Source organism: Galendromus occidentalis, unplaced genomic scaffold, assembly GCF_000255335.2.
Source record: "Galendromus occidentalis unplaced genomic scaffold, Mocc_1.1 scf7180000077128, whole genome shotgun sequence".
In the NCBI taxonomy this organism is placed as follows: Eukaryota; Metazoa; Arthropoda; class Arachnida; order Mesostigmata; family Phytoseiidae; genus Galendromus; species Galendromus occidentalis.
Genome location: NW_003805116.1, coordinates 137,059 through 258,954, shown reverse-complemented (window position 1 = coordinate 258,954; position 121,896 = coordinate 137,059). Strand labels below are relative to the sequence as shown.

At 51.4% G+C, this 121,896-nt stretch overlaps 13 protein-coding genes and 1 non-coding gene across 14 annotated transcripts; 6 read left to right on the top strand and 8 right to left on the bottom strand.

Moving 5' to 3' along the window:
* Positions 1-2,297: 2,297 nt before the first annotated feature.
* Positions 2,298-4,899, bottom strand: Taf4 (TBP-associated factor 4). The gene is made up of 5 exons (XM_003741226.2): positions 4,555-4,899; positions 4,296-4,405; positions 3,998-4,177; positions 3,132-3,839; positions 2,298-2,990 (listed from the first exon to the last, which is right to left on the bottom strand). Exons 1-5 carry the CDS (start codon positions 4,763-4,765, stop codon positions 2,751-2,753), a joined length of 1,449 nt encoding a protein of 482 aa, XP_003741274.1. The 5' UTR covers positions 4,766-4,899; the 3' UTR covers positions 2,298-2,750.
* An 803-nt stretch (positions 4,900-5,702) lies between these two features.
* LOC108863938 (probable basic-leucine zipper transcription factor R) lies at positions 5,703-11,358 on the bottom strand. Its single transcript, XM_018638672.1, has 4 exons — positions 10,909-11,358; positions 8,861-9,016; positions 7,866-8,366; positions 5,703-5,912 (listed from the first exon to the last, which is right to left on the bottom strand). Exons 1-4 carry the CDS (start codon positions 11,356-11,358, stop codon positions 5,703-5,705), a joined length of 1,317 nt encoding a protein of 438 aa, XP_018494188.1.
* A 70-nt stretch (positions 11,359-11,428) lies between these two features.
* On the top strand, positions 11,429-13,353 carry msl-3 (male-specific lethal 3). The gene is made up of 2 exons (XM_003741225.2): positions 11,429-11,819; positions 12,140-13,353. Exons 1-2 carry the CDS (start codon positions 11,807-11,809, stop codon positions 13,351-13,353), a joined length of 1,227 nt encoding a protein of 408 aa, XP_003741273.1. The 5' UTR covers positions 11,429-11,806.
* Positions 13,354-13,533: 180 nt separating this feature from the next.
* LOC100907130 (ceramide-1-phosphate transfer protein) lies at positions 13,534-16,358 on the bottom strand. Its single transcript, XM_018638688.1, has 5 exons — positions 16,170-16,358; positions 15,866-15,973; positions 15,318-15,707; positions 14,762-15,000; positions 13,534-14,254 (listed from the first exon to the last, which is right to left on the bottom strand). The coding sequence occupies exons 3-5, from the start codon at positions 15,622-15,624 to the stop codon at positions 14,081-14,083; spliced, it is 720 nt and encodes a 239-aa protein (XP_018494204.1). The 5' UTR covers positions 15,625-15,707; positions 15,866-15,973; positions 16,170-16,358; the 3' UTR covers positions 13,534-14,080.
* A 7,613-nt stretch (positions 16,359-23,971) lies between these two features.
* On the top strand, positions 23,972-54,901 carry foxo (forkhead box, sub-group O). Its single transcript, XM_029110865.1, has 5 exons — positions 23,972-24,346; positions 53,230-53,691; positions 53,857-54,001; positions 54,148-54,521; positions 54,779-54,901. The coding sequence occupies exons 1-5, from the start codon at positions 23,972-23,974 to the stop codon at positions 54,899-54,901; spliced, it is 1,479 nt and encodes a 492-aa protein (XP_028966698.1).
* A 7,039-nt stretch (positions 54,902-61,940) lies between these two features.
* LOC100899690 (uncharacterized) lies at positions 61,941-63,401 on the top strand. Its single transcript, XM_003741223.1, has one exon. The coding sequence runs from the start codon at positions 61,941-61,943 to the stop codon at positions 63,399-63,401; it is 1,461 nt and encodes a 486-aa protein (XP_003741271.1).
* Positions 63,402-65,818: 2,417 nt separating this feature from the next.
* LOC100899547 (glutamate receptor ionotropic, kainate 2-like) lies at positions 65,819-70,360 on the bottom strand. The gene is made up of 15 exons (XM_003741222.3): positions 70,291-70,360; positions 70,034-70,195; positions 69,657-69,920; positions 69,349-69,572; positions 69,070-69,228; positions 68,744-68,896; positions 68,530-68,634; positions 68,323-68,439; positions 67,964-68,167; positions 67,654-67,849; positions 67,184-67,364; positions 66,869-67,067; positions 66,539-66,739; positions 66,096-66,371; positions 65,819-65,992 (listed from the first exon to the last, which is right to left on the bottom strand). The coding sequence occupies exons 1-15, from the start codon at positions 70,358-70,360 to the stop codon at positions 65,819-65,821; spliced, it is 2,685 nt and encodes an 894-aa protein (XP_003741270.2).
* Positions 70,361-76,642: 6,282 nt separating this feature from the next.
* Positions 76,643-86,691, top strand: LOC100899264 (uncharacterized). The gene is made up of 19 exons (XR_003777089.1): positions 76,643-76,843; positions 77,012-77,147; positions 77,319-77,386; positions 77,685-77,927; positions 78,385-78,460; positions 78,578-78,741; positions 79,005-79,303; positions 79,467-79,707; positions 80,049-80,205; positions 80,441-80,648; positions 81,279-81,485; positions 81,763-81,931; positions 82,066-82,350; positions 82,445-82,707; positions 82,842-84,301; positions 84,449-84,574; positions 84,710-84,862; positions 84,964-85,107; positions 86,611-86,691. It is a non-coding gene; the product is annotated as an uncharacterized LOC100899264 (transcript).
* Positions 86,692-88,169: 1,478 nt separating this feature from the next.
* Positions 88,170-92,475, bottom strand: LOC100906548 (protein Mo25). The gene is made up of 8 exons (XM_029110866.1): positions 92,366-92,475; positions 92,024-92,146; positions 90,212-90,334; positions 89,761-90,036; positions 89,416-89,568; positions 89,108-89,223; positions 88,887-88,980; positions 88,170-88,711 (listed from the first exon to the last, which is right to left on the bottom strand). Exons 2-8 carry the CDS (start codon positions 92,123-92,125, stop codon positions 88,442-88,444), a joined length of 1,134 nt encoding a protein of 377 aa, XP_028966699.1. The 5' UTR covers positions 92,126-92,146; positions 92,366-92,475; the 3' UTR covers positions 88,170-88,441.
* Positions 92,476-105,439: 12,964 nt separating this feature from the next.
* Positions 105,440-106,499, top strand: LOC100906693 (ATP synthase subunit g, mitochondrial). Its single transcript, XM_003741189.2, has 3 exons — positions 105,440-105,489; positions 106,025-106,135; positions 106,287-106,499. Exons 1-3 carry the CDS (start codon positions 105,472-105,474, stop codon positions 106,452-106,454), a joined length of 297 nt encoding a protein of 98 aa, XP_003741237.1. The 5' UTR covers positions 105,440-105,471; the 3' UTR covers positions 106,455-106,499.
* A 208-nt stretch (positions 106,500-106,707) lies between these two features.
* Positions 106,708-108,004, bottom strand: LOC100899122 (probable U3 small nucleolar RNA-associated protein 11). Its single transcript, XM_003741219.1, has 5 exons — positions 107,903-108,004; positions 107,641-107,784; positions 107,414-107,557; positions 107,091-107,305; positions 106,708-106,861 (listed from the first exon to the last, which is right to left on the bottom strand). The coding sequence occupies exons 1-5, from the start codon at positions 108,002-108,004 to the stop codon at positions 106,708-106,710; spliced, it is 759 nt and encodes a 252-aa protein (XP_003741267.1).
* Positions 108,005-109,399: 1,395 nt separating this feature from the next.
* LOC100898977 (fucose-1-phosphate guanylyltransferase) lies at positions 109,400-111,530 on the top strand. The gene is made up of 5 exons (XM_018638670.1): positions 109,400-109,522; positions 109,645-109,738; positions 109,884-110,054; positions 110,163-110,426; positions 110,560-111,530. The coding sequence occupies exons 2-5, from the start codon at positions 109,666-109,668 to the stop codon at positions 111,528-111,530; spliced, it is 1,479 nt and encodes a 492-aa protein (XP_018494186.1). The 5' UTR covers positions 109,400-109,522; positions 109,645-109,665.
* A 635-nt stretch (positions 111,531-112,165) lies between these two features.
* Positions 112,166-114,844, bottom strand: LOC100898831 (adipocyte plasma membrane-associated protein). Its single transcript, XM_018638669.1, has 8 exons — positions 114,705-114,844; positions 114,285-114,401; positions 113,985-114,135; positions 113,537-113,696; positions 113,081-113,373; positions 112,841-113,018; positions 112,482-112,729; positions 112,166-112,375 (listed from the first exon to the last, which is right to left on the bottom strand). The coding sequence occupies exons 1-8, from the start codon at positions 114,800-114,802 to the stop codon at positions 112,166-112,168; spliced, it is 1,455 nt and encodes a 484-aa protein (XP_018494185.1). The 5' UTR covers positions 114,803-114,844.
* A 1,155-nt stretch (positions 114,845-115,999) lies between these two features.
* Positions 116,000-117,861, bottom strand: LOC100898687 (adipocyte plasma membrane-associated protein-like). The gene is made up of 7 exons (XM_003741216.1): positions 117,770-117,861; positions 117,439-117,673; positions 117,222-117,375; positions 116,922-117,096; positions 116,680-116,840; positions 116,311-116,558; positions 116,000-116,206 (listed from the first exon to the last, which is right to left on the bottom strand). Exons 1-7 carry the CDS (start codon positions 117,859-117,861, stop codon positions 116,000-116,002), a joined length of 1,272 nt encoding a protein of 423 aa, XP_003741264.1.
* Between the last annotated feature and the right edge of the window lie 4,035 nt (positions 117,862-121,896).

The window sequence follows — 121,896 nt, the reverse complement described above, 5'->3', positions numbered from 1 at the left end:
CGAGTTGTCGGCTCGTGCGTCTCGATTTCGGTAGCGGCAGATGTCGGCGCTTCCCTCGAGAAATATTTGGCGAAGATGCCGAGAACCAATATGAAGAACAAAGAGAGCACTCCAAGAATGAGACAGCACCTGCGACAAAGCGTGAGGTCTGTTGTACGAACGTCCACGATGGTATGGAGTATAGATTCTCACCGAAGAATCATAGAAGGGACCAACTCTGTAATCTTCGCAGTGGGACCCGACTTGACGGTTCCAACCACTAAGTGACGCGGATATCCCTCGAAAGTAGTGGAAAAATCCTCGTCGTTTGACGTGCTGGTAGCGTCCGTTGCGATATCGTCTCCAGTGATGAGGGATTTGGTAGCAGAGAACAAACCTGCAAAGTTGGCCGATTCGAATTAAGCTCGGACATTGGGAGAACGGATCGAGTCTGGACAGAAACGATTGAATAAGAGGAAAAGATCTTAACTAACTTTTCGGGTCCTCGGTGGCCATTGAAGTTCCCCCATCGGAGAATATGGAGCGGGTTTGAGGAAGATCTCCCATTTGCATTCCTGGAGGAGACAGTTGAGCGGATGATATCGGAAGCTGCTTATTGTCACCTTAAGCGGCGGGAAAGTTCATGATTCATACCTTTACTCGCGACCTTCTGGGCTCCTACAGCCATCCGAGCCTCGCCGGGAAGTACGGACTGGATGCGGCCTTCATCTCCTGGGGGGAGGGAGGAAGAGAATCACATACAGGAATTCGTCACAGCCTCCGACAAAACGCGTTCGCAATGCACAGAAGAATTCGTAACTGACGTTTCGCCGAACTTGCGCCTCCGCGACATTCTGCAATCCGAGCTCCGGTTCCAGGCGGCTCCTCGTCCGGAACGCATCTTTCCAAGCCTATACAACGGTACACTCGAGTGAGCAGTGTCGACTGCATGAGACCGGGCGTCGAGCCTAGAGTGACAGGTTCTGAATTCTGCCGACCGAGATCGATCGCCTACGTATTTTTCGGTGCACGTGAGTCCCCTAGAAGGCGCGCATTTCGAAGAAAAGAGGAGAGCCTAAAAATACCAGCGCAGCGGTCTCTATCCTATGATTATAGGATAGAGGGACGCGGCATCGAGAGGATCGGGGAAACACTGACATTCGACTTGCTGACCATCTCCCTAAACATCATCGGATGCATATTATAACAACGATTCGAGTCTTGAAATGATTCCTAGATGTGGCCGCATACGACGCGGCGCGATGATCGCCCACTCTGAGTCTCGGCAAACCGCTCAAACTGGACAAGCCGGCAGGACGCGAATACTCGTTTGAGGAGCCGCTCCGGGAGGCTCGGGAAACGTTAGCGAGTGCATCGAAAAGACGTTCAGTTCTTCTCCCACTATAACAATATTGACGTGTAATCATACATCGGAAGCTGGAAATTCGTCAATCCTCACTAACCATCCGAATCCTTCGCATTCGTTGTCATCGGTGCAACGGGTGCCCCGGAATCTCGGGCGTCATATCGGCATCGAGCTTGGCTGCGTTCAACGGGTCGAGACAGAGTCTCCAGTCTCAATTACATCAGTCGGAGGATGCCATTGCGCCGTTGCGTCTTGCTTTCTTTGAAGCGCCTCCTAGCGAGAGGTCGGGATGAGGTGAAGCCGGAACTCTCCTCAGAGTCTATAAAGTCTAGACGAACAACGGTGGACAATCTGATTTGCTTGCTGCCGCTGCTGCGCGATCAGTTAAATGGAGCTCCTCATCTTTTAGGGTACTGCAGGCACTGGTCAATCGACCGAGCCAAGTACTTCGGGCCTTAATTTACCTCCGGAGGCAAGGCCTTCCCAGCACACCTTCATCAAACTCCAGCACTTGGCTCTTCACGGCATCGAATGCCCGACATCCCGGAGAACTCTCCGGCTCTGTACCCAACTAGGAGGAGAGTGCCCACCGGGCATCTGGGACGGTACCTCACGGAGCTAGGTATAGGTACCGGTGCAACCCTGGAGGATTCATCAACTTCTCAGATCAGAGGCAAATCATTAGAAGATGAATAGGTTTGATTCCTCCCTCCCCCAGCTGTATGATCATGACGAGTCAATATCCGATGATTGTGAGATGCCGTGTATTATAGCCCTTTTGTTCGGATTCTCATACGCAAGTAAGAAACGTCGCGACCCGCTCCGGGAGCGGAATTGATCAAGAAATAAGCAAACCAAAGATGGAGACCCTGGACATGCCTTGTAAATCAGATCGAACTCTTCATCTACATATGAGCTTGATCCGAACGAACGATGCCTTGCCGTGATTCTCACCATGTTCTCCATGATAATTTTTATTCACAATCGAAGTCGAGAATAGTATTTGTCGTTCCTCCGAGCAGTTCTTGTAGACGTGACCAGATGTCATTTCCTGATAATCCGCCTCGCTCCGTTCGAAATATTCGTCGACGCACATCGCGCTCCGCCCCAACAGCGCTCGGTACACTCTACAACGAACCTGATAAAAATCCATGCCTTTCGGAAGTTCTCGGAACAAAGTGATTGATTGCACTTCTATACAAAACGGCCTCGTGGTCTGACAACCTACATATATGTATGTTCAACGACGGAGTGTGAATCGCCGGTAATGGGGAAGCTTGGAGATATACAAACGATTATCTTTTCTCACTTCAACAAGGGCAGGTAGAAAAAACCGCGGCAAAATGGCCCCGCGGATTCAGAGAGATCGCCAGCGACAGTTCCGGAGCGCTCGCTGCTCTTCCGCTCACTTCAAGTAACTCTTATAAATAAAGTTGCTCCGCATCCAGTGCTTATCACTCTCTAACATAAATAGCATGTCCTTCATGTTCACGCGCTTGATCCGTGGTCGGAGAACTTTAGCGCCGCCCGGTCCCGAGGCCCCCAGGCCTCCGTCCAAACGCGGCTTCTTCCGGATACCGATGGCCTGGAGCGCGGTGTTGTTCGCTTCCCGTTGTCTCATTTCCTCCATTTCAGCTTTTTGCATCTATAAACGAAGAGATTCAAGTTAGAGAATTCTTGTGAGTCGATTCCTCGTCAGAGATGGAGGTATCCGGATGATCATTTTCTCCGTGAATCGATGTTACGGGAGGTCAACGTTCGCTGTGATTCCCATCGTTCAACAAACCTCTTTGGCTCGTTGTTTCAATTTCTGCTGCTCTGGATCTTCGACTTTACTTCGAGACTTCGCCACTCGTATGAGTAACTCTCGTTCGTGCTCTTCGTGGCGTTTCTTCTCCAATTTGTCGAGCTCGTCCAGAAATCGGAGCTGAGATCGGACATCGCTGGTGGGTTCGAATTTCGCTGGTTCGGCCTTGAACGCCGGGGGCTCAGCTCGGTGCTCACTGATTATATTCAATCGCTCGATGTAACCCTTCAATTTTTCTTGAACCGCATGGGACATGAGTTTGATGACGTCGGAGTCGACCGAATCCAGACCGTGCTTCTTCGCGATCACATGGATTCGCTTCTCGAGAGCCGAGCTATTCAGGAAAACGTCGTCACCGCAGCTCCTTGTCGCTCCGACGATGTCACTGCTCGCCAGAATTCGTTGACTTTCCTCCTGGAGATTCACACCACCCATCGCTGCGACGTCGTTGATGTCGTCGTCCTCGCGCAGCGCCGAGCCGTATCGAACTTTTTCGTTCGGACCCGCGGTGACAACGCTCCGAATCACCTGAGGTTTCGGCGCGGCTCCAGGAGGTTTCTGCTGGACGACAGGCTTGGCGATGATGTCCTTCATTGGCTTGTTCGGCGTCGGCGCTTGGACAACGATGCTCTTCGTCATCCCGGTTGAGATCATGTGGCCAGTGTTCAGGATGGCTCTAGGTGAGGGCTGAAAGCGGAGACCGATGCTTTGTCGTCGTTCCACTTTGCCCGAACATTTCGAGATCATGTTCGTGAAATTCGTCGTGCTCGTCACATCGGACGAGTCGGACGCTATCGAAGTCATTCGCGGCGGAGAAGCATAAAGCTTCAAGCAGCAAAACCTACCGTTACGGTGACCATCCGGGTGGGATGGAGAAGTCGGACGGTAGTCGTGGGAGCGGAGCGAATGATGGCTTGAGGAACCCCTGGTTGACCTATCGTCAACGATCCTGGAGGCGGTGGGCGAACTCCGTCTATCGAAAGCTCTTTCGTCATGAGAGACTGTCGCAGATGCGGAAGACTTTTCTGAAATGTCAGAAAGTGTTGTCAGGGAAACCCGGAAGTCTTTCGTCATGGTATGCAGGTTTGCTTCTCATTCCCTAAGATGGCCGAAATCAAAGATGGGGTGCGAATTGAGACGAACCTTCAAGAAAGGCACCAGACAAGGCTGCGGAGACGAATTCAGTTCCCGCTGCAGCTGCGTGGTGAAGTCTTCCGGCGGTATGTTACCGTCGATGAGACCTTGGATGAGAGCTGTTCGGGAAATCATCACCAAAATATTAGACTATGCAGAACCGAGGAACAATATCCTGAGCCTCGTCATATCTGAGTGATTTTTGGATCAAGGTCCCGCGAGGCTCATGGGGAGAAAGTCCGGACTGCGATTGGATTGCATGACCCACCTTTGACGTTGGCCGCCGTCTGCTCTGGCTGATCGGACGCAAGCCTGATCAGAGTGGCTAAGAAGTTTTTGCACTTTTTCTTGGCTGTGTTCGGAGACATTTGGGATGCTGTGTTCTGAGTGCTTCCTGAATTCTGCACGTTACCGGAATGACTTGTTTGTACCGTGAGAGGTTTGACAGGAGGAGCGGCCATCGTTGTCCCAGGCTGCATGACAACCTGACCCGAAGACGTCGGATGGATAACGACCTGAGGCGTACGAGAATAACTTAGATAACATCGGAGGACCTTTCTCCCATCGAACAACTCGGGCGGGGGGAAGCCCGAACGGATGGGACCGGAATATTCCTCGCGACCCATCAAGAGTTTCTTAGAGAAGAGAGTCGGAGCTGGAGAGTTCCCAAAAATAGTAAATAAAAGCAGTTCTCCAGCAGCGAGATCGAGGATTCCGATGGCCCATCCTGGAGCTTAACTGCTTTTTCTTTCCCGATCTACGCGAAGAATCTACACGCACACGGACTCGAGCCTGAACATATTGAAGAGATTAGGTATACAAACAATATCTCGAAACGATATTTCGGTGCTGCTTGAGAGTGCGATGGGAATCGAAGTTTACTTTTGGGTTTTTCGCAGACTGAGCACAACAACGCCATGAGATACGATTTTGATCATGCGAGCCGATCAGCGAGGTGTAGATCTCGACCAATTAGAGCGTTGAATTCTTGAATTATTTTAGAGGTTCGCGGCAAATCCTATCATTCGCTTTTATCTTGAGCGCAACTTCCAGTCATAACTTGGATACTGATATTTCGAGAGGGGATACGGGAAAGCGACGTAGATACAACTGGGAGATCGAGCATACGGGGAAACCAAGAACAAACACACGAGAGGTTCGAGAGAATTCGTGCAAGCTAGCAAGCGTGAGTGCTCTACTTTTCTATGTGGGTACTCAGGAGGGGGCGGGGCAGAAAGACGGCAGCAGGATGGGGGATCGAGTCGCTCTAGGAGCGATCGGGGTCCGGGGAGGATGTGGGCAAGAATTGCAAGACACGAACTCAAGAAAGACGTTTAACGGCAGAATCTGTCGTCAGCGGAGTCTGGGCACGGATTTTTGTCATCCGTTCGCATTCTTTGTTCTCGCAGTCGCGGCTCAGTTGCAGCAGCCGCCGCCTAAGAAGAAGATGTCGTCGCCTACCTGCGGTGTGCCAGGCCTTTTGGCAACAGCTGGCGTCGATACGGGAATCGTGAGTCGTGGCTGGCCAATGTTAGCCATGTTCACCAACTGGAATTGACCCGACTGGTCGTGACGCATCAACAGAGTGCCAGGACGAAGCTGGACGCTCTGTTGAAAGGTGATGTTCTGCAAGGAGGCCATCGGGACATACAGTGTCACTCGGGGTCACTCAAAGGTCCCCCGCTGAACACGCTCGCGATGACGAGGCTCCGGACGACGGCGACGAATTGATAGAGAAATCAGAGTTTTCGATTTCGTTCGACTCCACTCGGTGCATCAAAAGATCGGGACCACTCAGTGAGCGAGAAAATTCAACCAGCGCGAACCGGGCAGGAAGTTCTCTGGGGACTCTACCACGACGGTCCACCAAGGCATAGAGAATTACAGAGAGGACGAGATAAGGAGTTTCTACACTGAATTCCGCAGGACTGCCTTTCTCCGTCGTGGTTGTCGTTGTTGATTCTGACGTTGCTGTTGTCGCTGTGGTTGTTGATGTAGATGTCGAAGGGGCAGCGGGGAAGGATCTTCAGAGTTCGAATCACCCAGGACAGCAGAGAGGACAGAGCTGGGACACGGAGACCAACACCCGGAAATCGAAAGATCGTACAAAAATGGGATGGGGATGGGAATGATCGATTGATTGATTGATCGGATGAGTGACTGACTCTAATTCTGATTGATTAAGCGATTGCTTCATAATTTTTTTCGCCGCAGCTCGATTGATTCAAGAGAGATCTTTGCAAGAGATCTTGGCTTATTGGCGACCCGACGGGGCGAGTGCGTCGAGCACCCTCACGACGCTGTGCGCGAGTTAAATCGTAGCGCTGTCGCATGTTGCTCCGGGAGGGCTCCCAGGGAGTCGAATCTTCCCCATTATCTGCTTTTCTTGAGATCAATCTGAGCGAACTGCTGAGTAAACGCGAAACCACAAAGCGAATACCACCACCCCGACTCACACAACCGCCACCATACGAACTCCACTAGACTCCAACGTCAAGCTTCGTCGACCGTTCCGGATTACCAAATGGGATTCTCGCTCCCACACCGCGTCTCGCCGCTGAATGTTCCGGGAATGATCTGCCGCGATATCCATGGAGTGTTCAGAGAGGGCCCCATTCATTTCCGGTAGGTGAAATCAAGTTGAAAAAGTGAACGCAACCGAAGTCTCAGCACCAGCTCCGAAGCATCGGAATGGAAAATCGATTTTCACTCTAAGCTCATGGGTTTTTTATGAGTTTTCCGTGAGCAGAATAGGATCGAATTCTTGAAAGGGAGGAGGGGGCGGCGCCGAGGAGCTCGCTGTTCCAACCTCGCAGTCGCCCCGCGCGGGGAACGGCTCCCGAGAGCCGAAATGACTCGGACGGGATTCCGTGCTACTCGGAACGTCACTGTTCACTAGAGCGGTCCCCGGAAGAAACTACAGCGATAGACGGACGAGGAGGTCTCGCCTCCTAGCGTTGCGGCAGCTTTCCTCCCAGGAGCTGAAACCCCAAATGGAAATGAACAAGGGGGAAAGTGAGGTTTTGTGAGAGAGAGAGAGCGAAGCGAAATCATCAATGACGACAATCATTGTAATTAGTGATGATTCGATAGAAGGAAGCGCGAGAAAATATGCAAGGGAGACACAGCTCGACCGATCGATCGACAAGTCGACGCTTAAAGTCAGCAGCCCGACTTCGATATTCTTGCTCGACTACATTGGTCTTTGAGTGAGTTGGTGAACAGATGGACGAACGAACGAGAAGCTCGACGTCAGAGCGAAGTGGGGGATTGTGGGTTGCGGTGGTGATGGTGGTGATCATGGTGGTGGTTGGGTTTTTGCGTATTGCTTGCTGCTGCCGTTGCGCGCATTGCATATATGCCAATTCAATTGCGGATAGCGGACAAAGACACCATTGCCACGGCGTCGTCCTCGTCGTTAGCGGATTCGAGTCGACCGGAGCGAGCGATCGCTCTATCCAGCGATAGCGACTCGAACGCTCGGACAAGTTGACAATTAATGGCGACAACGACAGTAGTGAATGATTGAGATTGGTGTTGGCAACGGTGAACCCAGTTACAAGTTCTTACGCTACTTACGTCCTCTCTGCGATGTCCCTGGAAGGCCGACGGAGGTGGGCGTTCACGAATTAACATCCGATTCATTGTCGACGGCGACGATGGGGGAGGGTGCGGTTGCGGAGGAGGTCCCATCATGCGTACACCTGCCGCGGGTCCACCGCCGCTACCGACAACTGGATGGCCCCCGGTATTGTACATGGACGTCATCGGCATCCCCACTACGTGGTCGTCCCACGAGGGACCGTTTTGCCTCATCGGCAAACGATTGTTATTCATATGGGTCTGTTGTTGATGCTGTTGCTGTGATGACGAGGCTGTCGGCATCATATTGTACGGACTAGAGTTGTTGGAACGAGACCAGTGACTAGATGGATGAGGTATGTAAGCACCATTTCTTTGGTATAAACTGTGCTGTTGCTGCTGCTGCTGCTGCTGATGTTGATGCTGACTCACAGCAGCCATTTGAGAACCAGGATACTGATGGTGCTGCACCGGGAATCGGTAGTACTGACTAGGATGCTGAGTAGGTCGATGACTGATTTGAGCCGGGTGAGAGTAATACAAATGCTGTTGTTGTTGTTGCTGTTGGTGCTGCTGCTGTTGTTGCTGTTGTTGTTGATGTTGCAGCTGCATGTGGTTCGATATCGGCACAACGCGCTGCTGCTGCTGCTGATGCAGGTGGTGATGTTGCTGGACAGGATGCATCGAAGCGGCAGCCACCATCGAATGAGGCGTTATTATCCGCGTCTGCTGCTGCAGACGAAGTCGAACCATTGAAATCGATAACGATTAACTCCGTTCATATATCGCTCAACATTCTTTTCTTCTCGGTTTGATCTTGAAGGAGTCGTCCGGAGCATGTGAACAACTCGTCATCGCGTTCATGTTCAGTTTTTTTTTACGGGGATGATAAATATTCAATGATACGAATGGGTATATAGGTGAGTATAGTTCATGATATAGGAAAGAGATTATAGTGCGTTCGATTTTATATTATTTGATTGCCTGCATACCGAAGTGCGAATGACTTGTGGACTGGTCGCCATCCTGATGGGCTGCGAGAGGATCACTCTCGGTCCGGCGGGTTTGATGTTTCTCTGCACGTTGACGAGTTGAAGCCCAGTCGGCTGGGTCTGTTTCTCGCTCTCGGGTCGAACCTGTACGTGGATCTGGGGGAGAATCAATATTGTAGTTCTTCTGCGGGTATTGCTCACAAATGTATCAATGCTGGAGACTCGAGGACGACTAGACGCGTGGTACAGGGCGCGAGTTCTACATAAAAACTATATCCCCATATCCCGCGATGGTGAACGATTGATGCGAGTTCGGTGAGAAAGAGAGCGGAAAAGTGACCAGGCGTTCGGGATCGACTGGGTCACGTGACACAGTTTCTCGCATTGAATTTTTTTATCGATTAATATCGATCCTTCCAAGAAAGCGGAGTCGATGCACGGAGGGACTGTTTGAGCGTCCTCTATCCGCTCGGCGTGTCCGCGTGTCCAACAGCTCGACCGTCGATTTGTTCCGACACTCATTCGATACAGCACGATATAGGATTCGTCGACGGAATAGATCAGCCGGCGGCAATGTCGGCGATCTTGGGCATGAGGAGCTCGGAAACAGGGACTTGGGCATCATCTGAGTACACAAGGATGATGGCTGGCAAGGGAGCCTGCTGCTGCCAACACGGAAGCCTCTTATCCTCACAGAATAGCCGCTATTTGAGATTACGCCAAACAAAAGACCTTACCGACAGCCTACGAGTCTGGCTAATTCGGTCCTTTCGGTCGGCGCATTCGGGACAACGGTGGACGATTTAACGACTCTGACTCCCCAGACATGGAATTCGGGCGTGCGGAGACAGTTCAGCACTCGCATCAATTACAATTTAGAGAACTTGGTTTGCGCCTCCCAGTCGAGATATAGGACATGTAAAATTCGCCAAAAATGGTCGGTCGAACATTGGGCGCGCTTCGCATTTTCAGAAGACTTGGATGTAGGTGGACGGCACGAGGATACGCAAGCAGGGGCCACAAGAAAACGACCCAAAGCGGGAATTGCGCGCGAATCCTCCACGAAATGCACGATTCTACGAGCCAAATCCACGAAGTCCGTAAATCCTGACGACACCCGAACTGTTTGCCATGAACTCACAAGTCTTATTGAAGCACTCGCTGGAAACGCATCCCGGGAATATACGCGAAAATCCTCGATTCGGTTCTCGCTCCCCGAAGGCCCGTCCGGTGTTCGTTCGAATGAAGGTGCGAGGGATTTGCTCTAGAGCCCGCCATGTTCCCTTTCTCTCAACAGTCTGGCGAGCGGAACCGTCGCCTCCTAAGCTTGCTGCCCTAGCCTGCACACCACCGGCATGCCTGTTTTCCATCCTATCCAAGGGTCTGCGTGTCGCTCACGCGAACAGACCTGTTGCGGGGAAAGCGCAGCAACGGAAGAACTCCGAAGGAAAATATCGACAAAGAGATAAACGAGCCGATCGACCCTCACACGACGGAGACCGGGAAAGTCAAAAACACCGGTAGAGAAGCCCGTGGCGGAGAATCACATTTCAGCTCAGGTGGAACACGTCACACGTGACGAGATTCGAAATTTACTCTACTCTTCGGAGTTTTTTTTTTCTGGGTTCGAGAAGTGCTCTCCGGCGATTGGCGCTACGCTCGTCAAACTGTGCCTTTGAAAGTTTTGTCGGTCGTTACTAGGCCAAGCGAATCCGATTTTTGGTTTCTACTACAACGGAAACTCCGTTCACAGTGCGACGCTCTTGCGAGCGCGATATTCGAATCGATATTGGGTCCTCTCACCAGAGAGAGAAACTGAACTAACTTCCGTCGCCCAGATTTCGACCGTCGGATACTCAGCTGAATCACGAAGTGATCATGGGATGAGATAGTGGCTCACACTAGCGAGGCGGGCCCAGTATCCTCGAACTCTCTGCTGACACAGGGCCCGCGTTTCGAGCCGCAATGATTTCTCAATAATCACCTCGCACTGTGAACCCCCCTATGGAAGTCTCCCAATCGAGATAATGATCCAGACTCTGAAGTACCTGAGGTTTTTGCACGACGATCGGTGACTGCTGAGATGCAACATTTGCGAGGTTGTGCATGGCGCTCAGCTGCTGTTGACCGCCAGCTGTTACCGGGACTGCGGACACGGTCTGCATTTGTTGAGCGGTCGTTATAACTGCACCGGTAGATGTCGTGATGGCCGAGGTGGTAGCGACTTGGAAATGCTGAGCAGGGGCGACAATTGTGGTTTGCTGCTGCTGTTGTTGTTGTCCTTGCGGCGGCAACGGTTGTTGTGGCGCTTGCTGCTGCTGAGCTTGCTGCTGCGGTGGCTGAAACTGAGCCGTTCCAATCGATGCCTGGGTCGGATCATCGCAGAGTTGTGACTCGAGAGATCCTTTCAACGCGTTGACGACCGATTCGTCGACATCGGTACTCAGCATATCTTCCAAGGAAGCTTGTGTTCCATTGCCTGCTGCACCCGACGCCATCTCCGCCCTCTACTGAAATAAACAAGCTTACTGATGAAGACAGAGCACGGCTCCGGGCTCCGTAGGGGGCGCTGGAGTCGTCCCGGACTCGATCCTGATTTCATATTTCGTTTCGTTGCTCCCGATCACACCACGAAATCCTTGCCGGAATTCGCTCGCCTCCGATGCCGACTGCGACATGTAAATTAGAGAAGAATCCGCGATATTCCGCTTCGATTTGTCGATGAGTCTTGATCGGCGCGCGCGGCGGGAATTTTTCAATTTGGCGGCGGAGAGGCACTCTCGCCGCGGTGTGTGGTGCTCCTCTGCACCGATTTCTCTTTTGTGAGTTATCGCAGTCGCTCGCCGAGACGTTGACCAACGGAAGTGGCGAGGCAACCGAGTAGTTTGTACGCATCTCATCGCTTCACCGCGGTCACGGGATTGCTAAACACGACGTAGAACGTCAATGGAATCCGCCCGTAAGTACTCCTGTCTATTCTTATTGCGTTCGAATTGTGAGGGTCCGACCCGCGAACTTCGGACTTTTCGAACCTCTGCGGTCTCGCTTGGTCTGGTCCCTCTCCGGATCTTGACGCGACTCGGATTTTCCGGAAGGAGGATCTCTGACGACTCTGCTATCGAGTCGTTCCCGACGGATCGATACGCATTTCGGCGGATACTCTGGCGCTAGTCTCTATGGCAGGCCCTCGCTGTCAGCTGAGGCGGGAACTTGTGGCGCGGGGAACCTACGGACGGAAGAGATATGTCGATTCACTATTCTCGATCATTTCTTCCTTAGGTGAGAGCGGAGGCGCGGTCAGGAGCTCAGAGTCGAGCTCGGACCGAAAAGGTATCTTCCGAGAAGGCGAGCGTGTGCTATGCTACGAACCAGATCCGACGCGCTTGCGGGTTCTCTACGACGCGAAAATTCTCAGAACGACACGTCGTAACAAGCGCATGGAGTATTTCATCCATTTTCTCGGTTGGAGTTCCTCGTGGGATCGTTACATCTCGGCGGATTACCTTCTACATGACACAGAAGCCAACCGGAAACTACAAAACGAGCTCAACACAGAAGCCAAAAAACTGTTGACCAAAAAAAAACGAAAACAAAACGGGAGCTCATCGATTGTCAGTGAAAGTTCGAGAGACAGCTCCGAGGACGAGAGCGAAGATGAGGCGCAGTGTGAGAGCTTCCCGATGGCTCTGCCGGAAAACCTCTTGGAGAGATTGACCGCCGATCGCGATGCGATCAAAGCAGGGAAACTGCACAAACTCCCCTGCAGTCAGGACATAGTCTCGATACTCGAGAACTATGCCCACCACTACGCTTTCCAGGTTCGGTTTGTCCGTTCTTGCGAATCGCCCAAGAGACCCCGGCTCGGTGGAGATACGAATTGTCAACGGAGAACTAGCATAGAGCTGTGTAAAGAGACGGTAGACGGTCTCCGGATTCTGTTCAACAATCTATGCGGTCTGATACTCCTCTACGATGAGGAACAGGAACAGTTCAACTCGTTGGACAACATTGTCATACACAAAGATCAGCAGGAGCAGAAGAAAAGTCGCCAGACCCGCGAATTGGACCTGTTGCTCGCCCAGCTCGAGGACAGTTTTATCGCGAATAAAATCCCTCAAGCCTGGGATAACGAGACCCACCGCGGCAGGTCCCTCCGGATATCCACCCAGCACGCTTCAATAGCTTCGGGAACCTTGAAACGTGACGCCGACGACAGCGATAGCGCCACCATAACGTCGTGGACCACCACGATCACTTCACCCGCTACGTCCGTGTTAGAAAGTGTCAAGAAATGGCGGATGGCCGAGGATCATCTATGCCCAGCGCAAATTTACGGAGCGATACACTTATTGAGACTGCTTCACCGAGTTCCTCACATCGTCCCTCACCTGAAGATGGCACAGCCGAAGGCCGATGCCCTGAGATACCATCTCGATCTCCTCATTAAATACATGAGAGACAACGAAAACATTTTTGAAGTCGACTACGAATGAATGGTCGATCACCTATTTTGTGATATTTTTAGACAGAAAGCATTCTAAGATTGAAGGGAGAAAGAATCCCCCCGGTTTGGTGTTCTACTCTGGGGATATACATACTGAGCTTTCGGGCTCGACAGTGAAGCCCGAACGCGTCATCCATATGTACATATGAGCTCAAAAAAAATACTCAACTCTGTCATTGTCTCGTTGAATGGACGAGAGTTTTTATTTGAGATTTAGCACTTGACTTCCGTGCGAAAGGAAATATTCTTCTCTCCGCAGTAATTCCAAAACATGTCTCTATATGGCTTATCTTCTCTCTGACTAAAATCAATGAATCTTGAGTCTGTTTCAAGAAACACCCCCGCTACGGTGACGAGAACCTCTTGAAGATTCAAGATCCGGACTAGAAGGGAAGTGCATCGTTCTCTGTCTTCTGAGATATCTTCCTCCGTGCCTAGCTCGTCGCCGTATGCCGTATCCCCATATAATGAGGGAAGATATGTGTGTATAAATATGAGCAAATCTGAACTCTCAGAGTTTCACTCAGTCATTTGCTATCGGCTTCTTGTGATCTTTGGAAAAACGCTCTATCCATACGTCTGAAGCTTATCAGATTTCCGTGAAAGTCAATATATAGAGTCGATTGATCATTTGCCCCATCGACTCTGAAGATACCGTGCGATTGATGTCACAGGTGAAGAGATTCTCCCGGGCCCGAAGCTGTGCCGCAGCCTTGTTAAGGTAGGCTCAAGAGCCCTTTGGCTTCAAACATCTTCTGTGTTAGGTCGTAAACTCGACCTGCGTTCGCGCCGACGCTGTTCAGTAGTCTACGGACATCCTTTTTATCGTCCTGAGCTTTTGTGAACATCGCGTCGACCGTAGGTAAAGCATACATCGCGAAAGACGCTCCCTGGAAAGAAGACCATGAACCCACTCAGTCAGAGTCGGCAGTGTCATATTATTAAGCCAGAAGACATCTCATGAATCAGTCCGGACCTGCTCATCCGAACTATATCACCTCAGAGGTCGCGGCAACACGGAGCACGATACGACGGAGACACCGAACTTTCGTGGCTCCATGGAACGTTCGTCCTCAATGAATCCGTCATAACATACGGATACACAGCCTCTGCCAGGGACATACTGTACGTATTTCTCAGGAGTCTGGCGACGGCGCGTTCCCAGGCACCCCCTCGCCTCCTCCATTGAAAATTGCGTTCGCCCCACACAACCATAAGAAATGAGCGAAACCGAATTCGAACGGTGGTGGCGCCCATCGAGACAGGACGCCGGCAATTGTGTGAATCGGTGAGCGCAAACGGGGAGATCCAGACCATGAAACGAATCACTGATCAATCACGATGATTCTTTCTCTCGGCACCTAAATGAGCTGTTTCCTCGTGAGATTCATACAAACCTTTCTCACTAAGTAGCCATGATATTTCGCCAGAGTTCGCTCGTAGCATTCTTGTGCCAGACTCGTCATTTTCTCTTCAAAATCCACGGTCGCGAGCTTCGCGAAGAACATCGAGACGAATTCCAACGCTCGGTGAAGTCGGAGCCAGGTTCTGCAACCCGAGGGCGGGTTCCTAATCTTTGTTGCCCCATTACTCAACTCGTATGAGATCATGCTTGCCAGAGAAGTGAAATGCTCGGCTGAAACATTGCAGTCATTAGGAAACTCGAATAAGTGCCTGGAAGAAATTTCGATATCAAGTTCCCCAGCAAAGCCTCATGCACACCGACCCGGATGGTTTGGCTCAGCCCGCGCTCCTTGACCACAGCTCTGCGGAGACGAGTAAGTCTCGAATACGAGACGAATAAGATCGAGAAACAAAGAAGCAGGTTCTTCCAAGAAACCCGATCCAACCAGGACACCTTTACGGCATCAACCGCTAAAGCTCGATTCAACACTGATCGCGACGGAGATTGGAAGTTTCTCTCGCTTAGAGTCGGCTACGCTTGGAACTCACCTACATCGTTGCGCGTTCGATAGTCTTCGAGAATTGTAATTTTGTCCTCTAAGTCGTTAGTGACGAAATTGAATATGGTTCCCATCTCTTTGAAGATTTTTAATATCTCCCGGTAGGCTGTCAGATAGGAATCGAGGAGTATGTCATCGCCGTCCATGCAACGCACAAGTTCCTCGTCAACCGTAGCGAGTCGGAACCCCATCTCGTCGTTGTTTTTGTTGTTGCTGGCAGACACTGGAGCAGCCACCTGACTAAAAGCGCACAACCCCAAAAAGATCAATCGTAGACTCATTCGATGAGCACGCATGGTTGTGGGTGGGTACCTTCACACAAAACTCTTCACTTCACAGGTGCAGCAGTAAGCGATAGGGGTAGTGGAAGCCAAATAATCTGCAGCAACGGTGATTTAACGATCAGTGGGAGCAGCAGTATCAGCGAGAGTGTAATATCAGTAGAGGAGTAGCAAGGAAAACACGCTGTTCTGATTCCAAGGATCGAATGACAAGCGTCCCGCCACCGAGCCACCCGTAACATCGTAACACACTTACGCTGAGAGCTGACGGGGGCCGGCGTGCTTGCTCGTCGCTGTTCTTCTTTTTCTTGATGTCACGGCCCGGCTACTGGAAGCTGCTCCGACGTCAACCGACGTTTAACGCCTGCGAGATTGTTTCCATACACTTCAATTTCCGGATGGCTTACGCTGCTGCTGCCGCAGCCGCCGCCGAATTCGATGGCGATGGCGATATCGATAGAACGATGAGCCAGCGTGTGAGCCAGAAGTTAGGGAGGAAGAGTGAAGAGCGAAGTCTGGTTTGCCGGAAAATATATGACTTGGCAAATAGACGGACGTACCGCGCGACTTGAGCCCTGCCACTGCTCGTTCGATTTGAGAAAGTGATGCTCGGATGAAACACACAGATCCTCCTGTTGCCCAGCTCCGGTATCGGGGTGCTGGCGAGCTTTCAGCGCTCTTACTTCACTTCCCTACCACCCCGTATTCTCACCGTCGTCACTGACATCGCTGGCAGCGGGAGCTTCAACGCTTCAACGTAGGAGCATCGTCTGCTATACCCAGTGGCAACGGAAGAGGAGAGGGAACCACATCTACAACATATACGTGCACCGGCTGCAAGTTTATTCAGCGCCTCCACCCACGACGGTTTAACTGGCTTGCTTCAGATTTTTCTCGCGAGCTCTGATTAGGCTGGCGATGTCTCTGACTCAAGCTCAGTTGAGCGAAACCTCAATCCACGCTCGGACAATGAAGGAATGAAGGCCCGAGAAAGTTCGCAGTCTACAGGTGTTCGTCCGACGACTTCATATGGAGAGGCTTGGCAGCGAAGTTCTGAATGGATGCGTTTGCTCCTCGCAGTCTCGTGTGGCTGAGTTGGTCTCATCGTCCTTCCGCTATTCCGATTGGAGAACATGCATCGGATCCGACAGCACAGAGTAGGAGGCCGAGGATCGACAGAAATTCTGTATGCGCACTCTTACGATTCGAGAAACAGCCTTAGCGTGCGATGCAAAGTGCCCGCGTCGGAGCTCCATATCGGCTCAGATCACGTGTCGAGTGTTGTTGTCTCTTCTCTTCTAGTTGACCCCGCATGTCTCTTCAGACCTCACAGGGATGCTTCTCGAGGCTCCCAGAAGAACCTCTCGCAGCGGAATCTTACCCCATCGTTCTCTCCTGAACACGAGCGTTCGCTCCGGAAGAGCCCCCCTCGGAAACCCCGTCTGATCATAGACGATATATTTAGGGATTTCGAGGAAGTCGTCAAGGGGCTAGCAGTATCACAATGTGAGATCCAGGAATATCCACTGCGATATGTATGGCTCCATTCTATCCAGAGAGCGTTCAAGGCCAAAGTCATATCATTACCAGTTACGTTCAACAACTGCAAGTTTCGAAAGACTACCTGGTCAGAGGAATAGGAGGCTGACGCGTCCAGCGCATTAGAGCTTGTAGAGGCCAACATAGAAATTGCGAATCCGATAATTCAAGAGGGGCAAAACTACGAGGCTGCATGTCGCACAACGAAGCACTCAAGCCTTGTTCCTGGGGAGAGGAGTCAAGAATGCCTGTTAGCTTTAGAAAAGCGGCGACTGAAGGATTCCATCTCGGCATGAGGGTCAGAATAGACTTCAGGGATTGCTGAGGATTCGGCACGATTAGCCCTACATTCGGAACGAGAGATGTGATGGAGGCCATTGTGCCTCAAGCCCATGCGAGCGTTCGCTATCAGGAGACCCGAAGCCTACCTCAGGATGTGAAGGTCTGTCGTTCTCCCCATTCTGACTCACGCGCCCCCAGCCTGGTCTCCTCGCTTCCGAAAAGATCTGAGGAGGCTCCAAGCCGCCCAGAACAGGCGAGTCACTGCGAGAGCTGGCTGTAAGGAGATGTCGCTGGAGTCGTTCGAGGACCGACTGCGACGCAACGACCTGAAGTGCCTCAGCAAACCCAAGAGGAATCCTGACCAATTCTCGGCTATCTTCAATCAACGAACACACGCCCCGGCACCGTCATCTCACCTAAAGCTACCGCCCGCAGTGAGAAGGTACGACATCTTTACTCGTGGAGGGTCATTGATGTGTACTCTGAGATGAAACATGGCTGTGATACTCGTACACTCACTTGTTGATCTGTCGGCTCGTCCCCTTAAGCGATCCTCATTAGATAATATAAACGAGCGTTCAAATCAGACAGTACGCCGGGATGTTCACCAGGAAATCGACAGGGCGGGACCTGCGGGCTCCGTAGAACCGGGCTCGGATACCGTAAGCACCCCTCTTGAGATGCTTTCATGAATCAAGGGCATTCATCGAGAGTTTCTCCGAATCTTGTTCCCTGACCCAAATCTGAGTCTTCATTCGAGTGGGGTGAGCTCGCGGAATCCCCGTCTAGCTAAGAGCAATAAGTCAAGGGACGGATGACCGAGAAAATCCAGTCGAGCTTGAAAAATCGGAGAGAGAAGACCAATGCGACTTGCGCGCAAGTCGCGAGACGGTTATACATGCATATGCGAGTGCTTCCGCGTACCTCCACGCTGCAGCTAGGCTCAAAAAAAGCTGGGATGCCGACCTTGTGCTTGGTGAATTCTCGACCTTCACCATTACCCTTTCTCGGAACTTGATTAGTGGGGCAGTGCGCTCCATGATATGCATACTTTCATGCATAAATGCATATATCGATGGTCTCGGCAGTTCTATGCATATTTCGGGGTTTTCAGACTTTTCGCGCGTGTTTCGTCATTTTCGGTACTTTTCTTCGTCGATTTCTGGATCACGGGATCAGCGTGAGCGCCAGCGAGATCGCGATATGGATGTTCAGGCATTATCGCCGATCACGGACCGATGTTTTAGTTGTCGACGAATGGCCGTTCGGTTCCGTTTCTGACACTGGTAGCGTTGCCGAACGTGCCTGTATCGACAACTCTCGGCGACCGCCATGCAATCCTTGCGCGTCGCTACGAAGGCGAACAGCCTTAAAGTAGTCAGGTCGGTCTGTACCTGTCAAAATCAGCTGGTCGCTCTTCCACCAGACGCTCTCGCCGCCGCCTCGAAATGTGTGACCGCCGCCGCGTCGGAATGTGTACGCACCGCCGCGCGCACGCGAACAGCTCCGGAGTGTAGCGTAAATGTTGTCGATAGCCTCCAAGTCTCGTGGATTCCGACCGGCAATCGATTCGTCGCTAGTTCAATCTTGTGGTGAGCTTCGAGTATCCTAGAAGTTACTCAATCCAGCGGGTACGGTTCCTCCGCATGGATCGAGTCAGTTCCCCGTTCGGAAATGCCGAAAGTCAAGCCATCATTCGCTGAATTGGTCGAAACCTGTGAAGGATATGTTTGCGTCCGACGTCGAGGTGATCTCAGTATGCTCGAAACGTTTTCACAATCCGTGCCAATTCACGATTTCCCAGCATGTCAAGACCGGAAAACACAAGGATTCCCTTAAGCTGCTCGAGAATGGTCAAACTTCGACTATCCAGAAGCAGCACCTATTGACAACGAGTCTGTACGCCGAGGAACCAGTTCAATGCAGATCCTTGCAAAGCCTTCCTGGCCGCAGACACACCTTTGCACAAGGTGGGCAATTCAGCACTCAAGGGATTCCTCGAGAAATACACATCGAAAAAGGTCCTCGATCGCACAACTTCGCGAAGGCTCCATGTGCCTCCAGTCTACGACGTACTCCTTCGGAGAATCAGAGACGAAATCGGCTCATCAAGAATCTGGGTGTCAATCGATGAATCAAAGGACAGAGCCGGGAAAAGCGTCGCTAATGTCGTCATCGGTAAGCTTGAGAATGCGGAGTTCGGAAAAGTTTTCTCCTCGAGTGCGCGGAATTAGAGAGAACAAACGCTACAAGGATTTCCCAGTTGTTGGTGAAATCGATGGAGCTGCTCTGGATTGGCGGCGTCAACCTTGGACAAGGTCTTGGTTTTCGCATCAGACGGTGCTCGATACATATGAAGGAGGCGGCCCAGAGTTTGAGAGTCCCCTTCCCGCGATTGAAACACGTCACATGCGTTGCGCATGGGCTACACCGTGTGAGCGAACAAGTTCGTACTTCGTACGCAGTTCCCGAAAGTCGATCAGCTTGTGGCGAGCATGAAGTTGATTTTCCTGAAAACCCCGTCACGCTCTGCTCGATAGAGAGAGAAGCTCGATATGCCTCTACCCCCAAGCCCATACTCACGCGCTGGAGCACGTGTATAAATGCGGTGTTATACTACGCCGTGATCTTCGACAGCCTCAGGTAGTTCGTGCGATCTGACTTGAACGAACGCGACGCAGCCGCCATCGGTGTAGGTCAGAAACTCTTCGAAGACCCAACGGTGAAGGCTGGCGTTATCGCCATCGCTTCGAACTTCAAAGATATCCCGACCACAATCGAAGCCTCGGAAAAGCATGGACTGCCGCTGGAAGAGTCGATAGAGCTGATCGAGAGTTTCGGCGAGAAGCTGCGAATTCCGCCAACCAGTCTCCAATCGAGCTTCACAAAATTCCAACAACTTGTCGAGGAGAATCCAGGCTATGTCGAGCTTCGCAGAGTTCGAGACATTCTCCGCGAGGAAACCCCCAGCGATGCGACAGACATGGCCATCGAAGATATCCTGGCGCTGAAGTTCTGCTCTATAGTCTCGTGCGAAGTTAAGCGCACATTCTCGAGATACAAAGCAATCTTGAGGAATAACAGACAGTCTCTCGAATTCGAGAACTTGAAGAAATACATTATAGAAGCGTGTAATCAAGATGTAATATGACCTCCTCAGTTGAACAAATCCGGTGATACTTCCGCACATTTTCATGCATATTTATCTTCATTTTCCCTGCACACTGCATGCATAATCATCGTTTTCTTAGTGCATGGAACGTACTGCCCTACTGATTATTAGGTACATACCTTGACGACTCGAGGATCTGCAGTCTGTAGTCCCGATCCTTCGATCTGCGAAATCCTAGTCGAACTGCGGCCTCCGCCCTGAATATATGATCGATCTTCCGAAAAAACCATGAGTGAACTGCACAATGTCATGCTTCTAGGAGACACCTCGCACTCGCAAATGATCAGTATCCGTTCAAAACGCGGGGAACCTGAGCATCAGCGACCTGTACTCGACCGCTAGGAATCGCCGTACCGTGTACTGGACCGCTAGGAATTCCCGTGCCGTGTACTGGACCGCTGGGGATTGCCGTACCGTGTACTGGACCGTTCACATTCCTGGGCAGTCTGCGTGGAATTACTGATGGGTGCACGTATAACCCTCCCGCGACTTCCGATTGAGTGCCGGAGTATTCACCTTACAATTTGAGAAACGTAGATCCCGCGTTTGTGAACTCCCAACATTGATTAGAATCAACGTACTCATTTATTCGATGTCCCGTCTGCCGGGGAGACGGCTGTAGTAAGCTTGAGGCAGTTTGCGTCCGACGCCCGATCGATTGCTTGGAGCTCATTTCTTTTCTTCCACTCGTTTCGTGTGAAAAGTTCAGCCCGGCCCCAGGTTTTCCAACGTCTATCAGAATCGACTCTCTCATCTGTCTCTGCGGAGCGCCACATTCAAAACTCAGGGAGCTCTCCAATCCGTTCATCAGACATCCGAGATACGTTTCGATTCTTGATCGCTCGTTTGAGAGCGGAGAGGATCCAGAGCGACTCATCTTGAGAAATGAAGAGGAGAGGGTACTCTCGCGTCCCAACGACTCCGAATCAGCGTCACATAGGGCACATATGGATGTTTTTGGATGAAGGAACAAAGTCCTGCATGGCCCGCCGACCCCGTGAGCGTCCAAGATCGGCCCGCCGGGGGTCTGGGTTTGACGCTCCGGCCCTAAGGGGAGCACACCGATCGCGCGGGTAGTCTCGCAGAGGCACACCCTTCTGTCAGATCATATCAAGCGGACCATGGGGCACGAAACAGAATCGATGGAAACTCCGTGATGAACAAATATAAAGGATAAGGAGTTCTCGGGCATCCGCCAGACGGTCGCGCAGCAACGCAATTAGTCTGCATCTGAGACCTCTGATCCGGAGACTCAAATCTGGAAAATAGCTCAAATTGAGTTTTTCCAAGATGAAGTTGGAGTATCAGCGGCGGGATGGGGCTCTGTCAAGAGATGAAGGTTCATGAGAGCTAATCGAAGCGCAGCATATCATGCGGGAACGAACGCCCCGGAGCTCATGCCTCCGTATGATGAAGTGAACATTCCTCCATGGAACGAGAATTCGCGAAGGAAGTCAAGATGTCTCTGAGGAAGAGCATCACACGGGCTCTGTCGGAAAACTTCGGGGCGGAGCGAAGGCCAAGCAGAAGCTCACGATTCTGCGGGAAACCACACCGAGGAGCCAGGAGATGGATCGGAGGGAGGAGGACGTCTCCCTCAAGGGTTTCTCTTCTCCTAGAGCAAGTTCGATCGGGAAAGCATCGTCCATGCTAACGAGCGGCCTCTTCACATTCGATGCTTCGGCAGACGCCTTGTCACTCGGAGGAGACTACACAACGACCTCGGCCAATTCTCTTCCATTCTACCCTCATTTGCCAATGGTGGCCGCTCATGTTCGCGAGGGACACCGGATCGAGGGGGAACACCGCCCAATTCCGCAAAAATTTCCAGCAGAGATCATGGTCATCATCCCTTCACTCTCCTGTGGACAGAGACTCCACTTTCAGAGAATTTCGGGCTCAGGTCCCCATTCTCTCAAGATGAATCTCCCAGGACATCAGAATGCGAAAAAACGAGCGATATCCCCAACGTATGCGCGGGCACGAAAATAAGCCGTGAAATCGTATAGGCGTAGAAGCCGATTTCATGCCTAGCCGCTGCTGCTACCGCAACGGGGCTGCTGCTGGCCCTGCTGCTGCTGGGGCCGCTGCTTCCGCCGCCGTCGCGGTACCCTCTGATTCGCTGCGAGCGAGAGTGTGCGAGGGCTTCTTGCTGTGGTGGCGGTGCTGCTGCTGCTGCTGGCCGCCGTAGTGTCCGTGCTTGCCGATGGTAGCTCATTTCTCTTCTATCTGTCTGTGCATTGGCTCGATCGCATCAGGCCGGGGAAACGTTCGCTCGCCCGCTAGCTAGCTAGCCAGCCAGCCAGCAAGCCAGCCAAGCAGCGCTGGGTTTTTCACCATCATCTTCTCCATTCATCCGTCCAGCTCGGTCGAGCCGAGACTGTCCTCACCGACGACCCCTAAATACGGTCTCTAGTCAGTGCTCTCGAAGTTTCATTCTGGAAACCTATGCCGGAAACCTGCGCCGAGAAGTAATCGAGCAGAAGACAAAGTTCGAGTGGGAGGCACGACGTGGAAGACTCCGTTCTCTGACTTATCGATGTTTGATGACTTTCCGTGTTCGTGCGCATTCGAGCTCCACGAGGACAGAGAGCTTTAATTGAGCTCCACGGTTTCAATCGTCTTGCGACGAAGCGCCTGCGAGCCCTCGACTACCGTTCGCGAGTCTGACAGTCTGACGATCAGTGCGGAGAAGTGGCGCCACCAATATAGCAGCGAGTAACAGGTCATCGCGCGCGCTTGAATCTCGCTGGGGAACAACCACTTGTTACACCGAGCGAGCTCTCCTTCGAAGGGAGAGCGCCGTGGCAGAGACACGCGACAGAGGGACCTGTGCCGATCGGGAGAGCCGATCGAGAAACTCGCGAAGTGTGCCTTGTGAAGTGAACCTTTGACCGTGGTGCTGTGCTTTACTCCGTTCGAGATCGCTGGAGTCCACAGAATGTTCAAGATAGTGTCGTCGAGCAAGCCTTGTCCGATGATTTTTCCCAACGTTGTTCTTGGTGGCAGCAGCAGCAGCATATTATGTGGTTGTGAGTTATGAACTAGGCGACGCTGTGAGGAGGATAAAACGACTTTCAACGTAGAAATCGTGAGAACCGTGAAGGAACCAAACCCGAGAGAGCGCTGGTGAAGCCTATCGGGGAAGGAATAGCGATCGACCATCGCCCAGCGGACCAAGCTTGACCGACTCGGAGCACTTCTGCCTCGAGATACGCAGTCTCTCTTTTCGACAGAACGTTTTGTATTGTTGTCGCTCGCTATTGGGCATTAATCCTGTGATACTCCGACGACAGCGTTGGCAGCAGCAGCAGCACGAGAAAGGAACGACAAGCACAGATTTTTCGCCGAGAACTACTCATGTTGGACATGGACCAAATCAGCGATATGAACCTCAACGCCGCTCTGGGATCGACGTTCGAGCCCCAGCAGAGGGCTCGTTCGAATACCTGGCCGCTCCCTCGACCGGATAATTTCATCGAGAAAGATGAAGAAAAGAACGACACTCTCCTGGACCAGGCTACCGGGGGTAGCAGCCCCCCACAGGGAGGCAGCTTGCCACCAAAGAAAAACTCATCCCGACGTAACGCTTGGGGCAACATGAGCTATGCCGACTTGATCACGCAGGCCATCACCTCAACACCTGATAAGAGGCTCACATTATCGCAAATCTACGACTGGATGGTTCAAAACGTGACGTACTTTAAGGACAAAGGAGACTCGAACAGTTCTGCTGGATGGAAGGTGAGTGTTTTCTGCCGTCTCTGATTCTCCCCAGCCGATTCAAGACAGCGAGCCGATGAGGGCTAGATAGCGTGAAGAGTTCGAACGCCTAGGATAGATGCATCGATATACCTAACTCGATATGGAGCCGAAGGCCTCCGAGGCGGACAAATAGAAAAGCCGATCCGAGAGTTCGGATGATGCGATTTCGCCCTTCTCCGGGTTCGGAAGTCGATCGAAGGAATTATTGTTTTTCCGTATTTCATTGTTTTCTCGTTTCTCGACCCCGTGTGCCAGACGGACTCGTTCAAACCGCCGGTAGCGTTCACGTCCGGTGAAACATCGGCCAAGCGTTGTCTCGAGTCTGCGGTGTTGGTTGGAGGTTTCGTTTCCACTGCTGCAAGATGATCTCTATACTTGGCAGTCCGGTCGTCTGCTGTCGGTTCTACTCTACGGATGACTCGTCGTCGGTGGTGGTGACGGCGGGCGGCGGTGGTCTCATGGCTCGCAGCTTTCAGCAGAAACGTTCAGGCAGATGATTTCCGTCGTCTGCTGGGAATCCTGCGTGAGCGTCTGTCCTTTTCTCTCTCCCCCTTTCTCGCTCCAGACGAGATTTTCAGAGCGGTTTCCCGCGGTGCAGCATCGGATTCTCGTATGTGAGCGTTGATACAACCATCAGATGCATGAGCGTTCCAAGCCAGTAGACGAACGTCTTTTCGGTCTGGCGGTGGAATCGCGTTCGAGACGGCTCTCTTGCGGAATTCGTGCGGAATACTTTTCCCTCGTTTCGGCCAGCCTTCCGTAGAGTGCCTACTCGCTGATAAAAGAGATCGCTATCGCCTCGACTGAGTGCCGACCATACTGTCGATGAGCATGGCTGGAAAATCCTCCGTGTGAATCGCGAAAAATGGAACGACGGGTTCTTCCCTGGGAAATGAGCAGAACATTTGCGCACGTCTAAGATGCATGCCCAAATTGAGCTCCCGAGAATCTTCTGTCCCATCCAAGGAATCGGTCGCCCCCGTTTTCCATTTATGAATCGATCGTCGTATCGAGCTAGGTAATTGCCCTTCGGAGGACCTCTGAACGACTGACGAACGTTCGTCATTTTGGGGGAGAATCATCAACTCATAAGGGGTACTGTGATGATCGCATCATGATGTCATCTTGGTGACTTGATCTGCAGAGTCGTAATTCTCTCTTGTCCATGGCTGTACCGGCTTGAGAGTGGTCTTCGGTTCTTATATAAGGGTTCGTATCTCGAGTAATTCCTCATGTAAGCTAAGCGCTTTCAAAATCCTTTAAGCGATGCATGAGTCGAAACCGCGCACGGTGGAAACCCGGGGGAGGCTTAGAAAAAAATTACGGGGAGACATTAGTGTCGGTTGTACTGAGCGGTTGTACTCAGTTGCGTATCCATGAGGAGGGGGAAAGGGGGCGCTCGCCCACTCCTCGCGGGTCTCGACTGCCTATCCCCCCATTTCAGAGGAGGACTCGAGTTCTATTCCCCCTCTCCCCTCTCTCCCTCGAAGCATCGACCGGTCCCCACTCGAAGCGTTGCTGGATCCGCAACTGGTTCTACCCGACCGTGCTCCATTCTAAGCGCGTGGGGGACACGTCGGAATTGCAATCATCTGAGACCACAGTAATTGTGGATATTCAGCGAATCGTGCAGTCTTTCATTCTCTATCGGAATCGGATGATTCGTTCCTGAACGAACAGTTTTTTTAAAGCTTGCAACGGGGAGCTGATTGATTACTAAAATGAATTGCCGTTCCGACTAGAAGCCACCGGAACATCGGAGTCGGACTGGCGTCTGTGACCCGATAGGTCTTCGGCACAGCAGTCTCGCCAGAAAAAATGACAGGATGTGTCCTTAGGTGGAATTCTGAACGAACGCATCGGATGAACGAGGACTTCCGCGGTCAAACTAAACATACACTCAGCCAGACGTCTGTTTGCGTCAAGCTTCCTCTCCCGTCCATTGGCGTTCGATTTATCCGCTCGCTCGATTCCTAGTCATCGTGTGGCCTTTTTTAGGAACGGAATCGTATCTTAAAACCTCAGCTTTTGATAAAGCGTCTGGTGAATTTCCGTGTACTCTTCGACGGTCGTTATCGATTCCGGATCATTACTGCAGAACACCGAGACGAAACCGTGATCAACGCAGATCCACCCTTCGCATTTTCAGTCGCGGCTCGGAAAGGTTCACGATCACCGACAGTAGCGACTCCCTACAACGGCTTGCACTGCCTCCTGTATCGTGGAGGAAAACACTCTCCCGAGGATATGCTAAGCGTCCGGATCAACTCGTAGTATATGCTGAGCGATGCAAGGATGCATACATACAGCGAATGGCGAACAAGTCAAGATGGATGCGGAGCCGAGCAATTCGGAAGACTGACACGCCACGGACTGTTAGAGATACGTGAGCGCAGCAGCGTTTTCATGTATCCGACTCCAAGAATAGCCTATTTGCTATGCGGTATTGAAATCAACCGCGCGGGCCAAGATCGCGCACTAGACAGCCAAGACTAGCTTACAGCCGAGGCTTATGTAAGTCCTCCCCCGATGATATTCGACATGAATTCCGCGCGCCCGAACAGAAGGATAACAGGAGGAGTGAAGTTGTTCTGTTCACACCTACGACGAACGATTTAGGAGACGAGCAGTCGGACAGAGAATCGGTCAGCCAGCTAGCAAGGGTGCCGAGCGAGCGGACCGACATGCATTCACTAGGAATAACGCTGTTGGAGCGCGTAGTCAACTGGGCAAGCAGTTTGGTTACTCGGCTGGCTAGATGGCCGGCTGACCGAGTGGCTCGCTGGTCGCTTGGCTGAGCGGCAGGCCGGCCGGCGTAAGCGCTCTCAAGGACGCAAAACGGCTATGACCGTCCACAGTCGAAGTCGTCCGCATGCTCAAGCTCTCGCAGCCTTTCGGCCTGCTAGTTTATGTGGTGACTTGTCCTTCCAATCCATCTGTTCCTCGGGCCATCGGTCAGCCTCACTGGCTGTACCGCTCTGTTGATGTATGGATGATCTCTGGCGTCGTAGTGGGCGATGGCAAGCGCCGATCTTGTCGGCGGTTCCACCTGCGTCGTTTCCGACCCCAGAGCTGCCGAGAAGACGATCAATTACCTCCATGTGGAATGAGAAATTTCGTTATGGATGCCAGGACAAGTGGCATGCCTCCAATGTCGATCTTGTGTGATTTTGCTCTTGCTGTGGCTGCTGCTGGCGTCTTCGTGGTCGAATGGTACCCTTTCTCGAGTCGTCAAAGTCACACGCCGACTCTCTCACTCGGTGACAGTGAGAACGGTGCGGCGGCGGGGACTATTCCACTACCATCATCGTCTTATATCGCGGTCTCCGCTTGCAAGACGACGACGACGAGTCTCTGGTCCACGACAACGGGAGCATGATTTATCCTAATCTCACCGCAACCGAGGTTACAATTTATTCGATCACGTGACCGACTGTCGGTCGAAGGTGCCCTTAAAAGACTTCGCTAAGTACGATGATGGAGTTTGTCGTCACATCCGAGCGATTTCCATTCCAAAAAGGCAGATGCCATCATACTAATTGCCCTGGGCTCATGTTGCAGTGGCTCGGAAAAGAGCGTTTCCTCGAATACATTTATCCGCCGAGCATGAATTTCACTCCAGTCGAGCGGACATCGAAGCGAAAATTTTCTTCGCCTTCGTTGAAGTTGCTCCAGAAGACCGGAAACGGCGGAGGACTTCATCCGGGCGGTCGAGCGAGGGAGATCGAATGACGTAAGAGTTGTATATCAACAAACGGGTTTCTTGGTCGAGGTCATATGTTCGCTGCCTCGACTGCTGTTGCCTCTACTCCAACTACCGCTAGCATTCCTAGCAGGCGATTCTCCATACGCACTGAGTGGCTGACTTGAGTGGAATTTCTATGTTCTCCTCGCGTTTTAATCCAAAAACATCAAACGCAGCCCGACGCCTCTATTCTTAGAGGGTCAGGGAAGCTGAACTTAGAGGAACCATGGGCTCAATGTGCTTATTTGCTCGCTACCAAATTTTTGCGCTAAGTCGGGAACGCGGGGAATTCGCTTCTGGGGGTATCGAGAATCGCTCCCTTGGCTTTTCGGATTGTTCGAGGATTCGTAAACTAGGGTTTTCGATCGGAACAACGCTGGTCTTTCCGTACCGAATTCCTTACTCAGGCACACGGTGCGACGGAATGCGGGTGTCACTCGATCACCCTCAGTGCCCACTGATGAGAGTCGTCAAGAGGACGGAGCGATGTGAAGTCTCGGCAAGGGAACGCGCTGTCTGGATCGCTACGATTCTGTAGTCGCTTCGAGATCATCGATCTCACCGATACGCACAGGATATGTTTGACCGCTGCCGAGCATGGGTGAAGATATCGAATCGTATCAAGTATCCGTGACGGCACGCGCTCGATGGTGAAATTATTTTTGATGCGAGTTCAGGGTTCACTGACTCGGTGGTCAAGAACCACACTCTCGCTCAGTTTTTGCGTCGACGAGTCTATGTCTCCTTTGATCGGTAAAGACTTTGGACCGGCCGTGGGACTCCCTCATATAGGATCAAACCATGTCGTCGCGGCTTCGGCATCATCTCACGTATGGAGAAAAGAATTCCTCTTCTCCCAGATAGGCTCCCAGAGCGGAGAACTTCTCCCCACATCGAGTGATTCACCTCTGTGTTCTCGCTGTGCCGGAATCTGAGAGTAGAGAAGGCCAGTGCTCTGGACATTTTGGCGTGCTGTGAGCCGTTCTCGATTCATCAGAAATTCACTGCAGAAATCGATAGCCACAATCTGGCTCGATTCACACGACGTCGACGGTTGAGCGTGTAGGTAGTCCGGTACGCAGGTGACTTGGCCTCGGGTTCGGAGCTGGTTCGATGAACAATCGTGAGCTGATTTTTTCTTGCACGCTCGCGGCTGGATATTCCTGAATTGGATCTTCTCCGATTCCTGAGGACAGTCTTTTCGTAGACAGAGTATTCACTGAAATACATTCCTGGAACTCAGCGTTTGCTCAAGTTATTCGAAGGCCGACCTAAAAGTACGAAATCGTGGACAAATTGAAATACCGACCGAATCGTCTCGGCTTTCCCGATACTCAAACCCGCACGGTCCTCCCGGCGGCCCGCAAATCGCCAGCCCTGGCCAACGGCCTGCACAAGCGACGTAGGTATGTTCCGATGCGACTGAATTCGGGGCATGTTCTCCAAACGACCCTCCGCTCCTACAAGCCGGTTTTCCACCGGAACCTCTGGCTAGCTTCTCCTCTGTATCCGCCATGCGGATGTGAGGAATTATATTCGTATCAGCGTCTAGAGGACTTATCCCTAGTTCGACTCATTGGATGTGCCGTCGCTGGCCGTGTTCGAGCTAAAAAGCGCTAGCGACCAAGTCATTTTCGAGCAGGCAGGCCGGTTGTGCGGAGGAACATGTGTTGAAGAATTTTCGCGCATCTGTCGTGATCCTACACAAATTCCTGCTCTGGCGATGAGTCTTTCGCGTTCGGCGAGAAGAGGAAAACTCCTCAGAGAGAATCTCGAATGGTGATCTTCATCTTTGGAACAGTGTGACGTCGGAGAGTTTGTCTGCTTCCGGAAGCTGTATCCATATACAGAGGACGAGTTTACTGCGGCTCGACTCTTAATCGCAAAAAAACTCTCTCCGAGGGCATTCACTGGTAGCTCGATGCGGATCGATTCGCAACGTCTTACCTCGGCGAGGCCGGTGACCTCGCCTCTCGCGATCGGAATAACTCCAGGAGCCTTCGTCGCGTGTCTTTACTCTTTGGAGCTGAATGTCGAGAGATCGACGCCGGAGTTTCGGGGACCTTCGGTGGTTTTCAACAGAAATTGTAGCGAAACTCTCTCATCGGAGCGAGGACTCGGAGATCGAATCGACCAACATCTCCTCCGATGGTCGCCTACCTGATGAATACTTTGTAGTGTGGAGTTGGCGTCTATCAAATAGGCCTTCAGCTGGCTCGGGCGCAAAGATCCGTCGTCCGCTTCTACAATGAATACAGGTCAATCGATGCTGGTCGTCTGGAGTCGATCGGCGTGAAAACGCAGCCGTCAGGTCGGCCTGCTGCTCGGCAGGACCCGAGGGTCTGCTCAGAGTCTGCCGGCTCAGACCTGGAAAGATTGCCTGGTTTTATAGTTCAAGGCTGAACGTCAGAGCGCCGCCAGCAGCGCCGCAAACAGTAAGGAACGAAGTCCGAGGAGTTATTAGGTCATCAAAATTCTTTCGAGAACGCACTTCAACAAGCCAAGGTCGACTCTCTCTTCGGAATACTTCGTTCGTGCACCGATATCCCTAATCCTCGAAGATGCCGGAGCTCCTATCGAAGTCGACCGGAACTAAATCGACCGGAAACTTCGAGAGCGTATTGTTTCGCTTCCTGTGTAGCCAAGGCTTCGGTGGGCCCGAGGGAGGGCCGGGGGTTATAGCCCGCAAGCTGAGAACCACTGCACAAGCTCAAGGTTGTGCCCAGTCTAAAGACCAGTCGTCTAACAAGCGCCGTCTCCTTAATTGAGCCGTAATCTCGGCGATCGCCACGGCTCTGCTGTCCCTCGTCATTTCTACGGACTGATTTCCGCTTGGAAGTGGATTTTCGGTAAATCCTAGCGACCGTGGAACTCTCTCCGGAGATTGGAAGTCTCGCGCGAATCGCTCGCTCTTGTTCACGAAAAGGGCTCGACTATTATTTTAGGTTATGTCCTTGGTGTTTAATTTTCGATGTACCTTACAGTCAAAATTCCGCATAATGCACATTCGGGGTTCAATTACCTACTCTAATGGGTATTCTCCGAGATCATCTATCCAGCTGAGCTATTGTTGGAGTAGTCCCGGTCGCTTCCGTGAGGCAACTCGTTTCATTTGTTTCACGGGCTAGGAAAGATCCTCCAGTGTCTCTCGGCGAGAGATCGACGAGACTTCCAAAGTCTCACGGCCCGGCTGCGCGAAAGCGTGTGACGCTTTCTCCCTCATTCACGATATTTCCGTCGAGCTCAAGAATATCTCGGTGTCTCGGACAACTATAGGAACGTGAAGCTTGATTGCGGGATTCGACCCTGCCCCGCTGGTACACGTTCGGAGGTCCAGGAGATAATGGCATTAGGTCTAGAGTGGAGTCTCGTTAGCCGAGTCTTATGAGCTCATCGTCGAGTGTTGTGCAAACATATATGCACCTCCTCGCGATATCTCCATTTGAGACGAGACTCTCCAAGGAAGGCTCCTTGGTCGCTAGTTCTGATCGCTCGAGAACTCGAGTCTCCCGCGGAGGGGATTCCATCGAATTCCAGCATTATCCGCAGCAGTGCGAGAGGAATCGATTCCTGAAGACAATCGCTCGCTCAATCGACGACGGTCGAAAGAATGATGATGAGCTTGAATGAGACGACACAATGGCTGCGCTCGGGCCCAGCAGTCAAGGTGATATTTTACTGCTAATTCTCGAACGTCAAGGACACTTGGTCCGCTTCGGACCAATCGATGCTCCGATGCACGGCCGGCGCTATCTCCGTTCGCGTCCCGGGGCCGCTCCCCGGAGTCTCGATCGCCCTCGATACACCTACGGGTGCACCATGATCGCGGATAAAATACTCGATTTCCTGTCCAAGCTCTGCGCTCGCAATATGCCCACATTTTCGACTCGGCAGCTGGAAGCAGCCCGCCTTATTGCTGTCTACCCCCGCAGGAATTACCCTTCGGTGTTGAATGATTTCGCTCAGCTTGGGTGGAATCTAGCCTTCGGCTCTGTACTTCGATAAGGTCTTCGGGGGTCACGACAGCACGGGATCCGTGGCGGAAGCCGTGCAGCCTTCGCCACGAATTACCTACTTGTTTTCTTCTATCGAGTTCAACTTTCTAGATTCATGAAAAGTAGGCTAGGAACTTCATTACCCACTGCCGCTGCGAATAAGAAACCAAATATCAATTCGACTTGAGATCTACCGCGCACTCTCGCTGCTCCCTTGCGTCGTTCGTGGACGAGATCGTACTCGAGAGCTCTCGTCGAGCAGGCGAGGCCGTCTGGAGAGTTCGGGAAGACCGCGAACTTTCATCGAGACTCGAGAGCGGTTGAGGTTTCTGGCTCTCGAATCATTCGTCGGAGCACTCTTGGGAAACCTCATCCGCCACTTAGGGCTGTGCTAGTCGTCTCGCGGGTCCCCAAGAGCGAATCGATTCTGAGCGCTTGCGATCGGGCCAATGAAATGAAAATGAATCTCAGCTGCCGAATCCGACTTGCTCTCGTTCGAGCTGCCGGAGTCGTTTCAGAAGCGGAGCCAGAAAAGAGCCAGAGCCTCGCTATCGGATCATGGAAAAGCGCTCGAGTATCGACGAAACTGAAGCGAGTCAGAGCGATCTCGCCTTCGAGAGAACGAACACATTCGGCGAGCTCGTCCTTGAGAAGCGCAATGACTTTTCCTCGCGTCGTATACTACGAGCGGCGGAAGCAGCGGCGATGCCGGCTTCGAGTGAGCCCTCTAGGCGGCTGGCCGGCTAGCCAGCAGCAGAAACACCGGGAGCTTAACCCATTCATAGTTGGCGAAAAACTCAACTATAGTAGACGGGTCGATTTGAACGTCCACTCTGCTACGTCCATCACAGCGTTTGTTGACGACCCTCGCTGTTTCTGTCGACGATTCAAATGTCGATTGATAGGCACATTCCCAGAGAGTCAGACCCTCATGCACTGCTCTCGAGGCTCCCTCTGCCTGTTCGCTAATTGAGCTTGAAACGCATCCCATTTATCGCTCGGCTTCTCAATGTCTGTCTAAGCGCGGAGTCTTTCCGCTGCTCGCTCATACAGCTCCGTTACTCTGATCTCCGGAGCTCTGCTCTACCCGGAGAGTGCTTCCAGCGACTCGGGAATTCTCAAGGAAACGGAGGTACGAAAAACTCTTGTCGGTGAGCGAGCGAGATGCCACACGCGTCGACCTTCGATATCTAACGTTCGAGAGAGCGGGGCGAGTCCGGCTCTAGTCTCGTCGTAAGAAATACATACAGTCAGTCGCTCTAAAAACCGCTGGAAACTGAACTCCGGTGCTGTTCCTTGGGATTCGAGGCGAGCTCAGGTCTCCGGTTTCCGCTGCAGTCCGTTCTGGCGTTCAGCATCGGATGACTTGGTGAAAGCTCGATCCGATCATCCGAGCAGACAGAAGACACAGTCTGACGACGCATGAAAGCCGGAACTCAGCTCTTATCTCGGGAATGCAATATGGCACTCAGTCAGTGAGATCGCGTGGTCTGATTCGGCCGAGCTTTCGGTGCGTTTTGTTCGTTCACCGGAAAACGATAGCCGGGATCCGAGATAAAAAGTACAGGACAGTTCGAGGATTGAAAATTAGTCCGTCGAGTCAGAAAGTTCAATGCCTCACAGGCCTCGACTCGTCGAGCGGAGGACGGAAATAGCAGCGGGAGCTTTCGTTCGGAATCTTCCATAGGACACGGATAGAATAGATCCTCTCAAAGAATCCGATAATTCTTCAGCTCCTACGCATTGTAGGTTTCCCTCGCAAGAGAAACAAGGGTAATTCGGGAGTCGATTGGACAAAGGGTCGGAATGAGAGCTCTCAGCCACCCTTCCCCGGGAGGAAAGAAATGCGGCATGCGCCGCGCCGGAACCGCTTGTATCGAAGCGTTCTCATCGCAGCGCTTTTATCCATCAACTCTGGACGAAAGAGGAAGATTACCCGGGATTCTGAAAGAAAAACCCGTCGCGACATTGCGTTGCAAAATATTGGTTCAGCGCTTCGGCCAACCGACGTCTCAGGGACCGGCAGGATGGGCTCTAAAAGAGGAATAGTCGTGAGGTGTGAGCCTCGGCGATACTCTGAGGGGGCGACGAAAGACCTCGGAGTGAGCGTAGAGGGAGTCTGCGTAGGATATCCGTCTCCGCTCAACATTGTAGGGGTCGCAGCGTGTCGTACACGAGAGGATAGAGCGATGCATTAGGGCACGGTGGATGACCGACCGATGCAATGCGAGATAGATCGGCAAACATTCCAAGTATTTTCGTGCTTGCTAGCTGCCATGCTTGTTCTGCTTTAGCCTCAACCTAGACGAGGGTCTCAATAGAGAGGTCGACGAGTCCAATCGCGATAAGAGCGCCCAACACGGCTGGGTTCTCGCGAATCGCTCATTTTGTACAAGGATGCTCGCGTATGAATCCGGGAGGGGAGTTGAATTCATTGGCGTCGGCGAGAACTACAAAAGAGGAATTTAAGTAACAAGCTAGACGCTCGTACAATCTACCAGCTGAATAATACGGAACAGGACAAGAACACAAGGGACGGGATTCATCCGTATGACTTGCTTATTGGCTTACTATTCGCGAGACAGCATCTCCCTCGGGTAATTATAATATAAATCAGACTTATGATGAGATTTGCTCCGGAAGCTTCTCATGTCTCACCGACACCCGACGCACAGGAGACGACTCCATACGACTACCCGAACGTCTGGGTCATCGGATTAATCATAAAGACAATGACGAACATAGTTCCCGTCAGGCCAGGGCGGAATTTCCGGGGAATCGCATGAGGCACAGAAGGATATTGCATCCTAAAAGACAAAACAGCGACTCGATCTCAAATCATCAATTCGATATTCCAGGTGAGTCTACCGTTCTCTCGGAGGAGATCAAGATCGCGGAATACGACCTATACGACCGGGTATCTTTCGAGTAATTTTTGTTCCTCACTACCGAACTCGGTGACTCGCGGGTCGCTCGCTTCAAACTTTGGAACGGGTCAGGTTTCCCGCTAGGAGACTGAAGTTCCGTACATACCGGTCCCCATCTAATATGAGCCCGCTACTCATATACACCGGAGTAACTTCGTCAATCGAGGGTCGGGTCGCCCTCCGTGCTAGCGTACTGACTTATATCTATTTGTGGCGAACAGTGTTTTCCTCAGCGATTCCTCTCATGCTGAGCTGACCTCAGCGTCGCTCGGCGAGCATCGTCTCACGTAAGACATCCGCCTTCTAAAAGTCACCATCTCGGATAACCGCCGAAGCCTAGTGCCTAACCTTTAGCAGCTTTTGCGGAGACTTTCCCTTTCGAGGGATTCCCAGTTTTTACCCCGGGAACGAACCGCTCCGCCGCGAAGGAATCTCCTTCTCGTGTGTCCCTGCCATTGGAACTCCATTTCCTGAATTTGTCGAAGGACTCGGTATTCCGTGTTGGCGCCGGAACGAGACGGTCGAACGGATTCGCGTCCGACTGTTATGCCCGTCGGATTCGGATCAGGCACGTTATGACAGCGGCGCCGGCGATCGGATTGCTCCTCCCAGCTGGTATTGGATTGTTAAGCCTAAGCTGGAAGAAGACGCGGCTCTGGACCTGATTTCCGTCCCGTCCGTCTCATCCATCCTGGCGAACCACTCGACGAGCCGGGAAACATACATTACATCGAGAAGGCCGACCGATCCCTACCCGAGGACGTCCAGTGTTGTCGAAAGCTTAAAATTGTCAAAGCATCGGGCAAATCACGACTCATTAGGTCTCGAATGAGAAAAAAAATCGCTACTCGAACGACGACATTCTACATTCTTACTACCGCCTAAGCTAGCTTGAAGACGTTTCCCGAGAGCGGGGCCAAGTAACTTGAGCTCTGCCCGGCGGCCGACGGATTTATATTTAGCTCTACGACTGGGTTCGCCGGGTAGAGCGCAATGACAACCGGAGCGATCCATCCAGAGGCCTTGGAGTAGTGAAAGCTCATCTGTCTAGACCGGAGCGTTTTATCCAGTGGTCGTTTAATCGAATGGTCGTCAACTAGCCTAAACCAATCAGGTAGCCAAGCTGTTAGCACCGCCAACTGCGTGCGGTGTTGACGCAGCAGTGATACGAGGCCTCCTTCAGCAATAGTTGGAAAATATTTCAGAGCTAACAGCTAACTTAGTCACAGCAGATAGGTAGCTTTCGAAAATATTCTACCGAGTGCTCATTACCGCTCGCGCCAAAGTGAGGGCTCGCTCCGGAGTTTGAGCATCGAAGGCAGTCCGAGAGGGCCGACACGAGTTGAAACTGCGGAATGATTCCGACGGTAGAGGAGAAAGCTTCGACGTTGCGTTGAGCGACGGAGCGGATCGTCCCAACCGGATATTCCGAGGAATTTCTAGGGAATTCCGTCGCGAGTTCGTCGCGCGAGTCGCGCTTACTCTTTGGATGTTCGGACAAACAAGGGAGAGAATCTCAGAGAGGATCAAGCCTTTTAATTGAATTATCGGTTCTCGACAGAGGACCCATGCGTCCGCCGGCTGGGACAATGGCCCGAGTCCGTGGTGCGATCTCTAGTCGAGTGGAAATATTCTGTTGCACTTTTTTATGAGTTTACCGCGAATTCTTGTGAACATCGTCGAGATAGTAGTTTTGTCGGCAGCGATTTCAGCGACGGCAGCGGCTAGGTCGTTTCGGAGCTTCCTTGTAGTGACCGAGCCTTTGCTGCTGTGTCGTTGTTCGTTGCAGACGGTATCCTTGCTTTCGAACGATAGACAGTCCTGCCCACGATTCCTTCCTCAAATGACTTCCTTAGAAGGACGCGGAAACAGCGATACGGGTGATCTCGGGGAACAGTTCAAGGGAATTGAGTACGGTTTTCCGCGAGCGTTCTCTGTCCGATGGCTGTGTGAATCCAGCAGTGTCTTTGATCTTTTGATTCCACACTAACGCCCAATCGATGGTCCTCCGCGCCGACTACCTGAGAGCGGCCGAAATGCGTTGCAAGCAGGTCGCCGCCGCTCCTATAGATGTGCTGATTATTGTGAGCGTCGCCAATCGCTCTGGGATGGCCACCACTATCTAGGGCTGGCCGGCTGGCTGGCCGGCTGGCTACGCCATTTGTCCGACCCGCAACATGGCGTAGGCTCTGGCTGGCTATCTCTTTCCGAATAGAACCATGCGTTCGACGAGTTCCGAGCTTACCTTGTTCTGATGGCGGTTCTGTTGTCAATTCAGGCCGGATGAGCGACAGAATAACTAGCGGGAGAATCGAGGAACGATCCCCCAGCTGTTTATTCGTCAAAATCCAGCTTTCGACGCCTCCCTCGCCGGGGAACGGACGCGGACTCGAACATCCCCAATATTATCCCACTCGGCAATCCCAAAACCGATCTCTCATATCGAAGAGCTAGCTCGCCCGGGGCGGACCTTAGACAGGGCGGTGCAGGACAATATCCTCCGGCCGTGAGCCCAGAGAATCGTGTCACCTTCGAAATAAATTAAATTATAACAGCCTTGATCACATCAGTATCGGACATTTTCGACACGGTTTGAGGTCATTCGGCAGGCAGGAGGAGGGTCGCGAAGTCATCCGAAGGGTATATCGTTCATCTGTGGATTTCATGCGATTCCGCGAAAAGTCAAGATCTTTAAGGACTCCGAGGAGGAAACGATTCTGACGAGACCACTCGGTCAGGTGTTCGGGCTCGAATAGTGGGTTCAGGAGCGGAAGTTTCATCGCCAGAATCATCTGCATGGCCTCGGGGTTCCGGGGAGTTGCTCTAAAATTCATCGGATTATCAAATATCATATGCACCGGAGTATTCCATGACGGAACGAACATTTTAAACGGGTGGATGACCTAACGTTCCGGCGAATGTTTGAGCCGAATAGATTAAAACTGAACTTCTCCCTATCGTCGACCGGTTCCGACTTAATGCGGTAGTAACGCGAGCAGCACGGAGAACATGGACGGATGGGCAGTCTGCTAGGCTAGAGCAGCGCCATTATCAGCATGTTATGAGAATTATCATTTCGCCGGCGGACGTTGATGTACGAACAGAGGTAGCCAGTGACGGAGGTCCGGAAGAAGAGCGGGGAAATCTTCCAGCCAAACGGTTGGAAAAGATAATAACAGAAAGTGGGAATGAGCTGTCTGGATCTCTCCCCCGATGATGGACGAGCATAACGTGTTGATGTTCTCTGTCGGGCTTAGCTGGAATAGAATCGATGGCCCGCTCACTTTTCCCCTCCTCCTACCGCCATCGTCGGCGTCGGTAATCGGAGAGGTGAGATAGGTACTTGCTCGTACTCGATTGGTCGTCGTCGGACGGACAGATTTTCTGGATTCACCGCCGTTTCCGTCGTTGTCGGCGTCGTCGTCGTCATCGCAGAACTCCGGCCATGTTACCAAGCAGCCTGTCCGTCGTCGACTGAACATTCAACAACGTCGAGTTTTTCATCCCTCGCGGAAGTTCTCAGCTGACGTCGATCTTCGGACGGCAGGCCGGACGCCGTGCAAGCAGCAGACCGAAGCTTCGCTCTCATCATGCCGACTTTTCACTGCTCGAGTCGAGTTCTCCAGTTTCTGGATCTGAATTGAAAAGGCCGCATCTGCCTCGCTGGCCACTCAAGATCGACAAAGACGAGGAGACGTCTGCTGGACTTTCCTCTTGAGGCCGGAAAGCGTGGAAGCTCTTCTCGTTTTTTTCTGAATGGACGCACAACTCCGCGCATAGCGTTCCTATCGAGCCTCGTATCGCGGTCTGATGGGCAGGAACGGTACGGGTATACATACGTTGAGCGAGATGCAGCCCAAGGCTCACTACTGTATTACACTCATTCGTTCACTCAGTCAGTCTGTCGGTCGGTCGGTCAATCAATCAGTCGTTTGGGATCGCTATTGGCCCGAGATAAGAGCGAAAGAAGAATCTTTTCTCTCCCGTATCTCGGCAGACCTCCTCCTCCGTCAGAATGAAGTCTCGCTTGCGTGACAGCACTTCACTTTACACTTACATGGGAAAATTTGCGTGTCGGCTTACCTTGAGACAGGAAAGATCGCTCTTGGCAACTCGACCGCCCGATGGAGGCGACGATCCATCGCCGCCGCCGCGGCGATCATCTCTCCGGTTAGACCTGTTTGGAGCTTGTTCAATGAATATTACGTTTCCGCTTCCATCGTGGGTCTGTTTCCGACGGCGCGGCGATTGGTGAAGGAGCGCTACGGCGGACGGATAAGCGTCCCATTCCGAACCACCATGCATCTACCCACTGGATGTTTATCCGAAATCTCCTCGTAGAGTTCGACACCGCAGTCGGACGCTTCAGCGCACCGCTACTGGCTGTGAATCTGAAAATGGCGCCAAAATTCCACAGCCACCTCAGTCAGTGAGAAAAGTAGTTTTCAAGGGCAAGCTGATGCCTCCGTCAGCGGGACCGCCGCGCCGCCGCCGGCGACGACCGACGTTGCTTCGGTAGTGCAACGGAATAAGATCACAGACGTCAGGGCTGAAACGACGCCGCGCCGGAAGACAGTGGCTAGCGAACAGGCTACCGAGCAGACTGTCTGAGTCGGCTAAGCGTTGCGTTTGATGAAATTCTCTTCCGATAATGACTATGGCCAGCACGGCGAAGTCTCTGTTCGGTCGTCAAGCGCGAGCGAGTTTGACGTCCGCAGCTGAGGTAGTTGCTCCGTGTGGCCGGACTCGCTTAGTTTTCTATCATGCCCGGCTTCCAGATACAGTGAAGAGTCGAAAAAGCTTCTGGAGCAAGTAATTATCAAGGACGACGGTCTTGTCCAGGAAACATATTCAGCATCCGATAATGACGCTCCCTTGGGCGATGCCGACGAAGTCCAACTTCTCCTTCTCAATCATTCGGTACTTGTGATTTCATACCGCTCTGCTCACTCTCACTTCGTTCAGTTCTGAGCTTTGGACTTTCGACGTTCCAGGCTGATAATTTCTCCGACTGAGATATCGTTTTTCGGCCCATGCGGTCGCCGATGTGCTTGGGGAGCTGTACTAGAGCGATGCTTTCTACCATACGAGTACCTACTACCAACTGCGCACAGTTGTTCCTCAGAAGTTAAAATGATGCGAAAGTCGGACGTCTGTCGGAAATAGCCCACAGAAATCCGCGATTCTCCGGTCGGCGGTCGATTCCCGATCCGGCGGTCGATTCCCGATCCGGCGGAGCCCTATGACCGGCGCAGTTTCTTCCCGGTATGGTACCGTGAGCCCAAGGATCGGCGACGATCTGGTGATTCGGCTTGCCCGATCCGGTACTCTAGTCTAGTCGTTCGGTGTACAATTCAGGAGGGGGATATCGCGCGATGACTGCGCAATCGTGAGGAAAAACGGCATCTCATTGATGCCAATGCCGTGTCTCGATGACCGATCCTACTCCCCGACACGGAGTCCGATCGGCTGGTCATTGAGTACTGAGAGATTTCGCTAATGATCCGCAATTATCGCTTATGGAGAGGATTCGTTTGCAAGGATTAGCTCAAAGATCTTGTCCTCCGAATTCGTTCGGTCGGTGGACGCTTATGCAAGCCCGGGCTAGCGGATCCTGTCGGCTTCGGGTAGTAGGAATCGGCGTAGGAGGAATCAGATGCCGCGAATCCGTAGCAAAAGACGCTTTCTCCTGCTTCGTCGACGTTCCCCTGAGCGCACCATGTCTCATCGTGAGCGATCCGAGCCCCGCAGACCGGCTGAACGTATTGCTACATACTCCACCACGGAGGTTTAGCCTTGAGGAGAATCAACCCCAGAGGCCAAGCTGACGGTGGAGAGCGATGGTTCACGGTACTGAATCATCGTTTTTCTCTCTCGAGACGACTCCTATACCGGTGAGTCGGCTTAATAAGGAAACCAGTGATCGTGAACACTGTATGATGCGCGATCGCATAAAGACCTCATCAGGCCGGTGAAAGCTCACTCCTCTGGACCGACTCGAAAAACGAGACGGATTGATGCGAGTGTTAATCATCATCATCATTATCATCACGGTGATATCAGCGCGGGCATTGATGCTAATGGAAGCATGTCGGTATAGATTGTCAACTTCATGAGGTTTCAATACGCCAGACACTCGATCAACGCTGGCACTCATCCTCGCGCGAAGCTCCATCGCTGATTGTCTGTCCGATCAACAGGTAGCCGCTCGGCCTTGATTCCAGGTCGACTATGAGCCGCGGTAACTCCATGAACAGCCTTCACACATCGTTACGAGCGTATGGCCTAATTTTATGACTTATGAAGCCGAAAAGAGCAATCTATGATTGTCGCTTCCTGGTGAGCCAAGACGACTCCGAGGAAGTTCCGCGGCAATGATATTCTACTAGAAAGGAATCTCCGAGGGAGCTCCGTATCGTGGTAAGCGAACAGTTTTCGTTCACCGGGGACTTCTCTGAAGCCGAAAACCCTGAAGGCGGATTCGAGCAGAAAAGTTTCGATAGGTGCGGGACAGCAAGGCTCGCATCGGACGGAAAATTCCGTATCGGCGATGAAGCCCCTCGTGTAATAGAGCTATCGTCGTATTTAAAAGAAAATCACTTCCTCCACTTGACCGTCCAGTCCAGACGACGAATGCTGCTGCCTCTGCCGCCGCGCATTCGCGATATCGATGGTTCTCCTCGCCGTCTAGTATTGCCCCGCTTCGGCAGGTCCGATCCCCGTGTCTAGGGCATCGACTTTTTCTCGGCATCCTTCCCAAATCATCGGCACGACGTCGCGTAAGTCGACCGTCGTCGCCTTTTTGGGCCCTAGGCGTTTTCCAGGTAGACCGATGGCTTGAACGCCTCCTCTCTCTTGTTCTTAGGCATCGGTCGGCTTCCGAGCGGCAATGACGGGGCGTTTGCTCAAATTAGCTAGACCACGAAGCGTTCCTCGACTTCAGGGAGTCGATCTGGTCCGGTCATTTCTTTTTTTTCGGAGCCTTTCGGATAATTACCGGTCATTCATATGTGGAGCGTCGGACGGAACTGGTTCTCAGTAGACTCCTGGTGACAGGGACTTCGCGCGACGGCGGATGACGTTGCTCGTTTGCCCCACCGTCGATTCGTCTCGTCGTCGGTCGGACACGAGCCCAGACGATGGGATTCGCTCTGCGATACAAAGTAGAGAAGACCATCGTCTCTTCGGTTTCTGTGAGCAGATCGGCGCACACACCGGTTTCTGCGGTAGATCGGGGCCAAGGACGACCGGCGTCGCGGCTCAGCGGCCTTCCTATCCGCTTCGGGCGGTGCGAGCTAGAAGTCCGCTAGTTTCGCGCGAATTGGGATCGGTCGGCGAATTCCGCCGGAAGCTGAAAGGGAATGAGCGCAGCATACGAAGATATGAGTTCCAGCTCCGGGAGTCGCAGTCCCACCCTGCCGAAGCGGAGATATCGCACACTCCGATTTCTCGGAGACGGAGAGCGAAAGTAGACGCGCCGGAGTCCGCCCACCCGTCCGAATTCTGAATCCGGATTCCCCTTTGGACAAAGGTGTCGATAATTATTTTCCGGCTCCGCTTCGTCGCGGTCTCCTCGGGAGAACAGTTGTATCGTCCCTAGTATAGCCGTCATAGACTTTGTCGCTTGTTGCGCACCTCAGAGAGGAGGACCGCGCGGCTGATTTCCACGGTCGCGGTCTTGTGAATGACAGCGAAGGCCGTAGACTCGAGTCTGCCTGAGTCACTCACTCTACGCGCGGGCCTGCTAAAGAGCACGCAAGCCACCCACCGAGTGAAAGGCGGAGCAGTCGCTTAGCTATTGCGTCGCACTGCGAGCATCCCCGACCATCTCGGAGATTCCCTTGGCGGCGGTAGCTAAAGAAAAGCGCTCGGCAGCAATAGCGAATATGAGCGCGCACTCGTTGAAACTCGAAAGCTCTCTCGGTGTCAAGAGCCAAGCTTCGCTGGTGTGTCTTCCTGCTTCGTGCTGATAACGGATATGTCGCTGCACAAAGGTCAGTGGAAGAGGTAGATGCTCATTCTGGCGTTGACATCGTTTCGGGACAAAAACCCATGCGAGAGAGTAAAGAGCCCCGATCGGGCCGGCTGGCCAGCCTAGCGCACCACGTGTTTGGCAGCGTGTTTGTAAACAGTGACTTATGCAACGTCAAGGGCGGCTCACCACACAATAACACAGAGACGGCGGAGTAGGCAGAGTGACAGAACTACCGTAGAGGAGTCGATCGAGAGCGGACTGGAGAATGTTCCTCAAAGAATTCATTCAACCGCGGTGCGCTCTACGTATGTCGGGAGCGGGAGACCCATAATGGGCTCGCTGGAACGATTCCTGCTTTGGTGGTTCCGGTCGCAGCGGTGACCCGCGAGGAATTACGTCGTTACGACTGCACGTCCCATGCGCTCCGTATCCCATGGCGACAGAATCTCCATTGAGTGCCGATTCGAGCTACGATGGCTGAAATACGCTGAGCATGGGATACCTGGCGTTATGTGAGCGTCTTTGACCAGCGGCACATTTTCGTGCGTATGTTATCTGCATTTCGGACACACCGCAACGGCGGAACCGCGATGGACAACGACGAAACGGCCGATTTGGACTTTCATGGAAACGCACGAGACCGTCACCTCGCTGCGGAGGAAATCTCGCGGCATCTCGATCGTAAGCTATTTTTGCATTCCAGCAAATATTGCAGACTCTTTGAGAACGAGATACACGAATCGATCAGAGAGGGCTTCCTGCAAGATGAAACGCGCGTACTGACGCCGGCAGCGCCGCTCACCTATGGCGCAACGAGCGGATGACTTTTGACTTCCGAAGCTCGAGTGGAAAGATTTGCTTGGGATCTTATCGTTTCCAGAGAGTTGGAGGCGACCAGAAAAAAAATCCTATCTCAATCCGTCCGCTCGCTTGAAATTCAGTCGACGACGGCTCCGTACGCGTAGAATCTCGCGAGTCTGACTCACTGCCCATCGCAGGCAATTCATCCGAAAAATGAATTCGCTCGAAAGAGAGGTATCGCTCGCGATTCGATCCGAACTTCAGGCTCGGGGCGGCGTGGAATGATACAGACGGCCCTCGAGAATCAGACGGACCGCGGACAATTCTTCCACAAACTCTTGGATCCGCATCACCCGCATCGGAGTTCAAATAGAACATCTCCGAGAGTGATCTAGAGTTCAATTTGAGAGATTTTAGGCTTCGAGTGCTCGCTTCGGGACTTCAACGAGTTGTTCGAGGATCGATCCAGAAGCTTCGACGGCTGAGTTCGTCGCGTCGGATCGCTAAGGCAGCGGGCGGTTCGAAAGATTCGAAAACTCTCTCGAAGTACCATTACGAAACATCTCGTCCTCCGGATTGAGGCCAACCCCCACCGGGCGAATTCGCTCTACGATATATAAGCCGTATCAGCGATGCAGATATTCTATTCGAGCGGTCTCTTCGGTCATCGCTGTTTTTTGCCCTCTACGTATGTAAGGATCCAATTCCGTTCGATAACGTGTCCTTGCCGAAGATTTTTTTACATATCATATCGGGTAATCCGCCGATCGCGGCGAAATCGATCCGCAGTATCTCCCGTCGGCGACATTCTCGCCGGAGCTCAGTGAAACCGAGATCGGAAGCAGCTCTGGTTTCACGCGATACTCTACTCGCCGTCCGGTGACCCAGGCGCTCTTGCGGTTTCTCGAAAAGTTACAAGACATTCCTACTTTACGCTTCAACGTGATGCTGGCTAAAGATCGCTCGCAGCAGCGGCAGCGAAAGAGCTCAGCGGAAAGATCGCAGCCAAAGAGCGCGGCAGTCCAGCACACAGAAGTCCAAGGTCGAAGACTCTTTCGCAGCGCCGAGCCGAGGAGTAGTAGCCAGATTTCGAGCCAACGAAGCGTACCACGTGGTGCGTTCACGTGAAGCATCCGAAATGATGGTCGCTCCGGCGGCGACTTCGAGTGAATAAGCGAATCATCCGATCGTCCGATGAAATATCCAGCGAACTTCTTCTGTTCCTCTTCCTGCGGCGGCGGCAGCGGCGGGGACGACGACTTTCGGAAAAGGAGTCCACGGAAAGGATCTCGCGACAGCAAATACGCATTCGGGTTTCCTATGCCGGCCTCGCGCGGTCGAATCCCGCGAAATCGCTCGGGTCGAGTACGCTTCGAATTACTCGGGGAGCGAAAAAGAAAACCTGAGCAAATCCATACACCGGCACTTGAGCGTTCCGGGCGTAGGGGCGACGACGATTCGAAAAAAAGAGCCATGTAGTCGCGTTATGCGATGACGGTGATGATAATCGCGATGAGGCTTCTGCCCGCCGGCCAGTCGATGCTTCGATGATTTGCAAAGACGTGAACACGCTCTCGTTCACTGTCCGGCGACTCGGACGATGATGCTTGAGGTTGAGTCGATCCTTCCCTATAAATGCAGTCATATGGTGATACGACTGCGGCTCTGCATCTGTTCACTCTCGTGCGTCGGGTGGCGTCGTTCGGAGCCGGTCATACGTCATCGTTCTAAGTCGATGACGGCAGAGATTCCAATTCTAGAGAACCACGTTCTTCTGGCTGACACCTGGTCGGCCAGACGCAGCCGACTTCGAGAGCGAGCGAACGAATAAGCTACACGGCGGAACTGAGACTACCTATGTGTGAGATCGCTCCTCGGGCGGCAGCAGCAATTTCCATTCATCAGCGGCGGTTCAGAGCTCGCTGCATCAGTAGCAACAGTTACAGCGAGGCATATTCGCAAACTGCAATTAAGAAGCCGTTGCTATCTCACCCTAGCTGTCGTCGTTAGCTGCCGCTGACGACGTCGATTCGGCGCGTAGTTTCCGATCTGCGACGGCGAGATCGTTTCGCGAATTCTTCTCTTGTTTAGCTCGAGCCCGGCGAGACTGGGCTCGGCCGGAAGGCATCTGATGACGAGAGCGCAAGAGAGCTACGCGAAGGGAGAAGGTGATTCTCGCCGTTTCCAACATGATCGTAACGATCGGCGGTCTCACGCATCGTGTATCAAATCACTCCGGCACGATACGGTACCTTTGCATGGCACGTCAACCATCCGACAAGGAGGAACCCATGATCCTATCGGTTTCGTAGAATTCGGATCTGCCGGCCTGGGTCTCGGACATCAATGGTGTAGGGTCTCTGCGTAGGGTCTTTAGGAATTCGCCACGGGAGAGCGGAGACTACGTCTTGCAATCTACGACTTCTGCAACGACGGCGACGATGTCGACAAGTGGATATTCGGGAGATTATTTGATGTCGTAAGTCGCAATACAGCTGACGATGACGTCATGGCTAGACTTCGGTCGACTATCGGCCGGCCAGCTTCTGTGCTGGCTCGATGGTAGTGGTAGTTCATTCTCCTCCACCTCCTTTCTCTAGATGAACAGGATCACATTCTATGTGTCGTGCTCATCATCTGTCGAATAACCGCCGAGGACGTCCGTGATTTTTCCTCCCGAATTTCTGCTCATACGATACCATTGTTCCCGATGGTTCGTATCGCGAATTTCGAAACAACGGCAACTGAAGCTTGCTTGCTACAAATCCGGGTGTCCTACTGAGCTGTCCTTCGATCGGAAAATCCTGAGCAGGAAGAACTGATAATGACTTCGACGAACGCTCCCAGAATCGACTGGATGATTTCTGACGATCGTCAGGCTACGGAAGAAATGGAAGTCCCCCCCCTCGGATACAGACGAAGCTTATGCAATACGATCTATCTCTCTCTTCGCTTGAAACCGAGCCCTTCGGCTTCCCTGGACTAACAGATCAATTCGGGGAGAAATCGGAGTCTGCAAGTTTCGAATTTGACGGGGAAAACGTACAGAACGATTCTCTGGGTCGGGACGAAAGAGTTTGCTTTGGCGTCCATATTGCGGAGTTCACGTGGCGAGCGGTGAGTTCGTCGAAAACAAGAGTTTGACGGTAGACCCGGTCCCGAGTGACGAGTGTAATGTAAGAGGATATCAGCAACAAGCCGGACTTTGCATTCCGCTCTCAATGGAAAGAATTAGCTGAAAGCGATCCATTTCACCGAATGACTGCTTAGTTAGGCGGGCAGTGGACCGAGAGGTTGGCCGGCCGTCGTACGGCCTTCAGCTCCTTGTTCTATGCTTTGATTGCGCCCATGATCGGTATCGTCATGGAAGACCCGATCTATTGGTAGGTTTCACCGGAGAGGAGTAGAGAGTGAATCGAGCAGCTCCGAACGCTCGGACCTCGGTGCGAGAGCCTACCCTTACTCCTTCTGGAAAAAAATCCATGCTTTACTCGGATTCCGGATTTAGTGGACAACGAAAGAAAATCTTTCGTCGGCTGGCTCTGATGCCCGGGGCAAAAGCCAACCTTACCTTGCTCGGGCCCGACCTGTTATTCAAAGCATCAGAACGTCGAGCGCCTTCCGTATCTACGCATCAATCGCAGGGTGCGGAGTCATTCGGATGGAATCCGGCGCATTTAAAGAAACCTCACATCGGACCGATACTTCAAGTTGAACTATTCGAAAGTATGTCACGGAGGAAGGGAGGGAGGGAGTTAGGCGAGTCGGCAAGCCGACCGGGTGGATCTGCGACTCAACAGAGCCTTAGCCAGCGGATCCAAAATGAAACGACTCAATGAACTCGATGCTTGCACAGCGTTCGAGGCGGTTTCCATCCGTCTGCGACTCCGACGATTCTCCTCGGACGACGGCAGCGACGATCGAATAGCATGCTGCTGCTGCTGCTGCTGCTACTGATGATGACGATGACGGCGGTGCTAGTGTGGTGCAGACGACGAGTCGGATTCAAAGCGACGTTCAGCGTCCCTCTCTCGTTCGCTCGGCTGACGGTTGTCGGGTCAATGTCCAAGGCCAAGGACGAGCCGGATTCGCCGCAGTTCCTCCGGCATTTTAACCGCTGAACCGAACAGGACTCCTCAGCCCCGGCGCGTTGCCCCTGCCAAAGGTCTTTTCCTCCAGATAGAATTCTGAATCGGGCTAACTCCAGAAATATCCGCGAAGAAACGAGTTTCATCGAGACAGGACCCGCCGTCCGTCCCGCGGTGAATTATCTGGGCGCAAGCATCGCCATCGATATTCCGTTTTTCCAGAGATGAATCGTTGACTCCATTCCGCGCTCACCGGGTTCCGGACCCCATCGACCGTCCACGCGAGCTCAACCTCGCTGGAACGCTGGCCGGACTGGCTCAATAATCGTGATCGATTCACTCGGCTCCGATCAGAGTCTACTGCGTTTCGATGCACGGATATTGCGACACTCTCTTTTGAGTTGCCCGCGGCGGAACCCGAGATGGAATCTTGTCCCAGACTTATGTGATATTTTGGCGTCAGTCTCGACTTCCCCGCTGTCGTCCCATCTCTCTCTAATCCGCTAATGGAGCTCGAGCTTGCGGCTGCGTTCTAATCGATGAAAGGCTCTTCCCGTGGGAAAGGAACCTCGTCTCGGGAAACTCGTCCAGGAACGATTTCGAAATCTGGTTCCATTGTCTCTCCGATGAGGATCCTCTTCTGACTTACGGGCTGAAGTAATTCTGGACTATGTCCCATGGGACTCCATTCAGAAAACATACTCCATATTCCTATCATTGCGAAATAGACGAGAGCGGAATGAACGGCGGGAGATGGGAGGGGGAATGAGCAAGAGGAATGGATCGAATGGGTGAGAGAGGGCGCGCGGACACGTGATGATACGTCAGAACTGTGCGACGTCAAGGGTTCCGACGCCACGACAGTCGCATAGTCCGCCTCGGATTCGATCGTGAACGGGGAGAAGCCTCACCTCTCATCCCTCTTGGTCCGACGCTTGTGCGCCCGGATCCTTTTTCGTTCACTAGATGCCGGACAAGCCCTCGGAGCACTCAGTGCTCTCTAGCCTTCGATGCGGCACTCGAACTCAAAACTTCAAGCGAGGAAGAAATCCACTCTCGTTGTGGATGTCGTGACGCCATGCAGTCATGGAGTCCAGGAATATTCCGTCCCCTACGGGAAGGTTCCCGATGGAAGTCGGCTGAATGGAGAATCGATGAGCCGCATATGAATCGGACGAGACGTCTGTCACCAATCGATGGAAGGAATGGGTTTCGGCATTCGGAGTTCCAACAGACGAGAGCGATGAGAGATTCAGCGGGTCGGGTGAGGGGGGACCGAAGCGAAACTCAGGATAAGATCGTAACGGGTCCATTACTCGTCGGCGTCATCCGCGCCGCGCCGTCTCGTTCTAGATCCCGCGGATTAGGGAATGACCCATTTTAAGGACTAGCTCCACGCTCTGCGTGAAAAATCCCCGACAATTCGTCGTCGTCGCGAGGTCCCAATCCTTGAAATATGAGTAGGCCAACACCTCGACAGCTCAACAGCCTCGACGCACAATTGCCATGGCGTCTATCCAGCGCCGGGCCTGCATTCGATGAAGGGCAGCGTCTCGGACGCTTCCGTTGGGGATCTGTCTGATGCCATAAAGTGATTGACAGAATCTACTCGCGAATGTTTTGATCGATTGAAGCGCTTGCTCGATTGACTGATGGCTCGGTTCACCGAATCGGCGCCAGACCCGACCAGACTCGCGCGATCATTGCTGATTCTCGAATGGTTCCTGAAGATCGTGGGCATCATTCGTTTGAAAAAAGATCCTCGACTTGACAAGTTTTCGAGAGAATAGCGGCGATCCTCCTCGCAGGGATAGGCGCTCCAGTGAAAGGGGCGAAGGCAGCGGCCGCTGCCGCTGCATCGACAATGTCGAATGAGAGAGAGGAAAAAAGGTTTCCGAAAGGTCCCTCCCGCCTGACTTCTCCTCGTCCACGCCGCCGTGCGTGAAGGCCGTTCGCTTGGCTGCCGAAGTGTGCGCGGGAGCAGACCTTTCGCTCTCAACGGACGACCCTCAACTCCTTTCAAGTTCTCATGACGTCAAGGAGGTTTTTCGTTTCCATAGAAACTGCTATTGCGTCTCCTGTATTTCGCGTCCAGCCTCCTTTCATCAGAAGAGGATATATCCCTCTCTCTTAGAGGAAAATCCATTGAGAACTCGCACCACCTCGTTGAGCCGCGCGTGTCAACCGCAGGGAAACGGACAAACATCCAGCCAAGTCACTCCTACTCAGGCACTCGATATCTCGACCGATCTGGTCGCTGCCCCCTCCCTGGTCCTCGTTCGCAAGTCCCGCTCCTCCAGCCCCTCCGCCCCCCTCTCCCCCCGTCGCAGAATGAATACGAGAGGAAGAGGCGGCGTTCCGACGATTCCAGGTTTTCGTAAAAGATGGAGAACTCGATTGAGGGGACTCTTGAAGTCCGAGGCAGGTGGCAGGTGTTCCGCGGGTCGAGGAGAAGGGGCGAACGACGCGTTTTTCGAGAGGAGTTTGATGGATGTTTGTCGAGTGTTTGCGCATGGCCGTCCTTGGCCTCAAAGCCCGTCGGGCAGGCGGGCAGACGAGCGGGTGGGCGCCCGGGCAGACGAGCGGGTGGGCGCCCGGCCAGCTAGCTGTTGGCCGGGCGAGTGAAAGAGCGAGCCAACCAGGCGACATCCAGGTCTCAGGAGCCCGGGGCGATGATGTCCTTCGGCCTTCATTGAGTCGAGGGAAAAAACGTGGAGTATTTGCATTGATCGGGCAGGAAGGTATTGGCTCCGTGGCGAAACTTCAATATCGACGGCGACACCGTCTCCGTCAAAGCGTCTCGCAAATCTCGCGTTGACTTCGCACTCCAGCGAAAGTGCTTCGAGACTTGGATCGCCTCGTTTGTCGTCGAGGCCGTGGGGCTCCGTACTCACCGTCGTTTCTCGTTCGCATCGCATCGTTAAGAACGGCGGGAGAGCGACGAATCGTGATTAATGTTTAAGTTCTCCATCCGAATCCGGAGTCCCAGATGGATCTCGTGTCGCTAAACAGCGACTAGGACGCGTCATCAGTGGTCGCCCCCGTCGTCGCCGTCTCCGTCGTCTCTCAACGGGAGAACAAGGCCAGCGGAGGCCGAGAATGTGGACCGTAGGCCACTAGGGATGCTGCGAGGGAATTTGATAAGTTGCTAAATTTAGATCGCTCATGGCCTCTATTGCTTCTGGTCTCCGGATATTGAGGGGGATTCGGCCTTGGCAAGTTGCTCCCATGCAAATGGCTCGGGAATTTCGGTCTCCGACTGACCGTATCGGTCAGTAGCGATTGGCTGGCTTCGCCGGAGTGACGTCATCGATGCCGAATCCTCATTCATGTTTTTTGGATGAATCCCTTATGCTCTTCGAGGAAAAACTCTCCCGATTCGAAGGGGGAGCGGAGTACGCTCCCGCACCCGCTCGACTGGAGACTTTCGTAATGCCTCGGAGACTAACCGACCGTTCGGAAAATCTTCGCGTCCGCTCGGGAGCGTGTTTCAATCTCCCGGGAATTTCATTCAAGGAGCCCGATTCGAATTAAGAGGCTTCACGAATGAGTTTCCCGGAAGAGAAATTGGCAGAGATCCCTCTGTTGAGAATCGTGTGTAAATTTTCTCGCCACGGAAAATTCTTCCGCAAAACGCGATGCTGTCTCTGGAATTGTGTTTGGCGCAGATGAATCGTTGCGTGATAGCATGGAACAGGTTACGTGTACTTGAGGCTCGGAGCGGAACTTTCCATGGCGCTTGGAACGAGGTCAATGGCTATCCAGCAAGAGATGCAGTGTCATTATCACCAGCGATCAATTTTTTCCTGCTTGAGTCAATCATCGGGTCGCTAGATGATTTTCGGACATAGTTCACCATTCCTGCTCCGCTCGCTATCTAGATAGATTGGCGAGTATGAGCGATTGAATTAGTTTGGAAAGCTCTAATGAGTTCCCCTTCGGAATAGTCTTCTCACTCGCGAGGAATGCTTTAGATCGGTCTTTTATCCTTCGCTTCGAGGAGGCGGAAGGCCTATCGCAATTCTCAACTTCTCCGCAGTAAGAAGTGGTCGGGCTTCCGTCGAATTCTGAACTACCAGCGGGGCATGGGGGAAAATGGAGCTCTGACTCGACCGTGGTCAGAGTTTCAGGCAGGAGAGACGGGGTAAATCCCATGCGATGTCGTTCGTCTCCCCGATGTCTCGGCTTTGTCTCTGGCGTAGAGACGTCAGGCCGATCGCATTGCGAAATTCCGATCCGACTCCGCTACCGTCGAGCTCGAGTCTTCGAGTTTCCTTCTGAAAACCCCGAGCTGTCACCCTTGACCCTCGAGTCAGGCCGCCAGGGCCCTGGAGAATCACGCCGGACCCCTGGCGGCTTTTCTTCATCCATGTGATGGAACCGCTAGTCGGACATCGAAGCCTCCTCGGGCTCCGAACCTCCGGTGATATATGTATTGCAAGGTTTCAGCCGACCGTCGCTGAACTCGGCTTTTTGCCGTTGGATAATTTTCATGGGAGGAAAAACGGCATATCGAGCTGCGAGAGAGCTTTGTCCTCCTCCTCTCTCCCTCAAGAAGGACGGCCAGATCCAACAACTCCTCGTCCTAATACGAAAGCCTAAGCGAATTGCGTTAAGCCGTTGGCAGGACGGCTGAGCTCTAAGCCGGCTATTGGATCAACTTGTCGACGGACGAGTGTAAGAGACAGTCCGCGAGATTGGCAAAATAGCCTGCAGCCTCCGATATCATGTAGGAGCATTATTCTGCGACATAACAATGCTAATTCGCCTGCCCAGACCCTGTTCGGGTGCTACGGGTCCCGAATGCTTCCCTCATCATCCTGCGCGTGCAGGGAAGGGCTACCTTCCGGAAGCTCTGAGCTTACCCAAAAAGGAACATTGACGGCATCCTTGCAATACCCGCTGGCTGGCTGGCTCACTCACTCGTTCGTCCGACCGATCGACGAGCCGACAGTCTACCGTTGCCGGCACGAAATATAATATCGTATTCAGGGACGAAAACACGCTGCATATAGGTATCCAAAAGCCGGGAGCGCTCTCCGGCCGGCGGTTCCGGTCGGAGTGCTCGCCGTCGTTCGGCTAGACCGTTTATTTCGGAAGCGTAGCTTTGTATTTCGAAAGATCCGGTTCGTCTGATTCGAGAGTCGTCTGTTTTGCAACGAGCGAAACCCAAGATTGCGAGCTGGCAAAGGCGACCGGATCTGACTGACCTGGCTGAAATTGAATCATTTCTTGTTTACGGATCCGGCGACTGCGGGAGTATTAGTGAATTTGAATCGAGCTCAGCCAGAATTGGGAAAAATAGCCTAATTTCTTCATTCCCCTCCGCAGAACTCGATCCGACACAATTTGTCGTTGCACAACCGTTTCATGCGAGTCCAGAACGAGGGAGCTGGGAAAAGTTCCTGGTGGATGATCAATCAGGATGCTCCTGCGGGAAAAGCAGCCCGCCGTCGGGCGGCTTCGATGGAAACCAGCATGAAACTCGAGAAGAAACGCGGTCGAGTGAAGAAGAAGCTGGAAGCCATGAGGAATGGCGTCCCGCCCCCCGACATAACCCCATCGCCCAGCTCATCTGTCAGCGAGGGTCTCGACATGTTCCCAGACTCTCCGGTTCTGAACTCCGCGGGCGGCGCCAGCAATGGGAACCCGATTACCTTCCAACTCAGCCCTGACTTCCGACCGAGAGCTTCGTCGAACGCTTCGTCTTGCTCTCGATTATCCCCAATCACAGCGATTGAGCAAGATAACCAGGTTCCCCCGCTGTCACCCGTGTCTTGGAACAGTGACATGGTAAGTTCGAGTCGATAGCACGATGCTATTGTCTGGAATCTGATCCTCTAATTTCAATCGCGGGCGCTCGAGCGCCTCCCGCAGAACTCTGTCTCCCGAAAGTTCGAGACCTTCAATGATATTCTGAGATTACCTCGTATATTCGAACATCGCCTCGTGTTGCAGGTCAGCATATATGCTCAGCAGCCTCCTCCTGCTTACCCCTCGGACGTCGACAGCATGAAGTTGTGCGACTCGATCACCGAGGCGATGAACCTCAACGATACGTTGCCTCTGAAGCAGAACACCACTTACGGCTCTTACTTCAATGGTACGTTATTCCCCCCTATCCGTTTCGATATCACCTCGGATCACATCCCGAATATTCAGCTGCTGGTCGGCAGGATCCCGAGCCGATGATGGTTGCCACATACCGTGGTTCTCAGTGATGTGATCGTGTATTTTTCTGATTTCCAGTGTCGCCCCCTCTCTATCAAGATCATCAATCTCATCGCTCGATGAGCATCGATGTAGTGCCCAGTCTTGGCCGCGTGAAGTTGGAGGCCCGCGATGTTTACTGTAATGGCGGACTGTCTTCAGGAGTGAAACCTCCGCCAACAATCCCGGAGAGTCAAGAGTTGGCCATGCCTTGTTCTCCGAGGGGACTGCTTCCATTGATTCCCGCAGTAGTACCCATGAGTCTTCCAATGAAACAAGAACCTTCAGTTTCCGCTTCGTTGGGCTGCACAGCATCTCAACTTCGAAGCCATATTTTGGCTTCTGACTGCGCCGACTTGAACATTGATGGCCTGGACACGCTGCATGGTGGACTCGAATGTGACGTAGACCAGGTAAGCAGCGAATTATGCATGTAGACCCTGTCCTTCTTGAGATCCCACGTCGGGTTCCTCCGCGTACCGCTCTGGCGAAGCATCAAAGGGAGAACATCGACGCCAGTTCATTTCCTGACTATGAGCATTTTATCATCAATTCCCCTCGTTTCGATTTATGGCTACTCGAAAGATTTTCGAAACGTGGCAAAGAGAATAGGAGCCTGCCCCATGCTGACGAGTTGGAGACCGGCTCAATCGGATTTTTCGCTCGACAGGTAATCAAGCACGAGTTGAGCGTCGATGGGACTTTAGACTTCAACTTCACGGAATCCGCAGCTCCAGTTCAAAACCAAGTCCATCTTCAACCGTCTCAGGGATCTCGCTCTTGGGTTCATTGAGTCATCACCTCCGAGAATCATTGTGCGCCACTCAGCTCCAAATCGTGATCATACCTATATTCCTCCACCAGTTCGTCCACTAGAACTAAAGTTCGCTACTGCCGACGACAGGCCAGCTGGCTTCTTTGTACATACTATGTCTACCCGTCTAATGCCCGATGGAAACTGATGTGAATTCTTAGGCAAATCGTGAAGCGAGCTAGATCATTGTTATCCCGTAGCTGAATCACGAGAATCGTCCCCTCGCAGCGCTGCTTTCGGGAGAGCAGCGGGTTAAGTATCGTCGAAATTTCTGTTGCTAGCTGACCCTACTGTTTGTATATATAAGGAGTGAGAACGTCCACGACCCTGCTCCAAGGTCTATCCGGGAGCCCCTCGTATAACTTGTCCGATTCCGACTCCTTGTTAACGTTGTCTTCAGCAACATATCCATCAGAGTACCTATGTATCCCTAGCTATATTACTCTCCGCAGAGCTGAATGCCGCTATCGATCACATCTTAGATCTACCCAACTATGAGCCTGGCATTTGTGGAAGCTTGAGGAGCTCTTGAGAGAATACCTGATACCCAAATATATATTTGCCGGTCGTCACGGGAAGAATTATTCAGAACCTATGGATGATTTCTAGTGGACGGGAAAAAGACGGGGGAAGCTCCTTGAACTTGGGAATGGAGCGATACTACATGGGAGGGGAAGCCAATCTAATTTCTACGGCTTCCCCCGGGGGAGAACTGGATATCACCGGTTAAGGATATTCTTTGAAATAGAACGAATATATATATATAAAGAATCGCATGAATATATATAAATTATATACCATTATATATATTATTATATATATATTTGGTTATTCTATATACAAATACCCTGCGGGAAACGAAACCGGCACGATCATTACTTGAGCTGTGTGGCACTCTGCTCATAAGCCGCTGAAATTCTTCCGGTGCAATCAATTGAGCGCAAACGATGTTGAGGTTTGAGAGCCCTCGAGTTGAAAGATAATGTCCCGCAGTTCGCATCGCTGCGATGCGGAAACATCGGTGAGGGTCACTCGAAAACAATCCATGTAGATGCATTCGGCCCGTGCAGAAGAGATGATATAACTCACTTGGACCGTCAGCATGCTGTGGGACTGTGCACTCCCGAGAGAGCTCCGTGCAACATGAAGCAGAGAGAGAGAGAGGAAGTGAAAGGAAGTTAACCCCATCTCATTGAGAGTGAGGGGGTTGAAAGTAGATTGTTAAGTTCCGGCGAGGAAATGAAATCGAGCGATACTGAATGAACAGGCACGAGAGTGGAAACCGAGAGAGAACGGGAGGGACGTCGTTTGTGATCTTAAGTGATGTGCTTTCACGGTGCTTAACTGTTTTTACCAGTTTTCGTCAAGATGTGTTGGATCATCACGGTAGCATCCACCCGGAACTAGTCGGAGGTCGCTCCATATTTGGTGCTTCCTCAACTATCGTCGAGCGAGCGGGCATTAGAGCGGCCTTCTTCTATCTGAAGTGAAACGATCGACTGAACCGAAGAGACCTCATCAGTCCCTTGAGTCTCTCTGACCGACAAACACTGACAATCGTTCTGATCGTGGCTTTCTGAGAGCCTGAACGTAGAGAATCCCAAAAGAAGTGAGACGAGAAACAGAGAGAATGACATTTGCTCCCGCATTGGATTCTCTGAAGTTCGCAAGTGCGTATCCGACTCCTTGAATTTGCGCAAACCAGCAGATGAAATAAGTTTTCTATCGATGTACATAAAACTACTCTGAAATGGATTCGGTTGAGAAAATGATTGCGAGAGACCCCTGTGAATCTGAAGTGCTTACGAGAGCTCGTGATGACTTGAGTGTGAATTGCTCCGGATGATCATTCATCGCGTTTCGGGATTAACAAGCCAAAAAATACATAGAAACCAAGAACTGAATTTCGCAATCAAACCAGCCGGAATTAGAAAATCGATTCGAAGAAGAATTTCGTTGATGAGGTTTCTTTCAAGTTCGGAAGGAAAACCGTAGAAGAAATGTCCCCTGAGTTTTTCAGGGGACCGTAACCTGCTCAGAGCCAGTCAAACTTTACAGTGGAAACGTTACAGTCTTGATCCTCGTTCCGAGGGCAGTTACCAAATCAAAAGCTGCCGATCGGTGTAGTTCCTGTCCGACTATGCCACCTCAGGGAAAAATTGGAGAAAGACGTTTTTTGCATGCCCTGTCCCATCTCATCAATCTCCTACGGCTACCTCAGAGGCCGTACACGTAGATAAGAAGGCACGATATGATGCGACGGAATCCCCGGCAGCTTATGGACATCGTAAGGGCGGCGCCGAACTTCTAGGACCGAGAAATTAGATTTCTCGAGCCGAGCCCCGCTGGCAAGAAGTCCTCTCAGCGCTCCTTTGCTGAAGACTTACTGTCGCTATCATCTGTCAGACCCCTTTCTGATCTTGGGGTCTGCAAGCCTTGAGACCTCCATGGTCTGGCAGTGTCTAGTCCTCGAGATTGGGACGTCGAAATCATCGGATGCGATGCGGTCTTATCACTGAGATCAATTTGATGTGGAAGATGTGAAAAAAAAACTTTCAATCTATTAGCATTGCAACCTTTATCGTCTTAGCGAGCGATCTATTGTGAATCTGTACGGCTCAAACCCGACGCTGGAAAGAGACACGAAATTCCCTGATCTGTTTGAGACTATCTTGATGGAAAGTGATTTGATGCGGGGAGAAAATCCCGAGAGATTGTGAGACGAAAAATTTGAACCTTGTGCATTTCCGTTCGCTCCGTGATCGTCATTGTTCATATATGAGGATGAGACAAACTAGATATTGGCTTCTTACCAGCGTCGCACATACTTCTTGAACGATACATGCTGACTTGGTGCCGGTTTTCACCGACTGACAACAACTACAACATAGTTATCAAGAATACTGACATAAATTCCGACAGATGCGAAGGAATATACTGATTATTTTTGTAAATAAACAGCGAATTGCTACGTTATGATTATCAAGTGATTCCATGTGAATCGTTTTTTCAAGCCCTTCTCCCTGCTCTTAGTGGGATACTCTTGCCTCAAACATCATCACCGACACACTTACCGTATCGTCTGTGGCTACCGGAACGCTTTCGGACCCCAAGGGCAGTGGATCCCCACCGGGGTTCCGGGGGAAGATTTTCAGGGTTCCGCAGCGGGTTTTCGCGGTGAAGCCTGGGGTTCCGCGGAGACATTTCCGGGGTTCAGCGAGAAGATTATTGGGGTCCGCGAGAAGATTCCTTGGCTTCCGTGGGATATTTCGCCGGTTTCACTGAGGAATATTTTGTCCGAGTATTATGTTTAATTTCCACCGCTAATTCCGCGATTCCAGGCAGGTGCCGCTCGAGCGGATGAGCAAGGGCCGCGGTCTAACAGGACGATTCGAGCGCAGGAAACACAGGGAAGCGTGGAAAATGACTCGGGAATTCGGCGAGAGTTTCCGCGGGACCTGTAGGAGGGGTCTCCGACGAGTTTCGCGGAACCCCAGGGGCTCCGCGGGACGAAGAGGCTTGGGATCACCTGCCTCAGGGGCTCCTCGCGGAAGAAAGTCGTGCCACGACTCCTATGCGCTTAGTTGAATAACCTTCGGAGATCCGGGCCGCTATTGCCTTCGATGACGAGATAGCAGAGAAGCGTACAGGAACTTAAATTGAGAATTTTCTGCAGAATATGTAGATGAGTTCACAGCACGCGTTCTGTTTCGGTGAGTCCAGATATTCTCATCCCGAAGGCTGCCTCTGTCTTCGAGCACAGGTAGTCAGGAAATACTATTCCGTCGCGAGGAAGCGTTTCTCATTCGCCCGTCATGAGTTCACAGCTCTTGTCAGCTGCAACAAGGTTGTCGAGGACAGTGATGTCCACACATCCAGTGATGTCCTGCTAACAGCGCTCTGCAGCTCCCAGCCCGTCGTCGTCATGTGCCGCGATTCTGGCTGCAGGCACTGCAGGGACATCTTTCAAACCTTTTTTCAGGAGTCGAAGCAGGATGTATACCCATGAGTGCTTCAAAGTGGACATATCCTCAGAATGGTGCAACGAAGTCGAACGAGTCCCAGCATTCTTGATCTGGAGAAATGGACCCATCGTAAGCAGGGTCATAGGTTCCCGCGAAGAAGATATAGAAAGTCGGAACTCAAGAGGCAAACAAGCCGCTTGCTGAGATATCACACGATCGTGCTGGCCCGAGTGCGTCGTATCTCCGATTCACCCCTCGGTACAGCTCCCTCACGTTCCAGTGTTCCGTGAGGGAGTTGTGCCGAACATACTGTGATTCCCCATGGCTGAAAATGTTGAAACAGCCTCAAAGCTGCAAAAAAAACGGGTCCGCCCAACTCGAACGATAGAGAGACAAGAATGAAAACTTAATTTCTGACCTCTCAGAGGTTTTCAGTGAGCTCCCTCTCTCGGAACCTGGATCTTAATTCTACGCGACGATTCCCATCGACCGCGCATATTGATTAGGTTCGAAAACATCCGAGCCGAAACATTCCGAGTATCCCGTCGGAAGTCCTGAGAGAAATTCCTCCAAGACGCGATCTGGAAAAGCAGAATGCTCTACCGAGGGAAATGTCCTGTTCTCACACAGAGATAGGCAGGGACATTCGGACCTATTGAAATCGACTCTCATTCCGACGCTCAATGATATAGCGCTGAAATGAAAAAACAGATGAAGCTGATCACTTAATTTATTTCTCCATCTTCGGTCGGAGACTTTCTCCGCCGCAGCTAAATGAAAACGGGGGTTCGCCCAAGGCTCTCCATGGAAATTCAGTGGCTTCTCGAGGAACGGACATCATCTTACGGATGAGTCGCCCAGAAGAATTCAGCTCGAGAGTACTGGCGGTGTGGAAGATTTTGCTATCGATTCTTACAGTAGAATCCCTTTAATTCGCAATCCAGTGTACTCGCGCAAGCGAAATCGAGAGAGCCCGATTATCCGCTTATATCTCGCGTCCGACAGCGAGAGAAGAGAGTTTGATGAAGGGAATGGGGCATATATTTTTTCCGTCCTCCAACAAAAGAGAAGCAACCCAAGCTGGTCTTCACCCGAGTAGTTGCGTATGATAGGGATTTCATAAGAGACGATTGATGACAAATATCAATAATTATCGGACCCCCAGGGCTTCGGATCAGAGTCCGTGACTCCAACATCTGACGGCGGCATTTGAAGAGGGTCCATTTTGCCGGACATGCTCCCTTTACCGGCACGGAGCGCGGCCCCAAGATTCCCAATACGGATAGGCTTCCAGCCACCCACGGGTCCAAGGTGATGAGGGAGATACACCAGATGCTTGTAGGGCTTCGGGCGAGCTTGCTTTTCCTTCGCAGCACCATCTAAAAGATCGCTCTCTGCGCTCTTTCCGTCCATGATGAATTCCTTCAGATCCACGGGTGTCTTCCTGTGGTTTGAGAGAATGAGACGAGCATGAATTTCGAGGACGCATCGGGTTCCAATCTACGAAGCCATGCACTGAACGCGTCACAGCCTTTATCGAAGCTCAAGAGACACATTACACCAGAGGATTCAGGTTACGGTGGGGTTCTAGAGACGCAGCTCTATCACGAGCGGATACACGACGAGAGAATAAAGGACCCTTCCAGCAAAAGGCTTACTTGAGCGAAATCGCCTCACCAAATTACGAGACGCAGCGATAATGGCTATCCTTAACCGCCGCTTCGTCGTTCGTCCGTTACAGTGCACCGACCGTTAGAAAACCATCTCTGAGCGGAAGAGAACGAAGTGACAACGACAGAATGAGTGAATTAGGAACGAAAACTAGAATCAGAGGGCAGAACCGCGCGAATATCCCGAGACTGCTCCAGAGTTTCCCAGACAAGAATCAGCGTCAGAGGTAGAAAATGCGACGCTCCAACATGTAGATGTAAGGAGCATAGTTCAGGTACCGATTCGAGCGCCGGAATCTAAAGGATGGTTGAGCGTTGAGCCCGCCGCCCGCCAACGATATGCATATCTAGAACGATATGCAGTATGCAGGCGCTCCCCCGTATCTCATTGTCAGAGAGGCGACCACTCGCCGAGATGATTTACGGAGAACATCCAAGAGGACTCCATTGTTCGCCAGTCTCGAACCGCACTGGACGTCTCCGTCAGCCAAACAGAGGGAGGGACAAGCGAGCAGAGGATTTCGAGGGAAATTTCCGGAGCTGTCTAAATCCGGAACGCAACTCACTCGTACAAGGAGATGGAGACGCGGGCGAGAGAAGAATTCGAGATTCACCCTCTTCTACGCGAGGCAAATTCCAGATCCAGTGCTGACGCAGCAACTGATCGATTTGAATGAGAGGGAATCAGCGTCTCTCACCCGATAACAGGGATCGTCTCTGATAATAGCTCTCAGCAGAACGCAACGAATGGATCAGATTTCATGCACGAGGAACATCGAATTCCCGAGAATGCCTCACTTGAGCTCTCCAAAAAAGTCAACGGACTTCCGCACTTCCGCACCACTCGGAAGTCGAGTCTCAACTGAGCGGTCAACGCTCGAGGCGCCGCGCGTCGCTGCCGATTTTGGCGTGGCTCATAATTGGGACAGACGTGCACGTCCGAACGCCGGCGGAGGAATCGCGCGCTGCGCACCGCACAGAGGACTTAGAACGAGCGGGATTCGACCGTTGATGCTGACTTAGTGGCGCGTTGAGAGCGGAGTGCTCCTTCGACTCCGGCCAGTTCGGAAGGGCCGGAGCGAGAATCAATTGTGAATTTCGAATGATGGGCATGGGGGCCGGGCTGGGGCACGATGAATAGGCTTCCGAATTTCCGCTCCTGTGTAGAGACAAGAGACGCGCTCAATGCGGCAACAATGTTCCAGAGGAAATTAGGTAACAGAGTATATAGAATAAGAGCAACAGCGAATCTCACGAATGCCGCCGTGAAACGGGATAAGAAGTTGAATTTTATCGTGGTGATGGCAAGCTCCCAATGATGTTTTCCGACTATCTTCTCTCGGGAAATCATGAAAACGAAGTCATGAGCTGCGGTGACCTGACATGAGAGTTTCGTCGACTCCGGTAATCCTCGCTTGCTTTGAGATCATCTCCCACTTCAAGCTGTTCGAGTGTTCAGACAACCTGAGCCCAAGAGTATTCATAGCAGCCTCTCCCGGCGTTCCCCGTGGAAATTTCGACCTGAGGAAGATATTCGGCTGCCCGGAGAATGACTCCAGCGTCCGATACGTTGAAATCCGATGGTACAACATCCATCAAAACGTGTCGTTGGCTCTTTACGACAGAGAGCCCAAGGACGATGACGTCTCGAATCACTTGCTTCGTATCTCGCCTCTCGATCACACCTCGGGTTACTTTCTCACCCGTTACCTGCTACCGAAAGTGGAGCTCAACGGAACGGAAAACTTGAGCGAGAAGTGCATGTTCTACTGGGTGGCCGTCCTGGATCGTCGCTCTCGAATTTCGAGCTATGACTGCTTCAGAGGTTTCCCTTTTTGGATGAAAAAATCGAGGAAATATCTGGAAAACGTACAAGTGCGTCACGCCTTCATCCCAGGAACGCATAACTCGGGTACGTATAATTACTACGTACCGCATCGATCGCATTCGCGGGTGACGCAGTTCGTAGAGTGCCAGGACGAATCCGTTTTCAATCAACTCTTCTTCGGAGCTCGGTATTTCGAGCTGAGAGCTTCCTTCTCGCCGAAACGCAGACAGAACCGTGGGGGATCCCCGAGCGAATGCGGGATCGATGGCAAAGCATGCGACGGTACAGAGTTTTGGAGCTATCATGGATCGTTCGTCACTCTCGGCTCCTTGAAGCAGATCGCCATGGATATCCGAGATTTCCTGGATTCCACAGAGGAGATTGTGCTGATAGATCTGCATAAATTCAAGATCAAGGGAAACTGGTTCTGGACCATAACTCTGCATTTGGAGCTGTGGAAACTCCTCGTTGACATCCTCGGGAGGCACATGAGCCCTTTCAGCCCCGAATTGACATTCGGAGAAATGTGGAAATCCAACAGACGTTTGATCGTGTCGTCGATATATCCCATGCAGAACTTGACCAAGTGTCTCTGGCCCTCTCCGACTCACCTTTGGCCGAACACCGAGGATTTCTCTCAGTTGGAACTCTTCTTCGATCAACGACTCTGCTCGGAAGTCGCCAAAAGTTCCGGGATAACCGTCACCAAAGGCCAGCTCACCCCGAGACCTGGTCTCCGTTTGATGAGGAATATATTCCGTAATCAGGGAGGCGTGCGATACTTCTCTCCGGAAATCAATCGTCGCATCGACCGTATGTTCTTTGGCAAGTGGGCTTGTGCGAATGTAGTGGCGGTGGACTATCTTCTGAGCTCTGATGTGGTTCGCATCGCGATCATAGTGAACGAGATGAGAGCCCGAAACAGCACAATTCCGGGCCGTCCGTATTCGACGGAAAATCTCCAGGATTTTTCGCGATTCCGCCCGAAATATTGGAGAGCACGAGATGAGCTGTGAAATTAGCTGTCGATTGCCTCACGGCGAAACCCCGATGAAAATTTTGATCTCTAAGAGACTCATACAGGATACATCATTGAGGTTGTCTCTCTCAAGCGCCCCTGAGGGGGAAGGACTTCCTTGAGACGTTGGAAAGCATCCTTATCCCGAACCGAGAGGCCACTTGACGCATCCACTTTCTCCGGTGTACACAATATGCCTGGGTCCGCAGAACCTCGGGATCATCGCTCAGAGAGTCTTCTCGTCTCAATGCGGGGCAAGTTATCAAGCAAGTCAATGACTTCTCGGACAGCTCTTCGGTCAGTCCTCGAAAGTCTGCTGAGCGGGTGAAATTCGACGGTTTTCCCCGCGATCAATCTATAATGAACAGTATGACATCAGTCGTTTGCGTGACATCATTCGTTTGCGTTCCGAGCATTCCATGCGTCGTTTACCGCGATTGAAGGTGTGTAAGTCATCACCATCCTCCAAAAGGCTTCTCCATTCGAAGGGGCGAATGTTGGATGGGAATCGGCGGCTGCGGTCAGCGTTCGACGCTTGCGACGAATTTCGGTCAGAGAATATCTATTCCGCAAGTTTTCGGCCCTTGAAAAATATGTCCACCGGATCAATGTTGTAAAGCTGGTGGAGAGCGCGGAGCTCAAAGACATCCCGATTCTGGAGCATGCGTGAGCAGGATGCCATCCCTGCTCGGTGGGCCCGCAACGGAGCTCGAGTCTCTACCAGCTTATATAACTATAAAGACCACACTAAGACCATAAAGGAAAAACAAGTTTCATGATTCTAAGAACCTCGAGCAGGGACCGATAAATCAGACTCCTCTACTTGTCCCCGCCGAGGACCTCCGTTTTTTCCCGCGCACTCTCTTCCGTTTATTCCGTCTAGATCCCCAGCCAACAAGAACCGAGAGTTGTCGTCAGAGTAAAAAATGGCGGATAAGATCCATTCCGGTACCCACAGAAATCCGCACCTTTGAGAGCGAATCGGCGCTCCGTCAAGCTCACTCACTAACATCGACAAGAACACAGACACGTACCTCTACGATGGGCTATAGGATATCTTGTAAATGATGTACGGAGCGGATTTGAAGCTTTTTATTCAGGGTCATCGAGACTCCGCTCCTGACGAGCGAATCGGTCCCGGATTTCTTCATCGACCGTATACTTGATTGTAGAGGTAGTTGCTACTCTCTCTATTGTTGTTAGTCGCGATCTCTAGACTCGGTATGTCGCTCTGGTAGAACGCGAGTGCTCTGCCCCGTCTGCAGTCTCGTGGATTCACGGTGCATGCCCTCCGTAAGCGCTCGTACTTGCAGAGAAGCTCCATCGGGAGATCTCCGCATCTGACCTTCCCGTGTGCGCCTCCTCCAGACACTGTTCCGAAGGAATTTGATATTAAGAGACTACACTCGTCAAGGGACTAAGACGCCGGACAGAATAGGGAACCTTCACGTAGATATCTATTGATATCTGTACAATATGCTTATCGTTGTGCTATCCGGCTCATGATTATGTGAGTTCTCCGAGTCCTCGTAGGCGCAAGCTACTGTTACTCACCAACGACGGATAATGCGACTACGACGAACACTACGGCCAGTTTCATCTTCGTCCGGTCGATGCAAGACTAAATGATCCAGAGTTGAGCGAATTTTTTTATCTTGCTTTGACTGAACATTAGCTCGTCACGCTCTTCGGGATCACGATTTTTTTAAGCAGTCCATTTTGGATCGGAGACGCGCCACACCTCTCTCGAAGACTAATCCGAACTCCTAATAAGATTCAGATATATTCAAGCGACAATGAGCTTTTCCGAAAATGTGATGCTCCTTCACCTCCCCGTATATCTCGCTAAGGCATTGACTCTTACGACGTCGATTTACGCCTCCCCCCTTCCCCTTCCATGCGAGAGAATACGAGTCGAAGCGTCAAGAAGAGCGAGAACGCCCTATTTTTCACTGGAAATGTTCCCCCGGCCCTCTTGCGAGAATCTGTGCTGCTCTTTCAGTGATCAAATTCGTGCGAACCATAAAGCTCGTGCGGGCAGTAATTACGCATAGGGGTCCCTGCGTGAAAGATCGGACATCATCTAAGTCTGCCATACGGAGATCATATCGGATGCGAGTCCGATAAGTAAAAAATCTATTCACGATTCATCCATCAGTACAAGAAAGACCGAATGAGCTTAGCTCGGAGACGGAGATTTTTTTAAGGCGACTCGGAGTGCTCATGCTACCCCTGCAAGTGACTCTGAAAGTATTTTCGTAGTGAAAAGGATCAGCATGCGTCCCCAAGGTGGTCCGTGATCTCCGATGAGGAGATTGGTTGCAGTACTGAAGTATTGGAGAAGGCATCATGCGTCCCCGCTTCGAAAGCCGGGCTAACGAAGTCGTCGGCCGAGATTTCATGATTGCAGCCTAATCATTGCTCAACGTCTCCCAAAACTTCGGCGCGATACTCGAGCGCTGGCCGCGGAGATTTTTCTACCGGTTTCGCTGAAACGAAGTACCTCTCCATCCCATCCGGCCGGGGTCTCTTGTCGTCACCCCATATGGCGAACTTGAAAGCCCACCACAGTTCGATCACGAGCAATGACTGAAAGACAGGGTACGGACTCATATCGTTACCGTCTATTCTACGAACAGTCTCCGGAAATCATCGTGTGCGAGAATGCATCAGAAATTCATTCGAGACGCACCCTTTCGCCATATGGTGTATAGGTAGCTTCCCACAAGAACTCTCCGAACATCATGAAGATTCCCATCACACAGCCGACGAGCAGGACGAGGAAAACTCCGACGAGCTCAGCCATGCCCATCTCTTCCGACGGCGGGGCTGCGGCTGGGCAGGGTTGGTTTGACTCCCACCATTTCTGCTTCAGGCCAATGAAGTAATCCGTTTCTGCGAGCTTGAGGATTTCTTCCGATAAGAGTTTCCTAAGCGGAGATCCCATCGGGGTTGCTATTCCGTAGCCCTGTTCAGAGTTTCGACCAGCAATGAAATATCCAGTCCGTTGAATCGGATCTAGCCGATTGCGACAAGTGATCTCCAAGTCGAATAATGTTCAGTCTGTTTTTCTGGGAAATCGCATGGAATTTCTACGAGGTGGAATCGTCGAGCCTTAAAACGACGGACACTTACTTTGCTGTCGAGAAGACCTCCCACTTTCGTCAGTCTGCAGTTCCTCTCCTTCAGGTATTCGATCGTGGTCGCTTCCATGAAATATGCATAATTGCCGCCAAGAACCCGTCGAATGGCCTCAGCATTGGTCTTGGCGTACACCGTTGGCTTCGCTCTCTCCATGTGGTCCGAGAGCTGCTGGTAGATCTTATTCGTCGATTGCTTGAGGGGGCGAATCATCTGTTATCTCGAGATCCTCTGAGCAACTGCACGAAGACATCGACTTCTTCCCGCTCATGTGGGAGGGAGTGGAATTAAATGGCATTGTGGAGTCATCGAGGCGCGGCTCACCTCGAAAAACTTCCTTGAGGAACCAGACGCTAAGCAACCGTACTCGATTACTGATTGGCGCGCCAGATCGTCCGCAGAATCGATCTGAGAAACCATCCGCTCAGCCGTCAGGGTCGCGGCGAGATTGGCTGTGTACGATGATACGACGATCAGAGTGAAGAACCACCACACGGAGGCGATAGTCCGACACGAGAGGGATCTGCGGGGGAATCCGGGTGAGAATTCGCTCATCGGCCTCATGCGAAAACGGGCCCATTCCATATTCGGGCTGCTATGGTCAATCTGATCACTGATTCTGTCACTAGCGGCACCTACACCGGGTTGAGGTCTGAGCCTTGCTGCATTATGGAGCCTACGGCGAACCAGAACCGGCTGGCTATTTTCATCTCCTGGTCCAGAACCATTCTTGAGTAGTCCTTGATTTCCTCCCCGATTGCCACAGCGGCATTCTCGTTAGGACTGATGCTTGCGGTCACGTAGTAGAAAACCGTTATGCCTTCGGAGAAGTCACTTTTCAAGCTTGAACGCTTCTCGATCAAAGACGTATGATTTGCATCGATGAAGGCGCGCATATTTTCCGAGAGAGAGCGCAATCTCCCACTTCGATTTCTCATCACCCCCTACAGATCTTCCACACTCGGCCGGATGCGCGAAGCCCGCCTCGGCTCCTCTGTGAGCCCGCGGAATAGTGCTCCAGGGATTTTGTGTTTTCGGAGTCGAATATGTCAAGATGGTCGAGTTCCATCCCTGCCTCTGGGGTCCAAATCCGGAGGCGAATCACTTACCGGTGAAAGCTGTCAACGTACAGATCCAAACTTCCAATGAAAACGGTTTCATGAACAGGAAATAGGAAACGTCTTCTCGCTGCTGTTGTTTGCTGAACAGTATCGATATCCCCGTCCGGAGGAAGGGTTGCGTGAAATCCACTACCTGCATTCGTTCGGCCGTAATGGACAAATCAACAATCGCCATATCCGCCTCCTGCAATGATCAATCGACTCTCGTCCGAATCCTCGTCGATGAAACTTCCGAAGTCTGCCCCGAGCGAATTCTAGCTCCGGATCAGAGTCCCTTTGGGCTGGAACTGAGGCTCACCATATTCATGACTTCTTTTATCATCCCATTGAATGAGCCGTCGGGCTGACGACTTCCGTAGCTGTTGTCCTTCACAAGCTGTATGCTGTATTTGAAGCCGACCCTTTCGGAGAGCGTCTGCATCAGCTCCATACAGAATCCTTCGAACCTATCGTTTCCAGTGCGACTCGCGTGATCTTTCTTCAGCATTGTATAGGGTGCGTTCTTTGGAGAGGAAAACCAATTATATCTCCCATTCTTCATCTGGTCGATATCATTACTTGCGATGACTCCCTGCTGAGGCGATTACTCGCTCCACTCAGAATCAGATGATAAGAGACGTGCTCCTGGGAAAACTGATGAAGAGGAAAATTGCTCACCAGAATTGTGGTGACGTTGAACACTTTCGAAGCCATGAGGTTCTCGAGCTCCTTCATGACGCTCTCGGGATACGTAGATTGAGTCCTTATCCCATTCTGCGTGTCCCATACTGCGACCTTGGAACATTGTTCACGGGTATTTTCGTCGATTCAACTTTCAAGGGCACTCTGTGGAGCTGTGTACATATATTCGTAGCTAGTACTGACCTTGGTCGGTCCTGTCCACAAGACTCTGATGACGTCCAGCTGGAACGAGGTGCGTTGACCGTGTTCATTCAGCGTGCTCACTCCGGTCAATCCGCGGAATGAACTCTAGAATCAAATAACGGGTCCTTGAGAGGATAAGAAGGAGTTGGAGGGGCCATTTCGGGCGACGCTCCCCGGATGCGCTCATCAAATCATCCGCTAAAATTATTCGTACCCTGAGCATCCTATCTGTGATGTTGTATCCGAGTCTCCAACGATCCCCGAAAGTGCAATCGAGCTCTGGACCTTCGATGTTATGGTCTATCGACATCTCTTGAAGAGTTTGAACCGCGAACGACACGGAATCCACGACAAGAGCTTGTTCCGTCTGTGAAGAATGCCAATATTTTCAGTTCGTCATCGGCTATCGTTAGGACCTTCGCGAAATTACGGCGTCGAGGAATTTTTCGTAGGAGCTCGAGCATGCGCGATTGAATTCCGCACGAGATTCTCCGGGGGCATCGATCATAGTCACCGAGTCTGCTCAAGCGGTCCACTCACCGTCAGCTCCAAGTTGTCCCGAATACCATCAGATAGTTGGAATATTCTGAATTCGTTCATCAATCGATTGTTTTCCCTAGTGTTGAGATCAATGAGTTTCACAAATGAGATGTTGGCTCTCATGGGATAATACGCGCTCAGGTCCATCGTGTGCATATCCTGGAATAGGATCAAATATACTCATAAGTCTCGGATCGATTAGACTCTGGATCGGAACGAGTACTCGATATTCAAACCAATATCCGCCATGAGAATGGCCTCATCTGCCAGGATCCTAACCAAGGATGTCAAGACGAAATTGTAGTACTCGGTCATCATGCCAGCCTTTCGAGCAGCTTCCAATAATCCAGCGATGCGGGAGGTAGCGACATCGATGACGATATTGTTGTCCTTCAGATGGAAGATCCGTTTAAACAAGGTCACCGGTGAGTTGTAATCGTGGAGAAAGTGCAGGTAAGTCTCGGATGCAGCTTGTCGTAGGAGGTAGGCCAGCCGAATGAGAGCTGATCGATGACGAAGAAAGCGTGTTTATTCGTTCCTTTGATACGATCACTTCTGTGATATTAGAATATTGTGATGGTCCTCACAATCTTCGCTATCGTAGATGACAGAGATGGTTTTCCACTCTGTCATGTTGGCGACGTCAAAAAAAGCTTTGCTGAGGATGTCGGTAGCGGGATGGAGGTTTACGCGTTTTGGGCTCGGATGAGAGTCTGAGGAGGACGTCAATTCCGGACCGATGGCAATGAACGGTAGATTGTAGGACGAACACAGTGAATCGAGCAGTGGTCCGCTGCTAGCTCTGCTGGGCCCAATTACGGCGGATAAACCTTTCGGTAGCATGCGGCAAGCTGCGAGTAATTGGAAAAACGTCCCGCATGAATACACGATTCTCGGCATCCGATTGCGACTGGAATACCCTCAAGAGAAACCAGGGGAGGGAGGGAGCGCATCGGAAACTCACCTGCTTTGTAAGTAGAGTGACTCCATTTTGCGTTGGGAACAGTTTCCTTGACGCCATTCAGTATACTCCTCACGAGAGGGTTCTTAGACCTGAGAGCGCTTCGACTCAAGGCGAAGTCGAAGGCTCGGCTCAGAGGGTCATCCTTCGATTCGAAAAGTCCGCCTAACGGTGAAGAATAATCGTTGACTTCCCGGATCCCAGAAGGAAGAAATCGGGGAAGACCGCCGAGCCGTCAAAGAAATCGCAGAAGACGCCGCCTTTAGTTTCTAAGGTGTGCGTGAAGCTCCCGCCGATCTTCTTCCGGGCTGGGGTTCTCACTCTCGACATTGCAGAGCGTCGACGGCAGCTCGGCTCTCCCTTTTCGCGCAGAGGGTTCTCGGCGGGACTCCCTTTGACTAATAAGCTCTTCGAAACGTGAGTCTACTTGCAAGCGGACCATTCGACGTCGGAGGTTCCGCAAGCGGTGTGATGCGCCCGGACCCCGCGTCCGCTACGCGACGCCGATCGAATGCTCATGTACGGACAGAAAGTCTGAGCCTCAATCTTGATTTATATCGGCATTCAACATGGGAATCGGCTATCGGCCGCATCATCGACGTCTATTTCATTGGGCAATGCCTGGGCCCGACTTATCGCTTCAAACCCGGGGTAAGAACGAGCTCTGAGCGATGAGATCTTCAGTCCTGATTCTTCCGTATATATGGGTTAGAACGACCACCACAAGCCCCGGAACCCAGTTTTTGGCTGACATCACTATGATTTGCAGCTCATGAAGACAGGAAGCGTTGATAGTCTATCACGCCAGCCCGCTGGCCAGTTCAGTAAGCTTGCCAGCTGACTAAGCCACCCGTCCGCCCGCTGGTCCGACCGCTTGACTAGAAGAGAGAGACAAACGCGATAGAAGTCAGTGACAAGGATCACGCTCATGCCGATATTCTGTCCACTTGAGAATTAGTTCACGAAGCACTGCTGAGGCACATGCCTTCATTTCAAGGTTCTGTTGGACCTCAACCGGAAGAATTCGGCAAGCGAGTGCCTTCTTTTTTCAATAGGAGAGCCGCAACCGAGAGTCCTCGCGGGTCATTTTCTCCGAGAATCAATTGGAGCCGAACCCCAATAGCTGTCTTTTTTTTTCTTCTCGTCCTACGCGTCGGAGACATCGGAGCCCCATAGTGGTCCTCTTCTCCCGTTTGCGATCCCCGAGTCGGAGGAAGCATTCGCTCACTGCTAGTCGTCTCTAGCGTCAGATGAACTCATTTTCCTATTTCAAAGATGAACGACTCGGGGAGGTCATATTTTGTCCGCCTACTAGAGAGTCTTTGGGCAAAAAACGTACTCTCGCCTGACCTGCAGCTTCACAGGCAAACTTTTCCCGAGCAACGGGACGGATGCGCCTTACTTCAGCGAGAATTTCCATGAATTTCGCATCGAGATCGACTATTACGCGACGATGAGCGAATAGCATTTTGAAACCTCTCCTGATCACTGAGATTGCGTGAGCAGAATTCGAGCTCAGAAAAAAAATTATATCGGACGCGACTATGTTGTGAGACACTTTGCGTATTGTCCGCTCCGAAGCATTTCTCTTCATTTCCATCTCAGAGCCCCCTCCACAGAGAAGGAATTTATGAATGGCGACAAACATCTCATTCTGAAGCCTCTGAGATTCGTCGAGCGATGTCGATGATGACGCTGACGTCAATCAAAACGGTGAGCTATTTCGGGAAAGATCTAATCCCACGCGCTTAGTACATTCGCGTGCTTGAGTTCTGCGTTGTACATGAGCTCATCGATTCGAAGTCCAAACAGGACCTGAGAGAACAGACCTCGATATTGAGTTCTCGCGGGAATTCATAGCTCACGCACACGGCCGATGAGTCCCCATCGTTGTGTCAGACGAAGCGAGGTTCTAGAATGAGCAGAATGACTGCCCGGTCGATCGTGATGATCATGTAGACAAAACCGGGAGAGAGTCGAAGGGAGATTCCCTTCACTGCTAGAGCTTCAGCGACGACTACGATAGAGGCCAAGTCAATTAATTTCTCGATTCTCACCGATATTGATGGTCGAAGGGAAACGGGGTCTCGCACCTACAACGCTGGCGGAGCCCACAAGACACAGTATTATCAAGACAGCTTCACGCATCGTCAATGAAGTCGACGGGAGTTCACGCGAACCACAACAAGCCAGAAATATTTCCTCATGACGTCCGCTTCGCTCATCTGGAGCTCAATCCCGGAATCCTTATCCCAGGGTTCGAGGCCTTTGACGCGAGGGGAGCGCCTCGGATTCACGGGATGCGTAGCGCGAGTCAATGATGAGGGACCGCGCTTGCCTCTCGGAAACGCCGCTTCACTGGCCCTCCGACACTGCTGCCGCGGCTCAAAGTTGGTTATTACACGAACACATCTCGGAGAGATTGAACATCTGACAGAGGAAAGAAGGCTCGGAAGGCGGTCTTCAGAAAGGCGAACCATTCAGGTGCAACTCCGCTGGGAGAGTTCAAACGATGAACCATGAACACCCACTTGAGGAAAATCGCATCGTTCACACGAGACACTCACAATAGTTTCGACACCTCACGGCTCTACATATATTCATTCCTGAACATCGTGAATTCGCTCAAACCGAAAATGTTCCAAAAACCTTTTGTCCAAGGAATTATATAGCCCGTCCGCAGCATTCCGTTCTCCGTTCGATCCGACCTTTCGGAGGTACAGTTTGAGGTCATGGCATCGAAAAAATCATATTCGGTCTCCCGGCCTTCTTGGTTTCTGGCAATCCGGGTTCCGGTTTCCCTTTGAGATAAAGATATTGAGACGTCAGGCTTCTCACCTGCACGCGGTAAGCTCACGATGTTCGGCGGAAACCTCTAACCCGCGCGATGGAAGGGGAAGGGGGTCATCTTCCACACTCAGCGGCCCGATTCACCGTGCGAAATCCAAAATAAGGCTCGACGACTCCTGGAGGGGTTTCTCGTCACTCGCGACCGCAGAAGCCCGTCGTACCACCTCAATATTTAACTTGATCCCACAAGATCGTGATCTCGACGTGAGTACTCGCTCAAGATGCAGGAACATCATCAGTGAAGATCCTGAAAGAGGAGATTTTCGGAGTGAGCTTGGCGGGCTCGGGGTGTGATCGAGCTCTTCCGGAGACGATCGTCGAAAGCTTATCAGGAAGACCAAATGGATTCTCTGGCTTCGTTAGCGTCGTCACCAGCTCGAAGCTCGACAGAGGATTCTCATCATCAGAGTCTGGGAACTCTAGTAGAATTCAGATATTACCGTACATTAGGGATCATTGAACTCCGATGAAATCTATGGATATGATCTGATCCGAGTCAGATATCGTCGGTTCATCGATCATACATCTGTCGTTCGAGCTGTACGGAGGGAGGGAAGCGCGGAGGATTCATGTTTTCTGGATTGTCGGCCCCAATACGTCGTAAATGAGGACCAGAAAAGAGTCCACGGGACCAAGCGTAGTCGCTGAAGCATCCCCGCAGCGTCCCGAGCCGAAATCTATGATATCCGTCCGAGTTTCTCCATCGATCCACGCGTAGAGGGAAAACTATCGGGCGACTCAATGTGTGCACAGGCTCCGTTGCTCAGCAACCTCTTCACCTACAGAAGACGAAGGAACCTCTTCGGGTGGATTCATACCCTGGTTCCAGGTTCATCCGAAGCTCCCGAGATGCGCTCCGTCCCACAGCTTCCTCTCTCTCTTTCCAGCTAAGAGCAGCGGTAGGTCGCTGGCTTCTGGCAGCGGTGGTGGCGGCGGCGGTACACTCTTTCCTCTGAGCAAGCATTCTAAATATAGCTCCTCTCCACACAGCACTCTGACCATCCAGAGGGTCTTCTCTATTAGCTGTTCAGGCTTAAAGTTGAACCTCTGCCCAAACCGCACATTAACACATGGTCATGTGAAAGACGTCGCCAGCGCTTTTTACGTTTCTTTACCGTTCACGTCGTTGTTATCAGTGTCTGTTCCACCGAGGCCTTCGATCGGATTTTATCAAAATGTGTACTCTGCTCCAATTGCCGACGATACACTCGCTCGATGAAGTAAGCGTTCCCAGCATGATCTACAGCCGATCTCCCACGCCTTGTCGATGGAGTGTCTGAAGAATGTGTTCTCCCGCTCTGTATCGTTGTTTGCTGGAGATTTACAATAATTCTTTCGGAAGGTCTTCGAAGCTCACCTTCGAAGACCGGTCAGCAGACAAGATGCTGCGACGCTATATTTTATCAGAGACAGCCTCTCTATAACCTGTACAGAGCGCAGATTTCATAGCAGTCTCGCGGGGAGCAGACCTCTCGGTCGTAGAACGATGCGGGTTCGATTGTCCTCTAGTAAAAGACCACTGTCAAATGCCTTGTTGTCAAAACATCATTCGCGAGAACTTCCTCCGGAGTCTCCGGGTCGAGGAGGCCGATGCGTCTTTTCCGCAAGCTTTCTCGGTCGCCAACATCATTCGAAACATCGCCCATATTGTTCTTGCTCCGGGATTGAGAGCCTCGAGTTTCCGACGGAGGTTTTCAACGGAAAATCTTTTTCGATGTTCCGAACGATTGAGAATCAGACACAGCATCGCTCGACCACCATACAGCAGCGGCTGGTTCCGCAGCTTTACGGAGTCCAGAGAAGTCGACTTGGCTTCCGAATGCAATCGCCCGTGGAACGAATAAGGTTTTGCTTTGCTCTCCCGTATAAGTATCGGGCTGTCTCTCGAACGCAGCAGCTGCTGCTCGGACCGCTCGTTCTGTTGGATAAATAAATGTCATCGCTGTATCCCAGAGAGTCCGGATTTCCCTATCGCCGCTTGCTTCAATCCATCGACGGAGCGTCTTTTTTCGATCGGGAAGGCAAAATCCAGGAGAATTTCCCCAAATCGAGGCGAATGCTCGCCAAGACTCTCCCGGAGCGAGCTCTCTCACGGAAATCTTGGAGCTAGAGCTCCGAGTCCGGACCGTGAAGTCGCGAGAATGTGATTCTATTCTCGAGGAAGCACCCTTCCCGGGATCAAAATTTCGTTGCCGCGCGTCTTCGCTCCGCGTTTGACTCTCAGGGCGCTCATCGTGTCGGCGAACATCGCTCTGTCCGATGGACCTCGGAAGGGGCAGACTTGTCTCCGAAGGACTCTGTCCAGACAAAAACCCTCGTGACCGCACGGAATCAGAGCGCAAGTGCTCCAGGCGAGGCTGTTTTGTCCGAAGCGACGTGACGGTTAAATTTCCCTCTGACCCCGCGAGAAAGTCGCCGAAGCATTCAGTCAGAGCCTTGAAAGTTCGTGAATGAAGCTCGAAAATCCGCCCATTGATCGAGATAATCGGACTTGACCGTTTGGGTCGATCTGCCATCCGCTGTCTTTTGATCGAGAGTGGGTTTCGCCCGTGTGGCATAGGTTGCGCGAATATTGGAGCTCAACCTCCACGTCGCTGCCGAAGCTTAAATAGAGGGGAAACATCTTAGGGAAGATTGTTTACAGGAAGCACCCGGAGTAGGGTTGCGAATGATACTTCTTTCGAATAGAACATGGTATCACTGATCCCCTGCGAAACTTCCCAACCATTCTGCTGTGTCTTGGCAATGACTGCTTACGTAACAATATTTCATGTTCTGTCCGAGCGTCGGAGCCTCGTTTCATGATATCTAGTCGACTCCAACGGTAGTCGAGTCCGTCGGATTGTTTTCCAGGCTCGACGGCCTCTCACTCCGCATTGAGATCGATATCTTTCCTTCCTTCCAAAGGCCTCCGAAAACGTTCAACCTTTTCGAAACTATGTTGTGAGAGACTTCCTGTTGTGTGGCCCACATGTTCCACTGTTTACACTCTCCAAGGCTTTCAGGTGCTCTAAGACGACGCCGTTTCGATCACGTCGACCACGTCAGGGTTCGAGCGCTCTGACCGACTGGGTCTCCCTTGATTGTCTCTATAGGTAGAATATCCGCGCGCTCGAGTCGTTCGCGATGGAGGCGATCCGCGAATCTGGAATCCGGTATAATTCTTCTGGTCGGCTGATATCTCTGCCGGTAATGAACGAGCCAGGGTTCAAGCAGAGTTCAGACTCATGTCTCAGAGACAGAGCTACCGCTTCAGTCTCGGATGCCTCTTACGGAATGCATCCTTTTGAATCGATGGCAGTGTTGAGAGATGTCAGCGAGTTGTTTGCTTCCCCTGAGATCTATTTTCGAAACGAAAGCGACCATCCGTCTCACAACTTTCGGAGCCAGGCTCCGTGTCAGGAATTCGAGCTTCAAGCTTGCCAGGATCGGAATAAATTTCCTGTTTCTGATCGTTGACGAGCGAGAACCGCATCCTTATCGGAAAACCCGCCCTGGGGAGTCCCTCGTTCCAAATAGCCGTCGGTCTGGAATCTCCAGTCTCGAGTCTGGTGTGAGCGTGCTCTCAGAGCTCGAAACGTGACCTGATTAGAAGCTCCCGGTGCGAAGAGAGGGGTCCCTCATTCGTCTTCATTGATGACTAATTTCGTGTGCTTCCGTATTTCCTTCTAATACCTGTACTCTTCTATTCTCTTTCTCTTTACTTGCAGCTGCTATCTCATATTCCTTGCCTTCTGTGATACGATGTACATAAAGTCGAGCATGGATTATCGATATCAAGAGGATATTCCTGTTGGCCCTCTCCGAGATTCCATCATTTCCTACGGGAGTCTCGGTCCCCTGCTCACTTTGGGGGATCGTGTCGTTTGGGTCCTGAGAGACGGACCGCAATTCGGTTGGGTGCGATGGGTCGGTCGTCTCCCCGACGTTACCGAAGACGGCTGGACGATAGGGGTGGAATTTGTAAGTGTTCTGCTCGCGCAGAGATCGAGGATCTGCGGGAGAGGTTTTGGGTCGTCCACAAACGATTCTCGAGTTGTCGATGAGATCGAATGAGTTGACGGAAATCTCCAATATTGAGTGATGGATGAGAACGAGGAATTCATTCCAAGATTGGATCCCTAATTCCAGGACAACCCCGTTGGCAGTGGAGATGGAAGATTCGCAGGCAAAAGATATTTTTTCGGGAGACAAGATCGCGCTTTATTTTTGCCAAACACCAACCTTGTAAGGGCGGAAGAGTATCACCTTCAACTCGCGAAGCAGGGTAGGTCAAGAGATTGGATGAGAAATGAGAGCTGATTGATCGTCGACAAGAATTCCGCCTCGGAGAGCCATATCGATCATGACAGGACACATCTAAAAGTTCGGGACGATCATGGATTTTTCCATGTCCCCGTCGCGAAAGCTCACTCGCATCACTGACTCTTCCTTCCAGAGGGATTCGGGCCCGGGAATCAGCAGGTTGTGGTTCCGCCTTACACCACTCTCCCATCGCGGAATAGTGTTTTCGGTCAGGTGAGCTATCGGCGAGTAATCCGAGTTTCGGAAAAAGCTCGATGCGACCGAGCGGCTGGAGAGCGGCGCCGGGGAATGCCGGAGTTGAGTGCCGCGCGAACCGACCGACCTAGGATGGAGTAATCGGAAAAACGTCCGCTCTCCCATTCGTTCCCATGTTCGCGCTGAATTTTCTCGCCAAACATTCGCAAAAGGAACAACTTCAGGATATTTCATACGGGAGCGGGATGACGAGTCTTCCCAGCGTATGTTCCAGGAGAGTGATATGGCTGCACATAAACTTAAGAGCCCACTATTCCAGAATTGCGTAGAGCTGGATCCACAATCCGAGCCGTGTTCGGCGGTAGCCACTCCCGTCCAAACCAAGAGGTCGATGTTCCGAGCGTTCAAGCTGAAGAAAAGCAAGAGTCTCCAGGAATCGGTTGAAGATGAAGTTGGCTTCGGTAATGTGAAGCTGAAACGGAAAGAGAAGTCGCATTTCCATCTTCTGCCTCTGAGGTTCCCCAAGAGTCCATCGAATTCGTCGGTCGTGAGTTTTTTTTACAAATAATTATTCGTCGAAGAGGGACGTGGAGGAAGATTAGTTATGAAGAGACGGAATGTGCGGGAGTTCCCTCGATTGACTCATCCCGAGCTAGAGATTCTCATCCTCTTCGGACTGACCGTCCTGACCAGGGCGCCCCCCCGCTCAGGCGGAACCCTCAGGCTGAGACCTACAACACAGAAGCGTCGATAGCTATGCTGACCAGTGAAGTGTCAACATATCCGCTGACGACAGTTGTTGAGCTCATACTTCGCGAGAAACCACGAAGAATGGGTCGCGTCGAGGATACTGCCATGAAGACCGACTCAAAACGCTGACTCACTCGCTCAGAAGCCCATCGACGGCGTCCTCTGGGCTTTTATCTGAGCGGTCTTTTTCAAGAGGAGATGATTCGGTCCTCGGCCTTGAGTGACGTAGAAAAAGCCCGTTCTCTGAATTTCAGTCTTCAGCGCCACCAAATTTCGGACCGCCGCGAATTGCGGGGGCAGAACAGCTCGCAGAGGACTCGTCGATGTCAGGTATCTTTTTCCCTCTTCGGAGAATGTTTTTATGATTTGCTTCCGCTGCTGCTGAAGACCGGGAGCTACCCCCACTAGCCTTCCAGCATTCGAGAAAGAGCACTTCGCGTTCTTCAGGGGAGGAATCGTCTCTGATGTCCTGTCTCCCGTCCCTTGGTGGAAGTCTCCTGCGACGACGTCGGAGCAAAAAAGTTCCAAGGTATCTGCGTCGACATCCTCGAAAAAACAAAAAACGAAAGCGAAAAAACGAGCCAACGATCAGACTCCATCGTTCGCTTTCCGTAAGTTTACATTGAGCTAGGTTCCGAAGCCCAGGCAGCCCTCGACCTCTACTGGAACGATGCTCGTAGAGGAACACTCGCGAGACTCGATGCTTAGCTATTTGGTGGGAGTGCCAGCCAGTCGGCCGGCGGCCCGGCCGGCCACGGTCTCCGAGTGGCCCTCTCAGCAGCACACGGCAGACAGTCGCTCGGTGTGGGAGAAGAAGAAGAAATTCACGGCCCTACTCTGCATAGTCAAGTTTGTAGCATGTTCCTCCTTACAGTGTCGACGACAGCTGACGGCGATTCTACCACGTCCAGTCTAGTCTCGAACGGCGTGGGGAATTCCCGGCAGTATGCCATGCTCCAACAGTACCGTGATTCCCTGGAGGCTCGGAACACGCCGAGACTCGAGCGGAAATTACCGCATTTGGCCAATCCTCAGCCGGGAACTTCGGCTGAAGTTCAGCTCTTCCAAGTGAAATCGCAAACGCCGACAATTGTTGCCTCGCAACAGGCGCGTAAACGAAAATTCACCGCCTCGAACAGCGTCGGAGTCTGCTAACCCCGATCATACCTCCAGGTGAGCTACCGTCTCCGATGAGTTCCTGTTTATTGTTCAGATGTTCTCCGATGGGCAGACGGAGGTTTAACGCTCGTTCAGAGATCCTTCGAGCTCTACTCCTCAAGCTTCCACATGCCCCGGTAGCGTTTTCCGATCACGACTCTCAAGAACGCCCTTGCAGATGAAGATTTCGATTATCTGGACGTGGACCAGCGGTCGAACTCTCTACAAATAACCAGGAACAGATCTCCCATCACACCCTTCGAAAGCCCGTCGTCATTACCCCTGGAGACGCAAGTTGTGAAGAAGAAAAAGAAACGAAAAGCCCCGGCCCCTCCTGCGCTGAGTTTGACAGCTGACGGAACCAGCGGAAGCGTAGGCAGTCAGAGTTTCTCGAGCGGAAGCGAGAGTTTTCAGAGAAGGTGCGCCATGCCCGTGAGTGCTCTAACTTTGTCCACGCGATTCGCATGCTGTGCTTAACGAACGCTCTCTACGTGCCTCAAGCTATCGAATATGTGTTCCTTCCGAGACTCAGCGTGGAAAAAAGATACCCGGATATTGGCATCTTGGAAAAATTATGCGGAACCGAAAAATAAGGGTCCGAGACAGTGCGGGCCCGAGAGTCCGTCGGGAACTCGAATTCGGGGAGCGTTCGAATACCTTGATTCGAAATCTCATCAGTTAGGACTTACCTCGAGACACTAAACGCTCTCGGTGTGATATTTCCTTCCGCTTCGGGTGCTTTCACGTGGATCGCTTCCAGGCTCAAGAAGAAAGCTCCTTCACCACCGACAAAAACTAAAAGTGAGAAGGAAGCGAGTTCTGCACCTCCGGAATCCCCGAGATTGAATGACCTGTCCCGGATAGACGAAGACGCCGAGTCGGAGTTTGAATTTGTTCTCAGACGCAGTGAATCGAAGGTGAGCCCCTTGCTAGTCTAGTGCCTAATTAGTCACATCGATACCGAGACATCTCGTCGGAAGCGAAGCTGGACGCTGGCCAACTAGTAATGAGTCACAGGCCTCGTCATTTTCTTGACTCTGATCTTCCCTAATTTGAAGCTTCGGTTTTGACAAGGCACAAACATTACATAGTCAGCTGAGATATGAAAAATATTCCTCATTCGATTCATACAAGCTCAATGTATCCGGAAAGGTGAACGATCTCGTCGGCGCTATCCAACGCTTGACCGAGAGCAGCGGAGAGCTGAGCCCGGAAGCAAGGAGTGACGACGGAACAATCACTCCGATCTTAGATTCAGAGGCCTCTTCGTCGACTTCCACTAAATGGCGTTACGTCGATGTTTCCGACTCCATGAGTATCGACTCAAATACGTCGGAGCCACCCCCGCGGCGCGATTCCGGTGAGTTTCGCAGGCCTGTGACGTACACGGCAGGGAGTACTGATTCAGAGAGCTATATAGAAATCCGCTCCTTCGGGCGGAGGAGAATGAGCTCCGGCGGGCAAAGGAGAACCAGTCAAGGGGGTCAGGGCCTGAGAATGCTCTAATGGTCGACAAGTTGGGTTGGGTCGTCTTGTTCCGGTCCGCCGGGTGACAAGCGGTCCAGCATGAGCTCTATGCACAGTATCTCTCCCAATTCTCTTCTTTGAGTGTTTAATGGAGTAGCGAGCTCGTCTCGTTTCCGTTGGGTGACCAGAACCGAAAGAACATCTTTGTTCCTCGCCGATTCGCGCGATTCCCAACGGCATTATCGAGCGGACAGCGAAGAGACTTTCCCTGTTCGCTTCCAATCGAAGCCAGCACAAAATAGCTCTGGCTGAACACGGGTCAATCAAGCATCGACTTCCAGGCATTTGATAAATCTTCAGAACACGTTATCAGCAGCAAAAATAATTTCCGTCGCAGCATGCAGGAAATAACTGTCGGGGCAGCGGAACCGTTCTCATACAATCTGATTGATGCCCATCTGCCAATTGAAGCTTACTTAGGATCGGATGTGGTTGGTTAAAAGTTTGTGTTCTCTATTGACAGTGTCAGAGTACCGTCTTGAGTTCGAAAGGAGGAGAGCGTTCTACGAGACTAAAAATAGGGAAGCTTCGAATGGAAGAGCCGCTTGCAGCACCACGGGCAGCAGAAACAGTCGTTCGTTTGATGAACCCTCGCACACGGGCCAGTCGAACATGAGTAGCTTCAAAGATATCCTCAAATCGCACAGTAGTTCTTCTATTGCGAGCAAAGGTTGGTCCATAGGTGATTAAATAATTCCGTCATACGCTTCAAGCCTGCGGTCACCGTGGAGAGGCTGGATTCCTGTGCCTTCAAAATCTATCCATTCATCACGAGTCACGACGATCTCTACCCCGGCTCGGAATTGATTCGACAATCTTCCTCATCTCGTTTTTCCGGCTCCCGATCGATCGGCCAAATAATGTCCCCTCAGTTCCAATCAGGATGACGAGCTGATGCGATGGGTTCACTCACTTGCCCAGAACTGAGAGCGTATCTTCCCCCACAGGTTCGACGGGATCGGACAGGAGGCCTCCAATACATCCGGATTCCCCAACCGGGACGCGGCAGCTTCTCTACAAACAACTGGAAAGCGCTATCTCAAGGGGCGAACACGACAAAGCAGCAAGCTTGGCCCGACAACTGGCCTTAAATAAGCAGAAAGTATCAACCATCACGTGAGTCATCGAAGATCCTGCGCGAGAGGCTCTAGATTCATGAATCAGGAGCACTTACTCAAGACTTCAACACGACGTCACATCCCAGCCGATCCCGGTAATCTCTCGAAGCTTAAGCACTCTTCGGATTCCAGGATAAACTTGTACGTCGAGGACAAACTGTCACATGTGGGGCCGATCCGATTGATTCTCAATCCAGCTATCACATTGCGTCAGCTCAAACAGAAAATCCAAGCAGACTACAGATTTCCTGAAGCCCGTCAAAGATGGGTCATAGGATCTGGGCTCGCCATGGACAACGAGCGGACTCTGGAGGAGATGGGCATCAACAGAAACGATGCGAATCTCTTCTTGTATCTCGTGAGCGCTTCGAAATATGGTAGCGATCGCAACCCCGGGACCCCAAAGTCTCTTCCAAGGTACGCACCCATATGCATGATCGCGTTTCTCCTTTTTGAGCTATGCGGCTTTAATCCAAAGGCTGAGCTGCGATTGACAAGTGACTTTTTGTAGGGAGTTCCTTGAAAGTTTCCCCAGCGATATCCGACACATCATACCCGAGAGAGTGGCCAGGAGCTCAAAGAGCACACAGAAAGTGCAGCGAGCTGAATCGATCGATTCCGACGAAACATGGCAGACGACCTCTGACTTCGACAACAACTCACCGGAGTCGTCAACGGCCAGGGTTCGGAGGAGAAGGGAGATAATCCGGACAGAAGCCGAACAGAGCGTGGATAAACTCAAAAAGCTGCTCAGATGCCACGATACTCTGAAGGGTGAGTAGAAGCCGGTGCGAGATTAGATCGAACCAGCCGATCGACCCTCGCCGTGCAGGGGACCGGCTGTTCCATGACAAGGATCTCCATACTCCTGATGGGATGGTATTGATGAGGCTATCTACGGATTTCAGGCTGGAAATGCGAATTGTGCGGCATGACCAATCGGCGTGCCGGTCAGGAGTGCGTGATGTGCGGTTCGTTGTACAGTGCGACAAGCAACGACGCCGACGACGAGCGCTTCGACGGGAGTTTGGACGATATAAATAACTTCGACCGTCTGTCAGTCAACAAAATTCACGGCGAAAAGATCAGTCCCGATCTTTCACCGGTCCATGCTGAGACGATCGCTGGTCGGAGTCCTCCGAAGAGTCCAGTGTTCGTCAAAGCGCTCCTACCTGCCTCTATGCCGGATCCGACTCGTGAGAAACCGCAAAGGAACTCGATCGCAAAATCCAGATCTCCGAGCAGAAGTCAAATCCCTCGACCAATCTTCGTATCGGACAGTAGTCCGAGCCCACCGCGACCCCTGCAGCCCAGAACCCCTCCCTCGGCCGAGGGTCTTTGGCGAACAAATCCTTCCTTCGAGACCAGAACTTCAATGATTTCGGCACCCGACTTGGCTAAAGAGGAAAATTTCAACTTATCAAGCGAGAGCGGAAGTGACGGAGAGGGGTCAGTCACCAGTTTCGAGGTCAATGAGAGGATTTTTGCGCTCGACGACGGCGATGAATTGGGAAGGATCACCGATGAGCTTGGCTTGACGTCCCCGTCTGCGAAGCACGAAGGTCCCACAGGCGTCAAATACAGAACCAATGGAGAAAATTCGACTCACGCTGGAGAAGGTCGCAACGAACGTCCGACGACGGCGATCTTCCGTCCTGCTCAAGTGAGCAATGCCTTCATCGCCGAGGGCGCGATCAGATCAGCTGAGATGAAACACGCAATAGAAGAGCCGGCCAGATGTATTTCAGAAACGACGTTCTCAAATCAGCCGCAGAGAGCTGTGTTGCACATGGAAACTGGAACAAGACCGAAACAAGCGAACATAGTGAAAATAAAAACTGGATCTCCCCCACCGGTCCCGTTCAAACCGTTGGTCACTGTCGAGTCCTGGGCGACGCGTCAGGAAAGGGAGCTCGCCGAGAAACGCCAAGGGTTCGCGATCGAGACCGCCACGACGCGGGATGTTTTCGAGGGTGCAAGACAAACGGCAAAATTACGCTCAATTTCCACGAGAATCGACTGTGGTCGGTCGGAACACGTGAAATCCGAAGACGAGGCGAAAGGTGGATTGAAGGAAGCCATAGAGACGCTCCGGACGTTGACGGAGAGCCCGGTGAAAGATTATCTCAAATTGATGCAGCTCGACGACCATGACATCGTCGCAAACACTGAGGAGTTCGAGTGCCCGGTGTGCTTCAGTCTAGTCAAACCTCACGAGGGCATTGTGCTCAGGGATTGCCTTCATACGTTCTGCAAGGAGTGTCTACAGCAGGCGGTCGATTTCTGCACGGAGGCCACGGTGAAGTGTCCGTTCATGAACATGGACTATTCTTGTGAGAGTTACCTCCAGGAAAGAGAGATCAAAGCTGTGAGTACATCCGCATCGCTTCGGGGCTTCGGGAAGATCAGCGGATAGGGGAGATGAGCTATTGGGTGGAGCATGGATTCCCGGACAATCACTCCTCCCGATCTCGTGGTGATTTTCAATCAAGACGAGCTGATTTCTCCTCCGCAGCTAGTGTCTGAGGAAATTTACGAGAAACATCTGAGACGGAGTATGAAGCAGGCCGAAACTTCGGCTATGAACTCTTTCCACTGTAAAACACCTGATTGTGCTGGATGGTGCTTTTTCGAAGACAATGTGAGTCAAGAATTCGAGTCGGGGAATTCGACCCGGCGAGTTTCAGAAGTCGCCCTCGCCACACGAGGTCTATATCAATTTCCGCTGATTTTCAAAGAAAAATTGCTCGAGCTTGAGCATATCGACGATTTACAGGTAAATAACTTTGATTGCCCGGTGTGTTCGAAGAAGAACTGTTTGACATGTCAAGCAATCCATGATCCTCTGAACTGTCTCCAGTTCCAAGACAAACTCGAACTGGACGCCGAACTTACCGACGACGCCAAGAAAACGAAAGCGTTCCTCGAGGTTAGGGCATGACGGGCATTATTCAGTCAGAATCAGAAGTCCCCGGCGATTGTCAGTATCAAAATTTTTTGATTTGTCTCATCTGATCTCTCCTTCTACAGGACATGGTACGCTGTAACGACGCGATGCACTGCCCCCATTGTAGGATCATCCTGATTAGGAAATGGGGCTGCGATTGGGTCAAATGCTCAATGTGTAAAACAGAAATTTGCTGGGTTACTAAAGGACCCCGCTGGGGACCAGGGGTAAGTGGAATGAACAGCTCCGGGGAGTCGAGATTCCCGATAGAAAAAGCATCCCACGGAATTCTGCATTTATTCGTGCGCGATCTGTGAAAGTTGATTCTATCGATTCTCCCAAAGTTCGTGCTCCATCTCCATCAATTCTCTCTGGGCATCGATTCGTCTCAGAGCCGATTTGTACCACCTGTCATGGGGCGAGGCGGGGCCCCGTGGCGGTGCTTCCCCTGGGAAAGAAGACATCACAGCTGTATGATCGATCGAGAAAATCCTTTAGGAGATCCACATTAAGCACGTTATCATTCTTTGAGCGATTCTCGGATTCGAAATTCTACCTGGCTGTAGAGCCCGGAAGAATCTAGGGCCTGCGGTTCGCGGGGCAGGGAAGTCGCCAAATTGTTTCCGAAGCCAGAGATAATCGTTTTTGTTCATCTCACGGGATTCACCTGCGTTTGCGAATCTTTTGAGATTCCGTTTCTAAGGGTATTCCCACCTTCGGAGGGAATCCTCTCCACTCCCCCGGAAATCGCTCCGACAAATAAGGTATTCAAGAAAAGGCTTGCCGTCCTCGATGATCATGTCGGACATATTATTGATGTTCATGAGGTAGCAAGTCCCCGGTTCATTCGCTAGGTCGACGACAGTCGTCCGGTGTCCGCTAAGTTCCATCCAACGAATACCTTTTCGGGGATGATGGAAATGGCGGTGAATTCCGGAAAGGGGGCATCAGAGAACAAGAGAAATCATCCATTCAGATGCGACCTACTTGGATCCCCAGCGTTGGCTGTATTCATTGTCCAGACGGATGACAGCGTCAGCGTAAGAGCCAGCTGAATCCGGATCATGATTTTGCGGAAGGCCATATCACCGACCTTGGGAAACAGGGGGAATCAAAGAGCTCTCCCTGTGAGAGGGATACGACGCATGTACACGCTGTCTCTAGAGGTTACTCAAGATCACAAGCAGGAGCTCGCGCAATTAGAGAGAAGGAATTATCATGATCTCAATTCTGGAACGCAGCACTGAATTTATCACACCAAATAACTCAGCGAGAGATGCTTCGACCATAATCACGTTCATGCCCGGATTGTTTGAACTATATATATTCGATTCTCTTCGATCAAGGAAAGCGATGACGGACTTCTTTCCGGATCCATTACCGTTCTCTACGAAGATCGTGATCAGCGACGAGCTTTAGCTACTCAGCTCACGTTGTGCCGTCTCTGGGAGCGATTCGACGCAGCGATTGCTTGTCGAGCGCCCTGCTTTCCTCTTTTCGGATCGAACAGATGGAAAATGATCGAGACAGAAATCCTGGACTCCTCAGAGTTGATAGCGAGTTCAGAATTCGACAGAAATCCTCAACTCCAAGTTCTTCGTGACGGAGCCGATCCTTATATCATCAATGAATCGGACTGATTCTCTCATTGAATACGAATTATCGGCGCCTACGATTCAGCCCATCACACGGAAACGCAGGGGATAAGTCTTGACATCATTCTCTTCCAGGGCCGGGGTGATACATCAGGAGGCTGTAAATGCGGAGTCAAAGGCGTGAAGTGCCATCCCAAATGTACTTACTGTCATTAGGTGTCGGCAAATCCTAGGCGACCCCCCCCAGAGCAAGACGGTCTACCATGTGAGGTTTGAACGAGACGTCGGGAAGCGCCTGAATAAATTGTTATTTCAAGGATATAAGAATTGGTTCTGATTCGTGCCTCGCATGATTATCGGGTCGACCATGGGACGAAACTGGTCGTAGTCTTCCGGCATATCGAAAGGTTTCCCAGAGAAAAGCATGAACGGGGGAGGAGCCGGAAAAACCATGGAGTTGACCTCCGAGTCTCGAGAGATGGACTTTCGTTTTGGACCTCGCGACATCCGAGTCAAGCTGATTCTGAATCATTGTTCAACTCGAAGAAGCTCACTCTCGGGGAGTTTTTCTCCTCTCTTCATTTTTATTAAAATAGTCAAGATACAATGCATCATCAATCGCACCGAACAGTCGGGGTAATTTTGTTTTCCTCCCGCTTTTTCCGAGGATCTATCATCTGTGAGACTCGACGCTAGGTGTTAACGAAATTATTACTATGGCACATTCACGTGTATCTTTCCGGAAGCGAGCTACCTCCATCGATTAGTTCCTCCTTTCAGAGGCAAGCCCTGGGATCTACTGGATAGCATAAGAGCTCTTGAATAAGGAAGGACAGTGGAGTTCGAGGTGCAAGGCCTAAGCATGAGCTCATCCGGGGGATGATGCTGCTATCATGTCTCACCGGGGACTCGATGCCGCAACGCGATATTTCCACTTCTTCTCCCTTCGATTTTCGAGCTCGATGTGTTCCTTCCCTTCTCTCTTTCAAAATGCATAATTTCCCTTTCGTTGTGTTTCGCGGGGGTTCTATCGGCGCCTATTTGTGCTAGATGAGGCCAGCGCATGATCTTTCAGCAACTCAACAGATCTCGCGGCCGCTCAGCTTACACCCGAATCTCGCATTTTCGATGCAATTTCCGGGCTGATGAATGGACTCATCCTGCTCGCGTCCCTTGTCCCTACTCGCTTAAGGCCAAGGCAGTGAACGGCTTGGAACCGCTCGTGGGTGATACAAATATAGTGACTCATATTGGATTATCGCTACGATTGGAAGAAGATTCTCATTTTTACTGCCCAGTCCTCGTCGTTTTCCCGGTCGAGGTACCGATCCGGAGTATCAATGTGACCCTCGTCTATGTAGGATGATTCCTCGCTCACATCTGACCCGGAGTCACTGCTAGGCTCATTTCGCAATGAGAGAACGTCCCTAGGCCTCGGAAAGTTCTCTTGATTCGCCATGATCAGAGTATTTAATTTCTTCAGCAGTAATCTGTTTCGCTGGATTGTAAAATCGGGAACAGCGGACCCGGGAACTCTCCTGACTCTCCTTTCATCCCTTCGGAGGATCAGTGATATGGATATGAAGGGAAGCGAGATTTATGAGAAGGCCCAAGGTTTTCCGAGGCGAAAGGATCATTCCAAGCCCGGCTTCACAAGAGAGTGGATACTCAGCACCGTACTGACCCTTCTGTGTAAGATCAATAGAATCGAAGAACACGACAACTGCCGGCTGGCAAAATCCCGACGCAACGACGAATTCGGAGTTAGAGGGATTCTCCCCGGCTTCGAAACAAGACAAAATAATCGACATTGTCGCTTCGAAATTTCGTCCGACTCAGAGTTGTGTGTACTCATGTTTCTCCGCGTGCGCAACAGGAAAATCAACAAGAACAGTCGACGGCTGCAATTCGATTCCTGCCGACGGAGCGAAGTCCTTTCTGCTCGGGTCACAGAGCTCTGTCTCACTCAGTCTTTGGGATTCGAACAAATCGGATTCGGAGGAGGCAATGGCGGTCCCTGGTTCATCGAAGGCATTCCTTGTGCCCCTAGAGGAATCATCTTCAGCTCCCTGATCTGTTTGACCACGTAAGCCTTCTCATCGTTGAACTGCTCTGCCAGATTCGAGTCGGCCTCGTCAGCTAATTGGAACCTGCTCAAGAAGTCGGCGAGCTTGTCTTTGTTTCGAACCAGAATGTCCAGGATCGCGTTTGGCTTATGCGGATTCGCCACGAATATCTGTAAGCAACGTGAAAAATCAGGACCTACAGTATTTCGGCAGGCTCTCAATGTTTCCGGGGGGAATCTCGGGGACAACTCTTGGAACTCATCGCCGATCGGAAATTCCATCTCCTAGGCAAAATAAGAAGACTGGACGATCGGATCGCATCGCTCCTTCTCGCTCAATACTCACTTTGAATACATGGAATGCTTCGATGCGGATATGTCGTGACTTGTCTTTCAACAAGTTCATCATCAGCTTGAGATTCTCCACGTTCGAGATGTACCTGGAAGAGTTTTCTTAGACTGTGAGAGCCCAGCCGAACGGAGATACTCCTTGGAGCATTCCGATTGATAGCAGTTTTATAGCGGATAGCGGGTCATCGAGGTTGATCCCTTCCCTAGAACACGCACCTCGTCATAACGTTGAAGTTGTGGCGATCGAGGAGAAGTTCACCCAAGAGTTTCAGCGAGAATCGCAGAGTCACATAGTTCTCACTGTTCAACAAGGCGCGGTAATGTGTGAATGTCTGGGATCGGGGGAAAAATCTAGGTTAGTTACCATCAGGCCAGTTCCTCCACGAATGCTTTCTGTATCGCTCGCTGTGAGAAGAAGAAGGTAGCTGTGGGCCTAATGATCCGATGCGAGCTAGAGCCGAGCAAATGACTGTACACGGGGAATCTTGGAGCAAGAAGAAATCAGGAGTTACGAAACAACTCACTCGGTCGTAATTAGCGTCGAGGAATTCGGCCACCATGGGTTTGTGTTTTGTGAGCAGCTCCTTGAACGTTGCGAAGGCATCGGCCGAGATTTCTGCCGACGAGGTTTCTATGTACTTGAACAGATTGTAGAAATCGTCCGAATAGAGTACCACCTGTGGCAGCGCACAATTCTTTGCTTAGTTGGTTGGAGCCTAAGATTTGAACTGAGCGATAGAAAGTTTCGGTGAGCCGGGACGATTCAAGTCAGCTTCATAGAAACTCCCCGAGGAGGAAAATCGCGGCGTGATTGAGCATTTCGGAAAGTATGAACGTGACGGCGAGTTCGACGATGCTATGGAACTGACCTTCGCCAAGCTCTCGCTGCGAGCACACTCCCTCAACATACTCCCGCAGTTCAGCGCGATATCCGGCTTCTCGTAGCCGCTCAAGAGAATGAAGAGGATCTGAGGCTTGAGGTATATGTATTCCACGGTGGGGTAGCGTTCGCCGGCTCGATGCCTCAGTACCGAGTTGAAAATGTGGACGACATCTTTGCGGCCCTCGAAGTCTATCTTCGATAAGTTCTGAACAAGGAGTAGTAGGAGATGTGAACTGTAGAGTTCCTGGGACAACTTTGCGACCTGAACAAAGAAAGAAAATTATATTCGATTGATCAATGAAAACTTCGGGTTGCTTCATCCGAGCCCGGCTCAAGCCACGCCGAGCGGGAGGAGCGATCCTGTCTGCTCTCCGCACGGACTACGGCCACCAGCTTCAGGACCTTGGAATAGGGATGAGCGCTGCCGAGTTCCATACCTGGGGATCTGAATGGGCGTCTCCGTTGCCGAGACCGTAGATGAAATTCCTCATGAGACAGAGATTTTTCGAGACGTCCTCCTGCGCCTTCAATGCCTTCATGAGGGTGTTTGGCAGCTGTTCCTAGAATTGAGAAGTAGTCGATCAGACATCGGTGTCGGCATTCGATGCGACACCGCTCCCTGGTTCCCGAACGAGGTTTGCTCTGCTAATCGATACCGTGTCGGGAAGTGTGTTCAGATGGCGGAGTTATGAGACCTTGGGCCATCAATGGGAGGAATCAAACGATTGGGTGCCCACGGATCGCGGAAGCTCCTCCAATCTCACATTCCGATGCCTCGCCTGCTATATGGGGTGAGCTTTGATCGAGTCAAAGCAAACCGCTGTAGATCCCGTTGTCGGTGGAGGTTCGATCGCCCACAGCCCTAAGACCCATCAGAATTGAATCGATCGGCAGAAGCCGTCGTCCCTACAATCGCGGACGCCGCCGCGCCGCGATCGCTAATATTCCTCCTCCGCCAAAAGCTCATTCGAGGGAATCAAAGGGAGTCGACCCAGCAGTAACCGAAAACGTTCGTATCGGAGATAGAGATCTCATTGAGACGCAGTGACTGTCTGACACCATTCCCCGATCGGGATGATGAAAGCTTCCCATGATCTGCCGAGACCTAATAAAGATTGGAGACAGATTCGAGAACATAGACCACCGCTGTCACGGCGGCCTTGTGCAAATTCTGCCACGCCCTCACACGGCCGTCTCCGTCGTTCGCTTGTTTTTACGTTGTCGTCTCCTTCGAGTTTTTTTCTCCCCGGAGCCCTCTCGTAAGAATTGCCGTCGGAGTCGTCAGAATCGGAGTGCTTCGGAAATCTAATTGTGAACGACAGCTCGGGAAGGAATCCGTCGTCGGAGCAGAGCTCTGATTCGCTGCACTCCGGAGCCGACTGATTGGAGGAAGGATCATTTCGCGCTCCAATGCTCCTTTTCTTACGGCTGCATGTTTTGCTGCAAGCTGGTCTATTTTGCTGCTATGACGACAATGCCTCGATTTGTGATCGTGGGATGGATGGAAGACTCTACGCCAGTATGGGAAGCGCCGCAGCATCTCTACCGATCATGATTCAGTCCGCGATCGCGCTAAGGATGATTTTGACTGTAGTCTCCCGACAAATGCCGCAATTACGTCCGCTTGGGAGTGATTCGGGTGGAAGGGATAGGGGTAGCGATCCCTGAGCGGCGAAGGCCTCGCGGTCACGCTGCTATCCGATTAATTAGCGATTCCTGGCGGAGAGTCAGCGGCCGGAAGCTGACGAGGATCAATTTACTGAATTCGGCCCCGCGGCAAAATTACGTTTAGGCGTACGTCGGCTGGGGCCGACCCTTCCACGGCTCTCTCTGCGAAAAGCTTGACCCTCCGCTGATAATGGATGCAGAAGGTCGAATTTGTACAGCTTAAAACGCTACGCGGATGTCTACAACCGAATCCCTCTATCTCCGGTTGACAAAGACGATTTCTAATGCGAATAGCCCCGAGATTATTCTGCGGAGAACGCCGAAAGCGGCGTTCGCCGAATTCACGAGAGTTCTCCAAGGCTTGGCGATTTCACTTGGGGCACTGTCGCCGAGCGCGTCCCTCCTAACCCCTGAGATTCTCCTTGTCCCGCTCAGCTGGGCAGGTCCAGGCCTTTGCGCCGGATTTCGTTCGTGTTTGGGAGAGCATCTCGGATTGACTCATTCGAAGATTGAGTCTCTGTCTGATTCCGCACCATGACCAGAATGTTCGACGAACTCTAGACCGGCCGTCTTCAACTCACTTTTTCGGCTTTTTTGTCCACTTTCTCCAAGGCGTTGACAGATTCCTTGAGAGATTTCACTACCTCGACCGGATTCTTGCTCGACTTTCCGAACAGCGGCATTTTCTGAGCTTGCCTGAACACCTGTAATCAGACTATCACCTTGGTTGCTTCTCAAGATTAAGTTTCGTTCCGGAGCCGAGCGCTCACTTTCGAATCTGAAACCTTAGAAATAACTCCGGAGCTCTCCGCGATGGAGCAAAGTTTATGAGCGGTTGCGAAACGAGCGGGCGGAACGTGTTGTCCGGCCCGCATATGCTAAGTAAGTCGATTTCCGTTGAGTTCTGGAGAAGTTGAACTCACGTAGAGATCTTTTGGCGTGAAACGAGTCCGCGATCAGTGACTACCTCGGAGCTGCTCGAACCTCGTTGATAGATTCGGAGGTCACATCGGAACTTGGAGCCGTCGACCGTCCCGGAGGCCGCTCAGGTCGCAGTCGCAGACCGACTCCAGACTCCTGCGTTATAAGCGGAAGGAAATGCGCACTTGATGATGTCGTTCGCCGACAGACGATCGCACTGCCGGGCCTCCCACGACAGGATACTCTCAAGAGATTCCACACTGACACACAGCTGATCCCTCAGTTCATTGAACCTTCCTCAGTGTCGGCTCCACTCCCCGCTCACGAAGTGCAGCTGGACAAGCCACCGCTAGACTGACAACAGCCGATCGGGGGCCGCCATCTTGGAGAGGAGACGGAGAGCAGGCCCTGCTCCTTTTTGCTGGTGGGGATTCTTCCACCACAGAGCATGCTCGACGAGATGATGACAGGGTGGGTAGGAAGTTTCGCTCAACGTCCTGATGTTGGTGGGATATCCCTTCGATCACCCTAGCTCCCTAACTTCTTTTGTCGCGGGAATACACTCACGCGTCAGACAAGAGATATATTCTCGAAGATTGTGGCAGCATGAGGGGGGGGGAGACTTATTTCGACCAATGATTCGTGAATGAGGGAGTCGGAACATATCCGATCAGGATGGGGAGGATCGGAGAAGGTCGAAAATGTGGGAACCGACAACCGACTCGAATACCGGACCGGCATGAGACGTTTCTTCAACCCGTTGACACGGGGAGAGAAATATCCGCTATGAGCCCCAAATGGAAATGGAGGAACTCACCGGCCGGCTCATCATCGCTTTTAAAGAACAAGCTCCGATCGGTCAGGGTGGAATACAGGCTTCTAGTCGAGCTGTCTCGGATGAATCTGGTCTCCGTGACTCGAAAGACGAGAAGGTTCCCTATTCTGTAGAGGAAGTTGGAATTCATTCGGCTGACGACCTCATGAGGCCACTGCCATCAAGCTGGGTTTTTATGTCATGCTTCCTTTTCTCTGTCGGTCGTAGGAATTCCATCACCTAACCCTTATCGTCGTCTCTTCAACTTCGCGGGAATGGAAACCGGGTGTCTCCATTTCGGACCGCATTCCAACTAGGCGGGGGAAAGCGACGAAACTCTTTCCTCGCGAACGAATTCTATCTCTCGTCTCCTTGTCGGGGAGCTGTCCCTGAGAGCCCGCGAAAAGGGAACGATGACCTACTTGACTACTTCACTCCGACAAACAAGGAAAATTCCGGAATGAGAATAGATCTTTATTGAATTCTCTTATTGTGTCGAGGTTCAATCCATTTGCATTTGCATATTTGACCATCTATAATCTTCTCTCTAAGTATAAAAATCGCATGTATGTCTGTTTGTTCGCTATGCATTCCATAACCACAGAACATGCAGCCAAGATTTTTGGAGGGAGAGATCATTATATACCCGAGAAGGCTAAGCGCCAATAAAATTTCAACTTGCATCGAATGGATCGCTACGTAATCGCGTATAATCATTTGTCGTTACTTCGTCCTCATCGTTATTGGAATGAGCATGAGCTGATTCGACCAATGGGATGGCAGTATCGACATGAACATTGTAGAGTGATGTTCACGTGGCCATCCCTAGGAGGTAAGCTTTGCTCTTTTGTCATTCAAAAGGAAATCTTCAGAAGAACGTTTTTGAAGCGACCGTCATGCCCCCCAAGCGACAATAAATTGGTCGGTTGACACGTTCCGCCGCGAAGCGGAGGGCGACTCTGGCGCTGGAGATCAACACGCAAAGAGAATCGCGATTAGAATCCGTTCGGAGTAATGTTGCTCGACTCCGTGCAAATGAATCATCTGATCATCGAGAATCGAGGTTAGAAATTGATGGTCTTTACACGGCAAACGCCCGACTCAGCGGAAACCATGATGGAAGAGCTGCTAGATTGGCGTGCAAAAAATCTACCGAAAGCAAGCGTGAACAACATTACTACCGCAGAGATAGCGAACATCGAAACCAATAAAGTCGTCGATTTGATAGGCATTGTGTACGACATCGGAGTGCCTCAAAATCTGGCTTGTCGTGAGGAAATTACCAGAATCAAACAAAACGTCCGTATAGTCGAGGACACGCATAGAATTGTCAACTTGGGCATATGGGGATCATCCCATGATCTTGAAGGCATGGAAGAAAAAAGTATTTCTTTCACGAATCTCTTGGTCCGGGAATGTTCCGGAAAAAAAGTTTTGAATACGACGGACAGCACAATCATCGACAAGCAGTCGCTGAATGCTGACATAAATCGACTACGGGAATGGTGGTCAGAAGAGGGTCAGTATGAGCAGTTTAAAGAACTGGGACTCCCATCGATGAACCCAATAAATGAATGATGTAATTCGAATGATTGTTCATCATTCAATATCGGAATATTGATTACATTCATTACAATAAACGAGAAATGAGAACAACAATGCTAACAGAGAATCAACTAAATATTTTCATCCAATTCATATGGCCCTCTGCCTGTTCCAAGAAAATACATTCACGGTTCGCAGCGAAGCGCAACCGGGCACGCTAGTTATCTATAATTGAGACTTACGTTGAATATCTAGATTTCATCGTTATGAAATATTCAAGTAACCGTTCAAGTTTCCCCATCCTGTGGCTAGCCATTATAGAACCCCGTATAACACACGGATGCGCTGGTTACTATTTACTATCGCCTTCAGCGGCAATATTCAAATTCGTTCGATGCACCGATATAGGAAGTTGAATGGCCTCCCTGTGTAACTATTATTCAGTCCTTTCCCGACCTCCTCGGTTAACAATAAATACTCCATTGATAAATGCACAAGTTACTTGGAAGAGTCCCTCATGCTACCTGCCTGTTCGCTGTACTTATTTTTCCATTCGTCTCTGACGATTTCTCTGAGTGTTCTTCGATCTGATTCCTCATCACTGAAGACCTTCATCCACCGCAAATCGAGATCACATCTGAGATCATCCATCAGGAGGAGTTGAGGGGCAACATGTACTGCGCCACAGTCTCGGCTTGGATCTCACAGAGACTGTAGACGTTGCCGCACGTCCCTACGCTCGCTGCCGATTTCCCGAGGTCCATGGCCAGTAGATAGCTCCGCGCTGCAGGAGATGGGAGAACCCGCAGTGTTTTCCGGATTCCTTCGATCCATCTCTTCTCCACATTGTTCTCCCCGGCAGCGACGAAGCACAATATTCGCCTCAGACAATCGTCACTGTCAGACGAGGCAACGAAATCTACCGCTCTTTGCAGGATCTCGAGCGCCTGGTCCTTGTTCGTTGATTCGCGCAGCTCCGAGAGAATCGCGGCGATGAGCGGCGCATCTCGCGCAATCACCGCCAGTCCCGCTTCTAGCTGCTGTTTAGTCTCGTCGGAGGGCATCCGTTCAGTTTCGATCGGAGGCTGGAAAGTCTTTGACGAGCTCTTCAACAGCGGTCGCGGAGCCCAGCCCGTAATCTCGACCATGGTGCTAAACAGGCTCAACGCAAAAATCAGTACCATGCACAACGACCCCCATTGTCCTGGTGAGGGTAGGACAAGGGGAGCCGCGTCACTTTCCTGAGTCCCACGGAGATCGATGCAGATAAGCAAGAAGATCAAGACGCGAGGCCTCATGATGATGCGTCAGACGAGCTCACCTCGCGAGAGAGCGCCGAGCGAACTCGATGATCCGCGATTGGTTCCGATTCTTCGGTGCGCGCTCCGGAAGTCCGAGATGGCGTAGAAGAGGCGTCCAGCAGAGCAGACCGATGAGCGTATGCCTCCTGAGAAAGTTGGATCACAGATGAGATACGATCGAAGACGGGTCGGACTAGACTTTGAGCGAGAGAGGGATGATCCGGGAGGGAGAGAGGGGTAGACATAGCTTGATTCTCGTGTAGAAAAATCATGATTTGCTCCGAATGATCGAATGACTCTCCCCTGGGTCGATTCAGTCGAGTCGACCCATTTTCGTTGGCGGCACCATTCTCTAAAGACAACGCCGAGCTGCGAAGCGACGTACCCCAAGTTCCTTCCCTGCGCCGATCGCTCTAGCCAGGTCCGACGTTCGCGGAGATCCCACGAGTAATCGCGGTATGGGTTGTCGTCAAAATACATCCAGTTCCATCACGGGGTCTCACTCAGTGAGGCTTGTTTTTGAGGGTCGCGAAACCGATGAAGCAAAACAATTTCATGCTCGGGACAGACGAGAATTATTCGAGCTCACATCAGTCCTGTCAGATGGATGCGCTTCCGGCGTCTCAGGACCCATGTCGGCTGTCTTGAATCGGGACCCTCTCGCCAGGGCGAATACCTTAAAAAGAAGTTTAAAGAAGTAAAAAGTTAGGTTAAGATGGTTTAAAAAGGTTAACTTCCCCCACTCCAACATAAATCAACTCTCCATCCTTGTAAGGGGCGGCAGAATCCCGCAATTCCGAGAGGATCGCAGCGGAATCGTGCGGAAAGGGGACCGAAATGGACCCGAATCAGATGATTCGCTCAGGGGAGTATGACTCGGGTATTAAGAGCAGATCAGGAATCGCGAAGGAACGAAGCTACGTGTGTGGGGCGGTGCGCAGAGCTCTTAGATTTCATTCACCCTAGCGTCGAGACCTAAGGTGAATATAGCTCGGAGACACGTCCCAGACGTGGCATCAATCCCCGCCAGGTATCCAGTCCAAGGGGGCAGAATGGGCGTCAGGAGGGTTGTGCAACTCGCTTCCCGCAGTCCACGCAGTAATGGAAACCGGGTGTCTTTATTTCGGACCGCATTCCAATTATGCGGGGAAAGCGACGAAACTCTTTCCTTGCGAACGTATTCTATCTCTCGTCTCCTTGTTGGGGAGCTGTCCGTGAGAGCCCGCGGAAAGGGAACGATGACCTACACTAGCGGCAGGAAGTACTTCGACGAACACATTTTCGCACTTCCGCGGATTCGGGAGATGAATTTCCCTACGAGTTTCCATGTACATCGCAACATTTGATGTGCGTCACGGAACCTCATGACAATGAGGTGCGACCTCCGCGTTCTCCCGCTTAAAATGTGGAAAAAGCATCAAGCGCGCGACAGAAAGTATTTTGACAGTTTTCGCGGCAAATACCTTTGTACTCAAAAATGAACCTTCACTTTTGGTGAATCGCAAAGCTGATACAGACTAAGCCGGGGCGGCAAACAGGAGAAAATTTCGATTTCAATATGGGATTTAATGGGACAAGTTTCTCAATTCAAGCCGATAACATCCCAGAAGAGATTTTCCTCATGCAATTTGATCACGCGTGCTGGAAAAGCCTAGGGAAACCCACAAGATATAAAAGATATTCGCCGATCCATCGCCTTTCGATCTTCGATGATGACATTGGGTTGCTGGGTACCGAGTTCCCTTCCAAGATATATAGACAGCCCCTGCCCTTCCCCGGCGTCTTAGTCGGAAGCCTTTCATATCTGCCAAGAATCGGAAGGCAAGACTAGAGTTTCGCTTCATTGAGGAACTCCGATTATTTATTATCATTAATATTCAACTTAAGTACGGAGCTTGCAGTTCGACCCGCGGGCAAGAGGTTTTCCGCGATCCCGGTCCATGCAACGCTGAGCATTTACAATCGACGACCCCACGAATATTGTAGTGAGTATTGTACAGATAGGATTTGCCGGACCCGCCAGGACCATCGATGAAGAAGAGCCGGTCTGAGGCGCCCGCGAAACTCGCGGGCATCGCATCCACGGCATGCTTCTGTCCATGATTCAGAGAAGAGTACATGCTTCCTCCTTGTGCCGATACATTATCGTAATCGAGTTCGATGGGTGCTTCTGCCGGCCTCTCGATCTCTTGAGCGGGGAGCAATGTTGCGAATTGAATATTGATGATCATAAGTCTTATCCGCTATGTTGTATGTAGTACGCAAAAACAAGCGATATTTCGCGTGTATTCTCTTTATGGAGGAAGTTTTCGATAAGGTTCGAACAATAGTCGTCCCACATACTCTGTACATCGAATATCGCACAAAACGCCAGCAGATAAGCTAAAAAGCTGCGCAATAAAGCGGAACTCTGAAAAACGACAGCTTCTTTTTCGAATTTGTTCCCGCGAGTCCCATTCTTAGAATACGGAGCCTCAGGGTTGTTCGAAACGCAGTTTCGATGTATCATGAAAGACTTTACTGCGTCATGCAATTCTGGATCATGAATGGGGTCGGGTATCTCGGCACAGCAGACTCGATCGATAGCTTCTGGTGAGCGTGGTTTGTAGTCGTTTTGAAGTATGAATAGAGCATGGCAATGAGGCAAACCTCTTTTCTGAAATTCGATCACGCTGACATGGGCAACGACTTTTCCAGAAACCTCGTTTTTGAGGATGTCATGGCGAATTGTATGCAATTTGGGTTCGTAGAGTCGAGTAATCAAATCAGGGCGATCCTCTGGTGCTTGTAACCGATATATTCTCTTGGATTTCCCTCCATTTGGGGTTGCAAGTTATAATTATGAATAAGTCGGGTTTTCCGAAGCGTGCCACGATTGCCATTGCATCCTGGTAATTCTGTGTCATGTGACATGTGGCGAGGTGAACCGATGAACGACGATGGAAGTATCACACGGCGTCCAGCCGGTCCACTTGTCTCTCCAGCCATGTGATCCTGAAGCTCTTGACGAATGTCGGCTCGAAATCAACTGATTCTGTCGGGAGTTGTTCAGAGGATTCTGCTCGATCTTGTCATAGGAATCTACAGCGAATTGTTGGAATAGTTTACCTCCGTGTAAAATAGGATTGGATGATTCTCGGATGGAGAGCAGAGAAGAGTAATATTGTTTCTGAGTAATTCGTTTCCCTTCTGAATCGTTCAAGAGCGGGTGCCAGCCGTCTTCCCTACTTGGGAGAAAGAGCGGATAAGTCAGAGGATCACAACGTTTGCGAAATGCTATGAATTTCTCCACTCTTATCATGAGTATTCAGAGATCTTTCTTCGGGGACGTCGCCGTCCTCTCCGAAATGTATGACGGCTACCTCGTTCGCTGTCAGGAGGTCGAATAGCCTCCCATTAAGCCCCCTCGGATGAACATCGTCGAAAACCATCCTCAAATTCATTCGTGGTCTCGAGTCGCGCTCAGCGGCGATGATTTCGGTGCGCTCTGCGTCGGCCATCATTCTGATAGACTTCGCGAAAGGATTGTTCGAGGACAGGAATCGGCCCCAAGCGTCAACAACGGAGGGATTGCATTCCTGATTCTGCGACAGAGAAATTCTATGGTTCGTTGCTTCCGCTGTGTCCAGGATGTATATTTGACCGAATGTGCGGGATGAAGTGACCCGATGTCGTGGTAAATTTGTTCGTGGAGTCTGAAACAATACGGACCATGTCCTCGCGGAAAGCCAATGTTGCCGCCCATAGAGGTCATGGCAAACGATGAATTGAAGTTTCGAATGAAGGCATGAAAATTATTCTCCACCATTAGTCGATCGCATGATTCTTCACCACTGAATTGGAAAAGTTCACGGATCTCATCGGGGAAATTATCGAACCTCCTCATGATCACTCTACCGGTATTGCAACAGGATGTAAGAATCGTTCGGTGTCGAGCTATTTGCTCACCGAGGAAATGTTTGGCGGAGAATCCGGCGCAAATAATCGATAATGGACCACGATAATGCGAATCCGTGGTCCGTAAGCTCAAAGCACAACCGAATTGAGGCGGTTGGGGCCGACAGTCCTGCTGAGATACATCGGAAGATTCGGCATCAGAAACTCAGGATGCGAGGCATGAGGTTGGATTTCGGATACAACGACAGATGAAACCCTCCTTGCTGAAGCTCGAGATTGCTCCGTATTCAGACGGCCGTTGTCGTCGGCCTGCTGTACGGTCCGGCTCGCCCTATATGCCCTCGTACTCTTAACACTAGCCGCCCTCTCGTCGTCTGAGGGGTTGAAGTCGGGATCTTCGCGCTGAAATCTGCGACGTTGTGATCTCCGGACCGCATCGGAAGGCGGACGATTCTTTGTCCTCTCATGCGATGGACCCTCGTTAACTACTGCTGCGGTGGAAGCGATACTTTGCTCAATCGCATCCACAGTGCTCCATTGGGAGCGAGTTCTCTCAGCAAATGGTTGCATGTCTATTTCGATGAAGATGATACTGAAGGACGGAAATCGAACGTGTCTTACGTTTCTCGAAGCCTCCTGATGGGACTGATGGCGAAGCACAAGGCACAAAGGCTCGTCCTACGCTTCCCGAAAAAATATTAATTTACATATTTTCTAACAATCTCGACATCAATGAGAATCATTGAAGGAAAAATAATCGCTAAAAATTTATTCGAACATCTAGATTGCATCGTGATTAAATATTCGATACGATTTCTCTGAGTGTTCTTCGATCTGATTTCCCATCACTGAAGACTTCATCCACCGCAAATCGATGTCACATCTGAGATCATCCATCAGGAGGAGTTGAGGGGCAACATGTACTGCGCCACAGTCTCGGCTTGAATCTCACAGAGACTGTAGACGTTGCCGCACGTCCCTACGCTCACTGACGATTTCCCGAGGTCCATGGCCAGTAGATAGCTTCGCGCTGCAGGAGATGGGAGAACCCGCAGCGTTTTCCGGATTCCTTCGATCCATCTCCTCTCTACATTGTTCTCCCCGGCAGCGACGAGGCACAATATTCGCCTCTGACAATCGTCACTGTCAGACGAGGCGACGAAATCTACCGCTCTTTGCAGGATCTCGAGTGCCTGGTCCTTGTTCGTTGATTCGCGCAGCTCCGAGAGAATCGCGGCGATGAGCGGCGCATTTCGCGCAATCACCGCCAGTCCCGCTTCTAGCTGCTCTTTAGCCTCGTCGGAGGGCATCCGTTCAGTTTCGATCGGAGGCTGAAAAGTCTTCGACGAGCTCTTCAACAGCGGTCACGAAGCCCAGCCCGTAATCTCGACCATGGTGCTAAACAGGCTCAACGCAAAAATCAGTACCATGCACAACGACCCCCCTTGTCCTGGTGAGGGTAGGACAAGGGGGGCCGCGTCACTCTACTGAGTCCCACGGAGATCGATGCAGGTAAGCAAGAAGATCAAGACGCGAGGCCTCATGACGATGCGTCATGAGGCCTCACGTCACCCCGCCAGAGAGCGCCGGGCGAACTCGATGATCCGCGATTTGCGATCCGCACCGATCCTTCGGTGCAGATTGATGAGCGTATGCCTCCTGGGAAGAATGGATCACAGATGAGATACGATCGAAGACGGGTCGGACTAGACTTTGAGCGAGAGAGGAATGATCCGGAGAGGGAGAGAGACATGGCTTGATTCTCGAATAGAAAAATTATGATTTGCTCCGAATGATCGAATGACTCTCCCCCGGATCGATTCAGTAGAGTCTCCCTATTTTCGTTGGCGGCACCATTCTCGATTGACATGCCGAGCTGCGAAGTGACGTACCCCACCTTCCCTTCCTGCGCCGATCGCTCTAGCCAGGTCCGACTTTCGCGGAGATCCCACGAGTAGTCGCGGTATGGGTTGTCGTCGAAATAAATCCAGGCAACGCAATTGTGTACGCGGGGTTTAGGTCGCAGGCTGAGCAGGGATCCCCGACAAAAGCTCCATCACGGGGTCTCAGTGAGGCTCGTTTTTGAGGGTCGCGATACCAATGAAGCAATACAATTTCATGCTCGGGACAGGCGAGGAATACTCGAGCTCAGTCCTGTCAGAGGGACGCGCTTCCGGCGTCTCAGGACCCGTGTCGGCTGTATTGGATCGGAAGCATCTCGCCAGGACGAATATTTTGAAAAAAAATCTGCCGCTCCAACATTAATCAACTCTCCATTCTTGTGAGGGGCGGCGGAATCCCGCAATTGTGAGAGGATCGCAGCGGAATTGTGCGGAAAGGGGACCGAAATGGGCCCGAATTAGACGGTTCGCTCAGGGGAGTTTGGCTTGGGTTCTAAGAGCGGATCAGGAACCGCGAAGGAACGAAGCTAGGTGTGTGGGGGCGGTGCGCAGAGCTCTTAGGCCTTATTCACCCCAGCGTCGAGGCCGAGAGTGAATATAGCTTGGCGACACGTGTCAGACGCGGCATCAATCCCCCGTTTGGCATCCAGTCCGAGAGGGCAGAATGGGCGTCAAGAGGGCTGTGCGACTCGCTTATCGCAGTCCCCGCAGGACAACAGGTGTTGCACGCGAAGTTTTCGCGGGATAGTGACTCACCGGGCGGACCGCGGAGGTTCTCTTGCAGGAAAATTTTATCATTCCGCACGAGACACGTCCTAGCGCACCAAGCGGAAGACAACAAATGAGGGAGCCGCGGCCAGACGCCCCTCTACTCACTGGTTTCACTTCAGATACCGCCTACTTGCCTGCAAGATACACTTGATCTCTGACCTCGGTGAAAGATTTCAATCCAGTATTCCCACTCCGTGGGTAGACTTAGCTGAGAAATCAGCGGCGCATCTCGCGCGATCACCACCTATCCCTGAGCACTACCGAGCTGCTTCTTTGACTCGTTGAAGGGCAATCGTTCAACTTTTTCCCAAGCGGAGGGAGCTCGCATCGACGGTCTCAGTAAGAAACCAACTAGCTTCGCGAGAACTTCAGATTGTCTCACCCGATAAAAAAAGACCGTGATTGTCTTCAAGAGCACCAAGGCTGATTCCGATTCCTACCTGAAGAAAAAACGGGAGGAAACATCGACGGAGGATATCGACATCCTCGCCGATGTGAAGCACCGTCTGACGTCTGAGAGCCGGATGAAGAGTGATTGGCGCTTCTCGTTCGTTTCATCATCCCTCTTCCGCAGCCGCACCGTTCCCGGGGAGGCGTCGTCGCAAGCGCGGAATTCGAATTGGGAATTAGTCAAGTCGAGAATACTACTCCGCTGAGTTAGTATTCTCAACTCGAGAATACTAACCAGTCTTGCTCGAGTAGGGTTCGGAGTGTTCCTCGATTGCACGGGATCAAAGGTCTCGCTGGAAGCGTTGATGGAGTAGATCGTTACTGATTTGGCTGGAAGTAGGAGATCCAACCGAGACCGGACCTTCCTTCCGAGGAACAGTTTCGCTGGCGACAGCCCTCTTGAAGTACGGTCATTTACTTGAAACTTCCCTGATTCCCCCACTATAACTTCACGGGTATCAGACTCAACGCACTATACAACATCCTGGGACCACTCTATCATGATATCATGATATTCTTATTCATCTGACTCGTCCGATTGACTTCCATGAAAACCCTGACCGAAAAGACCACTCTCGGGATGACTACGGTCGGGATTTATTCCTTACATGAAGTATTATTTATTATTATCATTGGTCGGTTTGGAAATAGAGATTTCAATCAGATAGTGACGGTCTGAGATTCCGCTTAGAAAACCGGATACGGGGTTCACCCTATCCGAACATAGGATGCGGTGAGCCTCTGATTCTACAGCCCCCTCATGTAGCTAAAAAAAGAGATTTCGGCACCATTCGCGCAATGAAGTCCTCCCTTTGTCGAAGGGGGTAGATGCGACAGGTGGATCAATTGGGTGCACTTGTCTGTTTGAATCATCAAGGTAATTGAGCTTGTGTAGCCGTTCGCATGAAGCAGTTAAGCTCGAGCGAGTTCCCCCATGAATTCCGATGATTATCTCCAACGGCTGCCTCTACATGTCTAGAATTCGCACACCTCTGTTGCGTGCTCTTCTCTTCGAAACGCATCCCTTCAGTTCCCTCTCGATTCCCTCAAACAGTACTGCTCCTCCCCCCGAAATCTTGACGAGACTTTCGACTTTGCTCGAGCCCCTACTCGTGCTCCCTCCAATTAGGCGGCACTATCTTCGAGATCCCGTGTTTGATTATGATCGCCGTCATACGACGCAGGCGATGGACCGTGTTCCTTCCGGAATTGAGAGAAAATCCTCTGTAGCGACGAAGGAGTCCCATGCAAGGAACTTCGGGAGCCCCGAATCTAGAATCGGGTAAATACCGCGGAAGATGCGTGACTGCTTTCTCCGTCCGATCACGACGTTCTCGGTGTAAGTCAATCTACTGAATCTCAAGAATCCCTACGGGGAAATAATTCGAATCAAAAGCAGGAATCGAGTCGACAAATCGTCGAATTCGGAGAAGCTGCTGACGGCCAATCCGGGAGAAAATCATGGTTCACGATTTCATTGATCCATACGACCCTGCGATACTGAATCGAAGGACCATATGTCTTTCATCTCAGGGACGATTTCCCGGCAGATCCAAGAAATGAATTTCACGACTTCTTGAACTCGTTCACTGGGTAGCCGAACACACAGCGGGGGGTAGCTCTTCATCAAGCTGTCCCCATAGGAATAGGTACTCATCAAGAGTGATGTCTCTAAATATTCTTCGCCGCAGAAATCGGTAATGGCGGAGGATCGAAAACGGCATCGGAGAATGACTCGAACGAACTTTACTCTAATGGATAGCTCTTGTGGGAAAATACAAGCTTCTCAGCCGTCGATCTCACACGTTTCACGATCCTTCCGATTCAGATTGTGGAGTGCTCGAATCTTCCCGGCCACGATGTTTTGATTCGCTGCCGAGCGTTCGCTCCTAAGAAAGCTCGTTGCACAAAGTATCCATTGAACACGGCGGTCGTTGAGAAAAATTCTCGCCGTTCCTAGTCAATCGGCACTCTCGACATTCAGGCTATAAGTCTCTTGCGAAGCTTTGCAAGGAACGCGAGATAAAAGATAGAACGATGAAAGAAGCGCGAACGGGAGAGCTCCCCGAAGTCAAAAAGCAACAAAAAATTTTCGGCTTCAGAAGTCATGGGGTTTAAGGTCGAAGTTCTCCATATTCTGGAAATTCGCTATAGTAGCGTACCCGGGAAGGAGGCCGGGAGCGGTTCCGGATATTTTACGTTCTCACGGGGTGCGGAGAGACTGCATACGCTTATCATCAGATGCTTCTCACTGTCTCAAGGCAGAAACCGGTTGAGCTCATGAAGTGAATCCAGAGGCACGCATCAACCCGGCCAGAACACGATCGCCTAAAGACCTCCCGATAGAGGCGTGTCAAAACAAGGAGTCGGAACAGCTAGCAGACGAAACTTCACAGTGCCGTTTCGCTGCCCTTGCGCTGCGTCCGAAGATGTCGCTCTCACAACGGGTTAGTATTTCACTCGTTTCTTCTATTGTTTCTTGCTCACAGACTCCGTGGCTCATCGATTAAGATCCATGGCCTCTTCCCGAGGTCCGAGACATTGCCCGAAATCTGTCGTGTGCCGGAATCGGAACGAAATATCAGCGGTGCCAATGTGACCTCTGTGATAGAAATGTGGCCAGTTGACGAGCTCGGGGAAGGATATCCTGGGAGAACATGCTTCTGGCTATCGCGGAGCGGCTACCGCTAGCATCGAAGGATGGGCGGGCTCACCTTCGTAGACAACAAGCTCGGATCAGGCTCGATCCTGAGTCGGGCGCGGTGCTCGACTCGAAGTTCCGGTGGAATGGTATCCCTTTCCTCCCCTCCCGGGAGAACAGACTTGAGAACCCCTCGGCTGTCTCTCCCTGCTCTCCGAATTCCTGATTCCTCCTCCTTTGTGGCTGGCTCGAACAGAGGAGATTGTGTGCATTCTGACTTATTGGTTCACTCACGACTGTCATCCAGGAGCAGGAGTCTCATGATTCGATTTTTTTTTCAGTTGGTCGCGCTTGCTCACCAAATCAAAGCTGGTGCCAGACCTGCCTTTGCGACATTCGTGAGCAATGCCAAGGTTGAATTGATTCCACCCTCTCCCCGTGAGATCCCGCAGGTCAGTTCCCGGAAGTCCAGCTTCCCCAGTTCCTTGGTCGGGAACTCCTTGCTATCTGGGAATTCTCACCGCTGTGGCTTGCTGCCCATCGGAAACATTCGATTCCCGTCACGGGCACGATTCAGATTCTGACAAGATTCCCCCTATTCAGGTCTTCGCCGGTTTCGGTCAAATCATGAGATCGGCACGTACCGGGGCATGGAAGAACCTCACCGTACGAGAAGCTACTCTCAACACGCTCGTCGGTCTCGAAATTTACTTCCTCTTCTTTGTTGGCGAGTGTATCGGCAAGGGATCGCTCATCGGATACCATGTGTAAATGAAGAGGTCTCCTCTTTTAGCTTCAAATAAAATCCTGAGATGATGCGTTGTTATCAGTACTAGTCGAATTGAAGTGATTTCGGCGATCTCGTTGACGATCGCTCAAACAGCCCGGCCCAGGTATTGACGAGAATCGCTCTTTTGGGCGTGTTTCCTGGCTCCTCGGTTCCGTACTTGAGCTAATCGCTATCGACTGGCGAAAACATCAATTTATTCAAACCATCGCGTCAAGCGCAGTCGAATTCGGCCAACTATCGCTTCCTTTCTTTCGCCCACACGTAAACCGGTGCCTGCGACTTGCTGCCCTCGACGACGCGCGCCTTCGGGGGATGCTTCTTGTCGAGGAGAAGCTTTTTCATTTGAACTTTCTCCTCAAGCACCCGGAGCGCTTGTTCACGTTTGACTCTGGAAAGGGAAATAAGAAAAAAAAATATGTGTGAAAAATACCATCTCAGTCCGAAGCAGCGAGGAGGAGGGGTCGCAGCGATGCGAATGCCCACTCGGATTATCTGAACTCGCCGGCACGTGCGAGGCACAAGCAATGTTCCCTTTGTAGGAACCGAAGGAGCCCTTGAGCACAATTATTGTGAACAGAGTTTCGAGCGACGGAAGCTATGCATTCAGAGATACAAACCTGCTTTCGAGTTCTCGATACTTTCGTTTCGCTTCTTTGGCAGCGTCTTTCAACACCTCCTCCTTCAGCACAACTTCGTCTACGCCGAAGTCGTCCAAAGAGAGTCGATTGTATTTACGTTCTGCGAGCTCCGGCGTCGTTTGGAATTTCTCGCCGAGATCTACGTCTTTCATGGGCTTACCCTCCTCATCAAAGAAGGTGTGTGTATTAGGAGTCTGAAACGAGAAATTCCTGACGATAAACGCTGAGGATCTAACGCAAGGTTCGAAGACTACGTGATGTTTACGCCTCAGGACATTGGAGGAGATCCGTGATATTCTCACCTCTTCTGTTAGCCCTATGCAATGCAAGTTGGCTTTGAGTTTCTCGATTTTTTGAGTCTCTATCAAACGTTTCATCTGTACGTATCGCAAGTCCTGTGTTTGCATCAGTTTGAGTTGCTCGTCCGAAAATTCTTCACCTTTGACCTACGTTAAGGGGGAGGGTTGAGACCATCAGACGATGAGGTTATAGTAGATACGATCACGTTCACCTTACCCAGAATAATTACCTTATCTTGGTGGACACCGTCAACAAGCGCAGCATTTTTCATGTGGAAGTAAAACTCATCCGAATTCTTTTCCAAAACTTTCTGTCGGAGACGTTTGATTTGGGCTTTCTTCTCATTTGTGTCTCTTGCTCGAACCCGATAGTCCTGCAAATGGTATCGATTCAGTCACACCGGCTCCGACGAAACGGAGGGCCATCGGATGCGCCCGCAGCTCTCTGCGCGGAGAGCTCCCCGCCGACCCGAGGATCTGAACGGCACACACCTTTTTCTTCTCGAGCGCTCCAAGATGCCGCCGGTCTGCGAGTTGATGCCTTTCTTTATGAATTCTCTGCGCTGTCTTCTGAGACTTCGCGAAAGATGACATTTCCGCTCAAAATAGCTTCCTTGCCTGACAAAGGAATCATTCTGGTGACAGAAGAAATTTGCGTCTCACACGAACGAATCTACGTTCAGCATCAGGGCATTCAAGTTCTCTACAGGCTGAAGCCCAGAGGCGGAGCTCTCTAAACCGGATCGCCTCCGGATAGCACCAATCAAGAAGTGATCGTTCCCGTAGACCCACCCCGGGAGCGACTGTAACGGAACGAACGGAAACCGGGACTTGCAGGATTCGTCGGCAACAGAGATAGAAATGTGCCGCCTCCCGATCGAGCTGCGTCACCGACGCTTCCAGGGCAGTGGATCTCGACGAGGCACAATCCCACCAAGATTGTCACACGCGCGGAGCACGGGATTGGATAATACATACTTTCGTCGGTATTAAATATGGACATTCGTATCAGGCGGATCAAGCTGAGGTTGGCCGCGTGGAGTCGGAGTCTCACTCATTTGAATTAGGATCAGCCGTACAATGCTGATACTCACCGGAGAGTAACAACGCTATCGACTTCTCAGCTCAAGTCGGAGAACTGACGCAAGCTGCGGACGGGGCACGGCCAGTTGTACCTTCTAACTCCCAGCACATGTGCGACCACTATGTTTTTGTTTACCCTAAACTCATGTGGGAGAGGGCGTCGAGCCGGGAACTTTCGGGATCATTTCAGTGAACGGGATTCGCTCCGGAGGATCAACGCATCGAACAGGCCGAGTCTCCGTGACGCTATAGCCCGGTTCTCCGAGGAAGTTCGATACATGGCTCGCTCCCGAACTCAGTTTCCCGTCGTCAGTCCTCTCTCCCGAAATCGTCTGCTACATGGGAGCTTTTGCGTGTTTGATTGAAAGCCCCCGTATGCCGCACGCGCGCGCTTGTGGTTGTGAGGGTCGTTCCGGACCAGAGTGACGGCCGAGGCGGAATCCTCTTGCGGGACGGATAGAAGGACGATCGAAAGTGTCGGGATGCCAGAACGATCTCAGTCTCAGAGCCATGTGGGTTCTCGCTCAGGAAGTCGTCATCGTCCACGGAACAACACCGCCCTCACCCTCCGCCGGTCACCGAATCGAACACGCCGGAGGATCGCATCCGGCGAAAGACTTTTGAGTAGTTCATCGATACCCATGACATCCCGGAATTCGGTCCCGATAGGCTGCGTCCAGAGGGTCAGCTATGTGATGCAGGTTGTCCTCAGGATTTTCACCGCAGCCCGTTGGTGACCGGCTCGGATTCTCACTCCTCGCGAGTCGTGTCTGTCCCTTGCGGATATGTTTCCGGCCACGGCCGAGACGATGGGCGATTCAGCGTCGGCCGATCGAATTTCCGTCATCCAGAGGCACAGCGATTCGGGACGATCGGCGTCTGCGAGTTGAATCCGCAAAGACCGCCGCTGCTTACAATAACAAAGCGTAACGTGGGTGACTGACAGTTGTCGGTCTCTTGCTACTGTCAACCTATGACTACCGGGCAGTCACGCCGACGTCACGCCCCTCTGTTGGTCGCGATCGTTGGGTAAGTTGAGCGTTGTGGCAGCGAACCGGGGTTGGTTTCCGAGAGTTTCTTATTGTTCGTACACGTCCCGCATTGGAGAATTTCTTATAAAATTCCTCAGGAAAACGCTTCCGCCTCTGCAGGTTGCACCTAAAGGATCAGCTATGAGTGTCCACGAAGGTTTCGATTGCACCGATGAGATGACCCTCATTTTTGAGCAGTACAGTGCATTGAAAGGTTTTTAGATTAATTCCTCGATTGAGAAGCTCCCTCCAGACCCGACGTATCCACTGACGGAAGTTCATCGGCTTCGAATTAGTCCCCTTGGATTTCGATACTTGGTAGCTATTGCTGAAGAGTATTCGTGTCTTCTCCCCAACAGGTCTCACCGCCGCAGAGTGTTCGGGACTCTTCTGGGATGCCGTAGTCTTCTCAGTAGGAGATGCAGCCCAACGTGAAGCGATCGAGACCCGGATACAGCAGCTGAAAGCGGATAAGGCCATCCCTTTAGTTGACTACATCGCCCTCGAAGACGATGCATCCTATAAAATGGGTGAGGGCGAATAACGGCGCTCGTGGTGCGAGAATCGTCCAGGGACCCGGAACTCCAGAGGATTCTGATTTTTCAGAGTTTCTGATTATTAGTTTCTCTTGCCCACAGGATCAGGGGGAGCCACCATGAACATTCTGACTATGCTCAAAAGCCTATGGAACGAGGATTTGTTCAGCAAGAAAATATTGCTCATTCACACCGGAGGACAATGCCGGCGCCTGCCTCAACACTCGGCTGTAGGGAAGTTGTTCGCTCGACTTCCCTGCGGACGGATGTTGGACATCAAATTAGCGATGTATCTACCTTTCTGTAGGAAGATGTCCTCGGGTGTTTTCCTCACAGCATCTGATGACATAGAAACATTCGCAGTAGGTGAGACTTTTGATTTATTCGTATCTAGATTCTTGCACCCTGCCGATAGGTTGGTAGGCGGACCTGGGAAATTACAGTGCGTCAGTCCTTTTCGAGCGTGAATATATAGTTTAGGACGTGTTTTCCCCTCCAGACGGACCTCATGCTATCGAGAAATCCGGCTTCACGGTATTGGCACATCCATCGAATCTTTCCATCGCCAAGGATCATGGAGTGTACATCCTTCCGGAATCAATCTATGCAGCATGTACCATCGCATCTTGTTTGAGGGTGCTTCAGAAACCGTCGCTGGATGAGATGCGAGCTGCGAACGCAATCGTCGACGGGGATTCCGCCTTCACCGACAGCGCCTATGTTTTTGGTGCTGACGTCATGAGATGCCTCATCGAATATTACGAGTCTAACCGGCCATTGAACAGGGAAATTTGTGCCTACGGGGATTTCCTGACCTGCCTTGGGAGTGGAGCTCCGAAGTCAACGGATAGCTTACAGAGAGAACTCCAAAAGTTCCCTATAAGAGCGATTGTCTTGGCTCGATCCAACTTTTATCATATCGGCACTCTGACAGAGTATTTAGATAATCTGTGCAGCAATGTCCTCTTCAAGAAACAAATCTCAATTGACCAGAGTCCGAACATAAACATACTCTCTCGCCTATCCGCTCAAGGGGTGGTGTTCAGGGGTCGTTGCGTAATCGAATGCTGTGATTTCGGCGACTGCAGTGAGCTCAGCGTGGGGGATGATGTCATTCTGTGGGGCTGCCAACTTCAGAGTGGGAAAGTCGTCGTTCCGGATCGTGTCGTGCTGTTCACGGTCCCGATCAAAGTCCCTCCTAATCATAATGTGGGGTATGTGACTCTCTGCTTTGGCATCCACGACGATATGAAAACGGGGACGAAATTGTTCGGCCGACATGCAGTCGAGAATTTGTGGACAGCGAAACTATTCGAATTAGCCAACAGTAGATCCGAATCATTCCTCAAGACATTGCACAACATCGCCACGCCACAAGTTCGTGAGTCTTTCTTCAGTATGGAAGATGTTCTTGAATACAAATTCATCCAAGGTATAATAGAATGGGAGAGAACTCTGGACTCTTCTTGATGAGAGGTACAGCATGATGCCGTATGAGAAGAATGACTATCAAATAGACCCGAAGTGTATACATGCTCGTGCGAATGATTAAATGGGTCTTACATGGAGGACCCTCGATTCCTCAGGGCGGAATTCTTCACATGTGTGGGAGTCCTAGTACGCAGATGACTCCGCAGGAGCGAAATCTCGAGTATTTGGTCTCTAGCTGTGTTTCTGAGTCGCGAAGATTCTAGAAGTAGCCGGGGACATCCTCCCGCCGCGCCGACGCGGCATGATCTTATATGATTTAGGAAATGTGATCCCACAAATAGACGAGGACGCGAGGAGGCGATGTGCCTTTCTCAATCTTGTTCGCCCAATCGACTTATCGAAGTCCTCAGATCAGAGCGAGAAGAATCTTATTTCGGTCCTACCTACTGCATTCTGCCCGCTATCCATGGGTTTCGCCCTCACTGGGTGCCTGACCCATTGTAATTTCGGATGATTGGCACATGATTGGCCAGGGTAGCGAAGAGAATCAGCAGCGACTCAACCTCTGGGACATTCATTTATTCGAAACTGAGTTCAAGAAGATCGGAGAAAATCCCATTGGGAGAATCTCGTATCCTGAATCAGTGCTCTACTCCTGCTGATCGGAGTGCACCTCAAGGATTCCTAAACGTGGATCTTGGGACCTTCAGAAGGAACGAGTTTTGGTAACTGCCACAATAAAGACCGTCTTCACGCTCACAAACTTCCGTGAGGAAGAACGTCCGTGAAGATTGGAGTGTTTGTACGATATTCCCATCCACATCCAATTCGACGATGCATCCGTGCCCAGGAATCGCTTCCATGATTATCCCACCAGTCGCCACCTGCGAGAACGAATAAGTGAAGTCGGATCAGTGACGGAAGTCCGGCATCACATACGCAACCTGCCGAAATCCGAGAGGGTGGTGGAAAATTGGAAAATCCTTTCACCTTATGTCCCAAATCGCGAAGCGGGGTGTTGTTCAACAAGACTCCGATACTGCGTACCAATCCACCGACGCTCAGAGCTGAGTTGCCGAGTTTCTCGGACAGGTCGGGTCGAGTTTGGAGCTCGTCCAACAGGTTTCGGCTGCCGTTCGGTCGACCCATCGCCATTGCGACCCAGTATCCCCCACTGAGTGAAGGTCGTATGTTGTCGGGGTTTCCGGGTAGGAGCTTCGTGAAGGGCTCCCCGGAAGCTGTCGTGGTACATCAATTCAACAAGCCTTCATATCAGTCCGAAAATTCCTCCCGAGGAGGAAATTGGTTTCCAAAGCGAAATCGGGGGATGTACGTTACTCGGTACCCACCAGGAACGGCACTGTCGAGAGGATATTTGAGAATCCGTCTGGCTGAAAGCTCGTTGACTAGCAGGAACTTCTTATCGTGAGAGATTTGGACACCGTTTGCGAAGCGGATGTTTTTGGCGAAGACGTCCGCCTTGCCGCTCTTCATGTCATAACGAATTATCCTATTGAGGAAGATTATCTTTTAATTCGGAGAATGGATCAGAAATCCGGAAAGGAGGAATGCGGGAGTCGTTTGCGAACGACTGGATCGGAATATCCTAATGATCGGATCAGGCGACGTCGACGATAGAGACAACTAATGTCTCTGATAGTAGCAAGGAATGTGCCGTGTGCCAGAATCTCCTGTTGAGCTTCGCACCTCGAGGAAGGTTCCATCTCCAGTACGATCATAGCCCAGTATTCCAGAGGCCATTTGGTGCTACCGTCGCTCATGTAGACGATTTGTTTCTCCCAGTCGACGTCGATATCATCGGGAAACAGGAGCGGCTCACCCTCAATCGGAGACCCTACGGCGAGATGGACTCTAGATTCACCTGTAAGTATAGGTTTTAGATATTTCAGGCTCCTCTCGTTGATCTTGCCCGAGGCGCTCCATCGACTCTGTGGAGTGTTCGAGATCCGGGTAGGTATTTCTTTCGTCAGGTTTCAGCAATCATTCTGAGAGGAGCTCTGGGTCCGGATCCTCGCAACAAATACCGGTGGTCAAGTTGATTTCTATCAGCCCCTTAAGAGCATCCGCGACCAGGAGTTGATTCCCCCTTATTCGCAAGCCCAGCGGGCGACTGCAAGCCCCGTCCACCGCGCAGTTCTCGTTCCCGTTGAATATAACCGTATGATTACCGCTCCTGAGGTCGACCTGAAAACTCGCGGAAAAGCGAATACGTTATCAATTATTCAAAATCCCCGCTCCGTGTGACGAGCCGTTTTCGCGGATGCAAAGGGACGGATGTTCCCGTCCCATACATACATAGACGCCAAATTACAGCCGAAACCGCTTATACGACAACATCACGGGATCCGGAGGAGTCTCATTTCGAGTCTCCTTCTTCTCAAACGCGGGGACACCGAGGATAGGGATAGCTACTCTTATAATATGGGCCCCGTCAATGCCGCCATAATTCCCTCACAGTTCAGACGTCCTTACCTTGTAGATAGCGTCGCGAGCCGCCGCGTAGAGGAAATTATCTACAATCGAAATCGACTCGGGCCCCGAGAGGAAATTGAAGAGACGTTCTGAATTTTCATCAAGCTTCTCGTTCGAGCCTATAGGACCTCCAGGTTCAACTTTCGGATACCTTCGAAATTCGAAATCGTCCGGGTTTAAATTGAAACAATTCTCGATCTCGAGGAAAAGGTCGTCCCGTCGATTGGAGCCGTTATATATGCTTTATTCTGGGTCTCGGACCGAGCAAAAACAAATCTGAGTATGGGAAACGAGACTTACTCAAGTCTGTTGGGAATGAACTGCTTCAGACCTTTACGATCAACGCGCATTGACATCATCGATTGTAGGAGTTCCGGGATCGCCGCGCCGTTTGATGCTTCGATGAAGGAACATAGCCTTGGATCGGAAAACGGAGGGAGAGTTCAAGATATTATCTCGAGGTGATCGTTTTCAGGAGGAGTGTAGAAATGCGAATTGCCGGCCTGCTCTTCATTATCGTTATCTGAGTCTTGTCGATCGGGAAGACCAGCCAAAAAGTCGGCTGAACCATGGCTTCAGCCGAGGATATCGGACATGCACAGGCCTCGGTATTTCTTCACCGCCTCCGTCTGGAGAGTGACCGAACCCTCTGGGTCTCCTGGATGGCCTCGACTCCATCCATGCATCCGATTTCACTTCAATGCTGCATATCGAACGTACCCAGTCCCGTCATCCGTGTTCGGGCAAGTCGGAGTTCCCCGACCAATGGATATCACGCCCCTCAAGGCGATTGAGACAATCAAGAGTTTCAGGCACATCCTGAGGCTGCACGAGATCACCGGGCTCTGAGAGATGTATGGGATTCTGGAAGAGTCTCTGGAAGCAGCGGAAATGCATCGCTCACAGCGGCCGCTCTTGTTATCTTCAAGCCCTGATGAGCATCGGAGTCGTCTTACAAGTCTCACAATCACGAGGTGATCGACGAAAGTTTCCTCGCTGCTGGATAAAGAATTCTCGCTCTATAGACATTCCAGTTTTAAAAATGAGCGATGCATGCATCAGTCCACACGGGAATGCTTAAAACATCCTGATTCTAAGCGTAATATGTGCCCGGGCCATCAGGCGCACTGCATTCACACAGCAGTATTCTAGCAGTCGAACCGCGTACTCCGAAATGCTTATACGTATCCCATCCTCTTTACTATTATTATAGTGACCGGTCACAATTGGTAGAGTAATGCAATATAAGTAGTGTTCCCAAGATGGCGCTGGAAGACAATCACCTCTCCGGACATGCGATCTCTATGTAATGGTCATCATAATATCATAAACTATCGAATTCATGGAATTAGAAGCGCCCATCCCTTCCAGGCGCATGCCAATTGATCAGCATCTCGTTAGGGAGGAGTAACGACTCTCGACTAGATTCGATTGCAAAATTCATCAACGACGATATCCGATCCCTCCTGTCGACTACGACGGAAATATCTGGGCTACTCCGCGGTGGGGCCGTTGTGATTCGTCGGGCCGCCAGACAGGAAGTGCCGGATATGTATGGGACATCTTCGTAGAACTTCCAGAGATTTCACTGCTCGCTTTGTGGTATAAGATCGCCGCTACGACTCGAGCTCGTTCAGAGGATAGACCCACGGTATCCATCCCGAAAAATTTATCGTCATCACCCGGCTTCCCATCTGTCAGACAAAGAACATCTTGCCTCTTCGTGTTTGTACGGATTCGAGCTCAGCGGAGCTCGCCATGCTCGCAGGGTGGGACAGGGATCCTTGACGGTCCGACGGAGTCTGACTTCGCGATGCGACACTGTCCCAGAGATCTATTCTTGCCGGAACCCCGAGGCAGGATCCGATAGATGAATAGAAGCGAAGACGATGCATGGTTGTTGATAAGAAAGGGTTTGGACGATGAGAGGTCTTGTTTATTCAGGGGAGCTCTATCGCGCATCTCTTCGAACTCCCTCAGTAATGCTGGAATATCCTATGATTTTTCCGCGGACCTCAGTTGTGAGCGGCGGTCGCTGGTAGCTTGAGGAGGCCTTGATGAAGATAAGTTCCAATATAGAGATCGCCATCGTCGTCGAGGATCTCGGAAAGATCACCGAACTTCGTCGAGTGAAGAACTCGTAGGACCTTCCCCTCAGCGTCCAGTTCCGCGATAGCGCCAGATGCGGGAATTGAGCTCCCAAGAATGTTCCCATTCTTCAGCTGTAAGAAAATAGAGTCAACAAAGGATACAGCAAGGGTGTGAAATCGGGACGCCGCGCGCCGCCGGCGAGGATCCGTAAACGTGCCGATGCCGAATGACCCACCTCGTTCGCAGTGGGCTGTAATGCTTTGTTTCCAGAGAGAACCCCCACGGACTCTAGAAATGTGCCCGCGGTAACGAGCCAGTTCAGGATCCGTTTCGTGACTGCTGGCCTTGCTTGTAGTTCTTCAACCAACGTCCTTGTTCCATCTGCTCGACTGCCGACCAGAGCGACCCAATATCCTCCTTTCTTAGAAGGTCGTATATTATCCGGGTTACCAGGAAGGTAAGCACTGAACAACGATCCCGTCGCTATGGGGATACCGTCTTAGGAGATAGGATCCTAAACACGTCGCATGATGGGTATAGTTTGAGGAAAGTTTAGGCTCTGAGCAGGAGACGGCTCGAGAGGGTTCCCCAGCACACACATTACCTGGTAGGGACCCGCCAAACGGGAATCGCATCACTCTCCTCGATGTGAACTCGCTCACCAGAAGGGATTTCTTGTCATTCGAGATTTGTATCCCGTTGGCAAAGTGAAGTCCGTCCGCAAATATCGTTGCTTCTCCAGATGTGAGATTAAATTGAATAATACTGTGGAGGAGAGTACTTTTAGTCAGGGGCGCTCGTTCAGGTAGAGAAAACTTTTCACTCTTATTCTCATTGAATGCCTACCGAGAATTGTTTTGGAAGTCCAACAAGGAGAACATGTAATAGTCCCATTTCCGCTTCGTGTCGGAGTCGGATAGATAGATCAGCTGCCTTTCTGGATCCACAGCGACGTCGTTCGGGAAAAACAACTCCAGACCGCCGACCGATGAACCCAAGGGCAAGAGCACCTTCGCTTTCTCTGCAGAGAAGAGTTAGTGTTCTGATCTAGAATCAAATGAAAATTCGCCTAGAATTCGATTTCAGGTGAGATACTCCTTGACGCTTGCTGATTCGTCTGATATAGGACTCAATGGCATGCCCTACCGGTTTCGAGGTCGATCTCGATGAGGCCTTTCAGCAGGTCAGCGCAGTACATCGTTCGCTTGTGGATCCGTATACCAAGGGGTCGACTACAGAATTCCTTACAATCGGCGTTCCCGTCATAGATTTTCCGTTCTTTTCCGGTCACGGTGTCAACCTACGGTAGACGGAAATGACATCATTGTAGATTTTAAGGTTTAATCATCATTGATATTCTCACCGCACAGACTCTGAGCCAAGCGAGGAAAGCAGAATGGTAAGGCAGGTGCGTGCAATAGGAAGCATGTTTCCTGAGGCAATCGACCTTGTAGATTCCATCCATCGCTGAGGTATACAGATCATTTCCGATCTTCACAATGGATTCCGGCGCGTTTAGGAATTCGAAAACTTTCACTGCTTTTTTGTCGAGCTCATCTGTCGTGATAGGGACATCGGGGGGGAGTAGGATCGTCTCACTGTAAGAACGGCAAAGCTACGTCTATCAATATTCCCGAGCATATGCCGGGAGGGAGTTCCGTTCAGTTCGCGTTAGGATCCCGCTTTGAACTCACTTGAAGGGTTGTGGATCGAAACTTGACTGGCTTTCGACCGGAATCTGCAGAACCGCTTTCAATGCGCTCGACAGAAATTTCCCATAAGCCATTTCGGAAGCCGAGCAGAAGCTTGAGAGGGATCGTCGTCAATCATTCGCTTGGTAGTTTGAAATTTGTCCGTGGAGTTCTCGGAAGCGGTGTATTTATTCATGAACACTTGCGATTGTTTCGGACCGTGAACTTACTTCCCGCCATCGTCGAACGTCAAGCACAACGGAGCCTTCTCGATTGCGCTCGCGAGAAGCACCCCATCTAACGTCAACCCTAGAGCCACGATCAAGCGTCCGAACATGGCTCGCTCAGAGAGAGGTGAGGATGACGAGATGTTGGATTGCGGAATTTCGGATAAGGTGAAACTTTCTCGCTTGCGAGCTTCGCGTGCCGGCTAGATCTCCGTGGAACTAATACCACTTCATATTCTGGCGAATCAGCTCAATGCACCCAGAGAAAAAACCCTCACCCAGAACTACATACGTGCTCCGAATCAATAAACGAGACGAAGCGCGTCGGGCCGATAAGCAATTGCATTTGAATCAGCGATAGATCCCCAGATATAGTGAAAGTGGGACTGAATGCGCATTTTAACAGCTGCTCAGGCCATTTAGGGCCCCGGAGTGAGCAGGAGTCACGCCACGCGAATGCGGAAGATATTCCCACCGCTACCGAATGAGAGATCATTTTCAGCGTCATTCCCCCTTCGCGGTGGTTCATGTAGTCGGAAGCCTTCAACGGGTCCACGCATCGCTCGAATCCTTGTTGATTTGGATCTAATCTCAAATGCTCCGTCGCCTTATAGATGCACACAGTTACTCATATGAATGGGAGGCTTTCAGCATTGGTTCGCGAGAGAGGTCTTTTCTACCGGTCGATAAGCGTCTTCCATCGGCAGAGAACTGGGCTCAGAACTCGTTCCAACAAGACGCATGCTTCCGAATCGAGATATCTATCAGTTCCATCCATGAACGCACTCAATCTCGTGATCTTCACTGAAGTCATTCATTTCGTTGATAAAGCAGACTCCCTCGGCCGCCGAATATACCAAATGCTATCGAGTGCGATTGGAGTTCTAGCGAACAAGGGAGAATATTCGCCGTAGTTCCGAAAAGATCAGTCCGAAGCTATTGATAATTACGACAAACTCTTATTCGTGATTGATTGAATCTTAGATTTACTCCTTCCCGCCCCACGAGCTTGGACAGCTGTATCGATCAACGATGCGGGTGATATCGTAATCGATCAGGAAATAAAGACCCGATAATTCGATGAGAATCGTTTCTCCCACAACTGAAACACAAGCTGCTCGTTCTGGCCCGAAAAACATATCAATGGGCCTACACTCGGCTGGCTGGTCGGACTACTTCGCGGGTACGACCGAGGAAACGCGGTCTGTCCGCGCGATAAATGGAAATATACCCTCACGGAAGGCGGCGATGGGAAGCCCATCAGTCGGCCATGCTCTTCGTTCACGGTTTTCGGTTCGGAATCTGCCAAGGGACGTGAGCTCGACTGTTCTACCTTCGAATGATCGAGATCGGATTCGGATTCTGTAGCTTGCTCGTAGCCTTCGTTCCTTAATGTTTTGATAGCGTAGAGCTCAATGATCGGATTGTGAGAGTACTGAAAGCGTAGGTCGGCGAGTCCCCCTGATGAGGCGCATGGAGGCAGGGAATTTCGGAATCCGCAAGGAAGCTCCCTCTGGGCTGCTCGGAATCCCGAGTTGATTGATCGCGTGAAGGAAGGGAGCCTACCTGCCATCAATTCTCACCAGCTGCTTCAGCCCACTTAACACATGAGAATGTCGACCTTATCCACCCTTTGGAACCAAATCCGACCGCGAAGGGTCCACAAGGCGGTCCCTTGCTTTCTTCGGTCGTGGTTCGCGATTCTGGAGCCTCTCAGCACTGATAATATTCCATCGAAGGCTTTTGAGCGAGGACGCCATTCGTGGAGATCGCCATCGTCGTCGACGACTTCGAGGAGGTAATCGAGCTCCGTTTAATGTGAGGATCGGAATACCTCTCCAGAGATTCCCGGATCAGCATCAGAGGTTGAATGGCCCTAATCGCCACAGTCGCGTCCGATAACTTCTTCTCCAGAGCTTCTTACGCAGATTAAAAGGCGAAGACATAGAGGAGGTAGGCTCCGTCGGACGCGCAGCCCAATGGTTTCTCCCGAACAGAACGAATATGACGGTGACGAGCATCGGCGACAAACGAAATGGTGCCAGAGGCAGCGCGTTCCGCCGCTTCAACGATACAACAAAAGCGGTGGGTTGAGACGGGGCAGGACTGCAATGCGTCGTCAGAGAAATCTCGGTAAGAGATTCGCCCCGCTTTATCAATGTGAACAGAATTGCCTCCTGGTTTGTGTCGTCAGGGATCTCATGTAGGTTGGGAATCTCGTCTTACCGATCCAGAAGAAACGGGGTAGTTCCGATTGTCTAGGAAAAAAAATTTCACGTAGGTAGTGTCATGACACTACCGTCAGTGGACGTGAAACGCCTTCAACTGAAAACAAAACCCTCAATTCTCTATGTCCTATTCTATTCCTATTCTACTTCAACACAATCATTTTACAAATATTATCGAATATTGTTGGTGATAGATGTTTATCAAATCTCCTATTCAATTATTCCGGTGAGGTTCACCTCCTCAAACTCTTCCTCGCAGCCCGTGGTTTCGAACCAAGTTTGAAGTTCTCTTGTCTCCGTGTCGGTTATTGCGGCAAGCATTGTGTTTGATGTTGACGAGAGTTGTCGCACTCCTTTATAGTCGCGAATCTGCAGATTTCGGTTGATAACGGCCTGTCCTTCTTTGTCATCGAATTTCCCCACGAAGTCCGACCAAACACCGACATTGATCATCCTCATGCTCTTATCTAACACTGTTATAATTTGTTTTTGCCGACTCGTTCCATCGTGACAGGTGAACGATTGCGGGGGCCTCACGTCAAAGATCACGACTCGGATATCAATCACCGAATTCGCCGGCTTAGTGGCAAGATCGCTCAGGATTGTAGTTAGGGATTGGATCTCCGGTAAATCGTCTCCTGCGATCGGAACGATTTTGCTCAACTGGAAGATGAGTTCGCATTTTCAATCATGATTCGTATGATGGATATATGTGCGTTATTTCTCACTCATGGGTCATTGTACCTTTGTCATTTGGAGCTCGCATGCGTGGTCAGTCATTTTAAATTGCTGCTTTTACTATGAACGCGGTGATTTTGATGCAGCTACCCACTGTGATCTTTTCATAGATTTCCTCTGCGGCATTCCCTGATGAAATCACATTGATGTCTCCGCTCATGTCGCTCAGGACGAAATTGAAGAGTTTTCCGGTGTCTGTCCCTTTGGTCCAGACTTTTATCGGTGTCTTCGATTTGATGCGCCCTTGAATTTGTCCGCCCCCTTTACCCAGTGTAAAGAGATGTTGATTTTACACATTGAGATGGTTGATGATCGGGTGATCGCAGCATAAATTAATAGCCGTCAACGAGTACTGCGTTGTTGAAAACATGTAGGTTTCCTTCGAAGTTTCGTGGGATTGAACTCGAAGGGAGAACAATCACACGGGAGATGGTTATTTAAAAAACGATGTGCGTATACATGACCATCCGGCTGTCTCCCATATCTTTTCTTCCGAAATAAAACCTTTTTCGAACCCTTAGGTACTGACCAGCTAGTGGAACGGAAGGGTCATGAACCGAACTTTATTTTGTTCGTCGAATCACTGTCGAAAATGAACGTTGAAGGACGCTAGAGGCATATTTATAGAGTAAACGCGCTGTTTTTTAGTACCTCGGAAATTCGAATGGTAGACACCTTGGACAATCTCAGTTCCAATTCATATTCGAATACGAGATTCACCCGTAAATTGTCTATCGATCAACACTATCGTGAACAAATTCTGTGCTCATCTAAGCAGGTTCTAGCCTTCCAAAAGCGGCGTTAAATCGTTACATGAAGGACGAAGTACATTGAACGCGCCCCCCAAGACGAGATTAAAGACGTTTCACGTCAAAAAATCAGGTGATTTCCGAATGCTGTCCCACTTCTTGGGCTTGTCTGCTCTGACGAGTTCTTG

Bases quoted from the DNA above. Each gene is read 5' to 3' on its own strand.
- LOC100899122 (XM_003741219.1), bottom strand. From the start codon at position 108,004: ATGTCATCTTTCGCGAAGTCTCAGAAGACAGCGCAGAGAATTCATAAA. The intron at 107,306-107,413 runs GTGAGAATATCA...TTCTCGTTTCAG, and splicing joins GCATAGGGCTAACAGAAGAG to ACTCCTAATACACACACCTT. The intron at 106,862-107,090 runs GTTTGTATCTCT...TTCCCTTTCCAG, and splicing joins TATCGAGAACTCGAAAGCAG to AGTCAAACGTGAACAAGCGC.
- LOC100898687 (XM_003741216.1), bottom strand. From the start codon at position 117,861: ATGGCTTATGGGAAATTTCTGTCGAGCGCATTGAAAGCGGTTCTGCAG. The intron at 117,376-117,438 runs GTGAGAATATCA...CGTCTACCGTAG, and splicing joins CTTGGCTCAGAGTCTGTGCG to GTTGACACCGTGACCGGAAA. The intron at 116,207-116,310 runs GTGGGTCATTCG...ATTTTCTTACAG, and splicing joins TACAGCCCACTGCGAACGAG to CTGAAGAATGGGAACATTCT.
- LOC100907130 (XM_018638688.1), bottom strand. From the start codon at position 15,624: ATGCGTGCTCATCGAATGAGTCTACGATTGATCTTTTTGGGGTTGTGC. The intron at 15,001-15,317 runs GTGAGTTCCAAG...GCAATGTTTCAG, and splicing joins TCGAACGCGCAACGATGTAG to CCGAGCATTTCACTTCTCTG. The intron at 14,255-14,761 runs GTTTGTATGAAT...TCTTCTTTCCAG, and splicing joins ATGGCTACTTAGTGAGAAAG to GGAGCGTCTTTCGCGATGTA.
- LOC108863938 (XM_018638672.1), bottom strand. From the start codon at position 11,358: ATGGCGTCGGGTGCAGCAGGCAATGGAACACAAGCTTCCTTGGAAGAT. The intron at 9,017-10,908 runs GTACTTCAGAGT...ATTCTCCCCCAG, and splicing joins TCGTCGTGCAAAAACCTCAG to ATCCACGTACAGGTTCGACC. The intron at 8,367-8,860 runs GTATGCAGGCAA...CGACCTACTCAG, and splicing joins CACAAGTCATTCGCACTTCG to CATCCTAGTCAGTACTACCG.
- LOC100906548 (XM_029110866.1), bottom strand. From the start codon at position 92,125: ATGCCGCTGTTCGGAAAGTCGAGCAAGAATCCGGTCGAGGTAGTGAAA. The intron at 89,569-89,760 runs GTCAGTTCCATA...GCGCTGCCACAG, and splicing joins GCAGCGAGAGCTTGGCGAAG to GTGGTACTCTATTCGGACGA. The intron at 88,981-89,107 runs GTGCGTGTTCTA...AAACTCTTCCAG, and splicing joins AACTTCAACGTTATGACGAG to GTACATCTCGAACGTGGAGA.
- LOC100898977 (XM_018638670.1), top strand. From the start codon at position 109,666: ATGAGTGTCCACGAAGGTTTCGATTGCACCGATGAGATGACCCTCATT. The intron at 109,739-109,883 runs GTTTTTAGATTA...TCTCCCCAACAG, and splicing joins GCAGTACAGTGCATTGAAAG to GTCTCACCGCCGCAGAGTGT. The intron at 110,055-110,162 runs GTGAGGGCGAAT...TCTTGCCCACAG, and splicing joins CGATGCATCCTATAAAATGG to GATCAGGGGGAGCCACCATG.
- LOC100898831 (XM_018638669.1), bottom strand. From the start codon at position 114,802: ATGTGCCTGAAACTCTTGATTGTCTCAATCGCCTTGAGGGGCGTGATA. The intron at 114,136-114,284 runs GTAAGTCTCGTT...CGAATTTCGAAG, and splicing joins TTCATTCCCAACAGACTTGA to GTATCCGAAAGTTGAACCTG. The intron at 113,019-113,080 runs GTTCGCAAACGA...CCGAATTAAAAG, and splicing joins TAGGATATTCCGATCCAGTC to ATAATCTTCCTCAATAGGAT.
- Taf4 (XM_003741226.2), bottom strand. From the start codon at position 4,765: ATGCAGCCTGGGACAACGATGGCCGCTCCTCCTGTCAAACCTCTCACG. The intron at 4,406-4,554 runs GTGGGTCATGCA...TTTCCCGAACAG, and splicing joins GACGGCGGCCAACGTCAAAG to CTCTCATCCAAGGTCTCATC. The intron at 3,840-3,997 runs GTAGGTTTTGCT...CTCCGCTTTCAG, and splicing joins CCCGGATGGTCACCGTAACG to CCCTCACCTAGAGCCATCCT.
- LOC100899690 (XM_003741223.1), top strand. From the start codon at position 61,941: ATGAGAGTTTCGTCGACTCCGGTAATCCTCGCTTGCTTTGAGATCATC.
- LOC100899547 (XM_003741222.3), bottom strand. From the start codon at position 70,360: ATGTCGAGAGTGAGAACCCCAGCCCGGAAGAAGATCGGCGGGAGCTTC. The intron at 68,897-69,069 runs GTGAGTGGACCG...CATTCTTCACAG, and splicing joins GGGACAACTTGGAGCTGACG to ACGGAACAAGCTCTTGTCGT. The intron at 67,068-67,183 runs GTAGGTGCCGCT...ATTCCCCCGCAG, and splicing joins GGCTCAGACCTCAACCCGGT to ATCCCTCTCGTGTCGGACTA.
- foxo (XM_029110865.1), top strand. From the start codon at position 23,972: ATGGACCAAATCAGCGATATGAACCTCAACGCCGCTCTGGGATCGACG. The intron at 24,347-53,229 runs GTGAGTGTTTTC...TCCCCTCCGCAG, and splicing joins ACAGTTCTGCTGGATGGAAG to AACTCGATCCGACACAATTT. The intron at 54,522-54,778 runs GTAAGCAGCGAA...TTCGCTCGACAG, and splicing joins TCGAATGTGACGTAGACCAG to GTAATCAAGCACGAGTTGAG.
- LOC100906693 (XM_003741189.2), top strand. The intron at 106,136-106,286 runs GTCAGTTCCCGG...CCCCCTATTCAG, and splicing joins CTCCCCGTGAGATCCCGCAG to GTCTTCGCCGGTTTCGGTCA.